Below are 143,382 nucleotides of genomic sequence, written 5' to 3'. Positions count from 1 at the left end.
CTGGAGATCCAGTTACACGGAAGTTGATAGGGTAGAAAGATTGAGAAGGCAATGGACAGAAGATGCTGTCTTGGAAATGTCTGAGATATTGAAGAATGAAACAAAAGAAATCGGTGTCCATTCAATATCAGAAATAGCAAACAACCAGCTTTTAAGAAGAGAGTAAACAAGATTATAAGGTATGATTCATCTACAGGGTTATTATGAATGGCTCAATGTCCAAATGGAAACCAGTAGCAAATTTTATCCCAAACTGAGGTTGACATTATTCAACATCTTTATTAATTGTATAGATGATAGACTGAAGTGTACCCCCAGCAAATCTGCAGATGACACCAAAGGGCATTATGTAGTTAATACACCAGAGAGAAGGCATTTTTCCAGCATGTCCAGGTCCCAACCAGAGGGACCTGAACAAGAAGGAAAAATGGGTCCAGGTGAACCTCATGGAGTACAGCAAGGACAAGTACAAGGTCCTCCACCTGAGTCAAGTACAAGGTCCTCCACCTGAGTCACGGTAATCCCTGATATCATTACAGATTGGATGCCAATTTGATTGATGGCAGTCCTATAGAGAAGGACTCAGGGTTACTGGTGGATGAAAAACTAGGCATGAGCAATCACTGTATACTTGCAGCACAGAAGCCAATCATGTCCTGGGCTACATAAAGAGAAGTGTTGCTGGCAAGTCAAGGGAGGTGATTCTCCCCCTCTGCTTCACTTTCATGAGTCCCCACCTGAAGTACAGTGTCCAGCTCTGGGGTCCTCAGCATAAGAAACACATTGATGTATTACAGCAAGTCCAGAGGGTTGTCACAAAAATTATGCATGGGCTCATCTATGAAGAGAGGCTGAGAGTGCTAGGTTTGTCTAGATAAGTGAAGAGAAGGGTCTGGGGAGATCTTACCACAGCCTTTCAATACACAGAGGGAGCTTACATGTAAAACCTTTTACCAAGGCCTGTAGTGATAGGTCAAGGGCTTTCGAACTGAAAGAGGCTATATTTAGATTAGGGATCAGAAAGACATTTTTTACAAAGGTGGCTAGGCACTCGAACATGTTCCCAAAAGACATTGTGGATACTCAATGCTTATGAGGTTTAAAGCCAGGTTGAATGGGCAACCTGATCTAGTATAAGGTGTCCCCATTCCTGGCAAGGGGGTTGGACTAGCTTATCTCTAAACATTCTTTTTAGCTCCCAAAATTCTATGATTCTATGAATCTATGATGCTATATTTCTATGATTCTATGAATCTATGATGCTACATTTCTATTATTCTATTATTCTATTATTCTATTATTCTACAGTAGAAGCTTAGAGATGTTTGCATGGAAGTATTTTAGCTTCATTTTCAAGCCTGACTTTTGATGATGTAAATGGAAATTTTGCAGACATTGAATCTTATATATCAAGCTTCTGTATGAAAAAAAAATAAATCTCAAAAATGGGAATGCTTTTTTGTTGCCCCACCCACGACATTGCAATTGTTAACTGGGTTAGAGTATAGGTGCCCTGCAGGATTTATTTATGCCAGTGCTGTGGCCATTCTGGAGATGTAAGTTACCTCGCTGTTCTTTACTTTGTAGAGGTTTGAGGTTTTTATGAAGGTCAAGTTCACACTAACTGTATCTCAAAGAGTTACCTGTTGGACCCGATGATCCTTATGGGTCCCCTCCAATTCAGGATATTCTATGATTCTATGATCATAGGGCATAAGGACAGGCCCAGCATGCCCTTAGTCTATCCCAGGTGCATAGCACACCATACCTGCCCTCCCAGTTCTTCAGCAGTACCTCTGCTTTAAAAAGTGCAGCTCCCTTTTGTTGTTTTCAGTTTGTTTCTTTTGGCACCGTGGCTCACAAGGGTGTGAGGAGGCACCAGACACAGCCTGCCTGTCTGTCCTTCCTGCACTGACAGGACAAAGCAGCAATTCAGAAACCAAATCTTTCCAAAGGCACTTTTTCCTGTGTTTAGTGAGGCAGCTTTTCAGGCAGTCAGGAAATGTGCATGAAATAAGTGGAGAGACAGTGGATGGATCCACCTTCCTGTGTATGGCTGGTAAAGATATGCTGCCCTGAGTCCCTGAATTCTTACCACACCTTTGCCCGCAGAAACCACTACTCTCCAGTTAGGAACAGCAGCTACCTACACAGTGAGCCAACTACTTGAAGAGTGCCAAAGTTGTAACTAGGAAATGCTCCCAAAGATGATTAAAAGCCATGGACTCAAAAACCATGGTCTGGTAACAACAGCTAAATGAAGTTTATCTGATTGTTTTCTCCCTCCCTCCCTCCCTCCTTCCCTTCCCTTCCCTTCCCTTCCCTTCCCTTCCCTTCCCTTCCCTTCCCTTCCCTTCCCTTCCCTTCCCTTCCCTTCCCTTCCCTTCCCTTCCCTTCCCTTCCCTTCCCTTCCCTTCCCTTCCCTTCCCTTCCCTTCCCTTCCCTTCCCTTCCCTTCCCTTCCCTTCCCTTCCCTTCCCTTCCCTTCCCTTCCCTTCCCTTCCCTTCCCTTCCCTTCCCTTCCCTTCCCTTCCCTTTTTTCACTTTCACTTCTTCTTTCTTTCTTTCTTTCTTTCTTTCTTTCTTTCTTTCTTTCTTTCTTTCTTTCTTTCTTTCTTTCTTTCTTTCTTTCTTTCTTTCTTTCTTTCTTCCTCTTGTTCCATTCCTCCTTTCTCCCTTACTCTCTTTTACTAATTCTTTCTTCCTTTCATTTTGTCCTACTTTTTTCTTCCCTACTAACACCCTTTATTTTGTCTTCTCTTTCTCACTCTGTTCCTCTCCATCTGTTATTGAAGAAGAACACACTTTTTTTTTGGTGAAGGCAGCTTTTCTGGAGCCTGAGCATGTGGTTAGTAAGTAGTTTGAGAAGTAGAAAGAGGAATCTGTTTTTATTGGCAAGACATTTCTGAAATGACCATGTTTCTGCAGGTCAGAAATACCTTCTCTATGTCTTGGTGCCTCTTAACTGGCTAATGTGTTTGTGCTCAGGAGCCAAACCTCACTCTTTAATGTCCAAGCTGTCCTTGGTCACAGATCTCCACGGTCGATATGTGGCAACACCATTTTGGAGCCCAGCAACTGTATCTATTTTAAACTTTCTTTAGAGATGTTACTTTATGCCAGTTATGGACCCATGTTTTTCCCAAGATCAGTTACCTTTGCATCAGCACTTATCATTGGATCACAGGCAGCCTGACTCCAGAAATAGTGTGTCAATGCAAAATGACTCCTGTCCTCCATGTACGGCAGCAAATCACAATTTTTCCTTACCCAACCATTAATAATCCACTCACATTCCAAGAAGTCTCTGCTTCTACTTTCTGGGTTGCTTGGTGGAAAGGGCAGGCCAGCCCCATGCAATGTATGGGACTTCCTTTCATTTCCCACATGTGCAGCTTGAAGCAGCTAACTGGACTGATATGTCATAATTCAAGGAAATTATAATGTTACCTTTTGTCAGCTGAGTGGTTTGGAACAAATTCTCAAAACATAATTACCTACAGGTAAGAGAGAAGCCCTAACATTTTCAATGGCTTCATGATTCTTTCACAGTTGGGCCAGAAAATTTGTTTTGGGTGGTTATTTTTATATATTTTAATATTTTAATATATTTTTAATATTTTAATATTGAAGATGGATTTTAGGCATCAAAATACGGTCCCAAAGTCATTGTGGTATTTGCTAGTCAGTCAGCAAGTTGAAAAAGATACCCATGCAGCTAGAAATGCATCTGCACATTTAACTGATCCACATTTGCAAAAGACTGACTTCAGAATCAAGCTTTTTGTTTGTTTGTTTGCCTGTTTTATCGTTAAGAAAAAAAAAAAAAAAAGCCAAGACTAAACCAAGCCACCAAGTGAGCAGTCTGATGTTCCCTGTGCAGCATGCCCAGTATCTTCTTGAATGCTAACCAGTATGTCCCTTTTTGTGCTTTGCTGTTTTGTGATCTTTGCCATTAACAAGGTGGGAACTGAATCTTGCAGATATATTATTTTGGCTAACATGAAAAGGAAAATATTTCCATAGCATTAGCAACATAAAAAGGAATTGGCTAGAGTTGAAAGAAACTGTAGTACAGAAGTTCTTTTGTTCTTTTGCATCTCTTCAAAGTGTAGGAAAAAAAGAAAAAAAAGAAAGAAAGAAAAAAAGAAAAAAAGAAAAAAAAAGAAAAAAAGAAAGAAAAAAAAAAAAAAGGAAAAAAAAAAAAGCTTTTATCTGGACAGAAAGAATCTCACCTATTTATCAAGAGCATGCTGGGGGAAGAGAGAGTGGAGAGGGGTTGTTTCCCTTCTTTGGTGCCCAGATATCACTGGCATTGATGCAACTTTCACAGCTTCACACATAAAGATGCTGTCTCTCAAGAGAAGCCTTACAATGACGTAGGAATCAACACAGGGTGTCATGTTTTCCTTCAATATATTTAGCTTCTGCCTAGCAAAGTACATCCATATTTGGTTATAACACTGGGGACTCCTTGGGTCCAAACCTCAGTACACTTAGAGAAGGAGAACCTCCTAATCCTGAATGCAGGTGCTGCAAGCACATTGACGGCTGTAGTCAGTATGAAAGGCTTCCCTCCTACTCTCTCTTGCGCACCTCTCCTCCAAAAATTCCAGTTCCCTTCTCCAGCGGGTTCACAGCTCCTTGAAGTATTTTGTGGAAACATAGCAGCGAGGAATTCAAGAGATGCATAAATCTCCCTGTACTGAGAGGGAGTCAAGTCTTCTTTTTACCTTTTCTGATACTGTAGAATGTACCCTTAGCAGTTATGTGATGCACCACAGGCCAGTGCTGCCAGGATGGCTATTATGTACTTTAAGCCGCTCTGCTGTTTGCCCTGCAGATAATAGACTGTCATCTTTTATAAACTTCAAGGCCAGCACACTTTATCTTTGTTACTTGTTTCTTCTCTGTCCACCCAGTATTCTCTTAGTATCTACATTCCAACTCATTAATTGCTGCAGGAGTCAGACTGATAGGACACCATGGTATTATTATATTTGGAGTTTTCCTCTACACAGTGCTAGACTGGGAGACTTCTTTAATGCTGTAATGTGCCCACAGTTATTCTGATGTGAAGTCTTATCTTAAAAAAAAAAAGTTCTTGTAGCTCTTTTTATGTATAACTCTATTTATGTGTAGCTCCACATCATTCCTCATCACAAAAGTTTATTATGGTTTTATGTTAAAATTTCAGTACTAGGAAGCACTCTAAAGTACTGCAGCAGTTAGTAGGTTGTTATCTCGGCTGTATGTGTTATACTTCCTAGGACTTTTTCCCCTAGTTTGTCCTCTTTTTCTCATTTACTTCTACCAGTCTGTTCCCATTTAATTTAATTTACAATAGGAGCAGTCTGTCTTAATATTGTCCTCATAGTCTGTCTTCATCAATGTGTATAAATATCTGAGGGGAGGATGTCGAGAGGATGGAGCCAGTCTTTTCAGTTGTGCCCAGTGACAGGATGAGAGGCAATGGGCACAAATTGAAGCACAGAAAGTTCTAGCTCAATAAGAGGGTGTACTTCTTTACTGGGAGGGTGACAGAGCACTACAACAGGTCATCCAGAGAGGATGTGCCGTCTCCTTCTCTGGAGATATTCAAAACCCACTTGGATACTATCCTGTGCAATGTGCTCTGGGTGATTCTGCTTGGGAGGGAGGTTGGACTAGGTGATCTTCAGAGGTCCCTTCCAAACCTACACATTCTATAATTCTGTGATTGTCTAGTCTGTCTAATAGAGAAAGTAAGGAACAGCAAAAGACATAATTTATTCTGTTTTAGAACTAGTTGTTAAAAATGCCATGAAAAAAAAAAATCTGTTTAATATATCCTGCCTGCTGTATTTGACTCTGCTTGTTAACAAAAGGCCACTCTTTAGAGTGAGTGGTCTTCATCTGCCTCATTCTGAAAAGGTAGCACCTCAGTCCTTGCATAAGTTCCTTCATGAAGACTCAGAGTCACACAGATGGCTTTTGGGCTTGGCTCTAAATCCGGCTTGCCAAAGTGAGAATGGGCCAGCACAGACTGCCTGTATATTGCACCCATTTGGAGAGAGGTCCTCAATGCAGAAACATTTTTTGCTGTGCTGGGACAGACAATGTACTCCTGCATCTGTCCTAATCCTCTCCTGTTGCCAGTGTGGGAAGTGAATTAGTGTTAATCACAAGTCAGTAATATAAAAGAATACAGTGGAGAAACACTGGGAATGGGATTAAGAAAGCTCTATTGGTGTCCAAGTATAAAAATGAAATAAAATGATTCTTTGAAAATGCCCCAAACTTATGTAACTTATGTATTGAATTATAACAAATAAAACCACTGCTTCTGCTGTGTATGCAGAGGAACATGTAGTGTTTATTCTCTAGACACTGAAGTGGTTGTAATGATTATTTATAAAAGGCTTCCTTTTATAATGACAATCCCTGTGACAGAGGGTTCACATTTTGTGCATCCCCCAGGCCACTTTGCTGCCACGTGATATCCTCACTCTTCCTCTTCTATCTTCTTGCCATGAAACTCCCGGCTCTTTGCTCGGAGCTTGTTGACCTGTGACTCTGCAATGTCAGCCCGCTCCTCGGCTTCTTCCAGCTCGTGCTGGATCTTGCGGAATTTGGAGAGGTTGACATTGGACAGTTCCTCCTGTGTGGGGAGAGGGAGTTGGTGGTGAGGAGCCTCAGGCAGGGGCTTCACTCCTCATGCACCTGGGCCTTGATGGGCTGTGGTGATTGCCCAGAGAAAGCACAGACCTCCTGTTTCCTACCTAACACTGCTGACCCAGAACACTCTCAAAGACCTCATCATCCTCCTTTATTCAGGACCTCACCATAACAAACTGCACCAGTACACTGTTGCTCTTGAGGCGCTGTTTCATCACTTGATCTTTGCATCTATGTACTTACTCATTTGTGCTTAGGTATCAGGGTGGTTTATCTAGATGACAAAGACCCTGAAACCCTCAATACATCAATGGTATTTTCAAAGTTATGTCCTCAGCATCTGTGTGACACCCACAGAAAGCAACTCTTGCCAATTTTCCAAGCAGTACTTACAGCCTCCTCAGCTTGTCTCTTGTAGGATTTCACCTTCATCTGCAGCTTGTCCACCAGATCCTGGAGCCTGAGAATATTCTTCCGGTCTTCCTCAGACTACAGTGGTTGGTAAGAAGGAAAGAGAGAGAGTTGGTTTTGCCAACACATAAAGTTAACAATTTCCGTTGGGGGTGATGTGCTGTGTGGAGGCTGTGGCAGGATAAAGAGCCTTCTCCCTTACCTGGTAGGTCAGCTCCTTCACCCTCCTCTCGTACTTGCGCACACCCTTCACAGCTTCAGCGCTGCGCTTCTGCTCAGCATCAACCTCCCCTTCCAGCTCCCGCACCTGCAATGAAAAATCTGTCTTTGGAGCTTCTCCGGTACCTCTCCAAGGGACATGCTCACTTGTGCACAAATACCAGCCCCACGCACCCTGGCCTCCAGCTTCTGGATTTGCTTCTTGCCTCCTTTCAGGGCCAGCTGCTCAGCCTCATCCAGACGGTGCTGCAGGTCCTTCACCGTCACGTCCAGGTTCTTCTTCATTCTTTCCAGGTGAGCACTGGTGTCCTGCTCCTTCTTCAGCTCTTCTGCCATCATAGATGCCTAGAAAGGCAAAACAATCAAAGGCATTTTGTGGCTGGAGACATTTTGAGGGAGGATACATCCACCATCCTCAGTGACAGAATTCCCCAACTCACATCTGTGATGGCCTTCTTGGCCTTCTCTTCAGCATTGCGGGCTTCCTGGATGGCATCCTCCATCTCACTCTGAATTTGGGTGATGTCTGTTTCAAGCTTCTTCTTGGTGTTGATCAGGCTGGTGTTCTGTCAAAGAAGGAAAATATTTTCTCCAGTTTGTTGAGAAACAGAACGCTTAGTTTAAGTACTATACTATTTAAATTTTAAGTTATAATCTCTATGGCTTATATTAGCACCTTCCTAAAAATGTTATCAGGTCATATACACCAGACAACAGAGAGAAGCACTCCTGAATTCTAAGGCAACCTACTTACTTAGCTATAGTCCCATTCTATGTATAAGGGTAATAACTGTGATTTAGGCTAAGATACAATCCCTTAATAGAAGGGTTTACAATTTAAGAACTTACACAGATGAAAATTCAGGAAAGAAATACAAATGATGGATCATAAGATTTTGAAATGTGTTTGTCTTAATGAGATAGTGAAAATGATGATCAAGGCACGTGTTGTTATGAGAAAAAATAATTCCAATTCTTTTTCCTAGAGAATATCTAAACACTAAAGAACAGCTTAGGGCAACTAATGTATCTCTTTACATAGTATTTACACAGTATTTTCCATCAATGACTATTTATGGTATTTTCATCCAAGAATCTAACCTGAGTGTGGAGGAGCTGAACTCTCTCACTTGCATCCATCAATTCCTGCTCAGCCACTTTCCTTGACCGCTCTGTCTGCTCCAGGGCTGCCCGCAGCTCCTCAATCTCAGCCTGTAACAGGTTTGCTCTGCGCTCCACCATGGCCACCTGCTCCTTCAGGTCTTCCTGTGTCCTGAGAGCATCATCCAAGTGTATCTGGGTATCCTGTATGAGAGAAAAGAAAAATAAGGTGGCGCAACACTGTTGGACAATGGCAATTACTGCCACTCTATAATAATTTAGATATGTAACTATTATGACAACATAATCTCCTATGAAGTAAGGTTGAGAGTTGGGGCTGTTCAACCTAACAAGGAGAAGGCTCTGGGGAGACTTTATAGAAGCTTTTCAATACCTAATGGAGGCTTATAAAAGAGATGGACAGAACTTTTTCTTAGTCGGATAATGACAGAACAAAGGGGAATGTTTTTAAACTAAAAGAGGGGAGATTTAGATTAGATGTTAGGAAGAAATTCTTCACTCAGAGAGTGGTGAGGTATTAGAATAGGTTGCCCATAGATGTTGTAGATGCCCCATCCTTGGAGGTGTTCAATAAAAGATTGGATGAGGCCCTGGGAGACATGATCTAGTGGGAGGTTGGAACTAGTTGGTCTTTAAGGTTCCTTTCAACCCATTCTATGATTCCATAATCATGTCACACTAGATAGCTACATGCACAAAATTAGCTTTACTTTGAGAACTCGTTGTGTCTTTGCTGCAACTTGACTGTCCATCTCCTGCCTCAGCTGGGATGGCAGTGCGCTGGAGCTTGCTACCACACTGTCTCATAACCACTGTCATACCACCCCCAGGCTTGTCTGTCAAGCCTGTTTTTGTACCTTTACCTCTTCAAATCTAGTTTAAAGCCCTATCAATGAGCCCTGCTAAATCCTGACCAAAGATCCTTTTCCAAAGGCTTGGAGCCCAGGTATTGATTTGCTGGCTGTTCCTGTTCTTTGCCTCATTATTCCCTGCCTCTGGAGGGATAGAGGAAAATACCACCTGTGCTCCCGATCTTTAACCTCCTTAACAAGTTTTCCTAAGGCCCTGAAGTCTCTCTTGATTTCCTTCAGACTTCTTCTTGGAGCTTCATCACTGCCTACCTGCCTATGTTCACATAGTTGTAGAACTGATACTGTACCAGATATTTTTAGCGATGTCAGAAAGAGGTGAATATGTTTGGTATTGCCATACCTTGAGCACTCCCTGTGTGTTTCTCAGGTTCTTTTGTGCCTCTGCAGCCTGGCGGTTGGCATGGCTCAGCTGGATCTCCATTTCATTCAGGTCTCCCTCCATCTTCTTCTTCAGCCGCAGGGCTTCATTCCTGCTCCTGATCTCAGCATCCAGGGTGCTTTGCATGGACTCCACAATTCTGAGGTGATTTCTCTTCAGCTGGTCAATTTCCTCATCTTTCTCTGCGATCTTCCTGTCAATCTCAGATTTGACCTGGTTGAGCTCCAGCTGGAGGCGCAGGATTTTCCCCTCTTCATGTTCTAGAGAGGCCTGAATAACAAAGAAACTGAATTTTAAAATCCTTTTAAAATGCTTCTTCCTAAAGTTATCTTCCAAATTATGTCTAATAAAATAAAAGGAAAGGGGCTCCTTCACTGTGGATGATGTACATACTGAGGCCAGACCTCCAGACCCAGTAGAAACAAAGAAGTGACATTTGTTTGAAATTCCCAAGCTTTTATCATTCACAGTGTTCCAAAGTACTCCAGTCTGGAAATCGGTGTTTATGGGCATGTACCTCAGCTTCCTCCAAGGCAGCCTGGATTTCAGATTTCTCTTGCTCAATCTGTTTCTTGACTTTCTCCAGCTCGTGGATCGCCTTTCCTCCCTCTGCAATCTGCTCTGTGAGGTCAGAAATCTCCTCTGCAAGGAAGGGTGAAACAAGGCATGGTCAGACATAGGGCATAAAGGAAGGAAAAGACCATACCAGCCACACGAACGTGACAGGTACCTTTGCAGACCTGTGGTCAAGGACCTTTGTGGAGTGGAGGACAGGCTGGCTTGTGAGAAAATACAGCCAGCAGCAGAGGGCTAGTGACTTACGCTGCAAGTTCTTGTTCTCACGCTTCAGCGTTTCCAGGTGGTCCAGGGACTCCTCATAGGCATTCTTCATCTTAAACAGCTCCGTGCTGAGAGAGCGAGACTCCTTCTGGGAAGCTTCCAGCTCAGCCTGTGTTTCCTCGTACTTCTGCTTCCACTCTGCCAGGATCTGAGGAGCAACAGGGCGTGAGTATGGATGTGGCAATTGTGAGGGGATGCCCTGCCCAGGAAGAACAGGGCCAGAGGCCAGAATACCTTGTCAAAGTTCTTCTGCTTCTTGTCCAGAGCTGCGCAGGCAGCATTTGATCGCTCCACGTCAATCATCAGGTCTTCCACCTCGTTCTGCAGCCTCTGCTTTGTCTTTTCCAGGGAAGCACATTTGGCGTTGACGGCTTCAACGTGTTCCTCTGCATCCTGCAGGCGCTGTGCCAGCTTCTTCCTGGGAAGGGGTAAGTAAGCACAGCTCAAGGCTTCTGAGCAAAGGGTCTGTGGTTGATGGGCTTTTTTGAAGAGCACATTTTCCCTCTTCACAATATGTTCATTCACAGCACAGAAATTGGAAGCAATCTTGAAATCATCCATTGTCATCGCAATTCTGTTTCCCATGCTTCAGCACTTGTGCCCTTTGTGCCTACAATCCATAAGGTGTTTGTACCATACTCTGGGCCAGGGAAGTATTTTTTTTGCATCTTTCAAATATTTCTCTTATAGGGTATAATTTCTTCAGGCCATTGCACTGCTATAAAGCACAGCCTCCTTTTTCATGACAAAATCACATTTGTCTGTTCATATTTACTGCATTAGACTTTTTAAATCTTTCTCAACTTGCCCACATACTTGGCCTCCTCCAGCTCCTCCGTGCGCTGAATAGCATCTGTCTCGTATTTAGTTCTCCACTGGGCCACTTCACTGTTGGCTTTAGACAGGGCACGCTGCAGCTCACCCTTGGCTTCCTGCTCCTCCTCATATTGTTCCCGGAGCAAGTCACAGTCGTGGCGAGCAGACTGCAAGGCGTGGGCCAAGGCATTCTTGGCCTAGGGGAAAAATAGTAGTGGGACAAGGAATAGTAATATCCTGGAGAATCTCTTTGAATGAATGAATTTAACACTTCAAATGCAAACACTGGAATGGTCGAGATATTTGCAGTGAAGGCTGGAGGACAAAATCCATTAATCATATTCATAGAAACATGGAATCATTTAGGTTGGAAAAGACATCTAAGATCATCCACTGCAGCCTTTAACCTAGCACTGCTGAGTCCACCATGAAACCACGTCACTAAGCTCCCCATCTACATGCTTTTTGAAAGCCTCCAGGGATGGTGACTCAACTGCTTCCCTGGGCAGCCTTTTCCAATGCCTCACAAACATTTCAGTGAAGAAATTTCTCCTAATATCCAACTTAAACCTCCCCTGACACAACTTGAGGTCATTTCCTCTCATCTTACCACTTGTTGCTTGGGAGAAGAGCCCCACCCCCACCTTGCTATAGCTGCCTTAGGCTCCTATAGGAGTGCGATCAGGTCTCCCCTGAGCGTCCTTTTCTCCAGGCTAAACAACCCCAGTTCCTGCAGCTGCTCCTCATAAAATTTGTTCTCTTGGTCCTTCACCAGCTTTGTTGCCCTTCTTTGCATGTGCTCCGGCACCTCAGTGTCCTTCTTATAGTGAGGGGCCCAAAACTGAAGACGGTATTCAAGGTGTGGCCTCATCAAAGCCAAGTTCAGAGGGTCAATCACTTCCCTAGTCCTGCTGGCCACATTATTTCTGAAACAAGCCAAGATGTGCTTGGCCTCCTTGGCCACCTGAGCATACTGCTGGCTCATATTCAGCTGGCTATCAACCAATACTGCTAGGTCCCTTTCCTCCAGGCAGCTTTCCAGCCACTCTTTCCTCAGCCTATATTGTCACACAGGGTTGTTGTGCCCCAAGTGCAGGTTCAGTAGGGCCCTGTCCCTAGTTGGCTTGCTCACCAGATGTGTCAGGAATTTATCTTCTACATGCTCTAGAAACCTCCGAATCTGTTCCTTCCTTCTGTGTTGTATTTCCAGCAGATATCTGGTAAATTAAAGTCCCTCATGAGAACAAGAGCTAGCAATTGTAATACTTCTCCCAGCTGCTTGTAGACTACTCCCTTTTCCCATTATAGCCCCTTTCCCCATAACTTCAATGTGTGAAGTTAAGTATGTTTTCATTGGCCAAGTTAAAAAAAGACATCACCTTTATCTCTTCCTCTAAGTGCCTCTTGAGTTCCTCAATCTGCTGAGTGAATGCCTGCTTGCTTCGAGACAGCTGAGAAATCTGAGAATCTTTCTCCTCCACCTGGCGTGAATATTCACCTAGGGAAGCATACAGAAATGAAAAGTTTGTCACTTGTGACCAAAACCAAACCTTTATAGTATGCTCTCCCATTCCACAATAGATGAAGCTTTCTCACCTGATTCTGTCTGCAGACGAGCTCTTTGAGCAGTGAGGTCATTGATCATGCGCTGATGCTCCTCCTCCTTTGTCTTTATCTCACTCAGCTGGTCTTCTAGAGTACGACACATTTTCTCCAGGTTTGCCTGTGCAGATGATGAGGTATGAAAGAAGATATGTATGTAGACTCCTCCTCATTCGGAACAACAGGATTCTCAAAAGAAAATTGCAGCCAAAAGTGAAAGCTATATCATGCTCATTGGTGCCCTCAGATTAGAAATACAGTCCTATACACAGACTTATATGTAACCTGGCCATATTTTGAAAAAGATATAATTCCATAATATTTATTTTCCAGTAGTCTACAATATGTTCTGTACCTTGGCTTTGGAGACAGACTCCATGTTACTGGCCAAGTCATCTATCTCCATCTTCAGCTCACTCTTCTCCTTCTCCAGCTTCTGCTTGACTCGTTGCAGGTTGTCGATCTGCTCCCCAAGCTCAGCTGTGCTGTCTGCGTGCTTCTTCCGCAGGGCGGCAGCTGTGGCTTCGTGCTGCAGCGTGGCCTCTTCGAGGTCGCGGCGCATCTTCTGAAATTCTGCCTCACGCTTCTTGTTCATCTCAATCTGAGCTGCCGTAGCCCCTCCAGCTTCTTCCAGGCGCTCGCTGATCTCCTCCAGCTCTCTGGAGAGGTCAGCACGGTGCTTCTCTGCTTTTGCCCGAGAGGTTCGCTCTGCCTCAATTTCCTCCTCCAGTTCCTCGATACGGGCCTGGGGAAAATGCAAGACCCTTCACACCCATGCCCTACTTGTATTGATGTCCTTCTGAAGGGCTGAAGGGAAGGACCAGAGGCTTGCCTGCAGCTCCTTGATCTTCTTCTGTAATTGCATGCCCAGGGCTTGCTCATCCTCAATTTTGCTCTGGATCTGGCTGATTTCAAAGTCTTTCCTTTGCACAAAGCATACAGAAACACAGTGTTAACATCCAAATAAAACTACCTAATAAATGCACCTGACCCACACTCAGGTGTCCCACAACCACACTTACTTCTTCAGTTTCTCATCCAGCTGCTGCTTATCATTTTCCAAATCCATTATGGTATCTTGGGACAGCTTCAGGTCTCCCTCAAGTTTCCTCTTAGCCCTTTCAAGGTCCATGCGCAGTTTCTTCTCTTGCTCCAGGGACCCTTCCAGCTAAACACAACGACACCATTAATGCCAGGCAGGTTGAACTCCATACCTGTCCTGTCTCGCTGGAGGCACATGTGCTTACATCATCCACTTGCTGCTCCAGCTTGGTTTTAGCTTTGGTCAGTGTATTGACTTTGTCCTCTTCGGCCTGCAGGTCGTCCAGTGTCTGCTGGTGGGCCTCTTGGAGGGCTTTCTTCTCTTTTGTCAGCTTGGCAATGGTCTCATCCAGGGATGCCATCTCCTCTGTGAGGTTTTTCACCTTTGATGAGAAGGAGCAAGTGTAATTAAAGCAAGTAGGTACAAGACTCCCATAATAGCACAGTATGACTGACATCTTCTGCCTCATACCTTGTTTTCAGTGGCATGTTTTTCCTTTTCAACCTTGGCCAAGGTTAACTCCAGGTCATCAATGTCTTTCTTCAGCTCTGAACATTCATCCTCCAGTTTCCTCTTCTTGGCAGTCAGCTCAGCATTAATTTCTTCCTCATCCTCGGCCCGTTCTGTCACCTCCTTAATTTTGGCTTCCAGCTGGATTTTAGTTTTGATGAGCTGATCACATCTTTCCTCAGCATCAGCTAAAGCATCAGCTTCCTGGTGGGAAAATACAGTTTTGTTTGAACATTTATTCTTTTAATGCAGAAGAAAGGTTATTTAATATTCTAGGAATAGATCAGCAAGACTCTTGGGATTACTTTTTGGGAAATGGATCTTGTACATTTACAATATAAATCAGAAATTTTCAATTAGTTTATTTTTTCACACCTTTTGCAACACCAGATATGGTGTTTTATTTTCTGTATTTCATGTATGTCAGTAGGTTATAAGGTTTAATTTACATTGTCCATTTGAAAGTGATTGTAATATATCAGTCACCCTAAGTTTCCAATTATTATGACTGTCAATTTCAAATTTCTGTGGATGTACTGAGAAATGTAAATACTTCCACTTTGTTCATCCATCATTGAGAGAATATCTGCAATTTTCTGGTAAATTTTCTAATGTGCACTAAGCTGCCTTCTTTGTAAACACTGAGAATGTGTTTGAGATTAACATCACTAAATGACTGATTGCATGAGAGCTGGTTATCTGAGCTCCAAAATGTTGATGCACAGCTGTTACAGTCAGTGGACACTAAACAACATTCATCTTTCCCTGAACAGACTCTCAATTCAAGGATGTTGTCTAAATGATGCCTAAGATTTTGGGACCAGAAGGCATTGGAGACAAATACATAATGTTTTCAGTTGTGTCATGGGATGTATTGGTCATCTATGTCCTCTGGGATCAGTAGCTACAGGAACTCAGGAGATATGCCATAATAAATGGCAGTAAGCTCTTCATATGGATAATTGAAGTAAGACATAATAGTTGATCAGTAGAATGATTGCCCCTACTCTACTAGGTACATAGCAAAGGCGATAATGATGCCTTATGCCGTGACCTTACATGGAGATGTGTAATTGTAGGCATAAAGAATAAGATTTGAAATTAATTGTGAAGCTGGACCTCGACTTTTTTAACAGTAACACTGAATGTAGAAATAATGTGGCCTGAATTTTACATTCAGTTATATGCTATTCAGCTTGCAATATTTCCTAAGATAGTTTAGAGTGCAGTGTGTGTATTATGTACTCTGAAGGAAGGGTTAGGTCAAATTTAATAATTTCTCTGTATACATAAACTAATTAATGTTGCTCACAGCCTGAACTTGGAGCTGCAGATCATTTTTCTCCTGTACCAGCTTCACCATTTTCTCCTCCAGCTCCTTCCTCTTTGCCTCAGATTTTGCAAGCTCTTCCTTGGTTTTCTCAAATTCTTCCTTCATGTTGGCCATCTCCTTCTCAGATTCTGCACTCTTCAGCAAGGGCTTGATCTTAAAGAACAGCTTCATCCAGGGCCAGTGCTTGACATTCATGAATGCACGAACGTTGTACTGGATGCAGAAGATGGACTCCCTGAAGCATAATGAAATTATACATTGATTATTTTCAGTGTGATGAATGGTGACGCTTTCCCCCAGAGGAAAATGACTCTAACTGAAGATGAGCAATGTCTACCTCCTCTCCACCATTCTCTGGTACTCCACTCTCATCAGGAAGCCCCTGCACCTGGCCTGTGTGCGAGTGATGAGCTGTGCCAGCTTCTCATCCCTCATCTCCTCCAGGAGCCCTAGCAGCCCAGCTTTGAAGAACACCTTGAGAAAGGGAACGTTGCAACACATCACTGCCAGGTAGAACTAGGCACAGGCACATAGTGATTGAGTCAGGAAGAGTTTGTACCTTGGTGTGACCAAATTTGTACTGGGTGTGATCCACATCAATTGACCCCAGAAGCTTCTCAGAAGCCTTTTTGCTATCAATGAACTGTCCCTCTGGGATAGCGCTGGCATTAAGCACCTTGTACCTGTGAAAAGCAAAAAAGCAAGATAAAGCTGAGCTTCCCAAATTTTGACTTTACTTGAAATCATGCTAAAAGGATCCTTACCTCTGTTTAAAGTCTGCATAGAGGACTCTGCTGGGGAATCCCTTCCTGCAAATTCGTATCCCTTCCAGCACACCATTACAGCGTAGCTGATGTAATACCAGTTCATGTTCCATAGCACCTAAGCATTTATTGCACAAATCAGTTTTCAATACAGAATGGATGTGTCAGAGGAAAACCTCTTTCTGCTGGACCATCTTACCAGGTGTTTTAGTTTCATTTGGGATGATGCAACGAACAAAATGGGGGTGAGTACTCCGTAGGTTGGTCATCAGTTTATTTAGGTTCTCCTGTGGGATAACGTGCAGAAGTTTAGATTAATTTTTTTTACTTTTGCGCATTCTGTATTTAGCCATCATGAATCTAATATAATGAATCTTAGGAGTAGGGAAGTAATCAAGTTTCAAATCCAGAATTTATATTTAATCAATCCTTCTGCATACATAGTTACTCTTATTAAAAGAAAGTTTAAAATTCTGCACCTTAATCTGAAAAAAAATGAAAAGCTACTATATCGAAATGTTAACAAAAGCCTTAATTATTATTTTTATTACATCACAATTTATGTTAAAAAAGTTCTTCACCAAGACCTTAAGTGGCATTTTGAAAGAAATTCAGGGGGCAAACTGAAAATTGCTTGAAATATACCGTAAGTGTGAACAGAAAAACAAGAGGAAAAGGTAGTGGGTGATTTCTACCCATTTTATAGATATTGTTCTTTCATCATAAAACTCAAGTTGTGATAAGGATGGAAGTTCAGGTAGTTCAGAGATGAAACTATGTTCATGTCACTATAGTGATAATGAAATTCATACTTTACCCGGAAAAGAGCTGAGACAGTCTGGAAAGATGACCCCTTCTTCTTGCCACCTTTCTTGCCACCACTAGCACCACCACCACTAGCCTCTTCAAAAACAAATGTATCTTTCATTATTATCTTTTGGGGGTTAATCTTCACATATTATGAATGTGGAAAAATCACAATTTAAAAAAACTGACCTGCTTCTGCTCCACCATAGTTGGCAAACAGTAAGGCCAGTGTCTTCACTGATGATTTCTGGTACAACCCAATGACAGTTTCATTCAGGGGGTCCTTGTTCTTCTCAAGCCAACCAGTGATGTTGTAGTCCACTGTGCCAGCGTAGTGCACCAGGGAGAAGTGGGCCTCAGCCTTGCCTTTGGCAGGCTTGGGCTTCTGGAAATTGCTGGACTTGCCCAGATGCTGGTCATAGAGCTTGTTCTTGAAAGAGGTGTCAGTTGCCTTGGGGAACATGCACTCCTCTTCCAGGATGGAGAAGATGCCCATGGGCTGGAAGATATTAAAATACAGAAATAAGAATGCCTATATGATCAATGCTTGGTCTTAAAGACAGTATAGTAAAAGACAGGAAGCTGAGGAACAAGCAAAACAAAAATCTGAACAGAATTTGCTTCTGAAAAGTGAACTTAAATAAACTGTGGTTCACCTGCTTGACTCTTTGACACAGTGATTTTCAGGATTTTTATTTTTTATTTTTATATTAGTTAATTAAAGTTAAATTAATTTTATATTAGTTAATTAAAGTTAAATTAATAAATCAGGGAGACAAACAATGATTATGTTTAAAAATGTCTTTCACAAGTATGTCTATTTTATATTTACTTCACTTTTATACTTTTAACCAGCTCCCTAAATTACACAGAACTGCAAGAAATGCCTTTCTTTTTCTTGTACTACAAGGACAGACAGACTTTATTGTCCTTTATTTACTTTAATATGAACCACCAAGAAAAAAAAGGTATTGTCCAGCTAAAATCATTCCAGAACCTTAAGAATATATAATTATTTTACATTAGGATCTTCTCTATATTTTTGAAATAATGTCTTTCAATAGAGACATCTTTCGTACAGAGATGTGTGAGGGATGACTTCCATAGTTATTTATGGACTTTGTAATATCTCTAAGGTAAAAATAAGCAATTGTAGAGGTCAAGAGATATTTCAGTGACTAAAACAGAATGTATGGAATTAAACATGGAAGAGAGTTTTTTTGTTTGTTGTTTGTTTGTTTAAGAAACAGTTAATCTCTAAAAATGAGCTTTTGAAAATGCAAGACAGTTTGAATTGGAAATGCACCTTTTCAATGAGTTCAATGCAAGCAGCCAGGTCCATCCCAAAATCAATGAATTCCCATTCGATTCCTTCCTTCTTGTACTCCTCTTGCTCCAGCACGAACATGTGGTGGTTGAAGAACTGTTGCAGTTTCTCATTGGTGAAGTTGATGCACAGCTGCTCCAGGCTGTTGAACTTCCCAGGGTAAAAAGAAAAAATACCAATTGTCAAGATGCAAAATTTTTTTGTCATTCTTAATCCTTTATACATCTCTCCTGTTAAAACAGAACTATTAGTAGGGCTGTGTCATAGCAGGACCTATATGAAGCTCTCCAAAGAAATACCTATGTAATGAGAATGGAAAATTTTCCAGAGCAAATATTCCTAGTGAATCTCCTAAAATTCATGAATTGCTTCATCATTTCTTTGTTCAGCCTAAAATATGACTGTATGACTGTATGCCCTGGCCTTCAGTTTTAATTACTTAGTCTCTCTGATCAAACATTTATCTGGTCATTTGTTGGTCTTTTGAAATATTTACACATCTTTAACCTACTATATATTTGTCACTAGACTTTCAAATCCTAAGAGATCCTAGTTCTAAGGAGATACAGTAGCTCCCTATGTATACTTACATATACATATATGTATGCAGAATTTTTAAAAAATCTTTAACATGACTCTAACATAAATCTTAAAATGTTAGTGGAAATAGAATTGTAATTGCTACTTCTATACAAACAACATAATTCTGTTCTTATACTAACGAGGCTTCTGAGGATTTTGCTCTGTTCTACAAAATAAATAAATAAATAAAGGATCCTCCCCCCCAAGAAAATTACAAAACAATTAGTATGCTAACTCTTCCAAATAATAGTGCTTGGTAATCTCACTCTCCAAAAGCAGGCCTCAGACATGTGCTCCTTACATCAAAGATCTCGAAGCCAGCAATGTCCAGGACACCAATGAAGTACTGTCTGGGTTGCTTTGTATCTAGTTGTTGATTGATGCGAACAACCATCCATAAGAACATCTTCTCATAGACAGCCTTTGCCAGAGCACCCACTGAATTGTTCACCTAAAACAAAGAATAATGCAGCAGGAAAAAAAAAAAAAAAAAAAAAAAAAAAAAAAAAAAAAAGAAGATAGTTAATGACACAAGAGCAAGATAGTAAATGACACTAGCCAGAAGTTCCCAGTTACCAACTGTTTGCTACCTGCTGCACAGTTTGACCCTTGGTCACATATTCATTCCCAACCTTGACTCGGGGGTAACACAGAGCTTTGAGCAGGTCAGCCGAGTTCAGACCCATCAGGTAGGCAGCCTTGTCAGCAACTAAGTAACAGGAGAAGGAGACAAAAAAAAAATCAAGTTGAAGAAGACATGCAGCATTTTGCGTGATAAAATCCTTCCAGAGCAACTGCCATATCAGATTCTGCTTACTGTATCTCAGGTAAAGTATGGCAGTCATTAAAAAAAAATCATCCTTGTTTCAAAGGCCATTCAGAGCAGAACACCTAAATGGTATTTATGTTTTTTGAAAATCTTCCCTAAAGTATTAAGAAACAAAGTTTTTACTAAAAATTCACCCTGAAAGCTGAAGTTTATCAGTTCAATCCAGAGCTAATTGATATCCACACCAAAAAAAAAAACAAACCAAACAAACAGGGAAAAAAAAATACACCAAAGCATTATCAAGATGACTGCCTGAGTGTAAACCAAAACATATACTTTATGCATTTAAGGTCCCTGCAGATTTCTTTGACAGCAGATGTAAGCTTGAAGGGGAATACATTCTGAAATTACAGGCAAGAATTAGAGTTGCCACTTTCTGGAAACTGCTAGTTATAGTCATCACAAAAAGACAGACATACTCATTCATTCAGGACCAAAACCTCAAAATGCAGTCCTGAAGCTGGCCATCTACGAACATTCTGTGGAAGAAGGCTGGGATCAGTCTTTTTAAACATACCTGCATTATACGACATACAAGTGATTATGTAATCAGCAGAGAAACAGAAAGTCAGTTCTTCCCCAGCCTAGTGTACCTATGTTTCACTTAGACTGATGCTCAAATAATTCTACTATGCAGTGATAACTTATGGGTTTGAATGTACAACAGAGAAGAAAGAAATTAAAGGATAGTTAATTTTTTCCTGGGAAAAAAATCTAACTAATACCTGGTTTATACACAGTGAAATTAATGCCTTGGTTTTCTTTAAAAAAGAAACTGTAAATATATTTTATGAAAAATCTTCTTGTCAGTGGGTCTCTAATACGAGCACACCAAGTGGGTTGTGCTATTGTAAACTGTGATAGTCCAGGAGAGAATTAATAGTCATAATTTAATATTTTATGTTTTTACATTTTTAATATTTAATATTTTATACTTCAAACAAAGATCAGGTAGCCATTGAAAAAAAGAATATGCTTTGGATGGCAGTTTCATACTAGCTCCACTTGGTAGTAGCTCCACCTAAAGACTTGGGTTTTTTTACACATTTCAACTTCTCTTCTACTATCTTTCAAAGAGAGAGTTATTGTATTGCTTCTAGGTCAACAACAGACTTTGCTAGTACCTTCTGTGCCATCTGGCTCTGCCTGCTCTTCTCTTTGTTTCTGCTTAAACTTCAGGTTGCCGTAGTGCATGACAGCTCCTGTCAGTTTGTAAATGGCCACCTTTTCATCAGCAGTAAAGCCCAGGATATCAATGGCACTCTACAATTGAAACAATGAAATAAAGCTTTGTCTGGGAGACATTACAACATTTTACTTATGTAAGTAATTTTACATGTTACTTATTTTACATTTACTCATTTTACATATTACTTACATCTGTAGCCATCAACTCCTCCTGGTCATTGATACTGGCAACAGTGATCTCACCTTGACTCACAAAGTGATAGTCATATGGATTAGTGGTAATTAGAAGCATGTCTGAAAGTAAGAAAAGGTGATGCACGGGTTTAGTTTAGTCAAGTATGTAATAGTGTGAGCAAACTTTCTCCAAGTCTGGTCATTCTTCCTACCAATCAGCTCTGGCTTCTTGTTGGACATGATCTGATAAAATATGTGGTAGCTTCTTTCTGCCTTGAGCTGGAAGGTGACTCTGGATTTCTCCAGCAGATCTGGAAGGAAAATATAATTAGAAACAAGAGAAAACAAAATAAAAAGGAAAAAATAAAGTAGGGAGAAGGTGTGAAGAAAAAAAAGCAAATGGCAGATAAACAATGGGATGAAATGGATAGATGGATATGGATAGATGAGTGGGGTGGATGGATTGCGAACAGTTCAGGAAGGTGTCTTACATGTTTCAATATCAGCAGAAGCTAGTTTTCCTGTGGCACCAAAGTGAATTCTGATGAATTTACCCTTTAAATTAATAATAAAAAAAAAAAAAATTAAAATTTATGGCATAAAAATATATCTGAAACAGTGAGTTTTTTGCCATTTATTCTACTGAGCACAGATTTTCTTAAGAGACATTTTCTTAAGAATTAGGTATATTTCCACCATTAAGATAAGGTCTTCTTTTAAATTTTTGCCCATGAAAATAACCAATAGCATCACATATGTATATTTAAAGTATGCTGAACATAGAAAAGAATGAGTGGATTTCATTAGGCCATTTATATCTTATTCCAAAGTTTTCTAATTATATCCTGCCTAGAGATAGAAGCCGTCTGAAAGACACTGGAAATATCCATTTAACTTGTTCAGCTGCTTAACTCTGTCTTGGTTTCAAACACGTGGTTTTCAATTTCATATGAAGCAAAAATATTATTCAGGTAGAAACTTCCTTCTTTCCTCCTTCCCTTCCTCCCTCTCTCCTTTCCTTCCTTCTTTTTTTCCTTCCTTTTGCCTGTTTGTCTGTCTTGTAGAAAATGAACAGAAATTGAGTAAAGGTAAAAAAATATTGTTTAAAATTACTGCACAGTACAGGAGAAAGAGCCCATGATCTGTTACTTTAATATGTACACCAATACAAAGCACTATATATATATATATTTCATAGAATCACTTTTTTTCAAACTCTGAATAATTAACTTCAGGGTAAGTGCTAAAGTTGTGATAGGGAAATTCTGTCTCACTCTTGTAAACTCCATGGCTGAACAACAAGAAAGGACAATTGCCATAAACTCTTCTTTATTATTTTTCAGAAAATATTTGGTTAAGCAAAACTTACAAAGCGCGAGGAGTTGTCATTCCTCACAGTCTTCGCATTTCCAAATGCCTCCAGCAGTGGGTTGGCACTGATGATTTGATCCTCAAGTGTTCCCTACGGGACAATAATTCCTAGTTATACTTTTCAAATATGAGGAGCAGAGAAAAGCACTTATTCAAGTGATTTTAATTCAATTTTTAGTTCAATTTACCACTTTAATTCAACTTACCTGCATTTTGCCAGACTGCTCCTCCTTCTTCTTCTCCCCACTAGCTGCAATTGTTGCAAAGTACTGGATGACACGCTTTGTGTTCACAGTCTTCCCTGCACCAGATTCTCCACTGTCAAAACAAACAGAGAACCAGAGAGCATGAAGTCAGGCAGCATGTTCCTGGGCACATGGTACTCCACAGGGACCCAAGCAGAGGGCATACGTACGTGATCAGGATTGACTGATTCTCACGGTCTGTGAAAAAGATGGAGATACAGGACATAATGAACAAACTAAAGAATGCAATGTAGTCAGGTAAGTTTAAGTGAATTAAAATTTAACATCACTTATGTCAAGTACAAAGATTAACTGACAGGAAATTCAGATCTGGTCGGGATTACTTTTAAGCCATGTAAATAATAACAGAAAAGTGGGATAGGATAGGAAAATGTTTTCCTCTGATTTAGGTTTCCTTTCAATACTTCCTTTGCTATTTTCAACTACGTGCTGGAAGCTTAACTTAAAAACAAACAAACGAGAAGGCTAAAAAGCACCACACACTGAGTGCAGGGGTGCCTTTCATTTCAAGTAGGAGAAACAATGTTGTGAAGATAGTAGAACTCTCAATAGTATGGTTCAGAACCATGAAAGCTTTGAAAAAATCATATTTCTGAGATGGAATATCACACAACCACAGAATGCTTGAGGTTGGAAGGTTCATCACCAACCAGCCTGTTCAAACATGGCCACCTAGAGCAGGTTGCCCACAATCATGTCCAGAGACCTCCAAGGAGGAAGATTCCACATCTCCATGAAACTGTTTCCAGTGTACAGTGACATGAAGCAGAAAAGTGTTTCTTAACATTCAGAGAGAACCTAATTTGTTTCAGTTTGTACCATTACCTCTTGTCTGTACTATTGCCTCCTGTCCTGTCAGTAGTGAATACTGAAAAAAAGGCTGACTGTCTATTTTGCACCCTCTCTTCAGATATTTATAGACATTGGTTAGATTCTCCCCTTGAGCTTTCTCTTCTTCAGGCTGAAGAGTCCCAGCTCTCTCAGCCTTTTCATATATGAGAGGTGCTCCAGTCCCTTCATCACATTCATGGCCCTTCAAGGACTCTCTCCAGTATGTTTGTGTCTTTCTTGTAGTGGGGAGCCCAGAACTGCCCACAGTACTTCGGGTGTGGCCTCACCAATGCTGAGTAGAGGGGAAAGAACACCTCCCACAACCTGCTAGTAATGCTTTGCCCAGGATACCTCTAGCCTTCTTTGTGGAAAGAGAACACTGCTGGCACATGTTGAAGAGAACTTCATGGAACAGTCACTCTAAGATAGCTGAAGTCACTCACCAGTCAGCATGAACTGATAGGCGTTGTCAGAGATGGAGAAGATGTGTGGAGGGGCCTCCTGGCGCTTTTTGCCTCGGTAGGCCAACACCACCTCCGGGTTGTACACCGGCAGCCACTTGTAGGGGTTGACAGTGACACAGAAGAGACCCGAGTAGGTCTGAGAGGAAGGGAGACAGCACGTTGGTTTCTGCTCAGCTTGGCACAGCAGGCCTTCCAGCTACCCAAAGGAAGAGAGCTGCTGGTACTTACATAGATCATCCAGGCTGCATAACGCTCTTTGAGGTTGTACAGCACAGCAGGTTCGTGGAGGTGGGTCATCATGGCCATGTCCTCAATTTTATCATACTTGGGAGGGTTCATGGAGAAGATTTGATCTTCCTTCACGGTCAGAGTCTGCCAAGAAAATGAAAGATCAGTGTATGTCAGCTTACAGCCCAGAGTGGGAATCAAATGGTGTCTTTCAGCCTTGTTTTTCACTCACCTCTCCACCTTCAGTCTTGACAGTGACCTTCCCTGATTCTTTGCTCTGGATTGTCCCTTTCACAAAAGATTCCTTGGGATGGGCTACGAAGACAGATGATTTGGCATCAAAAGGCTTGTTCTGAGCTTCAATTCTTTCCTTCTCTGACTTTCGGAGGTAGGGAGCTGCCTCCCCAAAGGCAGCCATCTCAGCATCTGGAGAAGTCATATCTGCACTTCACTGAAGGCACGTCAGCAGAAGACTCTAATGGGGAGAAGTAATATGGCAGTGATTATTTAAGTTGAGTCTGTGAGACTGGGAAAGATTTTATATCCTGTACCTTGGTTTCTCTTTAAGGGTAGGTCTTGTGACATTTTAATACTCTGCTATAATTTGATTTATTTATACATTTGTCATTCTTAAGTGCAATATCTAAATAATCTCATCCCCAAAGTCTTGACATGATGATACAAAATTCAAACACTGAAATTGGAATTGCCATGACTTAATAAACTCCCCCCCCCCCAAAAAAAAAAATAAAAAAATAAAAAAATAAAAAATCCTAAAAAAAAAAAAATATCCAGGAACAGGTGAATTCTCAAAACTTTAACAAAATAAGAGTACTTTTTTAGATGCTTGGTTAAACACATGGATAGCTAAGCTAGCCAACTGCACTTGAAAATTCTCTAGCTACATTAGTACATTAGTGAAATTTATTCCCTTTGTTCAATGGTTTAAAAATATCTTTTCTTTTGGGTCTACATTAAGAATATGGGTACTTAAGAAAGCTTTGACATTTTACAAAGATGGTTAGAATATCTATATGCTCAGATAGCTTACTAATTCATACATTCTGAGGTAGGATGTACAATTTTGCACTTTTTCCACTTTTGTTCATCTTGGTCCTGTTCTGTTGCTGCCAAAACAATGATGTGAAGCCAGCACGCCTCACTCCCTGTTTGGTCAGTTAAGTAAGGTGAAGAATATCCCCATGGGAATTTTCTAGTCTTACATCAGTTGTCAGAGGATTCAAACACGGCCACTTGAAAACTTTACCAGCTGTGGGTACCCCACTACCTGCCTACTGTAATCACCGTGGTTTTGAATATAGGGTGAAATTGTGACCATTCATGCAGCTGTACAGAAATCCCACCCAAAAACATCTTTCTTTGCCCTCTAAGAATTAATAAATCAAATTCTTACCTCTCGTGACACCAGGTGGGTGTCTTGCACCCTGGCAGCCGGTCAGTACTGCAAAACACAAATGGCAATTCACTACTTGCTGCTGCACAGAATTACAGAATGAAAATGTTCAGGTATCTTGAAAGCAGATTTAAAACTTGAGATGAAATATTGAGTCCGTTCCTGGAAACAAGCACTGGAGTCACAAGTTACATGTTGTGGCATGTAAAGCTCTTCCTGCAAGCCTGCAGACCCCATACACTTACCTTCAAGCTTTCTGTGGAGACAGAGCAGACTTGCTGCAGGGACATTTTATATGATCTCATCTGCAGATGCTACAGATGCCTACTCTTTCTTCGGTCAAAACATTTTTGGCAAACCTTCTTTGGCAAAGCATTGTCTGGCAAACTGAACTAAGGGCATAATTGTCATTTGACATGACTAGATATAATTAGAATATTTTGATGTCTTACTGACTATATGAATACATCTCCTATAAATAATTTGACAAGGGTGTTAAGGAGGGAATCTGGACTAGTCAAAGCACTTAGAGAACTTGGATGCAGGACTTATGGATTCTATTGCTGACTTTCCCACCGACTCAGTGTATGACCCAGAGAGGATTGCTTGGTATGTGTGTACTGCAGATATCCCAGCTGTACAATGGGGATGACACCATTTATCTTCCCTATTTGATGCTGTGAAGTTTGTAAGAAATGCCTAAGATAAATACATTAAACAAAACATTGAAAGGGAAATAAGTATTACTAAATACATTTGGTTGTAATGTTGGTGAAAACCTGAATGTAGACAAGCAATCTGCATCCTTCAAGGTGATAGTACTGACAGCCACAGACATGGTGAGATGATCTCCTGAAACAAAGATTTGGTCACAGTAATAGGACGTTGGGGCCTAGCTTAACTACTGTGTTGGAGTCTCAGGGAGAGATATGAAGTCACCTCTGAGATAGGAAGAACAGCATACATACATTCATGCACACGTGTCTATCTGTGCACTTCAAATTGCAAGAAAAATGGGAGATTCTTCAAGAAATGTTGTTACAAGTCTGTGCATGAATTCCTTCTCTTCCTCCCCCTCAGGGTCTTAGGAATGAGAAATCTTAAGCTTAATGTTTTTCTCTATGAAATACTGTCGCGCTAAGGGGCCTAGATGACTAACTGTTATGGGTCTGGTCGGATTCAGGGTACTGAACTATCACAGTGATGGATTTACCAATAACATAGCACATCCTCGATGTAGTCTCATTCAATGAGAACTGTCACAGCTAGGAACAATGCAGTGAAGGGCAGTTTATTAACAGCAACAGGGACACAGGTTCTTTGGATTGCCAGCGATAAATTCACTGTCCGCAAATGCAAGCAAGCACACATGAAATACACAGGTAGTCATCCTGGCTATTTACACATTAAAAGGCACAAAGCCTCTAGAGATTTCTAAGTTTCCATGGAGCCACCTGGTACAACAAAGTGTTCAAGTCTTACACCATGACATCCCAATACAGGGAAGAAGAGAGGGTCAGCCAGTTGACAGATCCTGGAAGTCAGAAAGGTATCCTTTGTGATGGTAGCTTCCCTAACATCCCCTTCCTCTTATGCCAATTTACATTATCTGCCAATCTATTCTCTTTAGTGAATGGTGATAGGACCCACAGGAATGGTGTCAAGCTGAGGCAGGAGGTGTTCAGACTGGACATCAGGAAGAGGTTCTTCACAGAGAGTGTTGTCGTGCACTGAAACAGTCTCCCCAGGGAAGTAGTCACTGCACCAAACCTGTCAGAGTTTAAGAAGCATTTGGACTGTGTGCTTAGTCACATGGTCTGAATTTTTGGGTTGATCTGTGTGGTGCCAGGAATTGGACTCAGTGATACTCACACAGAATCACACAGAATTTCTAGGCTGGAAGAGACCTCAAGATCATCGAGTCCAACCTCTGACCTAACGCTAGCAGTCCCCACTAAACCATATCCCTAAGCTCTACATCTAAACGTCTTTTGAACACTTCCAGGGATGGTGACTCAACCACTTCCCTGGGCAGCCTGTTACAATGCCTCACAACCCTTTCAGTAAAGAAGTTCTTCCTAACATCTAACCTAAAACTCCCCTGGTGCAACTTAAACCCATTCCCCCTCGTCCTGTCACCAGGCACGTGGAAGAACAAACCAACCCCCACCTCGCTACAGCCTCCCTTGAGGTACCTATAGAGAGCGATAAGGTCGCCCCTGAGCCTCCTCTTCTCCAGGCTGAACAAGCCCAGCTCCCTCAGCCGCTCCTCGTAGGACTTGTTCTCCAGGCCCCTCACCAGCTTCGTTGCCCTTCTCTGCACCCGCTCAAGCACCTCGATGTCCTTCTTGTAGCGAGGGGCCCAAAACTGAACACAGTACTCGAGGTGCGGCCTCACCAGACATGAGTACAGGGGGACGATCACCTCCCTAGCCCTGCTGGTCACACTGTTCCTGATACAAGCCAGGATGCCGTTGGCCTTCTTGGCTACCAGAGCACACTGCTGGCTCATATTCAGCCGACTATCCACCATCACTCCCAGGTCCTTCTCTGCCTGGCAGCTCTCCAACCATTCCTCTCCCAGCCTGTAGCTCTGCTTGGGGTTATTGCGCCCCAGGTGCAGGACCCAGCACTTGGCCTTGTTGAACTTCATGCAGTTGACCTCAGCCCATCGGTGCAGCCTATCCAGATCCTCCTGCAGAGCTTTCCTACCCTCAAGCAGATCGACACACGCGCATAGCTTGGTGTCATCTGCAAACTTACTGAGGGTGCACTCAATGCCCTCGTCCAGATCATCGATGAAGATATTAAAGAGGACCGGCCCCAGCACCAAGCCCTGGGGGACGCCACTAGTGACTGGCCTCCAACTGGACTTGGCTCCATTCACCACGACTCTTTGGGCCCGGCTATCCAGCCAGTTTCTAACCCAACGAAGCGTGCACCAGTCCAAGCCAAGAGCAGCCAGTTTCTTGAGGAGAATGCTGTGGGAGACGGTGTCAAAAGTCTTGCTGAAGTCAAGGGTCCCTTCCAACTTGAGATATTCTGTTTCTGTGATTTTCTATGCTAGGACAGAGTATACTGTGACTTCTGATATGGAGATGAATGAAGCTGAGAAAGGGTTGCTCCTTTCTTTGCTTGATGATATTTTAGTTCATCAAGGTGTACCCATGCTGGCAATTCAGGAAAGGACATCAGTTCTTTCATGTCTTTTTTTCCAAGTCTGTCCTGTCAATCTGTAACTTAAATAGAGCAAATAGCTGAAGTAAAGATATGGGCCTGTAGAAGTAGACAGCATTTGAATGGTCATAAACCTTTTCAACAGGGACTGGTTACAGATTCAATGTGCCATTGAAAGTTTTTTCCATTCTTGAAGAAATTTCTTCTGCTGAATTCAAGAGCCATTCCACTGTCCCAGGGATCAGCCAACAAATCCAGAAAATAACTTACTTAAAGAGGTTTGCGGTCCTCGGTTTCTCCATCAATACAGAGCATTTCTTTCCATTTCTCCTCAAATAAAAAAAATAAAAAATTATAAAAAAAAAAAAACACCACAGCCTCAGCTAACGCCTGTCTCCCATATTCATGCCCCCTCCGTAAACATTCATCAACCAGCAGAGACCCCTCCAACCCTTCCCTACCCACAGTTCCACCCAGCCACAGCTGTGCACACAATCACATGCAACATAGTGTCCAAGATCCTCTGCACTCCAATATATTCTCAGTTCAGAATGCTTTTTCCATTACAAACACCTTGCACACATTCACACAATTCTGGCAAGAAAAACTATCAATACAGCTTTGCCTATATCAGAGCATTAGATGTTTTAGGAAATTCTGGTACTGAAGGCAGGGGGATTTGCTGGAAGTCCTGGAGAGTGACTCATTTCCTGGTTTTAGGAAAAGGGCACTGTCACTTGAGCTGATTTAAATGCTGTCAGATCTAAACATATTCTTCTGGTCATTGGCATTTTGGTTATTGAAAGATGTCAGTGAATAAGACAGGCACAAGGTTAGAAAAATGATACCTGTGATCTCGGTTAACACCTGGCATCATACACTGTTCTGTGCATTAAGAGCTTTTCCAAGGAGGGCTCTGGCACTGGAGCACCCAAATTTTGGTCAGTTGGACCCAAGGCTGGAGCCCAAACCCAGTCCAAGCCAGGGTGCTGGGTTTCCTAGTGGTGCCCAACAACACAGCGGTTATAGGTCGTGGCCTAGGAGGGGACAGGAGGGCCTTGGCAGCTCAGAGCACAGTGTTCAGAACACCATGGAGAGGTACTGGTAGCTGCTGTTGCTTTCCTGTGAGGCCTGCTCTCAGCAGTAGGTAGCAAACCTGTTTTATGCAGTGCTGTCATGCTGGGACAAAGTGCCCATCCTCAGGATGTGCCTGTGTCTCCAGGATCTATTTGAGAGCAGCTAGATGCCTGATTTGGGGAACTGAATATCTTGAATTTCCAATTGCCAATGACAAATAATCCAGTCTCCTCAATAGAGCTCTTCTGGGTTTTCACTGTGCAGTTGCCAAGTTATGGAGCTAGCTGCATAATAGGCAGGAGTGAGGCACACAGCCAGGCAGCTAGCTGTATGTGTGAAGTCAGCCAAGGGAAGGCCTGGTTTGAAGAGGAAGTGGCTAGTGAGCATATATAATTCCAGGTGTTCACAAATAGTGCTTTCAGGATAGTGAGCTCTGATGTAGTATTAGCTCTGTTGAAAAAAAGCAAGCTTAGAAACCTAAAGCCTGTTCTGGAACAGGTCCTAGCCCAAGGGTAGCTTCTTGTATGTGAGCCAGGCCATAGGAAGGAAGAATTGCTTCCTTGCTCCTCCATGTGCCTAATATCCTCTCAGTAGTCAGATGATCATCCAAGTATTTCAGTCAAAGTTCAGGTGCGTTTGATTACTGATACCTGAAAGGTAACACTCCACAGCTAGCAGAAAATACCTGTATGCACTTTTGCATACAGGCATTGCATTAACAGTGACATCTAAATGTAAGTGAAAAAATATGCTCAATCCTTAATTTTACCTAATTAAAATTATGCTGTTGTGTACCTTTCTTTTCTATGTAAGATATTACGAATATCAGGGAAGAGGATTTAGAGAATATTCATAAAACCTCTGAAAAAATAATGAAAAGATTGTGTTGCTAAGTATTGTGTGCCACAGTCACTTATATCAATATATAAGTATACATGGATATTCAGATCTTAATTGTTATATTGATTTACATCTTTTCTGTACACGAGCAACATGCTGTTTGCCAATATATTTCCCAGTCCTAAACTCAGGTGTCACTCTGTGTTTTTATGAGTAGAGTTACAGTTATTTTTCTGTCTTTTTAAATACTCTAAATTTCCTGCAGTTTTTCCAGTATTTCTCTTCACTTAAACGCCTGCTTTACAGAACTATCCTTTTACTGAATTGTGTTAGCAGATTCAATCTATAGACAGTGGTTATATTTTATTGTTCAAAGACAATGAAAAGTTTTAAACATAAAATGACAAAAACTTGCAGATATTTCATGGAGCTACACACGATTTCCATATTTAGAATGAAATGGATTTGGATAAAGTAATCAAAATTTAAACATGATGATGTGTGTCAAATTCAGTGGATTTCAGTCTGCAGAGAACATAATATATTTATCTGTGATCTGCTAGGAATGTTTAGGAAAAAGCCTATATACTGCGGTCATCTAAATTATGAAGGCTTCTTACAGAAGAAATTGTGCCACTGTCTTATCCAGAAACTACATAATCTATTGCTGGACTGACCTCCATCCTCAATCTGATCTTTGAAGTGCCTTCAACAGCTGAGAAAAGAAGTAGCTGATTCCCACTGCTGTCAGGACTTAGTGCAAGCACAGCAGGGGATGGCTGGAGAAATTAATTAGGTAATTACCTTTTATGTCCTCTCTGATATTAGCGTCCCCTGCATTTGCCACCATTTCCAGGGGGACATATAACCGAACCCTTTTCCTTGTCCCTCTCAAGTCTCTTCTATATACAAACAGAATTTCTGATAGAAATGGTGTTCACCCACCACAACTGCTGGGCTGAAGCTGAAACCCAGACAGAGGGGCCAAAACCTGTCCTGCAAGATTCCTACACCCAAACAGACCTCTCAATGACTGAATTATCTACCCAGACCCTCAGTTGCAGGGAACTCCAGAACCTGGAAGTCTCCCTAAAGCCTGAAGGCAGAAGTCAATGTCATGGGTGCAAGTGTGCCAGCTGGACACACTTTTTGAGCAAGTTCCCCTGTTGAGGGAAGAGTTCACAGGCAGAGTAGTATTCAGGAATATAAGTGGGAGATTGATGTGTAGTATCGTGCACTGACACAGGATGAGCAGCAGCTCTGCCTTAAGTCCTTGCAAGGGGTTGGTAAGCTAGCTTGCAACCCTGAGCTGATGGACTTGTCTGACTCACAAGACAAAGGAGACTAGACCCTTGCCTCTTCTCGGAGCCAAGGGGAGAGTTTCCTCCTTGCCCTGAAGTGCCACTGTGCAACTGATATGATGCTGTGGAGCTGGAGAGTGTGTGAGCAATGGTCAACAACCTAGAAAGAATAACTGTACAAAGTTGATCCAGCCAATCAACTGTGTTAGAAACAGTGCCACAAAAAAAAGCACAATGCCTGTTAGTAATTGGAGGTTCCTTGCTGAGACGCACTGAAGCACCCATTTGCCATCTGGACAATCTCTCTAGAGAGGTTTGCTGTTTGCCAAGATCCTGCATTCATGATATCACAAAGAGGCTACCAAGTCTCGTAAGACCAGAGGACTACCATCCTTCTCTTTCATGTAGTGTTGAATGATGCAGCAATGAGGAGACTGAAATATCAAAAGGGACTTCATGCCCCTTAGAAAGATTTTGAAGAGATCAGAACTGCAGTTTTCTCCTCTGTCCTTTCAGAGACTGAGACTGGAGACTGAGATCCAAGAAATAGCAGAAAAACAGATCAGGTGAACAATTGGCTGCATGTCTGGTGTCATACTTGGGGTTCTGTGATCTTGGATGCTCCTTCAAGAGAAAGGGCATGATGCCACCAGATGGGGTGCACCTGACCAGGTGGGACAAGAGTATTCCAGATAGAAAGCTGGCTGGACTTACTACCAGAGGTTTAAACTAGATTCAGAAGGGGAAGGGAATGTACAGGAAACACCAACACTTCAGGAAGCATCAGGGAAATACCTATGAATTGTCCCAAAGGAGTTAGGGAGGGCTCCTCTAGAAAGGTGATGTAGCTAATAGCCCAATTGAAGTGCCTCTACACCAGTGCATGCAGCATGAGAAAGAAGCAGGAGTTGGAAACCATGGTGGATTTGAAAGATGGACTGTTTGGTGGATAAGGAATTGGCTGTCTGGCCACAGCCAGAGAGTTGCAGTCAATGGATCTATGTCCAGGTGGAGGTCGGTGACTAGTGGTTTCCCTTAGGGGTACATCTTAGGACCACTGATGTTTAATATCTTTACCAATTGCACAGACAAGGATACAGGGCACCCTCTGCATATGCAGATGACACCAAGTTGAGAGGTGCAATCGATACAACAGAAGGAAGAGATGCCATCCAAAGGGACCTGAACAAGCTTGAGAAGTGGGCCCATATGAAAATAATGACGTTCAGCAAGTTCAAGTGCAAGGTGCTGCGCCTAGGTTGAGGCAATCCCAGATGGGAATACAAACTTAGAGACTCATTGAGAGCAGCCCTGCAGAAAGAGACTTGGGGCTTCTGATGTATGAAAAGCTTGACACAAGCCAGCAGTGCGTGCTTGCAGACCAGAAGGCTAAATGCATCAACAGAGGAGTGGCCAGCAGGTCAAGGGAGGTGATTGGCCCCCTGTACTCTGCCCCTTGTGAGGCCACACCTGGAATAGTGTATCCAGGTCTAGGGCCTCCAGCACAAGAAAGATGTGGACCAGTTGCAGTGGGCTCAGAGGACGGCCATGAAGATGATCAGAGGGCTGGAGCAACTCTCCTGTGAAGACGGGCTGCAAGAAGAGAGGGCTCTGGGGAGACCTTGTTGTGGCCTTTCAGTGCTTAAATGGGGCTTATCAAAAAGATGGAGTGCAACTTTTTACATGGGCAAATAGTGATAGGGCAGGAAGATGAATGGTTTAAAAGAGAGGAGATTTAGATTACATATTAGAAAGAAATTCTTCACTCAGAGGGTAGTGAGGCACTGGAGCAGATTGCTCAGAGAAGTTGTGGATGCCCCATCCCTGGTAGGGTTCAAGACCAGGCTGGATGGGGCCCTGAACAACCTGGTTTAGTGTCTGGCATCCCTGCCCATGATAAGGGGAGGTGTGGAACTAGTTGATCTTTAAAGTCCTTTCCAACCCAAGCCATTCTATGATTCTATGATTCTATGATTCTATGATTCTATGAAATAACACTGTTGCGCATTGGTGAAAGTTTGTAATGCAGCAGTCTTTACTTCACAAGATCCAAGTTTCAAGCTAATGAAGATGGGCACAGCAGGATATGTTAATAAAACTGGAGGATCCCTTATATGTTTCTCCAGTATGTTTATTCTTGGCCTGGATATAGTCCCTCTCAAGAACAGCTAATTTTTGACCACTCAGTTACAGCTGGGACAGTTCTGAGAAGAATGTGGTCTTATATTTGTTCAACTTTGATTGAATTCAAAGACAGAATTCAGTTTAATTAAAAATATCTTAATGACCTTCTAGTGACAACACCTGTACCACAAATAGCCACAGTTCCCACAAATGTGTCATATTGGAAAGGAAAGGAAAGGAAAATTGCCTCCAAAAAAAGAAAGGAAACTGCCCAACTCCTGTAGGGAATGCTGTAAACATGGTCCTGTGATGCATCCATCACTTTGGCAGAAGTCCAAACCTCTATTTCTTCCAAAAGCAGATGATAAATTAGAGACATCTTAGCTAACAGCTTGAGAAGAAAATCGGCCTCCTGTCTTGGACAAAACTTTCAACTGTCTGATAAACTCAAGGGCAGATTAAACTCTGTGTCCCTCTTAAGCTACAAGTATTTTCTTATGGAATTAGATTTAAATACTTGAAAAATTGGTTTCAATATAGGTACCAGAAACAAGTGTAATTAAATAGTTTCAACTAAAAGCTAAATTTGCTGGCCTAAATTCACCCTATTCAACATTGTGTGGTTGACACAGATGACAGTCAGAAGCTCAGCCATCATCAGTTCCTTATAAACTGTAACGGACCAGCAAGACTGAAAACATGTAGGCTTGCAGCACATATATTCATTCACTTTAAGCATACTAAAGAAAAATCTCATTGCTGCGACTATTTTTAAGTGTCATATCACAGAATCAGAGAATCACAGAATGGACAAGTTTGGATGGGACCTCTGAAGATCATCTAGTCCAACCCTCCTTCTGAGCAGGATCACCTAGAGCACATTGTGCAAGATAGCATCCAGGCAGGTTTTGAATATCTCCAGAGGAGACTTCACAGCCTCTCTGCGTAACCTGTTGTACTGCTCTGTCACCCTGCCAATAAAGAAATGTCTCCTCATATTGAGCCAGAACCACCTGTGCTTCAGTTTGTGCCCATTCCCTCTCATCCTGTTACTGGGAACAACTGAAAAGAGGTCAGCTCCATCCTCTCAACACCTGCCCCTCAGGTATTTATACACATTCATGCAGTCTCCCGTCTTCTCTTCTCCAGGATAAGCAGGCCCAGTTCTCAGCTTGTCCTCATATGACAGGTGCTCCAGTCCTCTAATCATCTTCATAGCCCTCCTCTGGACTCATTCCAGTAGTTCCATCTCCCTCTTGTACTGGGGAGCCCAGAACTGGGCACAATACTCCAGGTGCGGCCTCACCAGGGCTGAGTAGAGGGGGAGGATCACATCCTTTGACCTGCCAGCAACACTCTTCCAAATGCATCCCAGGACACCATTGGCCTTCTTGGCCACAAGGGCACATTGCTGGCTCATGGTCAGCCTACTGTCCACCAGGACTCTCAGATCCCTCTCTGCAGAGCTGTTACCCAGCAGGTCAGCCCCCAGACTCTACTGGTGCTTGGGGTTATTCCTCCCTGGGTGCAGAACCCTGCACTTGCCCTTGTTGAACTTCATGAGGTTCCTCTAGGCCCATCTCTCCAGACAGTCCAGATCCCTCTGATCAGTGCACAGCCCTCTGGGGTATCAGCCACTCCTCAGGGCTTTGTGTCATCTGCAGACTTGCTAGGGGTGCACTCTGTTCCATCATCCAGTTTGTTGATGAATAGGTTGAACAGGACTGAGCCCTGGGGGACACCGCTAGCTATAGGTCACATGAACTAGACTCAGCTCTGCTGATCACAGCCCTCTGAGCTCTGCCATACACCAATTGCTAATCCACCTCACCATCCACTCATCTAGGCCACACTTCCTGAGTTTGTTTATGAGGATGTTATGGGAGACAGTGTCAAAAACGTTGCTGAAGTCAAGGTAGACCAGATCCACTGCTCTCCCCTCATCTACCCAGGTAGTTGTCTTATCATAGAGCGCTATCAGATTGATTAAGCATGATTTCCCCAGTCCATGCTGACTACTCCCATTCACCTTATTACCCAGCACCTGCTTGGAGATAACCTCCAGGATGACCTGTTCCATCACTTTTCCAGGCATTTTTTGTGGATGTTAAGTTTGCTTAAATGATCTCTGACCTGATCCTCTTTGACCAAGAGAAAGTACTCCTTTATCCAAATTTACTGATTTACTAGTTTTCAGATTTACCAAAATTAATTTCAAATGAGCCTTGGCCTTCCTTGTTGCATCCCTGCACACTCTGACACATTTCTCCCAAATGGTCTGTCCCTTTTTCCACATGCTGTAAACTGCCTTCTTGTGTTTTAGCTTTGATAGGAGCTCTGTGCTCATCCACACAGGTCTCCTGATCTCTTTGCTTGCCTTCTTACTCATAGGGATGTAGCGATTTTGAACTTAGAGGAAGTGATGCTTGAATATTGACCAGCTGTCTTGAACCTCCTTCCTGCCCATCCCAATCCCATGGGATTCTTCTAGGTAGATCCCTGATGAGGCCAAAGTTTGCTCTCCTGAGCAAATAAAATCCCACCATACTAGAAAATCTTTCACTATAAAAATACATTTTAATGCCTTAGTTTTTTAGGAGGACCTTCATTAATTAGTACTTGCAAATCTAGTCATCTTGGTCTTCCAGGTCATAGTTGAACACCCCATCCCATGACATCCCACAGTTTATTTCCCATTTTAAAGGAATGCTTTTGCTGATGTTAAATTTGTCACACTGAGAAAAATCAAAATAAACATGCTAATTGTTTATTTTTTAAATTTGCCATTTGTCTTCTGCCTTTATCTGGAAAAAATGTATTAAAAGAGAAAATTCTTTACCTGATATTTTGGGGAAAATGGATGCCACTTTGCTGGTTCATGTGGTAAAATAGCTGAGCACGTATCCCAGAGACACACAGTACTCACCTAAAATATAGACACAGACAGATGAATCCTCTTCGTTATGACTGGCTGGCAGAGGCAGGAGGTGACTAGTGCAGGCACATATACAGCACTCTCCGTTGAGTATTGGCATGGCCCATTTGTCCATCCAGCATCCCTGCCCAGATCCCAGGCCCCCTTAACTACTTTAGAAGTCCCCTCCTCATCAGCCAATCCCACCTGATGCTTGCTGCAAACATACAGCTCTCACACACTCATCCCACATGCATCCCGCATTTGAAAGTCCCCCTGGATGTACCAGCATGGACACTCCACTCTCCTGATACCCTAGCCCATACCTCAGGCCCCACTGAACTCTGAACATGCTGACTGGTTCTCCTTGGAGTTTGCTGGTGAATGTACATGCACAATTCTGTCCCCCCTCCCCTCCCCCCCACTAGGTTTGGGGAAGATAAAGGCACTCAGCCCCCCAGCAGCCAGCACCAGGCACACAAGCTATGCTTCACAGCCCTGTTCCAGCTGCCAGTACAGAACCAGGCTCACACCTCACTCGTGCCAGCCCTCCACCTCACCCAGCTGGTTTGGGAACACACAATACTCCTGCCCCAGTGGCTGTGAGCAGAAGACCCTATTCACTCCAGTAGCTGGCATCGAGTTACTCCATTTACTCACACAGTCAGCACCACAGGCTGGGGTGCCTGCTCACCTGGCCTGACTCCAGGATCTCTCACCAATCTTCACAGACCCACATCCAAGTCTCACCAATAGCTGGCACTTTGTCCTTGCAGCACACATACAAATGGGACAGAGTGTGAATACAGAGAGAAAGCTGACAAGAGATTTAATAAGAAAATATATAAAAAGATAGGACAGACCGTTGTGATCAGGTGCAGGTCTTAGCCAGACAAGTGTACTAAATGGCCCCATTTTACACTTGACCAGGTCTTTAAAACCTTTTCCTGATTACACCCCCCTCCCCTTTTTTTTGTTCCTCCTGCTCCCCTTCCTCCTGTGAGAAACAAAGTTGTGTTTTTGCCATATAAGGTGTTTCTGCAGTGGAAAATTACACTAACCTTGAATATTCAAAAGTGATTGTGCAGGCAAGACAGTAGAATAGCAGTGGGGAGTATGTTAAGCAGATAAGTGGAAGGTCCCGCTTTCCCAAAATAAGGAGGATCGCTGAGAAAAACAGGATGAGCAGTGCAAAATCAGTAAAAACAAAAATGGGCTCTCTAGTCATTAGAGAAGGAGTTAAAAAAAAAAAAAAAAAAAAAAAAAAAAAAAAAAAAAAGGAAAAGAATAAGTTAATGGTTGGTCAAATAAAATTGTACATATATGGTATAGAAAGGTATCAAGTAACTTGTGAACCTGTAACACTCAGCCAATGAGGAAACAGGGGAGGCAATAGGTTATGATAGACTTTTACTGTGTGCTCCTGCCCGCCACTACAATCACGAATAAAATAAGTTAACAGAAGACTGTCTGAGAAAATCATTGAAATATTTCTCACACTCCCACACACCCCTCATGTTTTCGCAGAGCTCTACAGTTTCCTGCAGCACTCCCACCCCACATGTGCAATCCTATCTTATCAGCTGCAAGGTTACAAAGTTGATCTTGGATGTGGCCCCTGTAGATTGACAGTTCAGCAACTACTTTAATTGTAATGTTTTTTTTTTCATGACATCATCTCCATTTTTGCTTCGTCTGGTCTGTTTCTCAACATTTTTTCTTATTGCTTTCCTTTCTTTTCTTCTTATCATCCCCATCCAGAAATCTTTGCTCTTACAACTTTGCTCATTTCAACACTTCCACATTATATCTTTCTTTATCAATTAGTAGAACTGAGTGAGTTTGTTTGTCATCGTTGTCTCCTAGCTAATCAGGTATCACAGAATCACAGAATCACAGAATTGAAGGGGTTGGAAGGGACCTCGAAAGATCATTGGATCCAACCCCCTGTTAAAGCAGGTTCCTTAGAGCAGGCTACCCAGGCAGGTGTCCAGACAGGCCTTGAATATCTCCAGAGAAGGAGACTCCACAACCTCCCTGGGCAGCCTGTTCCAGTGCTCTGTCACCCTCACCATGAAGAAGTTCTTTCGCATGTTGGTGCAGAACTTCCTGTGCTCTATCTTGTGGCCATTACCCCCTGTCCTGTCCCCGCAAACCACTGAAAATAGGTTGGCCAAACCCCTCTGTCTCACACACCTCAGGTATTTATACACATTGATGAGATCCCCTCTCAGTCTTCTTTTCTCCAGGCTGAACGGACCCAGGTCTCTCAGCCTTTCTTCATAGGGAAGATGCCAGGCCCCATATCATCTTTGTGGCCCTCTTCTGGACTCTTTCCAGGAGATCCCTGTCTTTTTTGTACCGGGGAGCCCAGAACTGGACGCAGTACTCCAGGGGAGGCCTGACCAGGGCAGAGTAGAGGGGCAGGATCACCTCCCTCAACGTGCTGGCCATGCTCCTTTTAACGCACGCCAGGATCCCATTGGCCCTCTTGGCCTTGAGGGCACACTGCTGGCTCATGGTCAACCTGTTGTCCACCAGAATCCCCAGGTCCTTCTCCTCAAAGCTTCACTCCAGCAGGTCATCCCCCAGCCTTTACTGACATGTGTGGTTGTTCCTTCCCAGGTGAAGGACTCTACACTTGTTCTTATTAAACCTCATTTGGTTTCCTCCTGCCCATCTCTCCAGCTGGTCCATGTCTTGCTGAATGGCAGCACAGCCTTCCGGCATATCAGCCACTCCTCCCAGCTCTATGTCATCGGTGTACTTGCTGAGGGTGGACACTATTCCCTCATCAAGGTTGTCAATGAAGATGTTGAAGAAGACCAGACCCAGCTCCTACCCCTGTGGAACACCGCTAGTCACAGGATGCTACTGGATCAATCAGATATGCTACTGGAATAACTATTCCCACATTCTCACATGCCCTCATTGATTAGTGTGACTGGCCAGGTTTGGTTCCCATCTATGCCTCCCCTTCTTACTAACCCTTGTTGCATTGGATAAGGTCCTTGACCAGACACTCTTAGAGGAGCAGACCTTTACATACCTTTATAGCAAGGAAATTAGACTACATATTAAATTCAAGTTTTCAATGCAAGGTGACCAGGGAAAATTAATTCTGACTACACCTGTAGAAATCAAAGATGAAGAGGAGCAACAGATGAACGTCATTGAAAAATGCTGGATATGCAGGGCTTCTGTGTCACTGAAACTATGAATACAGATATCACATCTTTATTTCCTTGTAGTTGAGAAGTCATAGTGAAATCAAAGAAAAAGTCTTGGACTGCCCTTCTGTCAGAATAAAAAAAATGCAAATGCTCATGTTCAGTCACTCACAGGAGTGTCCCCTAAAGGGTTTTGAGCTACTCATATTTGGCTGCACCTTTTTTTCTTTCATGAAGCTGATCTTTCTCCCACTAATGATTAATTTATGCTTCCTGACATGCAGGCCTATAAGTTTCTTACAAATAAGTCTATAAAACCAAGTACACATTCTTGTGTTCTCTAAGTCCATAGACACTGCTGAGTTACACTGGAGAAAACTTTGGCTCATGCTGTCTTTTCCTAGTATCTTCCACTTTGTCAGGGAACATTTGCAGCTGCAAGAAGGCAATCATATACTGATAAAATATTAGTGTATTCCCTGCCAATCTTTTGATCTGTGCCAATTGCCACTCGCCTAAGTAGATTCAAAAACATAAATGGACATTTGGCATTTTCTGGGATCATTACCAATACACAGTCTGCATCCAGGCCCACCATTCTTCATAAAGAAATATTTTACTTCAATAAGCATAAGCAGTCCCATGCCAGTTGGCCTAAGTTCCTGGACATGTTTAATTTACTAGTTTAGCATAGCCTTACTGTAGAAAGGTTTTGAGCTGCCACAAAGATACCTGTCCCTGGGAAGGGAAAGAACTTCTGGAAGAGTGAACGGTATCTTGATACAAAAAAAGAAAAGTAAATGGATCCTGCCTCTTAACTTTCTACCATTCCTGTTTCCATCTCTGCAGGACTGCAGTCCCCTGACACTGGAAGCAAAGCACAGCACAATCGAAACAGAAGAGGCAGAGTGAGAGGACTCCCTGCATATAGCCTGTACTGCAGAGTAATGCGGAGTGGGCAAGGCACTGCATTGCTGACATTCCTGCGGAGGAGAGGGGATTCAGGCATGTTGAAAATAGATTCCTCTTGAGATGAAGGTCAGGCAGCTGCCTCACTCTCTGCCAACCCTGAAGATATAGATTTCCCTCCCCCTTGTTCTGTGACTGAGAGATCGTGAGTCATAGCAAGGTCTATGTCCCATTAGGAACTTCGCCCTTGCGTGTTTTTGTCTTGGTGCCATTCATCTCATGAACTGGAAATTTTTCTTCAGTTGAAATAAGCATGTGGATGAGGGGAGAATGGTGGATGTAATGCACCTTGTGAAATACCCTGCAAAACAACTTTAGGTTCTGTGTAAATCGGTAAGGATTTTTTGCAGTGTATTTTGCAGATATCTTATCTGCAGCTGAGGAAGTATGTGCCGGATGAGTAGTTTATTGTGAGGTTTTAAAATTTTCTGGACTGTTCAAGGGGTAGTAATCAGCAGCTAATTAGTAGCTGGCTGGCAGCTGTTAAGGAGAACAGTTCCTCTGAGGTTCACACTGGGTCCCTTATCTTTCAAAATCTTCTTAACACCGTGACTCACAACACAGAATACACCCTTGGAAAATCTGCAGATAATATCAGTCTAGGGGAAGTGGCTGAACATCAAAAATGGAAGCATGGGACAAATCTAGTGGGACCTTGATAAAGCTGAGAGCCACACCAATCATGAAACTTAACCAGGAGAAGTACAAAATTTTCCATCTGGGGCAGTATAACCTCTAGGAACTGAGAAGCATTGGCTATGCTGGAATGCATATGGGGGTTTGGGAAGATGCTAGTTTGAATGCAAGCTGGCAGTGATTTCTCACTGTGAGGAAAGCAACAGGGTGTCCAACAGATTGAAGAAAGGTATTGCCCTTTCTGTTCTTGTGGCTGGTACAGCCCCATCTGGAATACAGTGTCACATTTTGGGCTCTGCATTTCAAGAGGGACATGGAAAAACTGCAGAGTGTCCAGTAAAGGGCTACAAAGTTGGTGACCAACCTAGAGCAGATTAGTCTGGCTAATAAACATCTACCTGGGTTTATTTAGCCTGATGAAGAAGTGAAGGGATGATCTAATGGCAGCCTACAACTACCTGAAAGGCAGATATAAAAATGGGAGATCCAAACTCGGCAGGAGTAGATGATATAACAAGGGTATATAACATTGTGTGGGTCAGACTCACTTTAGGAAGAATGTTTCTACTAGGAGAGAGTACAGCTCGGCAGCAACCTGCCCAGAGGCCAAAAAAAAATAAATAAATAAAAGAAAAGAAAAAGAAAAATAGGGACCTCTATTTATGAAGGTTTTTGAATTTTAGATAAGACCATGTTTGATACAGTAATATACTGCTGGCAATGCATCTGCTTCAAAGAGATCAGACTGGAGACCTCCAGAGATCCTTTCCCACCAACACTTCTCCAACACTTCTATACTGCATGCCCTTAAGGAAGGAGACATTGCAGCAGAGGAAGGGATATTTTGCTCTAAGTCGGTGGTCCAGAAGTATTCACCCTTGGAATTACCCTCGAGCTCTCTGCTCCTTCAGTCAGAATATGCCCCCCCGTAAAGTAAAGGAAAAGAAGCATGGTGCCAGAGATGAGTCTCCAGCTCCATAGGTCCTTCTTTGTCTTGGAGAAATTGAGGAAAACTATCATTGTTCTGTATTCAATGACTAACATCTCTATAACTTCCTCAAGGCAAAACATATTACTGTTAAAAACAACACTGTATGGCAGTCAGTAACTTTTGGCACAGAAAAGAAGGTGATACCTGTTTCACCACAAGTCAGTTCCACAAGTCAATGCTTTTAACTGATTTACCTCTTGGCTCCCTACAGATGCCATAAGGGAGATTATCCTGGATATCTCCCCCTCTCTTTCCCAACACCTTTTCTACTTCATTGTCATCCATCATGCCCAAAGGTGTAACTTGCTGCTTCATCCTCACACACAGGCATCATAGGTCAGTCTTGTCTCCGTATGCAAATGGAGCAGATCAGTACCAACCTGTCTCTTCTGGTTAAATGCCTGACTGCCAGGTATTTAACTGGAGATAACACACACATATAATAATAATAAAGCTGCAATATATCTGTGTATTGCTCTGAAACCACGAGTCCCTGTCTGCTATGTTTCACAGATGTTGCATTTTGAGTTGTTTCCTTGTCAAGAGAAGGAAAAAATCTGGTACCAGGAACTTCCTGTAACCTAGCAGAGAATATATTAAATTCTTTTACTGACTAGAGCTGGAATGTGTGGAGACATCCCATCAGGAGCTCATCTACAAAGGAGGTGTTAGAGACTGGGCTCACACTGGCAGAAGAGACAATAGGAGAAGCTTCCCATTTGAGTCTACTGGGTATCAGTGGGGCATTAGTGTCATTTGATAGAACAAACATTGTGAGAAAGAAGTATAATAGGAAACTTGAGGTGGAAAAACAAGATGGACTCCACCATTAAGTAAATTTACCTCTTGGAATTACTTTGAACAAGAGACAGACACCAAATTTCATAGCAGTTAGGAAATGCTGATAACATAATCCTTGAACATCTGTTTTGAATACAGCCAATATAGCTGGTTGGAGTACAGTACTTTGAAACCAAGAGGTCAGAACGCCATTGTAAATCATGCTGTGGGGTTCCCAGACAGACACAGCAATTCTGAGTCCAAAAGCTGCAGTACTTTGGAAACTATCAGGGGAGAACTACTGATTCTGTAAAAAGCTCTGGTAACACCTGTGTGTAAGTACTCATTGTGTCCCCACTGCCCATGGCACCCCACGAGTGGGATTCACTCAGCCATCTGGAGGCCCATCTCTGCTGCAGTCACACCTCAGTGTCTGAACCCAGTGAGTGCCTGAGGCCGTGGCCCAGCAGACGAGGGATACAGGGATGAAGTCCTTCACCTCTTGGGCACGCACTCAACCTGGAGCCATGGACAGCAGCAGTGTCTGAGGCTTCCTGTGCTTGGACTGCCTGGCCCTTGCAAGTGGAGGGGCATCCCCATCCCAGGGAGCAGCAGCTGTCCTGGTACAGCAGCAACAGCACCTGGGCTTCAAGCTCTTCGTGATATGGCCTCTTTGCCAGGTGCAGGCCCCGAGAAGGACCCTGCCTGTATTGCTGTTGTGTGATATCTGTGGATGACAGACCTGTCAGGATGTGGAAGCTCTCTGGGTAAGCCCAAAGTTGGACCCAGAGCAGTGTCTCTCTGACAGTGGCTGAGAGCCTTGCTGCTGCATGAGGCAGAGAAGGGATGGCAAGTATACGAACAAGGAAATTTGCTGATGCTTCCCCTGAGCACTGCCCCATTCCCCAGTGGCTCCTGGCTCAGGCACACACTGATCTCCATGTCTTTGTTGGGTGTATGTGTGTGTCAGGCATCTGCATCTGGGTCTTCCTCATGAATTTGTGTGGCAGCTTTCTGAACAAACGTAAACATTCAGCATCCACTCTGCTGATGGTAAGAAGCTATGCAGATTAACCACAATTTGTTTGAAGAATCTGTTATACCAAATCATCTCCAAAGGATGGTTCTAATGGTGGAGACATTCTGGGGCTGACAACCTCCTCTCAGGATCATCTATTGTTATGATCCTGTTGCAGGCTGAAATGAGACCAAAAGTTGTTCATATTCAACATTCATGAATTGTGCAAGTATCTTCCCAAACTTTATTTTACTGATTTGGAAGAGCCAAATGACATCTGATTTGATATGGATATCTGCACTATTCCTTAGCCTGAGCAGTTCCATCAATGGAACATCCCTAAGGATCCTAGCCCAGACAGTTGTGTTTATGGATGTTAGTATCACTGCTCCTTAGGACTGGGTTTCAACAAAATGGAGATTGTTCTTCATTCTTCAAAATTTGAGAGGAAGGTTAGAGATCTCTCCGTAATGAGCATAGCATTTGACTCTGTCAGCAGGACAGAAAATACAATCCATGCCTATAATAATGTAAGGATTTATACAATTCTAGGCAACATGAGTTCATCTAGAGTGGTAAGTTTCTCTATATTCATGGAGTTGCACACATAGAAAAATACAAGTACACCCACATTTTCCCATGCACTATTTATAGAGTTCTTACATTCTCCTTCTGGGCTGGCTGTGTGGAGACTGTAGTCTTCCTTGGAAGAAAATTCTGCATGAATGTAGAGTGGCAACAGTTTCCTGAGACAGACATGATTCATGTTTCTGAACAGGAATCTCATAGTCCCTTTTCTACCCTGTTTCCTCTTCTCAGTCCTCACTTATTGCCACGTAAATTGACAAATTCAAATGCTCACAACTCTCTTTCATTAAAAACGAAACCAAACAAATAAACAAAAACCAACAACAGATTGCTGCATGACAGGGTGAAAACTTCCCTGGGCTGGTATGGTGAAAGACTTCTTGCTAGAGAGATTTCTCCACTGCTGGTTTTGCATGGTGGCGTGGAGTCAGTTCCTTCTTTGGCAACTGAAGTGAGGTGGAAGAAATGTCCTCCTTGTCTATGTCTCCATGGAGTTTACCTGGAAGGGGGTCTCTTACATGGCATCAGAGTTCCTTAGGGAATGAGGATCATCATGGGTTGGTCACAACATGAGTGCCCCAATAAATCTTTGTAGCAGCTTCTTTGTCATCTCCCACCTTCCCCCCCCCTCCCCCCCCCCACCTCCCACCCCCCCTTGGATGTCAAAGATTGTAACAAGCACTAACTCAGCAAAGTTGACAGGGAGTTTCATGAATTTGATCACAGAGGATTTCATGCAGCAATGTGCTGTGTGTTTTGATGTGTCCTGCCCTCCCTCCATTACCAAAAGCAGTTCCCAAAGCTTTTAGGAAAAGGAGACAGTGAGTGCGGTGTGGTTTGGGAAAGCCATCCCTACATCATACATCAGTGTGAAGGAAAGAACCAGGCTTTCCTGAGCTAGCATTCTGTGCTCTCTTCTGCTGTCACCCCAGATGCATTGAATAGGAAGGAGTTGGAAAGCCTGGGACCTCACTGTCTCAGCTGGTCACAGGCAGCACAGCTCACCCAGCATAGGAGCAGAGCAGTGCCAAGCAGATCTGCTTCTGCTTAAGGGGTAGGTACAGATGGAAGGGAAAACTGTGCTGGAGGGGAGTCTTAAAACTGCACTGTTGCTCCGGTGGGGTGTAGCTCATGTCACACACCTTCTCCAGAGTATGAGAGCATGACTGACCCTCTGTCAGTTTGACAGTATTTTCCATTCTGCAGAAAATTTCTGGTCAGCTGCCATGATAGGACAATGCTGTTGTGGTTCAATATAGTCTGCATTTGGTTTAAGGGAAGGTGCTGGGCTTTCATCAGTCTACTTTCACCAGGGAAACTGTTGTCACGTCCTCAGTTGAGTTGTCCATGAGGCAGTCCTGGCAGAGGCAGTCCTGCAGCAAAAGACTTGCTGGCATGAAATAATCTGCACATTGAATGGCTGCTTGGATTGTTTGTGAACAGCCGGCATGGCATGGGGTCTACTAAACAGTGGATTATCTGCATAACAAGGAAGTTTGGCTTCTGCAGTGTATTCGGGGCTCTGCTGATACAGGCCAACAGAGTGGTAGGCATGTACAGGCAGAATGTGATTCCACTTGTAGTGATGATCAGTGAGTAAAATGTGGCACGAATGAAGTATTTCTGTAGTATGATATTGCATAACCTCCATCAAGCAGCTCATCCAGAACAGAATGCAGGTGGGTGCCAGAGAATAGAGGCGGCAGTAATCTCCTGCTAATATAACAAATAAAGAAAAGGAAAGCTCTATGTATTGACTTATTATTTAAAACAAACAAACAAAAAATATAGAAGGTCAAAAGTGTAATGATGTGCCATGGTAATTATAGAAAGAGGTCATCACATCAGCCATTTAAGAACAGAGGAAAAGTTATTGGCAGTCAGTACAATATTGCCAACCCATTTATAAATTCAGCATTTAGAAGGCATCTTCACCTAGCAGTTGTCTCCCTAAGGGGTGGGAAATGTTTGACATGTTGTGAAAGCTTTTGTTAAATGATTTGTGTTATTTACACACTCAGCTATTGCAGCTATTGCTGAGACGTCATTTTGGCATGTTTATTTGTCTACATAACAATAATACAGTTTGTGGTCTATAAATCTGGCCATGCAGAGAAATTTACCAACTACCCCTGCCATTCATTTGTTATTCATGACACTGTGAAAAATTCTGAGAAGTTTTGCAGGACACCACACTCCTTACAGTCTAACTGGGACCAAAAAGAAATTGAGCTTAAAATTAGATGTAAGAATGTTGTCATTTGAAAAGCAGATGGACAGGAACTCAAAACTAGGGTCCATCCCAGTCAGAGTTTCTGTGTCTCTGTCAATCAACATGTCACACAATCTCATCAAGTCCCAGATTACTAACAGTTATAATGAAGGAATGGAGAAACAGGTATGGAGAATTTTTGATATGATGCTTACCACTACAGTAAACAGAATTTGATGGTGTTTTCCAGTTCTATGTTTCTATTAAAGTTTATTTGTTTACATTTAAAAGTCTTGGCATATATATCCAGCATATGTTTGAGGATCAGAAATGTATCTCTAATTCTCAGAATAAATTCACTTATGGCTAATTTACATAATTCATTCATTAATTCTACTGCCAACATTTTCCCTCAGCTTAAAGACATCTTCTTCCTCTTTGTTTTTTCTTCTCAGTAGTTATATGAATCAGTCCACCTTGTATCAGCTTCACCTTGCTACACTGAACAAGCCAAGCCTTTCCAATCACTCATCATAAACTAGTTAATCTATTCTCATGACCACTTTAATAACTGCAACCTGCACTTGCTCCAGTTAAGCAAATCTTTCTGAATTGTTACATAAACACCGGTTTTATGGAGATCACTGTTGAGGATTAATTTATTTTTCCCCATTCTTCAGCACAGCTATTGCATTTGTGTGTGTGTGTAGCCAGGGAAGTGGTGGCATCACCATCCCTGGGGGTGTTCAAGGAAAGGTTGGACCTGGTGCTAAGGAACATGGTTTAGTGGGTGATATTGTGAAGGTGTCTTCCAACCTTAATGATTCTATGATTCTATTATAGTATGACTCCTGGTTTGATAGATTCATCAGAGCACATGAGCACAAAATAGCATACATACATGTAGCCTCTCAGTTTGGAAGGGATCAGATCCATGTTCTGGAGTTCAGCACAGGCAGCAGAAGCGGCACACTGATAGTAGTTGCTGTCTTTCACCTGGAGCCACAGGCATGAAGAAGTCACCGGCCAGATATGAAGAATTCAGAGGCACTCAAAATAGGGAAGAGGGACTTTGGTTTTAGTTCCTATTCTTTTAAATATCCATATATTTATTGTCTACAGCTATGGAAATCAATCAATCAATCAATAAGAAATTACCTAACATAGGTTTCATCCTTGGAAGGCATTCTGAAGTACTGTCATCTCAGCAAATTTTTATTCTTTAAAATTGTTTTAGAATTTAAAATTCTGACTTCTTCCAAACCCTTCTCAACTTTTCCTACACATCTCTTTGCATCTGTTATTCCATGTGCTCCTTTATCACCTGATGGAGAAGAACAGAGACTAAGTCTTTGTGATTTTTTATTCCGTCTCTTGGCTTTTCACTGGCCCAAAAGTGCTTAGTCAGACATTTCATGTCATTGTCCCCCTGCCCTCTGGGAAGGATTCCTTGCATACTTAATAGCATTTGTCATTATCCCCAGCTTAAGTATCACATTCCTATTTGAAAGGACACCCCAAAATTGCTTTTATAACATGATCTGATATTTTGATATATATGTAAATATTCTCAGACCTTGCAACATTTCATTGAATTGAAATATTCTCAAACCTGGTTTTGCTACGCTGTCATTCAGTCTGTAGAACATCTTGCCCTTCTACTGTTTTCATCAGCTCTTTGTTGAAACTGAAAGGTTTATTCCTGGGTCTTTCTCCATTTGTGAAATAACAGGATCCAGTTAATTCTAGGTTCCAATAAGTCCAATAATAACATGATTGACTGGTGACAATGTTTGCCTACTTGCTTATTGAGTAATAGCCCATAATGATCTGTCAAAAATAAACAATGCCTAAGTGTTTTGTGACAAGTTAAAAGGCTCTCAAGATACAAGAAAATCAGTAAATAATTTTAGCAAAAGTTTTGAGAAGTCTTGTAATTTTCTTAACAGTCATAAACTGGGGAAATAAACTTTGAGGTAAAAATGGTAAAATGTTTCTGAAAGAGTTGTCATCAACAGGTCAGTGTCAAATTAGAAGAACGTACTGCATTGCATGGCAATGACTCTGAGATGAGCACTGCCATTAACACATGGGTGATAAATCACAGAGTTTTCATAGTCATTTTTCTGGTGGTCCTAGCTGGCTGCAAACATGCTAGAAGGCAGTGCTGAAACTGAAAAAGGGACAATAAAAAATAAACTTAAATCATCACCACAGACAACAGATGCAATTCCACAAGGCCGAACGCTAACTATCCAAATTGAGGGTAAACAATAAATTGCACCAAATGAAGAGTAAAATATTCTGATGAGTAAGAGGAAAGCTAGGCTGAAGTTGCATGAGAAAGCCTTTATTGCTCAGCATCAGCTGTAATGCTCAACTTACTTAAAGGTATGTATTTCTTTATTCCTAAATCAATTCATTTAGTGATCTGACAGTGTTTTCCATCCCATCCAAAATTCCCCAAGCCATTTCTGCACAGTATACACTCCTTCAGGCCAAAATAGTATGCACAGATTGTCTCATTCTCTTATCTCTCTAAAGACTGTCCTAAGCGCTATATGTCCTTCCAGCTCCCATCTGTACCCCTACTTTCTCTTCCTTTATTTTTAACCATTTATTTTAGTCCCATGTCGCATAGGTACTTAAGGTGTGAGGAGGCACCAGATACAGCCTGACTGCCTGTCCCTTCTGCAGCGCCAGGATAAAGCAGAGATTCAGGAACCAGATGTCTTTACCAATGCATTCTCTCCACTCAGTGAGACAGGCATTCAGGTACTCAGGCAACGGGCATGGTAAGGTGGATAGAAAAACACAAAATATGTTCAGGGCTGGTAGATCTTTCTTTCAGTCTTTTCCCAGAGGTTCACCTGCATTCTTTCCTCTTAATTATACTTTCCTTGCAGAGTTTTCAAATTTCCACTCATCACTGCTTAACTAATATCTATCTGTTCATGCTACTTACTCTCTTGATTTTGAAGGAGCTCCAGCAGCATGTGCCAAGGTGAGCATTCCCCTCAATGAAAACAAAACAAAACAAAACAAATCAAAACAAAACAAATATATATATATATATAAAATAAATAAATCATAAAGAAAAAGCTGCCATTACCAAGTCTTAAATTACAATTCAGGACTGAGAAACACTGGGTGCATCAGATGTGCTAATCTGTGCATCAGATTACTAACACAGTTTCACTAAGAAGTCTTACAGAACTGAAGAAGTCTCTCAAGGAAAAATACTTTCTTTGTAACTTGAATGTCTATGCAGTATAAACAAGGTATCAGATGCATCTATTTTAAACTTTCTCTCTGAGATGTTCCTTTATGCCATTTATGGACCCATGTTTTTCCCAAGATCAGTTACCTTTGCATCAGCACTTACCAGCTGACAGGCAGCCTGCCTCCAGAAATAGTGTGTCAAAGCAAAGTGACTCCTGTCCTCCATGTATGGCAGCAAATCACTAGGTGGGGATAAATTAATTTTCCATTCCACCTCTATTAATGTTCCATTTTGATCCTGATAATCCACCAGACTATACTGGGTGTTTAGTGGAGTTCTGCACAGTGCAATGTGTTGGAATTTTGTGTGTTTCTTGAATGTGTCATTTATAACAGAAAATCTGATAGATATTTTTATTTTAAAAGTCTGCAGAGTTTTACTATATAAAAATGCCTACAATATCAATTTTTTGTGCAAAAACAGTGTATGACAGATGCTTATTAATAAATAAATAAAAACATTAAAATATTTTATGATTGCTGTAAAATAAATACATGTTATCCATTTCCTATTCTTTTTTACATCATCCAGCATAAATGGAATTGATTATGGCTAATTATAAATCCCTCAAGGTATGATTAGAGTCTTTGACCTTCAGCAAACAGGAATAGATCTCAACCTTTTCAACAGTTTAAACAAAAAAATAAACAAAAAATTATGGACCATAAACTTAAGACTTCACATTATCTCTTTCCTGTTACTCTGTGTTAATGGAAGAAAGTGTGATGGCTCCAACTACTTTCAGTACTTCTGGTACTACACAGGACTGGTTTCCAGATACCAAATATTATCACTAGTGCCCAGTAACACTTCACATGGTTGAACTTGTTGCCCTCTGTAATATTAGGTGAAAGAAAACAATGTAGAATCATAGAATCATATAATTCTTGAGGTTATGAGGGACATCAGAGAATTATCTATTACAACTCTTCTGCTCAAAGCAGAGCCAAATAGAGAAGGAAGCTCTAGTAAGTTTTAAATACCTCCAGAGATAGACGCTTCTCAATCTTTTAGTCAAAGCAGGAGGAATCTGTTTTTTTGTTGTTGTTGTTAATGGCCAGTTGAGTATGAGCGAACAGCATGCTCTGGCAGCCAAAAGGGCCAACTATATCCTGGGAGCTCTGGAATGTACAGACTGGGTGATGGATGAGAGGCTGGAGAGAAACCCCATGGAAAGAGTCACTGAGGCGATCAGCTCCAGTGCAGACACATTCTGCAGTGGAGCAGGGGATCAAGGTGGGCAGGGTTTTTTCCTGCATTGAGGCCATTCAAGGTGCCTGAAGGATCCACTATGACCCAGCAGCCCTTGCAAGAGCAGCTGTTGAGGCACAGGCAGAGCCAGAAGCCCACCCCCTGCCATACAAATGCAGCCCCTGGGGAGCATGGTGAACACCATGGGCAAATGGGACATGGTCTGTCAGTCAGGGCAATTCGCACAGCAGTTCATGCAGGCAGGGCAAGCAGAGAGGTCGAGCAAGGTTAGTCACGTATATGTTCTGGGAAGAATGGTGTCCATCCACCGAGCCTGCCAGCCTGTGGCTGAAACCCAGAGGGGTGGGCTGCAGCCTCCCCAGGCAGATGCCTCCACTCAAACAGACATCCCGAGGATTGAAAGAGAGGCCCAGACCCTCAGTTCTGGGGAGCTCCAATCCTAGTTTCATCTAGGGAGGTCCTCCTAGGGTGTGAAGGCAGAAGAGGGTGTTATAGGTGTAAGTGTGCCCAGCTGGATGAGCTCTTTAAACAGGTGGCTCATTTGCGAGGAGCTCACCAGGCAGTGTAGCACTGAGAAATCTGAGCAGGAGATTGACAAATGGTATTACATGCTGGCACGGTCCGAGCAACAGCCCTGCCTTACGTCCAGGCAAGAGTTAGGGAAACAAGCTTGCAGCCCAAAACAAGCACATTTGAAAGACTCATAGGACGAGGGAGACTGGACCCTTGTCTCTGATCGCAGATGGAAGAGGAGTCTCCCTGCGCCCCTGAAGTGCCCCTGCACAATAGATACGAGGTTCTAAGGCAGGAGAGAGGAGACTCTGGGAGAACTAGTGAAGACCTCAGAAAGACCAACCACAGGGAACTCAGAAAGGATGACCACATAAAGTTGGCTCAGTCTTCCCCCCAAAAAAGCAACAGTGCCACAAAGAAGTCACGAAGGGTGTTAGTCATTGGAGACTCCTCTGAGAGGCACTGAGGCTCTCATTTGCCATCTGGAAAATCTCTCCAGAGAGGTTTGCTGCCTGCCTGGGGCCAATATTCATGATATTACAAAGAGGCTACTGAGTCTGGTGGGTCCCAAAGACTACCATGCCTTCCTACTTTTTCAAGTAGGATCAATATCAAAATCAATATCAATATCAAAATCAATCCCTTCCTACTTTTTCAAGTAGGATCAATATCAAGAAGGATTTTATGTCCCTTGGAAAGATGTCAAAGGTGTTGGGAGTGTAAGTAGTGTTCTCCTCTGTCCTGCCAGTTGGTGACTGGGACCCAGGAAGAAGGAGATGAACAAGCCACGTGAATGATTAGCTGAGTGTCTGGGGCCATGCCCAAGGTTTTGGGTTCTATGACCATGGAAGTGCTTTTGAAGGACCAGGCATGCTGACACAGGATGGAGCACAGCTGTCCAGGAGGGGCAAGAGAGTTCTGGGCAGTAAGCTGGCTGGGCTTATCAGGAGGGCTTTAAACTAGATGTGTTATAACCAATGTATGCGGCATGGGAAACAAGCAAGAGGAATTGGAAACCATGGTGCAATTAGACAAATATGACCTGATTGCTATCACCAAAACATGGTGGGATGGATCACATAATTGGAACATTTGAATAGAGAGCTACAAACTCTTCAGAAGGGATAGACAAGGAAGGAAGGGAAGGGGTGTTGTCCTCTACACTATGGAAGGAATTGATTGGGAAGAGTTGCCTTTGAGAAACATCCACGGACATGTTGAGGGCTTATGGGTGAGAGTTAAGGACCGCACCAATAAAGGACAGCTTGTGGTTCGGGTCTACCACAGGCCGCCTGATCAAGGGCAGCCTGTAGATGAGGCATTCTTTCAGCACTCACATGCTTTTATCCTGATGGGGGGTGTCAACTACCCGGATGTCTGCTGGGAAAACTACACAGCAGGCTGTGAGCAATCCAGAAGATTCCTGGAGTGTTTTGAGGATAACTTCCAGGTCCAGGTACTAGACAAACCAACCAGAGCAGAAGCTTTACTTTACCTGGTGCTCACCAACATGGAAGAGCTCATTAAAGAGGTCAAGACTGGAGGCAGCCTGAGCCGCAGTGACCATGCCCTGGTTGAGTTTGCGATCTTGAAAAATACAGACCTGGCAAAGTCAGGACCTTGTCCTGAAGAACCTTTTTTCTAAAGAAGAAAGCTCAAGCTGTTTAAAGACCTAGTAGCTGAGATCCCCTGGAACACTGTCCTTAGGGACAAAGGAGCTGAGCAGAGCTGGAGACTCTTTAAGGATGTTTTTCTTAAGTGTCTGAGTGCAAGATAATCATCTCATATTAAATGATGATGACTCATTCAATAAGATTAAGAGAAAGGATATACAGAAGCTACTCCAAGTTTAATTTAAGGTTTTTACACAGTAAGGAAAATCTTTAACACAACCATTCATGGACTTAAACAAAAGTTAAGAATGCAAGAGGTATAGCAGCTATCAACAGTGGATGGAGATCTTTTATATCTGTTAATGTACATATATAAAAAGTGACTTCTATAGAAACCAAGCATCATTTCATAGTGAATTGCGTGTTCTGAATGAGAATGCCAAACAAGCCCACTATCTTCTTCCTGCCTATGCAACTAACTCCATGGCAGACAAATCTTCAGTCTGGGCAGTTTCTTAAAAAATTTAGTTCCCTTCCTCAAATGCCTAAAGCGAAGCTTTAGCACTGGATGGAAGAAGTCTGCACTCTTCTCCACAACTCACAAGCTAAGGCCAGTGCTGTGGCAGGTGTGCCATGCTGTAAGAAGAGTTAGTCTCTGGCAATTCTGAAGAAATATCACAGTGAGAAGGGGGTGATGCATGCCTCATCCTCATAACAAGAGGAAGAGGCTGTTACACTATGCCAAGATCCTCTGTGAACAAAATTAATCAACCTTTTACTCTGTCCATAGGTCCATTTCAAGCATCAGGACCAGTGGCTCTGTCTGTCCTACTCAGGCCCACCAGTTCTGCCTCCTCCTTCCCCTCATCACTTAATAACCCTAAGTTCCCCTTCGTCTGTTCACAGACTATCTTGCCTGTTTATTGCCATTCTCAGCATACTAGGCTTTTTCATTTTCCTAACAACAGTTTATTAGCCCAAAACCATGGTGCAATTAGATAAATATGATCTGATTGCTATCACAGACACGTGGTGGGGTGGATCATATAACTGGAACATTGGAATAGATGGCTATAAGCTCTTCAGAAGAGATAGACAGACAAGGAATAGAGGGGGTATTGCCCTCTACACTAGGGAAGAGATTGTCTGTGAAGAAATTGTGAAGAAATGTCTCTGAGAAACAACCACAGACAGGTTGAGAGTTTATGGGTGAGAGTTAAGGACCGCACCAATAAAGAACAGCTTGTGTTCAGGGTCTACTACAGGCCGCCTGATCAAGGGCAGCCTGTAGATGAGGCATTCTTGCTTCAGCTACAAGAAGCATCACACTCACACGCTCTTATCCTGATAGGGGACTTCAACCACCTGGATGTCTACTGAGAAAACTACACAGCAGGTTGTGAGCAATCCAGAAGACTCCTAGAGTACACTGAGGATAACTTCCAGGTCCAGGTACTAGACAAACCAACCAGAGCAGAAGCTTTACTTTACCTGGTGCTCACCAACATGGAAGAGCTCATTAAAAACGTCAAGATTGGAGGCAGTCTGGGCCACAGTGACCACACTCTGGTTGAGTTTGAGATCTCAAGGAATACAGACCTGGCAAAGAGCAAAGTCCGGGCCCTGAACTTCTGAAGAAGAAAGTTCAAGCTGTTTAAAGACCTAGTAGCTGAGATCCCCTGGAACACTGTCCTTAGGGACAAAGGAGCTGAGCAGAGCTGGAGACTCTAAGCATGTTTTCCTTAGAGTACAAGAATGCTCCATCCCTCTACATAAAAAAGCAGGCAAGGAGGACAGACAACCAGGATGGCTGAGCAAGAACCTGCTGGTCAAACTGAGGTGCAAGAAAGAAATGCACAGGCAGTGGAAGCAGGGTCATGTGGCCTGGGAAGATTACAGGGATGTAGTTCAGATGTACAGGGATGGGATAAGAAAAGCCAAGGCACAGACGGAACAGAGCTTGGCAAGGGATGCAAAGAATAACAGGAAGGGATTCTAGGTACATTGCTCAGAAGAAGAAAGGCCAATGATAGTGTACCCCCTCTGATGGATGAGAAGCGTAAATTGGCACTGACAGACTTGGAGAAGGCTGAAGTACTCAACAACTTCTTTGCCTCAGTCTTCACTGATAGTCAGGCTTCCCATGTCTTTCATTTCCCTAAAGCCATAGAGGAAGGCTGGGGGAGCAAAGTCCCGCCCACTGTAAGTGAATAGCAGGTTCAAGACCACCCGATGAAAATAAACACATATGAGTCTACGGGGCCTGATGGCATGTATTCCAGGGTCCTGAAGGAATTGGCTGATGTATTTGCCAAGCCTCTCTCCAAACTATTTGAAAAGTCCTGGCAGTCAGGTGAAGTCCCTGGTGACTGGAAAAAGGGAAACATCGGTCCCTTTTTAAAAAAGGGTAGAAAGGAGGACCCAGGGAACTACAGACTGGTGAGCCTCACCTCTGTTCCTGGCAAGATTATGGAAAAGATCCTCCTGGAAGCAGTGTTGAGGCACATGCAATACAAGAAGGTGATCCAAGACAGCCAGCATGGCTTCACCAAGGGTAAATTGTGCCTGAAAAATGTGGTAGCTTTCTACGATGGAGTGACTGCATCAGTTGACTAAGGAAGACTTATTGATGTCATCTACCTGGACTTCTGCAAGGCTTTTGACACAGTGCCACACGGCATCCTGGTCTCCAGATTGGAGAGATATGGATCTTATGGGTGGACCATTCAGTTGATAAGGAGTTGGCTTCAAGGTCACACCCAGAAAATGGTGATCAATGGATGTATGTCCAAGTGGGATGAGAACGATGAGAAGTGGTGTACCACAATGGTCCGTCCTGGGACTTCTACTGTTTAATATTTTCATCAATGACGTAGACAGTGGGATCGAGTGCACCCTCAACAAGTTTGCAGATGACATCAAGCTGAGTGGTGCTGATGATACAATAAAAGGAATGGATGCCATCCAAAGGCACCTGGACAGGCTTGAGAAGTGGGCCCACATGAACCTGATGAGGCTCAACAAGTTTAAATGCAGGGTGCTGTACCTAGGCTGGGGCAATCCCAGATGTAAGTACAGACTAGAAGAAGAACTCATTGAGATCAGCCTTGCAGAGAAGGATTTTGGATTTCTGATGTATGAAAAGCTCGACATGAGTCGGCAGTGCATGCTTGCAGCCCAGAAGGCCAGCTGTGTCCTGGGCTGCATCAAAAGATGAGTGACCAGCAGGTCATAGAATCATAGAATAGCCTGGGTTATAAAGGTTCTTGAAGATCATCTAGTTTCAACCCCCCTACTCTGGGCAGGATTGCCAGCCACTAGAGCAGGCTGCCCAGAGCCGCATTCAGCAAGGCCTTGAATGCCCTCCTTTGGGTGCTCTGTAATAGTTTCGTATCCTTAATATAGTGCAGTGCCTAAAACTGTACACAGTACTCAAGTTGGGGATGCACTAGCCTGGAGTGGGACAATCACTTCCCTCAGCCAGCTAGTTATGCTGTGCTTGATGCACCCCAGGATACGGCTGGCCCTGTTGGCTGCCAGGGCACACTGTTGACTCATATTCAATTTGCTGTCAGCCAAACACCCAGATTTCTTTCCGTGGGGTTGCTCTCCAGCCTCTCGTCCCCCAGTCTGTACGTACATCCAGGATTGTCCTGTCCCAGGTGCAGAATCCAACACTTGCTCTTTACAATTTCATACCAGTGTTGATTGACAAGCCCTCTCAGCTGTCACAATTTCTCTTTAAGGCCTCTCTACCCTTGAGGGAGTCAACAGTTCCTCCTAATTTAGTGTCATCTGAAAACTTGGTATGCATTCGTGTCCTGCATCCAGGTAGTTTATGAAAACATTAAAGAGAACTGGCCCTAAAATGGAGCCCTGTAGAACCCCACTTGTGACTGACTGGCTGCCAACCTGATGTAACCCCATTTACCACAACTTCTTGAGGCCAACCTGTCAGCTAATTGTTTACCCATTATACTGTGTACTTGTCTAGCTGTATGCTGGATATTTTGTCCAGAAGGATACTGTGAGAAACTCATATTGAAAGCTTTTCTGAAATTGAAAAGACCCTGTCTGCCGGCTTCCCTTGGTCAAAGAGATGGTAATCTTGTCATAAAACGACATTGAGTTTGTTAGGACTTTCCCCCCCATGAACTAATGTTGGCTATGACCAATGACTGCATTGCCTTTCAAGTGTTTTTCAGTAACTCCCAGAATTATCTTCTGCATAATTTACCAGGTACTGAGTTGAGACTGACAGGCCTGTAACTACCAAGGTCTTCTTTCTTGCTCTTCTTGAAAACTGGGACAACTTTGCCAGCTTCCAGTTGACAGGGACCTCTCCAAATTCCCAAGATGATTGCAAAATAATGGAGAGAGGTCTTGTGGTCAGATGAATCATGGGGCTCCATAGGCATAAGTGCATTCAGATGGAGCAGCAAATACCACACAAGTTCATAGTTGGCTGAGAGTTCGTCATTTCCGCTGTCATGGTCCTCTAACTCAGGGCTCCAGGAGTCCTAGGGCCCATCATCATCTGTGTTACAGACAGAAGCAAAGAAGACATCAACCATTCCTGCTTTATCTACTTCTGTATTTGTGAGGTGACCAACTTCATCAAGTAATAGATCAATATTATCTCTGGTCTTCTTTTTGTTGTTAACATAATTTAAAAAGACCTTTTTGTTGTACTGGCCAACTTCAACTCTAATTGAGCCTTGGCGACATTAATTTTCTCCCAATGCTGGCAAACAGCATGTCTGTAGTCCTCCCTTGTTACCTGACTTTGCTTCCAATGTCCATACACTTTCCTTTTCCACCTAAGCTTTAGAAGATCCCTGCTCAGCCAAGGCAGCCTTCTTCCCTGCCTGCTTGAATTCTGAAGTTTTGGAATCATCTGCTCCTGTGTTCTAAAGATATAGCTCTTAAAAGTGACCAGCACTAATGGCACCCAATACCTTCAAAAGCAGTTTCCCGGGGATCTTACTTACTAGTTCCCTGAGCAGTCTGATCCCTCCATATCCAGGACTGAAGTTTTGCTGGCATTTTTTCTCTTCCCAGGAAAGTGTTTAAACTCATCTACTTCTTGGCCACAGTGGCCAAGATGGCAGCCAATCACCACTTCACCCATGCACATTTCAAATATTCTCTAGTGTATCCTGTACCTCATGGAGATGACAGAATGACCTAACTAACAAACCATTCTTTGACACAGTCTCCCATAGGATCATACTGGACAAAATATCCAGCATATAGCTAAACAAAAACATCATCTGATGGGTGAACAATTGGCTGATGGGCAGGGCTCAAATGGTTGTGGTAAATGTGGCCACATCAAGCTGGTGGATGGTCACTGGTGGGGTCCCCCAAGGCTCCATTTTAGGGCCAGTCCTCTTCAATGTCTTTATAAATGATTTGGATATAGGACTAGAATGTGTTTTGAGCAAATTTGCCGATGACACTAAACTTGAAGGAGTTGTGGACTCTGTTGAGGGTGCAAAAGGCCTTGCAGAGAGATATGGACAGACTGGAGAGCTGGGCGATCACCAACCTCATGAACTTTAACAAAGGCAAGTGCCGGATCCTACACCTGGGATGGGGCAACCCTGGCTATACATACAGACTGGGTGACGAGATGATGAAGGGCAACTCTGCAGAGAGGGATCTGGGGGTTGTGGTTGACAGCAAGTTGAATATGAGCCAGCAGCATGCCCTGGCAGCCAGCAGGGCCAACCATATCCTGGGATGCATCAAGCACAGCATTGCTAGTCGGTCGAGGGAGGTGATTGTCCCGCTCTACTCTGTGCTGGTGCAGCCTCACCTTGAGTACTGTGTGAAGTTCTGGTCACCACAGTACAAAAAGGATGTAAAATTGAGTGGAGGGGCAGGCACTGATCTATTCTCCTTAGTCACCAGTGATAGGACCTACAGGAATGGTGTCAAGTTGAGGCAGGGGAAGTTTAGGCTAGACATCAGGAAGAGGTTCTTCACTGAGAGGGTGGTCGCACACTGGAACAGGCTCCCCAGGGAAGTAGTCACTGCACCAAGCCTGTTGGAGTTTAAGAAGCATTTGGACTGTGCACTTAGTGACATGGTCTAAACATTTTGGGTAGACCTGTGTGGTGCCAGGAGTTGGACTCGATGATCCTTATGGGCCCCTTCCAACTCAGGATATTCTATGATTCTTCAACCCTTGGCATGCCATCCCATAGCTTATCACTGTCAAGCCTGATTTTATCCTTTTAACCTCTCCAAGTCTAGTTTAAAGCTCTTTCAATGGGCCTTACTAAGTCATAATCAAAAATTATTTTCCCCCTTTGAGAAAGGCTCATCCTATCAAGCACCAGGAGGTCCACTATCATGTAGACCATCCAGACCACCCCACGATCAAAATCATGCTAAATTTAGACAAGACAAACTAAGACATGTTTAGATACACCGTTCCCCCAGGTATAAGTACAGGTGGAGAAGATACCTAAGTAGTTAGTAAGTAGTTATTTGACTTATAAAAGATACATACATAACGAAGAAGTACTCTTTTCTGGTCAAGAATTCTTCTGAGTCACAGAAACAACTCAAGCAAAAACTTCATTAAATTCTCAAATATTTTCTTTTCAGAACAGTAGAAATTCCTAGATGCCAGCATGAGGCATGTCTGGCTGGTCATGACTGATCTCCATTTCTTTGCAAAAATTAAGTAAAATATTTCCCTTTTCAACAATTATTATGATGTAATTCTAATTACAACAGGGAACATAGACATCTTTTAGTCTATGTCCTTTGCTAGTTTGAAGAGGAAATGGGCTATCAACGTTGCTATTACTAGTATACCTTTCTGAACCTTTAACTTTCACACCAGTTCCTGGTCTTTGATTCTTTCAAGTATTCATTTTGCTTGTCCAATTTTTTGGACCATTTTTTATTCCATGTAGAATCTCAGAAAAGTTGAGATTGGAAGATACCTGTGGAAATCACCTAGTGTAACTCTCTCACTCAAGCAAGGTGAACTTTAGCATGTTGCTGTGGATGTTGGGTACAGAAGCATACCAGAATTGCTTGTCTGAGCAGCCCCTACTTTTCTTTCTTCAGGTGCAATTCACCTTGATGGTGATTTTTTATATCTGATGCCTTTAGCTTTACCAGTCTCTGCACTTCTAAGACATTCATTGACCAGGATATCCCTGCTTCCAATTAGATGGCCTACATGTCATTGGTTGTCTCTGATTGTTATATATATTTTGAAGTACATTTTTATCTCTTGGTTGCTTACTCTGAAGAATTAATCCCAGTGAATTCTGTCCCAAGGAATAGTACAGAGATGCTAGCTTGGGGATATTTGCTGTTCTGCTCTCCATAACTCATGTGTGAAGAAAAGATTTGGGATGGGAAGAAAACTGGTTCCTGTTTTGTTTTTGTTTTTGTTTTTTTCCCCTCATATTTTTGGGAGTTCTGTCTTGGTGGCACTGGGCTCTTCCAGATAAATAATGGTTTGCAAATCTTTCTGCTGCAATGCAAGCTAAGCTTTCTTTGTTGGCCTGCAAAGGGTTTATCCTTGATTTAGTGGGTAGAAAGGCTTCTCTGACATCCCAGAAACAATGTTTATAGTTCTTGATATTTGATTTTCATCACATAAATCAGGGTAACAGGTTATAGACAGTGTTTTCCACAATGCTGACTGTCAGGACAACTTCACAGAGTTTATAGACTCTAGAGGAAAAGAGGTTACCATCTTCCCCTTTTCAGAAGACTGAATCTTTGTAGACAAATACTGGGAACTCAGCTAGCATAGTTGTGCAGACTATCCATACTGTTTCTCTCTTGGACAATGACATGGACTTGTTCTTCCTTACTTGATACTCCTGTAGGGATGACTAACCCAAACCACAATTGCACTCAAATTATCCTTTCCCAAAAGACCTGAGGACAGGCTGGTAATGCTGAAGGATAACAAAGCATTTCTGAACATGCACCACATTGATAAGTGATATGTTGCACTGCAAAATTAAAGTTCCCAGGTAGTTTTGCTAAATTAAGGCTTGTAAACCCTTTGGTATTAAAGATGGGAGGGACAAAGAAAATGCTGCCACCGTTTATTAGTGGTATGCATTTTTTTCCCTAAAATACGATGCTGCTGCTTCCATCAGTAACACTGATGCCATAGATGAGACCTCCCTCCAGCAGTACTCCACAGAAGACAGTGTGTGTGGGGGGGGACCATATCTACCACCTCACTCCTGCTGCCAAAATTAATCCACATCTCAATGCAAAACAAGTGCTGGAGAAATTATCTCCCAGTCATTCTTTTACCTGGTCAGCTGAAGGAAGTTTTTAGTCTCCTGCACATAAGAACTTATTTTCTTAATAAAGAGATCTGTGAATGTGATGAAACACACACACACACACAAAAGTATAATGACAGTCGTGTTCAGAAACGTTTATGGAAGAATTAGCTACTCTGTACAACATGTAGAGATTTCTTCCCAGGAACATTTCAGGCTCTACACAACAAAGACAAGACCAACTCTGGAGGAAAATGTTAGAGCATCATAATTGGTGTGGTGGTACATGCAGGTGTAAGTGTATAGATGGGTGTATACATGAGTGTTCAAGGAGAATCATTTCTTAAAATTAACTTAGGATAGCCAAAGCAAATGTAAATCCATGAGTTTTTATATTTGGCTCAGATAATATTCCCTTTGCAGCTGCCAGAGCCAAATGTTTCACTCACTCAGAGAGCTCAAAGCTCGCCCTCATATCTTAACAAGTCAGCGAAAGTCTAGCTTCTTCCTGCTGAAACCCAACCCCAAGGAGCAAGCATGCTAACATCCATAAAAATAACTGTCTGCTTTAGGGTCCTTAGAGAAGGGTTTGCTATTGGATTCCTGAGCCCAGTATAGAACAGGAATTTTCACAAGTAGGGCCCGTATCCCAGCTTTGTCCATTTGAAGAATTGCACACTTCATGTGTGGCAGAGAGAGGAACAATTTTATCTTGTTTTCCTTCTCTTGACATGTTCCAGGGCCTCGATGTCCTTCTTGTACTGAGGGGCCCAAAGCTGAACACAGTACTCAAGGTGTGGCCTCACCAGAACTGAGTACAGGGGAGCAATCACCTCCCTGGTCCTGCTGGCTACACTATTCCTGATACAAGCCAGGATGCTGCTAGCATTCTTGGCCACCTGGGCTCACTGCCAGCTCATGTTCAGGTGAGCACTGACCAACACCCCTTTTCTTCTTTTCAAGATCCTTTTCTTCTGCACAGCTTTCAAGCCACTCTCCCTTCAAGCTTGTAGTGTTGCATGGGGTTGTTGTGACCAAAGTACAGGACCCGGCACTTAGCTAAGTTGAACCTCATCCCCTTGGCCTCTGCCCGTTGATTCTACCTGTCCAGGTCCCTCTGCGGGACCTTCTTACCCTCTGGCAGATCGATGCTTCCCCCCAGCTTGATGTCTGCTAGTTTGTCTGCTGCACAATTGCTTTCAGCTCCTCCTGTTTGTTGTGCATACTGAGTGCATTGGTGTAGATGAACTTGAGTCATGCCATCACCCTCAACGCTGGGACTGCTCCTCCAGGCTCATCTCTGTCAAGTCTTATTTCCCCTCCACCCCCCTTCATACCCAGTTTAAAGCCCTCTCAATAAGTCCTGCCAGTTCCTGGGCTAGAGTCCATTTCCCTCTTTGGTACAGGATTGATGATGGGTCCTCGTCAACAGCCATCAGATTAAGTGCCAAGTAAACCTCAGCTGTGACCTAAAAATAAAAAATAAAATAAAATAAAATAAAAAATTCCTATGAAGGCACCATCCTCTCAGCCATGTATTAATTAGCTGGGCCTTCCAGGTCCACTCAATATTCCTCCCTACCACTGAAGGGATAGAAGAAAACACCACTTGCACACCCACTACACCCAGTAACTGCCCCAATCCCCTTTAGTCCCTTTTTATAGCCTTCAGGCTTCTCTCAGCAATTTCATCACTGCCAGCCTGAATTATGACTAAGGGGTAATAACTGAAGGGGCGAAAGAGGTCAGGAAGTTTCCTGGTAATGTCCTTGACCAAAGCCCCAGGTAGGCAGCAGACTTCCCTATGGGTCTGTCTGACATATGGGGCCCTCTGTTCCCCTCTGAAGGGAACTGAAATGGCCCTATGACCATTAGCCTTCTTTCCTTCCTGTTAGAGGAAGTCTTGAGGTGTGGATTCAATTTCCTTGCCCTAGACAACCTCCTGTGTGCACTTTCCCCGACATCCTCACCACCCTGTCCCTCGAGCTCCAGGGCCTCAAACCTATTGTGTAAGGACACCTGGGGAGGTGAGGTGGGTAGGGAGGGTGCTCTCCTGCAACACTGAGCAGGAACCTGTTTCCATTCCTCTCCATCTTCCAGGTCCCCTCCCTCTGCCTGAAAGCACCAGGGCACTAGGTCCATCACTATTTGGGGTGTGTTTTTCTGGTGCCTTTCTCTCAGGCATGACAGGGAGTGACTCTGCCAGTCTAACTCCTGCTCACACTCCCTGATGGTCCTTAATCTCTCCACCTCCTCAAGCTCTGCCACCAGGCTGATCAGATCCTCCAGCTCCTTGCACGTCACGCAGTCAGTATCTCTGCAAAATATCCATTTAAAGTGACAGGCTCATGCACTCTCTGCAGCCGAAGACCTGAACAGCCACATCTTTGGGCAGACACTCAGTCTGGGTCACCACAGCCTTTTTGACAAACACTTCAGAGAGCACTTGCTGCCTGACAGTGACCATGTCTGGGTTGCTGTCTGGGAGGTAGCTGGTAGGTGAGCTTGTCTCCAGAGTGGCAAGGGATCCTCCACCCTCCCTGCTCAACCTGCCTGTGCAAACTGCCATGCCCTGCCCTGACATCTGTGCCACACCCTGACTGTTGTGCTATGCCCTGACTTCTCTGCCCTGACTGCTGTGCCATGCCATGACTGCCCACCCTGTTTGCCGTGCTCCTGGTTGCTCGAGCTCCCTGGGGGCTGCCTTTGTACAGCACGGTGGCTGTTGGCTCTGCCCACACCTCATAAGCTGACCTCATGAGGGCTGCAGAGTCCTGGCAGCTCCCTCAGCTGCCTATCCAAAGAGAAGGTTTTGGAACCTGGTAACTTGCCAAGAGCAGAATGCAACAACTCTTACAGAGTTGTATGTCAGGACAGCTAACAGCTTCAGACCATCTCGGTCCAATTTATAAATAAAAAGTTCTAAACCTAATTTTTCATTCATTCTCAGTATGTAAAGAGTGGAAAAAGTGAAAACAGTGTTTTAAAACACTTTCAATAATAGTTTTAAGGAACCCAAATCTGAAGAAACTATACCCATGAATGTTATTACTAAACTCATGGTAAAATATCCATCAGAGGTCTTTGGAACCACAAGGAAAGCCTAGGAATAGTTATTCTCACTCTGGAAGTGCAGTTCAGCCTCAAATGATTTGTTTTATTAACAAGTACATACTCAAAGAATACTTCGTCTTTCCTCCTCTGGGTCACCAGTTTAACTAGATGCCTGTCTCAGGAAATGTCTAGTGTAAGAAAGTGTGAGCTCTCTTTTGCCCATGGAACTAAATCAATGGGAAAATGCAAAGGCCAGTTACCTTCTCACCAATAGACAGTGCTTCAGGCAGGTGGAAAGACTCCTGTTTGGGGTCCTGTGACATCTAGCTACCCCCTGGCATCCTAAGCAATCTGTCACACTGTATGGAAGAGGTACATTTTTGAACAGCTCAGGCACTGCTCCAAACCATAGATAAACTGTGAACAGCTAAGTCCAGCCTGCAAGAACAGGCAGCTAAAATCAGAACTAGTTCCTGGATTAGCTTGAGAAAAGAGTTTCTGTGAGCTATCCACTGGGACATGCTGTTCATGTCTTTTCTCAGAGAGCTCTGACACCCATTCTCACCCAGAATTGGCTCCTTCTGCTTTTCTCCACACTTCAGTTGCCTCCTGCTCTTTCACAGGAGTCTATTACAGGACCAGAGTTTGTTTCTCTGCTCAGCTCTAAGCTTAGACACTTCATGATCATCATTGGCCCTTTTGGCTTTGTCCTCCCTCTGGTTTTGTTTACATGCCCTTCACAAAGCAGTATCTGTACTGAGTAAGAATCTTGTGATGGCAGAGAATCATCTTTCCTTGAGAATTATATCATCTGGTGCCCAAAAATTTCTGGTGTCCATTGGTGTCTTTTGAGTGGATGGATTCCTCTGTAACATGAAAACATATTGCATAAGTTTATGCCTCATTTGGGTGTTGAAGACTTAAATGAAAAAGAAATGTTATATTAAGATGGCTTTGGTGCTTTGACAGCTACAATTATCTCAGTTAGATATGCTCATGATCACACTCAACTACTAGCATGCCTAATAGTGTAACTGTACAGGCAAAATTTTTGAAAACTTTTGTCACACACCACTATAGAGTACAGGCAGATTCTTTGGGCATCCTTGGAAGACTGAGGACTGGCCACAGAGCTGTGGTTTTAATTAGAGATTTATTATTACAGAAATAATAATAATAATAATAATAATAATAATAATAATAATAATAATAATAATAATAATAATAATAATAATAAATAACAACAATCATCATCGGTACACAGGCTTTTCAGTTACCTGGACAGACTCTCTGCAGATTGGGTCAAATTCTGATCAACCAGCATGTGATGCAATCATTATCCAAACACAGTTTTTACATAAATGGATATTAGTCACTTGGTCAGTCCTTGGAAGAAGACGATAGTGTAGTCATGCCTGGCCCCAATGGGATCACCCAAAGAATCCCAGCTGGTATACTGTGTTCATCTCTGGAGTCCCCAGCACAAGAAGGACACAGAATTATTAGAATGAGTCCAGAGGAGGGCCACAAAGAGGCTGAAGGACCTCTCCTATGAAGACAGGCTGAGAGACTTGGGGTTGTTCAGCCTGGAGAAGAGAGTCCAGGGAGATCTTATAGCCACCTTCCAGTACCTAAATGGGGCCTATAGGAAATCTGGGGAGGGACTCTTTATCAGGGAGTGATAAAACAAAGAGTAATCACTAAAAAAAGAGGGGAGATATAGATCAGATATAAGGAAGAAATTATTTCCTATGAGAGTGGTGAGGCACTGGAACATGTTGCCCAGAGAAGTGGATGCCCTATCCCTGGAAGTGTTCAAGGGCAGGTTGGATGGGTCTTGTAGCAACCCGGTCTGGTGGGAGGTGTCCCTGCCCATGGCAGGGGGATTGGAACTAGATGATCTTTAAGGTCTCTTCCAACCCAAATCACAGAATCACAGAATCACAGTATTTCTAGGTTGGAAGAGACCTCAAGATCATCGAGTCCAACCTCTGACCTAACGCTAGCAGTCCCCACTAAACCATATCCCTAAGCTCTACATCTAAATGTCTTTTGAAGACTTCCAGGGATGGTGACTCCACCACTTCCCTGGGCAGCCTGTTCTAATGCCTCACAACCCGTTCAGTAAAGAAGTTATCATTCTATGATTCTCTGACCACAGGTTTTGCCATCCAGCTGCAGGTCTGATGTATGTCCAAGTTAGGGCTTGTGGCTGCCTGATTTTATAGACAGTGCTCCCTGTGCTGTTATGCTTCCCTGTTACAGGAAAAATGTCACCATCTCCTGTCATCCCAGCACCTGGTTATTGATAATGCTAATGGGCTTAACTACCCTATGCATTGGTGCTACCCATACCCTCTTGGTGACTCAGCACTTGGGTCTTGATAACAGTAAGTACCCTTTTTCACACTGACAATGGGTGTCCCCTCACCCTGGGACCACAGAGAGGAGAAAGAGAAGTGGGCAGGGGTATATATTAATAGCCTGCTGTCCTAGTCTGCATGTGAGAACACACTACTCTTTTTTGGGGGAGATAGTAAATTACCTCAGATTTTAGTTTAAATGAAACACCAAAATTTCCATGTGCCTGAGAAGAATCATCAATTGAATTGCTAAATTATGAAGCCAAATGATCAACAGTGATTATTAAATATAATCAGCAAGAGCCACATGACTCCTTTTGAAAGTGAAGGCTTCATTCTGGCATGGCAAACATGATACACCTTGGAGAATGAAATGCAGATATTCTGAACAGCTCCTAAAACCATAGACTTTTCATGGGCAGAAGCCACTTTTCCTGAACTGCATTAGTATTCATGAATATGTTGTCAATCAGGACAGACAGCGGAGCATGGCTGCAGCCAAAATATAAAGGTTCTACCTGTACCTGTGCTTCTGAGAATTGGTTATTGAGGATCCTGTTCTGAGGACAATGTTCTGTAAGGAAATTATTGAATGTTGAATGAAGACTCTGTTCTTCTAGCAGCAAGTTAGAACAATCATCAGATGTCAGATTGATCCAAGTCTTAAATCATTCAGATCAAACTCCAATTTTAAACCTTTGTACCAGAATTTTTACAGGAAAGTCATTAATTACAGTGAAAATGCCATGGTTATGAATGCCTGACTTGCCACCAAGATCATAGAATCATAGAATCATAGAATATCCTGAGTTGGAAGGGGCCCATAAGGATCATCGAGTCCAACTCCTGGCACCACACAGGTCTACCCAAAATGTTTAGACCATGTCACTAAGTGCACAGTCCAAATGCTTCTTGAACTCCAACAGGCTTGGTGCAGTGACTACTTCCCTGGGGAGCCTGTTCCAGTGTGCAACCACCCCCTCAGTGAAGAACCTCTGTCCAGGATCAGCTTTCAGGAATTCCGGGTCCCAGAGGACAGGCTGAATGGTAGTAGCAAGGAAGATGAATCTTTGGTGGAAGAGAATCTGGTCAGGGAATACTTGAGCAAACTGGATGTATGCAAGTCTATGGGCCATGATGACATGCACTCACAAGTGTTGAGGGAGCAGCAGCTGTGATTTTAAGGTCATTCTCTATAATCTTTGCTTGATTGTGGCACCTGGGAAAAGTGCCTGATGACTAGAGGGAAGAAAATGTCACCTCTATCTTCAAAAAGGTTAACAAGGAGGACCCAGAGAGCCAGTCAGCCTTGCTTCAGTCCCTGGGAAGGTGATGAAGTAGCTAATTCTGGAAACCATTTACAGGCACATGAAGGAGAAGAAAATCATCAGGAGTAGTCAGTATGGATTCACCAAGGGGAAGTCATGCCTGAACAACATGATAAGTTTCTATAATGAAATCTCTGGCCTGATGGATGAGGGGGGAGTCGTGTATGTTGTCTTCCTGGGCTTCTTTAAGGCCTTTGACACTGTACTACTGTGGAATAATTGCCTAAAGTAACTAGGAAAATTAAACTAACATTCACATTTTAAAGAAAACGTATAGCATTGAAGAAGCTTTCAGGGTGGAGTGTAGCTGCACTACCTAAGTGTTCCCTAGGCTTCTAACTTTAGATTCTATTGCACTAGGGGAAGCTGGTGTGCTGACTCTAAGGAACAGTGCACAGCGTAGAGCAGAGTGGAGACATGGTGGCTAGGCTCTGTGGCAAGATGGGGACTTGATTGTTCTTTTGCACACTGAGACCAATAAGCTGCACATTTACTACCCTGAGCCAAAGACCTGTCCTGTTTTTGACAAAATGCTGCACTCTAGTGAACTTTGGATAATTAAAATATCATTATAATACCAAAACACACCTCCATCCCAAAAGCTACCCACCTCCAAGGTGCAACCACCCCTCACTTAGCACACATTCTGAATTTCTCAGAGCCTATATCTTTAATCAAAAGTGAGAAAAGAATCATAACCAAGATATGATTGACTAGAATCACTCAATCTCCACCTAAAAGATAGAAAATAATAAAAATTGGTTTAAGAGAAAGGGGACGTTTGAGAAGATACCATCACGAATGATATCTTCTGACTTCTGGGATCAGTCAATGGACTGAGCCTCTCTTCCCCTCCCCCCACTGGGACGCCATGGGGTAAGATTTGAACACTTGGTTATACCATGTGTCTCCACAGAAACTTAGAAATCTCTAGAGGCTCTATGCCTTTTAACACATTAATAGTCAGGCTGTGTACCTGTATTACACTTAATTGCATTGTTCCTAGCCATGATAGGTCTCATTGAACATGACTAGAGTGAGGGCGTGCTATGTTGTTGGTGAATCTGTGACCATGATAGTTCAGTACCATGAATCCGACCAGACCCATAACAGTTAATTGGCTACGCCCCTTACCATGGCAACCACATAAGATCTTAATAGAGAAGCTGTTGAAGTATGGGCTTCAATGAAGTAAAATTTTAACATCTTCATTTGCAATCTGGACTATGGGGTAGAGTGCACCCTCAGTAAAATTGTGAATGACACAAAACTGGGGGGAGTGTGTGACTCACCAGAGGGCCGTGCACGCAGACAGTGAGAGACTTTGAAAGTCTGGAGGGGTGAGCTTGTGGCATAATGACCACACGGATACCAGGGTTCTATTAGGATCAGTAACTGCTACTTCTTTATTGATTACATAACTTCAACTCTCTCTTATTGAGGGCATAATTTCATCTCCTACCCTGAGGGCATAACTTCATCACCCTTCTTATACCATTTGCCCCACAGCAGTACTTTTCCACAAACTATTCATTGGTCAAACAACTTTGCCCAGCAAGGGCAAACACCCAGCAACTTCCATGCCTTAACGCCTCCTGAATCACCCTTCTTTGTTCCCTCTAAACTCTTTACATTCCTGATGGCCTCATCATTAAGAGTCTGATGTTATCACCAACCATAGGGCTTGTTGACCCCCATGGCCACAAACATACATGAACTGACAAAAATTTCATGAAATTCAACAAGAGGAAAATGAGAAGTTCTGACACAGGTCAAGAATAACCCCAGGCATCAGGATATGCTGGAGGCCACACAGCAGGAAAGCAGCTCTGCAAAAAAAGGACCAGGGAGTCCTGAGGGGCACCAAGCTTAACATGAGCCAGCTATCATAGAATATCCTGAGTTGGAAGGGACCCTTAAGGATCATCAAGTCCAACTCTTGACACCGCACAGGTCTACCCAAAAGTTCAGACCATGTCACTAAGTGCACAGTCCAATCTCTTCTTAAATTCAGACAGGCTCAGTGCAGTGACCACTTCCCTGGGGAGCCTGTTCCAGTGTGCAACCACCCTCTCTGTGAAGAACCTCTTCCTGATGTCAAGCCTAAATTTCCCCTGCCTCAGCTTAACCCCGTTCCCGCGGGTCCTGTCACTGGTGTTAATGGAGAAAAGGTCTCCTGCCTCTCGACACCCCCTTACGAGGAAGTTGTAGACTGTGATGAGGTCTCCCCTCAGCCTCCTCTTCTCCAGGCTGAACAGGCCCAGTGACCTCAGCCGTTCTTCGTACGTCTTCCCCTCCAGGCCTTTCACCATCTTCGTAGCCCTCCTCTGGACACTTTCCAACAGTTTCATGTCCTTTTTATACTGTGGTGCCCAGAACTGCACACAGTACTTGAGGTGAGGCCGCACCAGCGCAGAGTAGAGCGGGACAATCACCTCCCTTGACCTACTAGCGATGCCGTGCTTGATGCACCCCAGGACACGGTTGGCCCTCCTGGCTGCCAGGGCACACTGCTGGCTCATATTCAACTTGCTGTCTACCACGACCCCCAGATCCCTCTCTTCTAGGCTGCTCTCCAGCGTCTCATCGCCCAGTCTGTACGTGCAGCCAGGGTTTCCCCGTCCCAGGTGCAGGACCCGGCACTTGCTCTTATTGAACTTCATGCAGTTGGTGATCGCCCAGCTCTCCAACCTATCCAGATCCCTCTGCAAGGCCTTTCCACCCTCATTCGGGTCGACAACTCCTCCAAGTTTGGTGTCATCAGCAAACTTGCTCAAAATACCTTCTATTCCTACATCCAGATCGTTTATAAAAACATTGAAAAGTACCGGCCCTAAAATGGAGCCTTGAGGGACCCCACTGGTGACCGCCCGCCAGCCTGACGCAGCCCCATTTACCATAACCCTTTGGGCCCTGCCCGTTAGCCAATTGCTCACCCATCGTATGATGTTTTTATTTAGCTGTATGGTGGACATTTTGTCCAGTAGGATCCTATGGGAAACCGTGTCAAAAGCCTTGCTGAAGTCCAAAAAAATCACATCAGCTGGTTTCCCTTGGTCCACCATACGGGTGATCTTATCATAAAAGGAAATCAGGTTAGTTAGGCAGGACCTACCCTTCACAAACCCATGCTGTCTGGGACCAATGACTGCTTTGTCCCCCAGGTGTGCCTCAATAAATTCGAGAACCATCTTCTCCATGATTTTACCAGGCACTGACGTGAGACTGACAGGCCTGTAATTGCTAGGGTCTTCTTTCTGACTCTTCTTGAAAATCGGCACAACATTTGCCAGCTTCCAGTCTACCGGGACCTTTCAAAATTCCCAGGATCGTTGAAAAATAATTGAGAGAGGTTCCGCGATGACGTCTGCCAGCTCTTTCAGCACCCGGGGATGAATCCCATCCGGACCCATGGACTTGTAGGGATCCAGGTGGAGTAGCAAATCCTGCACACGTTCAGGGTTGGTTGGGAGTTTGTCATCCCCACCGTCCCGGTCCTCCAGCTCAGGGCACCCTGGGTCCCGAAGTCCATCATCGGCATTGAAGACAGAGGCAAAGAAGGCGTTAAGCATCTCTGCTTTGCCTATGTCATTGTCTGTGAGGAGACCTTCCCTATCAAGGAGCGGCCCTATGTATTCTTTAGTTCTCCTTTTTCCATTCACATATCTAAAAAAATCCTTTTTATTTTCTCTCACAGACACAGCCAGCTTCAACTCTAGGTGTGCTTTGGCCACACGAACTTTCTCCCTACAAACACAAACAGCATCCCTGTATTCTTTCCATGACACCTGGCCCTCCTTCCAGTAGCGAAACACTCTCTGTTTCCGCCTAATCTCCATTAGAATGTTCCTGGTCAGCCACGCCAGCCTCCTGCCCCGCCTGCCTGACTTGCGATATTTAGGAATTGCCTGATCTTGTGCTTCTAGGAGGCATCGCTTAAAGAATGACAAGCACTGGTGGACATCGAGGCCTTCAAGAGCAGTTTCCCAGGGGACCTTGCTGACTAGTTCCCTGAGCAGCCTGAAGTCCGCTTTCCCCATATCTAGGGATGAGGTTTTGGTGGCACTTTTCCTTCTGTCACCGTAAATTTTGAACTCAACCACTTCATGGTCGCTATGACCGAGGTGGCCACCAATCACCACATCTCCCACCAGACCCTCTCTGTTTTCTAGCAACAGGTCTAGGAGGGCACCTCTCCTAGTTGGCTCCGTTAGCACCTGCACCAAGAAGTTATCATCTAGGTGCTTCATGAACCTCCTGGACTTGCTCGTGTCATCCGTGTGGCACTCCCAGTTAATGTCTGGCAAGTTGAAGTCCCCCATAAGGACAAGGGGAGTTAATCTCGAGGCCTCTCTTAGTTCTGTAAAGAATAATTTATCGGCGCTATCGTCCTGGCCAGGCGGTCTGTAATAGACTCCCACAACGACATCCCCTTTATTCGTTCGTCCCTTGATCCTTACCCAGAGGCATTTCAACTTTGCCATTGCTGACCTGAAGTTCCACACAGTCCAGCCCCTGCTTCACATACATCGCCACCCCACCACCTCGCCTACCCTGCCTGTCCCTCCTGAAGAGCCTGTAACCATCTATCGCAACACCCCAGTCACAGGACTCATCCCACCAGGTTTCGCTTATGCTGATGATGTCGTAGTTGTGGGACTGGGCCAGGACTTCTAGCTCATCCATTTTATTCCTCATACTGCGTGCGTTCGTGTAGAAGCACTTCAGGTGCATCTCCTTACACTCAGCACCTTGTGGATCTGACCGAAGGACCTCACTGGCACACAGCCCCTCTGATTCTAGCGTACCATCCCTTAGGTCTTCACCGGCGTGCCTGGTTTTAGCCCCTTCCCCCTTCGACTCTAGTTTAAAGCCCTATCTATCAGCCCTGCCAACTCCTGACCAAAGATCCTTACCCCTCTCCGAGAGAGGCGCATCCCATCCGGTGCCATCAGGCCCGGTGTAGCATAGACCTTCCCGTGATCAAAGAACCCAAAATTCTGCCGGTCACACCAGTCTCAAAGCCACGAGTTTATGTGAACAGCACGCCTTTCAGCTTCGATCCCCCCTATCGGAAGGACAGAGGCAAACACATCCTGCGCCCCTGATCCTGATCCTCGAAGTAGTCGCCCCAAATCCCTAAAGTCTCTTTTGATCGCCTTCGGACTTCTCGTTGCTACTTCATCGCTACCAGCCTGAAAGACCAGTAGCGGGTAGTAGTCAGTGGGCCGTACCAGGTGCTTGACTTTCTTGGCAAAGTCTCTCACCCGAGCCCCAGGGAGGCAACAGACTTCTCTGCGGGTTGGTCCGGTCGGCATATCGGTCCCTCTGTCCCTTTCAGAAGGGAGCCCCCCATAACAATAGCCCTTCTTTCTTTTTTGAAGGATGATGTGGCAATGCGATGTGTAGGTCGCCTTGTCTTCGGCACCCCCTCCAACTGGGATGGGTTTTTATCTACTTTGTCATTCAGATTGTCTTGTTCTAGTCCTTCATATCGATTATTTAAGGGTAGATGAGAAGGTGAGGTGGGCAGAGAGAGGGCTCGCCTACCACCCCGAATAGGCACCTGCCTCCATTCCCCCCCTTGATCTAGGTCTCCTCCCACTGCCTGGCAGGAGGAGGGAACCTCAGTCTTCTGCATAACAGGAGACGCCTGTGCTGTGGCAGGCTCGTGAGCCTGCCTCAGAGAGGGTAGAGTGCACCTCCACCAGTCAATTTCCCTCTCTGATTCCCTGATGCTCCTGAGCCTGTTCACCTCCTCCCGGATCTCCGCTACCTGGCTGAGCAGTTCTTCAACCTGGGCACACCTCCCACAGGTATACCCACCACTGCTGTCGGAGACTGACAGAAGGCTGGGGCACACTCTGCAGTGCAGGACCTGGATGGCTGCGTGTTTCCCCGAGCCCTCCGTCTGAGTAGCCACACTGGTGACTGTGGCTGGAGATGCCACACAAGATGCGGAGGCCATGGTTTTCTGCCTGGTTGATACCATGGTCAGGTTCTACGCAAGCAGGTTACAAGCACCGAAGGGAGAGGCAGCTGCAACAGAGCGACGATGGGCCCCCCGCTCGCCCTGCCCGCGCAAAGTGCCGCCAAGGGCACATAGCAGCAGCTATGTGCCCTTGCTGCTAAGAAATCTAATAGCATACTTGGCTGCATTAGGCAAAGTATCACCAGCAGGTCAAGAAAGGTGATCCTTCACGTCTACTCATCATTGGTGAGACCACACCTGGAGTACAGTGTCCATTTCTGGACCCCCAGAACAAGACAGACATGGACATAGAGCAAGAGTCCAGCAGAGGGCCACCAAGATGAGTGGAGCACTTATGAGAAGAAGTGAAGCACTTATGGGCCTCTTCAGCCTGGAGAAGAAAAGGCTCAGGAGGGATCTTATCAATGTCCATAAATACCTGAAAGCAGATGCACATGGGTTACGTCAGGTTGGCAGCCAGTCAGTCACAAGTGGGGTTCTACAGGGCTCCATTTTAGGGCCAGTTCTCTTTAATGTTTTCATAAACTACCTGGATGCAGGACACGAATGCATACCAAGTTTTCAGATGACACTAAATTAGGAGGAACTGTTGACTCCCTCAAGGGTAGAGAGGCCTTAAAGAGAAATTGTGACAGCTGAGAGGGCTTGTCAATCAACACTGGTATGAAATTGTAAAGAGCAAGTGTTGGATTCTGCACCTGGGACAGGACAATCCTGGATGTACGTACAGACTGGGGGACGAGAGGCTGGAGAGCAACCCCACGGAAAGAAATCTGGGTGTTTGGCTGACAGCAAATTGGATATGAGTCAACAGTGTGCCCTGGCAGCCAACAGGGCCAGCCGTATCCTGGGGTGCATCAAGCACAGCATAACTAGCTGACTGGGGGAAGTGATTGTCCCACTCCAGGCTAGTGCATCCCCAACTTGAGTACTGTGTACAGATTTAGGCACTGCACTATATTAAGGATACGAAATTATTACAGAGCACCCGAAGGAGGGCTACACAGATGGTGAAAGGGCTGGAGGGGAAGGTGTATGAGTAGTGGCTGAGGTCACTCTCATTGTTCAGTCTAGAGACAATGATACTGAAAGGTTACCTCATTGCTGTCTATAGTTTCCTCACAAGAAACTGGGAAACATGGTTTCCTCCTTTTATGATAGGTTAGATTCTACTCAAAAAGAAGTTAGAGGTTCCTGAACAGGCTATTTTGCCTCCTTGTCCTACCTGTTTTGAAGGGCTCCTCACCTTTCTACTCTGTTTTACTTTCCGTTAGGCAAAACTGTTTGCCTTCTTGAGTCCTATGTATTTTGATATGTTCCTCTCTCTTCTACTGTGACTGATTTGCTTTCCAACAAGCTTCCTACGTGTCAACACTGGCTTAATGTGTTTAAAATAGATGAGAAATACTAAGGTTTGTGTCTTACAAGCCAGTCTGACTGTGGTGCTTTCCAAACATACTTGTCATTCACTTGTAGTCTAAGACTGCCAAAATATCTCTAGTAGAGGTTATTACACTTGCAGTCAGGTTAAGGTCTGCTAGAAGGCTATAGAGAGAGGGGCACAGCAACACTGGAGTAGCAGTGAGTCTCACACTCTTCTATTAGTAGCCTCATCTTTATAAAGAGTGGAAAATAACCTTAATTCTCTTAAATACAACAATCTTAATAAGAGGATTGTTAAAAAGAATATAAAAGGGGGAGGAGAAGGAAAAAAATAAGTACAACAGTTTCTACATATATTTCTAGTCCAATTAAAGACCATTATACAGGAATAATGGCACTCCACCAATTTTTGAAGCAAGCTCATAAGCTGTACATCTATGTCTTTGATTGTCATATAAGTTAGCTAGCCCAATGGTAAAGAAAGGTTCCTAAAAGTACTGATCTGTCTTTCAGAAGAATGATCTAAAATCCATCCTGAAAGCTAGGGCAGTATCAAGATATTTTGTTAACAAAGGGATCAGGAGCCCAAGTCTTTGTACAGAGAAGGACATATCCAAAAGCAGGATATACGCTCATAAAACTTCCTCTAATAGACACTGAAATAAGAAAGGTTAAAAATCCCATTAACTATGGCTCAAGTAGTACTGAAGTTGGAACACTCCTTTTTGAAAAGGAGAGTATCCAGTTACTGATGGGGAACTGTACTGTTGCCCTTCCCAAATAGTTAATCCAATAACCTGCAGAATAGCTAAGAAGGCAGACAATGTGATATGAGGTTGTTCTTTGTTTTATGTTCACCAATGAATTTTTGCTATTTGATTAGCCGTATAGTCAAAAAGAGGAAAGGTCAAAGAGACCCACAAACCTCAATAGGAGTTTATGGAATTTATGAGAAACCAATCCTAAATCTTATGTACATCAAGTTATTGTATATGTTCAAATGCTATGTAACGACAGAAAATACACAATTGATCTGGACCAATATGTGCCCAAGATCAATAAGTTTCAAAAAGTGAAACTTATAGGGTAAAAATACACTATATTTTAAAAATGTGAATGCATCCATTTCAAGGGAAAACTTAAAGCTTTGAGACATGAAGGGGAGGTTGAAATAATAAATAATATTATTGATGAGATTAAAAATCCTCATAGCTACATCATACAGCTTTTATGGATGAGTAATTTAACAGCTTACTGTGGCATGGGTAAAAAATGTAGGCAGTAAGAAGGCTGTAGATATCACTAGACCTGTTTGCCAACAGTTCAAAGGAAGCCAGCAAAAATTTATAATTCAGAGAAAAACAAAACAGCAAGACAATCCATAAGTTCTTTTCAAAGGATCAAAATATGGCATTTCTTATGCTAGGTCTAACTGTAAGAAGTTAATGATATTCTCATTTAAGACATTTGAGTGTACTCCGTTGAGGTGATTTTGAGAGCAGCTCTATACAAAATGTTGCAACTAAACTTTATGTCTACTTATATAATGCTCCTCACTAATTATAGTATCTGAGAAGTATGGGATGCAAAGCTTTTGAGCAGACTGCAGAAAAATTAACGAAGTGACAGTATCCCATTTATAAAACAGACTTGTCAGGCTAGTTAGAAATTACTATTTCTCAATGCTGGCTTTAAGACTATTGACAAATTGTATTGAAAAAAGTGTTTCAGAAATTTTGCTGATATTTATCGCTGACATGGGACAACGAGTTTAACACAACTCCCAATAAACAACAGAATTAAATTTCAGAGATCAGTCAGCTGAGTACTGGTTCTTCCTGCACCTGGTAGTTCACCCACAAAATGAAATCTATTATCATCTCCATTTAAAAAAAATTAATATTAAAAACAAAAGAAAATAAACAAAAAAAAAAGATTTGAGGTAGAATATACATTTTCTTTAGGTGATTGGTACACTCCTTTTAAAAAACAACAACAAAAAACAAAACAAAACAACAACAACAACAACAACAAAAAACACATTTATTCTGTGATGTACAACTTGTGAGTTCTGTTGTCAGCCATACTATCAATTAGAAGGGCATGTGCTTGGGAACATCAATGTGGCCTGTAAACTATCAGAGTATATGGTATGATGTCTAAAACATAGTCTCATTCTGCTGTTCCCTGGGTAAAAGGAGAACTCCCAGGAATGTTGGCAGATGATAAGCAGAAATGCCAGAACACTAATCCTTCAGAGCAAATCTCCTCATTGCTACACTTCGACTAACATGTTGCTGTGAACAGGACCTGGAAATGGTAAGGATACACTTTATTTATTAGATTTGATAAGTATTAGATCACATTAAATTAATTACAGAGAATGCTTTCTGTATTCCCTGTAGAACATGTCTGTTAAATATGGAGATTCATACGTTGTCTTGCCTTCTAAAAGTATTCACAGAAGATCTATTCGAATGTTCTTGATAAAGACTTCATGTGATGAAGAGGAAAGGAGTTGAAAAGATAGAATTTGAACTAATTTCTTTAGATAAATCATTAATCACAGTTGTTAATATGACATGTGGACTAACTCTCCAGGAATTAGGATATTAGGAACTAATAGTTCACCTACATATATCAATGAAAGGTGCAATGCCTGGAGCTAAATGTAAATCTCCTTAGAATATTATAGATGATGACTAGCTTGTGCTGCAGTTCAGATAAGTCAGCAGCAGATACGGCCATCCTCTTTCCTAATCCTGCTCTTCAAGAATAAGTATTTGCAACACTTTGTGCATTTGTAATTCAGCCTTACAGCATAAAAGGAGAAGCAAATATTCCATGTCCTGACATAGGGAATTTAGATAATGGACTTGCATGCACTTGAAGACTTCTCTTTCCAGTAATAACTCTGTGTTTCTCACATAGACTAAAAGCAACTTAGTCAATTGAAAATGTCCTGAAACAGTCACTAGACATAAAAGAGGTGGTTAAATATGCAGCTTGTGACTGAAAACAAGCAGTACTATACTATCAGAGTTTACAGTTCAGTCATGTCCTATTTCCACAGCAAATACTAAGTGACTCTTAGATGAAGATGGTGACATTCAGAATATCTTTTCCTTCACACATTTAAGCAGCCAAGTGACTCCAGTTACAGAATGGCTGAGAGCAGTGAAAAGGCCTAGAACTCTCTGAGTAAGTGCAGAAAGCAGAGGAAAAACAGGTGGCCGAAAGTCAGAGAAGGACAAGCAGGTGGATGTAAGGGAAATTAGGGTTAATAGTATGATACTAACATTAGGATGCAAATGACTCAGGAAAAGATGTTAGGTGGCATGTTCCTTAGCTGACCCTTCATCTGTCACAAAATTGGAGAGGTGTCATGAGATTATCATTACTCTGATGTGTGACTCGCAGACACTATAAATGGAAAGTACAACTAAACTGTAATTTGCCTGAACTCTGAGTGAATATTTCCTATCCTTCTAAAGCTATAAAGGCCATTACACTTAATCACTGCTTTGACAAGCATGCAGGTGTAACCTTTGACTTCTTCATCCATGCTGTCAACTCAGTGATGCTTTGCTGCTCCCTCAGGGATTTCGCCAGCTGGTCTATGTCCTCCTGGAGCAGGGTGACCCCTAGGGGCTTCTGGGCAAATCTGCCACAGAATGAGGGTGTTAATGCTCTGCAGAGTGCTCTCTCTGCCAAAGAGTATACGTTAACCTTGGACTTCACCTACTAGTACCCTGAGTCTCAGGTCTTTCTATATGTGGAATCATATATTCCCATCAGTACACTTGTTTTCCAAAGGGCTACCCAGATGAGTAGAATAAAACGCTTTAACGGACTTCTTCCTTTCTCTCTTTCATGAAAAATACATGATCTTTCTCAGCTGGTAATTTCTTTCAGGGTTCAGACAGACTTGTGAAGAACTGAACTGATAAATTTGGCTTGTCAGAATTCACTGAGAAGAAGCTTCTTTCTGTAGAACAAGTTATCATAGCTCTGTGAGACTTTGCAATCCATGCAGCTCTACTGGAGTAACTAGCTGAACTTGTATGAAATTTCTCTCAGAGATGTTTCTTTATGTTAATTATGGACCATTTTTATTTTTTTTTAAAGGTCAATGACATTTGCACTACTACTAGATAAATAGGCAGTCTGACTCCACAGGGTGTTTATACAGACTGATTCTGATATTGAAGGTATGGTATTGAACTACAAACATATGGGAAATGAAATATAATTTAATTTCCATGAATTAATGAGGTATTTAACTGAAATAAGTAAGAAGCAATTCCAGATTCACAAGATCTAAAAAAATATTTAGGACATGATGTTTATTTTTTGACCTTTGGCTGGACATATGCATCCTGGTGGCACACACAGGTCAAACAGTTGCTATTAAATATCAATATCATTGAACATGTACAACATGTTAACCATTGATGTAGTTTAATATTTTACTTTTAAAAATAGTCAATCAGAAAACTTAAATTTCTATTATAGAGTAATCATCTTGTATTCAAAGGAAGTGTCAGATCAAACATGTAAAGTCTTTGATACTTTTGACATGACAAAGAAATTTTTGTCAAGTCTTTGGTGTGTAAAATCTCCTTATAAAATAACACCATGGCTTTGGATATGAATGCTATGAAGTCTGCTCCTCTGATTCCACCACAATAATTTTTCCGGTCACTGAACAAATGGAAAGCAGACAAAAAATAGTATTGTATATTGTATATTATATCAACACCAATTAATAAATGTTTCAGTTTAGTACCTGAAAAAATAATTTTGGACTGACCTAAAGCTTTTCTTCAAATTATACCGATTATACCAAATTTTATGTCTTCAGAAATGCCAGCATGGCATTTTTTATTCAAAACAAAAACCTTGTCTGCTAATAGAATCATAGAATCATAGAATGGTTTGAGTTGGAAGGGACCTTAAAGATCATGTAACTCCAACCCACCTGCCATAGGTTGCAGCATGAAGATACACTCCACCGTGGTACCCCATGGACTGCAGAGGGACAGCGTGCTCCACCATCAGCCTCTCCACAGGCTGCAGGGGAACTTCTGTCCCAATGCCTGGAGCACCTTCTCCCCTCCTTCTTCACTGACCTTGGTGTCTGCAGAGTTGTTTCTCACTCCTCCCTTACCCAGCTGCTGTTGTGCAGCAGATTTTATCCCTTTCTTAAATATGCTCTCCCTCAGCCTGCTTTCATAAGAAAGGTGCTCCAGAATATTGATCATCCTTTTGGCCCTCCTCTGGACTTGTTTAAATACTTCCATTTCCTTCTTGTGCTGGGGGCCCCAGAGCTGAATGCAGTACTCCAGGTGGGGTCTCATGAGAGATGAGCAGAGGGGGAGAATCACCTCCCTCGACCTTCCGGCCAAGCTTCTTTTGATGTAGTCCAGGATACAGTTGTCTTTCTGGGCTGCAAAATTTCTTTTTATACAGCTCAGGATACAGTTGCCTTTATGGCAAAGATGGCAAAGAATGTATCAGAAAACCGAGTCTGTCCTGGTCTGTGGTGGAGAATGAGTGCAGAGGATAAAAAGGAGTATATGTTGTGAAGAAAGTATGTTGGTGAGTTTACATCTTGGAGATGGATAACACTTAGGATAATTCTGCCTTAGCCATACAGACATGTATCTGTTTGCTGAAAGTTTCCAGCAGACTGAGTATTGCTTTGGAAGCAAACCCCATGCTCTCACAGTGGTTTCTACATACATACTGAGGACCCACTGTTAGCCCTCAGCAATTTCTAGGAGACCTCAAGAGCTCCACTAGCATGCTCACCTTTGAAAATTCTGTAGATGAAAAAGGAGACAAAGTTTTAGGAGACCAGTGACCTCAGGACTTGACATAGCCATGGTCTGCATGTCATGACTGACCTCCAAGCAGATGATGGTTGGCTGTCACTGCATTATCCTCCTAGACAATCCAGGCCCAAGGCAACTGCAGTCAAAGCTACAGCCCAAATTCACTATGGCATTTAAGGCATGCCCTAAACCAGGTGCTGGACATCCAGAGGACTAGCTATGCAGAGCACAGGTATGTAAACACATGAGACCAAACCGAAAAACCCTTTTTAATTCCCAAACCACATGTTCACCCTCTGCCCCTTAGGTTTTCTGCTTTGGTGGTCTTGTTCTCACTGGCAGCTTCATTTTCTGCAGCTCAGATAGAATTGGAGTGGAGGATGCTTCCTCCCTTTCCCCCAAACAGGTTTGTGCTCTGCTGCAGTTATGTAGAGTCTACAAGAAAAGATAAAATATGTCTGCTGTTACACCTTGAGTGCTCTCTGTCTTCCTGTATAGCTCTAAGCCAATGTAACATGGATAGGGTTTCTGTGTAGTTGGTAACTACTGCTAAAGTCCTCCTTTGTTAGCATGTACAAGTTTGTTTTGAATCAATGTAATCCTTCAGCGTACATGGACAACTGAGAGTTTCATAGGTTATACATGTAGGATAACCCAACCGAAAGCCCCGGGACAAACGGACACAACGACCAGCGTTCTGTGCCGTAAGCCAATTTATTACTTCGTAACATTATCTTATATAGTGTCAAAGCGTCCCACCCAGGAACCCAGGACCCCTCCCACTGTGCTCGCAGGCACCCCAGACCCGTCCTTTCGTGCATGCAGGCACAACCCAGAATAATCCCACACCTCCCCCCTCTTTATGCAGTAATGTACCCCCTTTAACCCGTTACACTAAGCGTGATTTAATCATAATTACTTAGGGATGAGTATCCGTCCCAGGAGCAAGCGGTGGCAACGGGAACCCTTCATGATTTTTGGTGAGAATGGTCAGCATGCTGCGATTCATTATACTGCTTCTAGCTATTTTTGCTTTAATACATACATATACTAGCCCTATCACAATGAATACTATTACCAGTAGCAATATTGTTTGTAAGAGCGATTTAAGCCATCCTTCTAGCTGAAAGCCTAACCCCTTGAGAGTTGCCCCCAGCCAATTCTGTTCTGCGTCACACTGCCCTTCTTTTATTTTGTCTTCTACCTGGGCTATTTGGGATATGTCACGTTCTACATTGGCAGTTACATTCGGAATGTGTATACAACAATGGTCAACCTTATCTTTAAGGTATCCACAGACGCCATGTTCCTTTAACAGAAGCATATCCAGGGCCAATCTATTCTGCAGGGTCATTCTTGTTGTGGCTTGTAACTGTATATTTAATTCCTTAAACTCCCTTTTGGTTATGTTGGCCAGTCTATGTACTTGCCCCATCAAATTGTATATCAGCTCCCTGTTGTGGTAGGAGGCTATCAGGGCAAACAACGATTCTACTACCCACCCTATTTTTATCCCAGTGGACGGTTCCTGCCACTCATCAACTTCTTCACTTACTTCTTTTTTTGTCCTTCTCTCTATGAGAGGAGATTTTTTCCAAAGCGGGCAAAGGGTGGGCAATCCTAAAGTAATTTGTTTTACTGGGCCATCCAAACTTAAATGAGTCATCCAAGTTCCATCACTGGCAGCCCACACAAAATGTCCCATGCTTCGTATAGTCGAAGATTTACAATTCACTAAGATCTTTTTCCTACTAGTCTGGCTGGCTATATTCCGATTGGTTATACTCATGTTCCTTTTGACACCCAGAATAAAGGCGAATCTGACACTCTCTATAAAACCCTTCCAGCCTTTCTGTCTCTATGACTTTTTCCGATTTACATTGGATTGTTTTGTTTTTCTCAATCTGGGGTATCGGTGATGTGATTATACCCCAGGGTATAGAATCACCTGTGGATTTAGGTATAGGTAAACAAGTGGTCACTTGACTCACATTCTGCATTTTTCCGAAATCTCTAATTAACCCTATCATTAAATTTTCCTCTTGATTGCTCCTTGCTTGCTGTGTGTACTGAACTGACCTTTTATCTCTCATTTTTAACAACACCGGAATTTTACAGACTCCTCGGGTTGCTCGAGGGCTGCTAGCAGTGCGATGCGGCCACAATAGCAGACCCATAGAGCACAAACCAAGTGTCGTGTTAGCTGGAATCACCTTCCAAGCACGTTCCTGAGAACAGAGCAACCAATAGGGGTTAGGTAAACACCAATGAACAGAGTTCGAAACATGCGCGACGCAGACCAATTGATAAAGGGCTGTCACACAGCTATTTACAGTCCAAGCATCCCCAGGGAAAAAGCCCACCAGTGCAGGAGCTTGGCCTGGTGGCCCCACCCACAACCAGGCCACCGACTGATTGCACACCGTGGTCTTAACTGTCCACGGCGGAACGGTCACATCCGCTATTGTCCCATTGTCCCAAACGTCAATGGAGCCACACAATTGTGCCACTGGTAGAACGGTTTCTTTTCCGTCCTCCGTCGCATGCGTGGTGCCGTCCGATGACAAGTGTATTTCATGTGTCAGATTGATACCTGCCTGCACGGTGGCATTGATACGGATGGTAGTCAGCTTCCTTCCCTGGCAAGTAACAGGCGGGAACAACCCACGAAGTGTCCCATTGAGTACTGGCTCAGCAGACCGTAGGCTGTAAGCGTATGGCGTTGGAAACAGCGGAGCAGTCCGGTAGCCCACAGTATACTCCTGCCAGTAGCCCCCATACACTGCAGGGCACAAGGCGAGGACAAGCAGGAGTCGCTTGAGGGAAGACAACCCATTCATACCGGGCTGCTGGCTGCATATTGTTCAACGATGGAATGGTTAGAGCAAAACGCTTGGTGTCATCGGAATGCAAAGGTATGCAATCGTTTTCCAGCCTGAGACTGGACGGCGGACTTGTCCACCCCTGCTCGATGGGGGTTGGGACCCACACTTGCGGCCGAGACAGCGGGTCCCTTTTCGTCCCAGCGCTAGTGTTTTCAGACAGCCCCTCCCTCTTTTCCTCTTTTACCTCCCCTTTTCGTTGTGAACACTCGTGAGCACAGTGGCCAGATCGCCCACACACCCAACAACGGACACGGCTGTTTTCGATCACAGGTTCCCTTTTCTTGGAACAATCATGAGCTACGTGACCACGCTGTCCACAACGAAAACAACCTCCAGGATGAATCTGGAAAGCAAACACCTGGAGGGCAGATGTGACCCCAACCATCTGCTCACTGAGAGCAGCAGCAAGAGGCTGCATCTCCTGAGCCTTGCCAAATGCACATCTGCGAGCAATCAGCTCGCCCGCACTTGCAGAAGCTGGAAGCGCTGCAAGAGCGGCCTTGAACTCAGGTAGAGCTCCGGTTCTTAAGCATTCTCTCAAAACAACATCTTGCGCTTCCGGTGGTAAATTACTGCTCGCCACAGCTGTCTGCACTCTATCTGCAAAGTGCCCAAAGTGTTCCTCAGGTTTTTGCCGAATATGGAGATAACTGGGAGTCTGGCTGACTACAACATTCATCTGCTCTAATGCTCTACGGCCCAAATCAGCAGCGGCAATCAGCACAGGCTGCGGCAGCAACAGCTGTTCCTGCGGAGTAATCCACCTCCCCCGTCCCAACAACGCTTCCCCAGGCATACCATGTAAAGGATCCTGGGGATTCACCCACGCACGCGCCATTAACACTTCACCTTCCTCTTCTAGCAAAGACTCAAACATGGGTACCTGCGCTGCCGTCAGGCAGGCTCGGGCAACCTGCTGCCAATCAAACATCAGGGGCCCTTGGAAGGCCACCACATCCAACAAAACCTGTGTCTGTGGGCTAGAGAATCCCCCATCATGTACAGCCTTTTTTAACTGTTGCAGCATCTTATAATCTACTGGCTGCCACTGATGTCCTTGAGACCCCGCGAAAACAGGATAGCACCCTATCCGCACAGGACTTGGCGTTATTTCACAACCCGAGAGAAGACATTCTCGCGCGCTAATAGTCCATTTTTCTCTTGCCTTTTGCACCTCCTCGCGGATGTGCATCAGCTGCCGTGGGGTAGCCTGTCTAGGATCCCGAGACTCCTCATCTGTTGAACTCTCACTATCCACTCGTTTTCTCTTTTGGGACGCAGCACCCGACGGAATGGGAACGCGACGCACAGACGATGGTAGGGGCTTCTTCGAAAAAAGCTCCACCCGCGCTTCCCCCCCCTCCCGCCCTGGAGGCTGCATACAGCGGCGGCCAGAGGGAACCTGAAAACTCCGGCGCCTGCCCGGATGCCACCCCTGCCCCTTCAGGACCCCCGGCAGGGAACAGAATAAGGGAGCCCTTCTTATTTACCCCCCAAAAGGACCCATCCGATGAAGTATGTATGGTGCTCCCTTCCACCTGAGGAGCACTACATGTTGCTATTCTTTCACGATCCAACCGAACTCTCAGGGGGGCCACAAAAGGTTTCCCACCCTCTTCTTTCTCCTGCTCCACATTATTTTCATCCCCCGATCGAGCCTCCTCCTTCTCCTGCCCTGACCCTTCCTTTAGATTGTTTTTTATCGGCAGCTCCATAGGAGCCTGCTTATTCTCACTGTCCCCATCGGACAAAAGCATACGGTGCACAGTAGCCCACAGGCATGCCTCGTTGGCTACCTTTTCCAAAACCGCTCGCACCGACCCATAGGTCGGTAATAAAGTCTGCGCCTCTTTGTTCCCAATGCAAGCGCTGTCACATAAATCCCGTCCCACTGCTTCTAAAGTAGCCTGTCTCAGGCAATGGACAGGAGACCCCGCCAGATTCCGGCGTGTCGCCCAAAACAAGAGGGACCGAATGTCCTTCTTTTGTAAAGTTATTCCTACTTCCTTGGCCAAGGATTTTAAAGTACTCACCACCTCATCGACTCCAGGCCCCATGGTCACCCGCGTACCTAGCACGTATGCACCGCGCCTAACTCGCTCCAACCAGTTGCACGTCGGGGTTCGTATCACGTCGGGGTCACCATATGTAGGATAACCCGACCGAAAGCCCCGGGACAAACGGACACAACGACCAGCGTTCTGTGCCGTAAGCCAATTTATTACTGCGTAACATTATCTTATATAGTGTCAAAGCATCCCACCCAGGAACCCAGGACCCCTCCCACTGTGCTCGCAGGCACCCCAGACCCCTCCTTTCATGCACGCAGGCACAACCCAGAATAATCCCACAATACACATACTGTGTGAAGAACCCACACATCTTTGTACTGTAGAATACCTTGCCTTCAGGTAGTTTCATCTGATTTCCACACACATTCCTACAAAGAGACATACACACTCTCCACCATGGTCAGCACTCCATGCTCTGTTATTATATTTAATTCCAGAGTGAGTTAAAATGTTGATCCTTCTCAGGTCTCTCTACATGGTGCCGTCTTTGTACATCTGTTTTGTATCTCACTTGGTTGTCTGCTTGCCGATTTTAAATCTCTGGGTTTGCTTAATTGGTCCTCCTATAGAAGCGGTTCCTTGCATCTGGTTGTCTTCACCGCCTTTGGAATGTTTTCTGTTCCCTCTGCGCCCTTTTAAAAATGGGAGGAATCAGACCGTGAATGGTATTCAAAATGTCATCATACTTCTGATCACAATGCAGTGGAGTGATCGTTGTCTCTGTTGTGCCCACTCATAATTCCTTGCAAAATCAGTTTGCCTCTTTTTATTTTGTCTTTTGCTATGACTGCTGAGCTGTGAGTTGATGTTGTCATGCAGTTATCCAGAACATGTGGAAGACCTTACTCCTGACCAGTAATTGTCAGCTTAGTGTCCACCCTTCTGTATGTGACACTGCGTTATGTTCCCCTAAGTGCCTCTTTTTAAGTGTACTGAATTTTGTACGCTATCTTTAAATGTCTGTCTGTTTGGTGCCATTAAAGCCTTCTCTGGGTTCTTAGGCAACAGTCATTGCTCTAACTGCTTGGAATGGTATTATTTCATCAGGAAGCATTGCACACCTTCCTGCTCAGCACCCCTTCAGGTTGCTTTATGGATAGCTTCGGCAGCACAGACCACTCACAGAGAACTCTTCCTTCATTCTATGTCTTTGGGGATTATTTAGACAGGTTAGAAGGTTCCTTCTTATCCCATGGCTATCTCTCTCTGTCAAAGCCTTTGTTGGGAGATCTTGCTGAAAGGGGAATCCCCATGGGTTTTATTGGATGGGTCTACCCATCCACATGCTTATCTACCCTTTCAAAGGGTTCTGTGCTGATCCCGATATAAGATGGACTTGAACTTAACAGGGTTCATCTCTTTGGAAGGGCACAACAGTCTTTACAGTCCCCCAACTCCATCTGACCATATTAATGAAGCAAACATACTGGAGGCTAAAGAACACCTTATATCAGCTTCCCAACAAAACATAAACTCTGTCAATTATCAGCCCTCCACAAATCTGCCTTCCAAAGTGGCCAGCTAAAAGAGCAGTTCAAACCTGACATTGTCTAGGTTAACTGTTATGTTGCTTGCTGCACAACTGGAAGGCAATTGAGGTGCTGTATGGGCAAACATAATACCAGAGGTTTGGGACCAAACCGTAAGTAGGCCGAACTGGAAGGAGTAACTATCAGGAACTACTATTGTGATTTCTCTGCCTTTGAATTGCCACTTGCAATCTTGCCCCAGTCACTAAGTGATATAGAAGGGATGAGCCATTGGGAACCAGGTGACAGAAAGCTGTACCGTGATGTTGGTATACAGAGGCTATAACCAAAGCTGTGCCCAAAAACAAATGATGACAGAGACCTAACCAGTAAAAAGAGAAGCAGATGAGAACTAATGCTCATGGTGACCATGTGAAGTAATCTACAGACTTTATTCCCTATGTATGCAGGGGGCTACAAATCCCAGTTATGGAAGAAGTGACAGAGGGTTCACATTTTGTGCACCCCTCAGGCCACTTTGCTGCCACGTGACATCTTCACTCTTCCTCTTCTATCTTCTTGCCGTGAAACTCCCGGCTCTTTGCTCGGAGCTTGTTGACCTGTGACTCTGCAATGTCAGCCCGCTCCTCGGCTTCCTCAAGCTCGTGCTGGATCTTGCGGAATTTGGAGAGGTTGACATTGGACAGCTCCTCCTGTGTGGGGAGAGGGACTTGGTGGTGAGGAGCCTGGGGCAGGGGTTTCACTCCTCATGTGCCTGGGCCTCGAAGGGCTGTGGTGAAGCACAGGCCTCCCGTCTCCTATCTACCACTGCTGACCCAGAACCCTCTCAAAGACCTCATCATCCTCCCTTATTGAGGACCTCACTGTGACAAACTGCACCGGTATCGTGTCACTCTTGAGGAGCAATTTTGTCACGTGGTCTTCTCATTTTGTGTGCTTATTCTCCCACTACTCGGTGCCCAATTTTCCGTGTGGTTTATTAGGTTGAGAAAGACTCAGAAACCCTGTGCTGTTACCAGCGTCAGAGATTCATGAGCTTCTCAGTCAATGGACGAGGCCCTTGGGAATTTTGGTCTGACTTCCTGAATCAAACAGGTGGCAGGATAACCCTTGGTTCATCCCTGAGTGCAGCATGCCCAGAAGAAGGTGAGGCCTGCTGACACGGGAAAGAACCACATGGTCAAGACTGTTATGTCTTTGGAGTTACTTTCATGCCTCTTTCCTTGTATTCGTGCTCATCTCAATGAGTGTGCTGCTCCGACGGAAGGGTGCGCATGGCCATTCTCCAAGCAATACTTACAGCCTCCTCAGCTTGTCTCTTGTAGGATTTCACCTTCATCTGCAGCTTGTCCACCAGATCCTGGAGCCTGAGAATGTTCTTCCGGTCTTCCTCAGACTACAGTGGTTGGTAAGAAGGAAAGAGAGAGAGTTGGTTTCCCCACACCACCAGAAAACATGTGTTCTTGGAGTTCATGGAAAAATGCTTTGGCTTTCCGTGAGAAGGGTGTGTCAGCACAAAGATGCCTCTTGCCTTACCTGGTAGGTCAGCTCCTTCACCCTCCTCTCGTACTTGCGCACACCCTTCACGGCTTCAGCACTGCGCTTCTGCTCAGCATCTACCTCCCCTTCCAGCTCCCGCACCTGCAATGAGAAGCTCATGTTTGGAGCTTTCCAGGTGGCTCCCTTCATGACATGCTCCCTTGTGCACAAATACCAGCCCTACGCACCCTGGCCTCCAGCTTCTGGAGTTGCTTCTTGCCTCCCTTCAGTGCCAGCTGCTCAGCCTCATCCAGACGGTGCTGCAGGTCTTTCACCGTCACGTCCAGGTTCTTCTTCATTCTCTCTAGGTGGGCACTGGTGTCCTGCTCCTTCTTCAGCTCCTCTGCCATCATGGCTGCCTGGAGAGGCAAAGCAGCAAAGCCAGGTCGGGGCCAAAGACATTTTGGGGGAGGATACATCCACCATCCTCAGTGACAGAGTTCCCCAACTCACATCTGTGATGGCCTTCTTGGCCTTCTCTTCAGCATTGCGGGCTTCCTGGATTGTCTCCTCCATTTCACCCTGAATTTGCACGATGTCTGTTTCCAGCTTCTTCTTGGTGTTGATCAAGCTGGTGTTCTGTGTAACAGGAAGGATAGGATTTGTACTGTCAGATCTAACACCTCCACATCAAGAGTTGAGAGTGAGAGTAACGTTTATGAAAGTATTTAATTCAAAGGTCCTCTTTAGAGCCCTAGCAGCAAACCAGACATGGGTGCCTGGCTGGACTGGTCATGTCACAGCTTTGCTCTTCAAATACGTACACAGCAAGATGCATAGCAACAAGCAAGACACATAGCAATCTCGTTCTATGTTATCTCCTGTGGGCGGGATTCATATCCAGCAAAGTATCTGACCTGGGTATGGAGGAGCTGCACACGCTCGCTTGCATCCAGAAGCTCCTGCTCAGCCACTTTCCTTGACCGCTCTGTCTGCTCCAGGGCTGCCCGCAGCTCCTCAACTTCAGCCTGTAAGAGGTTTGCTCTGCGCTCCACCATGGCCACCTGTTCCTTCAGGTCTTCCTGCGTCCTGAGAGCATCGTCCAAGTGTATTTGAGTATCCTGTAAGAGAGGAAAGAGAGATTATGAGGTGGCTGATCACTGCAGCACTGTTGGACAGAGACATCAGAGACATTTCCTGCTCTTTTAATAAATTATTTGTACAATTACAATGTTGGTGTAACATGAGGCAAGATAGATGCCTACGTGCACATACTTTGCTTTATACCTTTAGCACTGCCTGTGTGTTTCTCAGGTTCTTTTGTGCCTCTGCAGCCACACGGTTGGCATGGCTCAGCTGGATCTCCATTTCATTCAGGTCTCCCTCCATCTTCTTCTTCAGCCGCAGGGCTTCGTTCCTGCTCCTGATCTCAGCATCCAGGGTGCTTTGCATGGACTCCACAATTCTGAGGTGATTTCTCTTCAGCTGGTCGATTTCCTCATCTTTCTCTGCGATCTTCCTGTCAATCTCAGACTTGACCTGGTTGAGCTCCAGCTGGAGGCGCAGGATTTTCCCCTCTTCGTGTTCTAGGGAGGCCTGGACAAGTTAGTAGGAACTGTGAGTAAACTATGGCTTGCTTTCTAAGTAATCTCTAATACAATACCGCATGAAATACAGTTTGTCTTTCTTGCCACATCTGCAGATTTCTGCTCCCATTCTTTCAGTCTGGACACCATTCATTAGCACTGTGTACCTCAGCTTCCTCCAGGGACGCTTGGATTTCAGATTTCTCCTGCTCAATCTGCTTCTTGACTTTCTCCAGCTCGTGGATCGCCTTTCCTCCCTCTGCAATCTGCTCCGTGAGGTCAGAAATCTCCTCTGTAGGGAAGGGTGAAACAAGGCATGGTCAGACATAGGGCATAAAGGGAAAGGCCCTGACGCACCAGGCTGACAGGTCTCTTCTCATCACTGCGGGCACTCACCCGTGTGGAGTGGTGGGTAGACAAGCTTGGGGGAAAGCCTGGCCAGCAGCAGAGGGCTAGGGACTTACGCTGCAAGTTCTTGTTCTCACGCTTCAGCGTTTCCAGGTGGTCCAGGGACTCCTCATAGGCATTCTTCATCTTAAACAGCTCCGTGCTGAGAGAGCGAGACTCCTTCTGGGAAGCTTCCAGCTCAGCCTGTGTTTCCTCGTACTTCTGCTTCCACTCTGCCAGGATCTGAGGAGCAACAGGGTGTGAGTATGGATGTGATGATTGTGAGAAGATGCCCTGCCCAGGAAGCACAGGGCCAGAGGCCAGAATACCTTGTCAAAGTTCTTCTGCTTCTTGTCCAGAGCTGCGCAGGCAGCATTCGTTCGCTCCACATCAATCATCAGGTCTTCCACCTCGTTCTGCAGCCTCTGCTTTGTCTTTTCCAGGGAAGCACATTTGGCGTTGACAGCTTCAACGTGTTCCTCTGCATCCTGCAGGCGCTGTGCCAGCTTCTTCCTGGGAGGAGATGATCACAGCTTCAGGTTAGAGAGTAAAGGGTAGCCAATTTTGTAAGATTCACAAGAGGGCACTTGCCTGCTTAGGGGACTTAGTGCCTTGAGCTGTCCACAGTATTTATTCTGTCCAAGGCAGCATGCCACCTAAAGGGCCTATCGCATCTCTGCCCTAGCACCAACTGAGTATTCAGACTGCCTTAGCTCTTCTAACTCCCTAAGGGTAAGGTTGTCCTTCCAGTCTGAACTTTTTCCACAGCACGCCTTTCATCTTTCTCCCTCTCTGCCCTCTACCACAAAGAGAGTATATTGGTGCCTTCATCCCATTCCTATCTTGACCCATCTTCAAAGACTCCTTCCAAATACCCTTACCAGTCTCAGTCTTCTCTACCCAATCAACATCCCACTTCCCACATACTTGGCCTCCTCCAGCTCCTCCGTGCGCTGAATAGCGTCCGTCTCATATTTGGTTCTCCACTGGGCTACTTCACTGTTGGCTTTGGACAGGGCACGCTGCAGCTCACCCTTGGCTTCCTGCTCTTCCTCATATTGTTCCCGGAGCAAGTCACAGTCGTGGCGAGCAGATTGCACAGCGTGGGCTAGGGCATTCTTGGCCTGTGGGGACACTGGGATTAGTAACCTGGACGCACATCTTGAGATGAATCTTGATGATGAAATTGTCATGCACAGGAGAACTGCCCCAGGGAAAGGGCGGGTAAACTCTGATGAGAAAAACGTATAGCTGGGAGATGATGCATCCCTCATAAACGAGTGCTAGAGGATTAGGATGCGTTAGTGAAAGGTGGCCAGGGGACACTGATCTCTTGTTTCTGTAAATGTGCCTACAGATCTGTGTCCATACTGTCTTGGAGGGCATCAGAATCTCATTAAGGGCTTGTGGATGACTTCCTCTAGCATCCAAATCACTATGGTTCCTTCTCTGTATGTTGTGATGAGTATAACTCATGCATTTCTGGGTGATGTGGCTTGCAGGAAGTAGGGTACTTCCAGACCTTTATTTCTTCCTCTAGATGTCTCTTCAGTTCCTCAATCTGTTGGGTAAATCCCTGCTTGCCCCTAGACAGCTGAGAAATCAAAGCATCCTTTTCTTCCACCTGGCGTGAATATTCACCTGGCAAGTGAAAATACACAAATAAATAAAGTTACACTAACAGTAGAATCATAGAATCGTTTAGAAAGACCCAACAGATCAGCAAGTCTAACCATGCTGTAACACTATACTACCAAGTTCACTACTAAACATTTTTCTGAGCATCACATCCATTCATCTCTTGAACACCTCCAGGAATGGAGACTCTACTACTTCCCTAGGCAGCCTGTTCCAGTGCCTAACCACTCCTTCCACAAAGAAATTCCTCCTGTCTTCTAATCTAAACCTCCCCTGATGCAACTTGATGCTATTTCCTCATGTCCTGTCACTTGTCATCTGAGGAAAGAAACCAGCACCCACGTTGCTACAACCAACTTTCAGGTAGTTGTAGAAAGCCGTGAGGTCTCCCCTCATCCCTCTTTTCTCAAGACTAACCAAACCCAGTTCCCTCAGCTGCTCCTCACATGTCTTGCATGTCTTGTTTTCCAGTCCCTTCACCAGCTTCTTTGCTCTTCCCTAAACATTTTCCAGGAGCTCAGTATGTTCTTTGTAGCGAGTGGCCCAAATCTGAACACAGTATCTGAGGTGTGGTCTCACCAGTGCCAAATACACAGGGACAATTGCTTCCCTAGACCTGCTGGCCACACTGTTTCTGATACAGGGCAGGATGACATTGGTGCCCATCTGGGCACACTGCTGGCTCATGGTAAGCCAGCTGTGGACAAGCACCCCCAGATCCTTTTCTGCTGAGCAGCTTTCCAGACACTCTTCCCCAAGCCTATATTGCTGCACTTGGTAGTTGTGACCCAAATGCAGCACCCGGCACTTAGCTTTGTTGAATACCACACAATTGGTTGCAGCCCATTGATCTAGCCTACCCAGATCGCTCTGCAGAGCCTTCCTATCCTCAAGCAGATCAACATTCCTGTCCAACTTGGTGCTGTCTGCAAAATAACTGAGCGTGCACTCAGTCCCCTCAACCAAGACTGTTGATCAAAATGTTAAACAAAGCCGTCCCCAATACTTAGCCCTGGAGAACACTGTAATCTGGCCCTGTAATCTGGGGTTGCTTTGAGCCGTTAGCCCAATTCTTGCTTTGCACCATGGCGTATCCTCCTGATTTGCAGGTTCTGCCACTGCACCTCAGGACTGAGGACGTCTCACCTGTTTCTGTCTGCAGACGAGCTCTCTGAGTATTGAGGTCATTGATCATGCGCTGATTCTGCTCCTCCTTAGTTTTAATCTCACTCAGCTGGTCTTCCAGAGTGCGGCACATCTTCTCCAGATTTGACTAGGTATCAAAAACAAGGAAGGAGAGGAAATGAACTCCTGGACTCTGTCTAATTCTCACAGCAGGATTCCTATAGGAGAGTGTGACTAGTAGATTCAGGCTATGTGCTGTACCTTGGCCCTGTGAATTCTACTGCAATTCTTTACCTTGGCTTTGGAGACAGACTCCATGTTACTGGCCAAGTCATCTATCTCCATCTTCAGCTCACTCTTTTCCTTCTCCAGCTTCTGCTTGACTCGTTGCAAGTTGTCGATCTGCTCACCAAGCTCAGCTGTGCTGTCTGCGTGCTTCTTCCGCAGGGCGGCAGCTGTGGCTTCGTGCTGCAGCGTGGCCTCTTCGAGGTCGCGGCGCATCTTCTGAAATTCTGCCTCACGCTTCTTGTTCATCTCAACCTGAGCTGCTGTAGCCCCACCTGCTTCTTCCAGGCGCTCGCTGATCTCCTCCAGCTCCCTGGAGAGGTCAGCACGGTGCTTCTCTGCTTTTGCCCGAGAGGTTCGCTCTGCCTCAATTTCCTCCTCCAGTTCCTCGATACGGGCCTTGGGAAAATGCAAGACCCTTCACACCCATGCCCTCAGATGTCCTTCTGAAGGGCTGAAGGGAAGGACCAGAGACTTGCCTGCAGCTCCTTGATCTTCTTCTGCAATTGCATACCCAGGGCTTGCTCATCCTCAATTTTGCTCTGAATCTGGCTGATTTCAAAGTCTTTCCTTTGCACAAAGCATACAGAAACACAGCGTTAACATCCAAATAAAACTACCTAATAAATGCACCTGACCCACACTCAGGTGTCCCACAACCACACTTACTTCTTCAGTTTCTCATCCAGCTGCTGCTTATCATTTTCCAAATCCATTATGCTATCATGGGACAGCTTCAGGTCTCCCTCAAGTTTCCTCTTAGCCCTTTCAAGGTCCATGCGCAGTTTCTTCTCTTGCTCCAGGGACCCTTCCAGCTAAACACAACAACACCAATAATGCCAGGCAGGTTGAACTCCATACCTGTCCTGTCTCGCTGGAGGCACATGTGCTTACATCATCCACTTGCTGCTCCAGCTTGGTTTTAGCTTTGGTCAATGTATTGACTTTGTCCTCTTCGGCCTGCAGGTCATCCAGTGTCTGCTGGTGGGCCTCTTGGAGGGCTTTCTTCTCTTTTGTCAGTTTGGCAATGGTCTCATCCAGGGCTGCCATCTCCTCTGTGAGGTTTTTCACCTATATAGTGGACAAAATATTTAATATTCAGTCAAAAACTTGACTGCTGGTGCAGTGTCCTGGTTTCAGCCAGGAGAGCGTTCATTTCCTAGCTCTTATGGTGTTGTATTTCAGATCTAGGATGAGAATAACGTTGATAACACACTGGTTTATGTTGTTTCTGGGCAGTGTTCGCACCAAGTCAAGGACTTTTTAGCTTCTCATACTTCACTGCCAGTAAGGAGGATGGGGGTGTGCAAGAATCTTGGAGGGAGAGAACCAGGAAGGTTAACCCAAACTAGGGGGATGCCAGCCTAATATGGGAGGTATCTATCCCTTCTCCCTTTGTGTGACTCTCCATGTGTGTACCTTGTTTTCAGTGGCATGTTTTTCCTTCTCAACTTTAGCCAAGGTTAACTCCAGGTCATCAATATCTTTCTTCAGCTCTGAACATTCATCCTCCAGTTTCCTCTTCTTGGCTGTCAGCTCAGCATTGATTTCTTCCTCATCCTCAGCCCGTTCTGTCACCTCCTTAATTTTGGCTTCCAGTTGGATTTTGGTTTTGATGAGCTGGTCACACCTTTCCTCGGCATCAGCCAAGCTGTCTGCTTCCTGATGGGGAGACAGAGATTTTTGAGGGTTATAACGTTTTGAAATTTCTGTTGTGTTTTCTTTTTCTCTCAAAGACCTAGTATTTAATAGTTATTACTTTTTTTAAAATTTAGTCATCATGATCATCATCATATTTGGGTAGCCAAGATTTTTCCATTTGTGGGAATAATACAGTGAAAAAAGTAGTGTTTTTCTTGGAGTTAAGAAACTGCTTGTTCCTGACTGAAGTTGAAGACCAAGGATCTGTGTGTGTGAAGGTAATCTAGCCTTATAGTGTATCTGTGTTTAGGTGAAGTGGGTCCTTCTAAGTGTTGCCTTTAGACTGTTACATGGGCAGACAGCTTTGAAAGTTGAACACATGGAGATGCCTCCCTTTCAAGTCAGACAAAGGTGTCTGCTGCATATTACCTGTTGGCTAGCACTACTTGGCTCTTTTCTGAGGACAGCAGGGCTGCTGAGTCTCCTATAACACTTAAAGTTATCCTCACTGACTGACAGAGAACTTGTGCCCCTGACAGTGTTCACAGTTACTCAACTTTAGAGTAACTTTGAATGTGTGACTTTTTTCAATTGTAATTTAGTCAGCTTCCTGTAAGTCTCTTCTTGGGTGAAAAATGATATCTGTCTGTATAACGTTTTTTCTCAGGAACAAATAAACAGTGACACTCACTGCCTGCACTTGGAGCTGAAGGTCATTTTTTTCTTGCAGCAGAGCCACCATTTTCTCCTCCAGTTCTTTCCTCTTTGCCTCAGACTTTTCAAGCTCTTCCTTGGTTTTCTCAAACTCTTCTTTCATGTTGGCCATCTCCTTCTCAGATTCTGCACTCTTCAGCAATGGCTTGATTTTGAAGAACAGCTTCATCCAGGGCCAGTGCTTGACATTCATGAATGCACGAACGTTGTACTGGATGCAGAAGATGGACTCCCTGATATAAAATTTGCATAGGTATTACATGCCTTGGGTGTTACAAATTTAGACTCAATTAATTTTACAGAATCACAATATCATGGAATTGTAGGGATTGGAAGGGACCTCAAGAGATCATTGGGTTCAACCCCCCTGCCAAAGCAGGTTCCCTAAAGCAGATTGCCCAGGTAGAAGTCCAGATGAACCTTGAATATCTGCAGAGAAGGACACTCCACAGCCTCCCTGGGCAGCCTGTTCCATTGCTCTGTCACCCCCACCGTGAATTTCTTTACATGTTATTTATTAACAGTAATAATAGTAAACTAAATAGAGTAAACTAAATAGATGGAAATATTTACCTCCTTTCCACCATTCTACGATATTCCACTCTCATTAGGAAACCTCTGCACCTGGCCTGCGTGCGTGTGATGATTTCTGCCAGCTTATCATCTCTCATCTCCTCCAGGAGTCCCAGCAACCCAGCTTTGAAGAATACCTTAAGAAAGGAAATTGTCAACCTATCACTGTCAGGTTAGATAGAACAGAGGTACAGACGCATTCCTTATTCTGGAAGAGACCTTAATGGCCTTGACCAGCCTCATGTAAGCTCTCCTCCCAAATCTATTCCCATGGGCCTAGGAACTTCTTGAAAACTCAGCTCTAGGCGCCTTCAGTCCCTGCCTGAACCATGTTGTAGAACTACTTGTTTCCCATTCAGCCATAGACTCACCCATGCCTCTGCCTGGCTGTGGTAACCTGTAATATGTCAACTGTAATATGACCTGCAGACTGATGTTAGACCTTTTTCATTGCTATGGATCCATCCAGGAATTACTGGGTAGTGCCTGACCCTTATTATCCTACCTAGACCTGGCCCTGAGCAATCTCTAAAACCTCAGTCATGTGTAGCGGAGGTACATAGTCTTTGAGCACAGGACTTGTTTCTACCTTGGTGTGACCAAATCTGTACTGAGTGTGGTCCACATCGATGGACCCAAGGAGCTTCTCTGAAGCCTTCTTGCTGTCCATGAACTGTCCCTCTGGAATAGCACTGGCATTAAGCACTCTATACCTGTAGGAGAAAACAGAACATGAAGAAACAACTATTGCCAATACCACCACTGCAAATAAACCCCACAGCCTTCTCAGCTACATCGGACTGGCCATATGTACTAGGGACAGCCCACCCTTTCAGGACAGTGTAAGTGACGTTTCCATACTGTTAATTCAAAATCTGGGAGAATCATAATCCTCAAGAACATGAAGAAATAACCATGGTTTAAACCACCACTGCAATCGAAAACCACAGCCTTACTGAATTAGTCTAATTCCTGAAGGTAGTTCATGTTTCCAGAACAGGATATGGAGATTTCTTTTACTGTAATTTCAGAGTTCAAGATAAACCTAAACCTCAGCAATATCATCACATCATCATGAACAGATGGTGAAACATTTCTATATTACTACTTAGTACCAACATAAAGTGTACTGTTTCATATACATTAGGGTATCTTGGTCCAAATGAGCAGAAAGGTGGAGCACTCTTACCTCTGTTTGAAATCAGCATACAGGACTCTGCTGGGGAATCCTTTCCTGCAAATCCTGATCCCTTCTAGCACACCATTACACCGCAGCTGGTGTAGCACCAGTTCATGTTCCATGGCACCTAACAAACACCATAATTACTGTTTGACACACAGGAGAAGAACTCCTTTGGCTCAAATTTTCCTGCTGTTGGGTTCCCCTCACCTGGTGTTTTTGTTTCATTTGGAATGATGCAGCGTACAAAATGGGGGTGAGTGCTTCTCAGGTTAGCCATTAGCTTGTTTAAATTCTCCTGTGAGATCATAAGATGAATTATTATTAATTGTAAGTGCTGCATGCTTAATAGTGTATTTATCAAACTGAGTGTTTCTGGATGCAGACCTGTCTTCTCTACAACACCTTATAGAGCTCCCAAAGGGAAAGTCAGAAATTGAAAGCTCCCAGCTTTATTGGTTTCAAAGTTTCTTCATTGAATAATAATTAATATTATTTTTTAATATTATTTTTTTCTTAATCTCCTCATATAAGTACACAGCTGCCATCTTACAGTTTTCCTTCCAGATAGTATATCTTGCAAAAGATAATTGAACATTTTAATTTATAGATACTGATGATCAGGGCTCTTTGCTCAGCCTAACTATTATTTGTTTTGGTAGCTGATTTCATAGAATATTCATTGAATGCTTTGGGTTGGAACGGACCTTAAAGATTATCTAGTTCCAACCCCCTGTCATGGCAGGGATATCTCTCACTAGATCAGGCTGCTGAAAGCCCCATTCAACCTTTCTGTGAACAATTCCAGGGGTCAGGTATCCACAACTTCTCTGGGCAACCAGTTGCAGTGCCCCACCACCCCCATGCAACTTGTGAAGAATAAAATATTTGAAATACTAATACTAATACTAATACTAATACTAATACTAATAATAATAATAATAATAATAATAATAAATACTCTTGGAGAAACTGGAAGTCGAGAGTCGAGGGCTAGGACAGCTACATCTCTTGCTGGGCTAAAAACTGTCTGGATGGCCAGGCCCAAAGAATAGTGGTGAACAGAGTGAAATCCAGCTGGCGACCGGTCATCAGTGGTGTTCCCCAGGGGTCAGTGTTGAGGCCCATCCTCTTTAACATCTATATTGATGATTTGGATGAGGGAATTGAGTGCACCCTCAGTAAGTTTGCAGACAACACCAAGCTGGGACGAAGTGTCAGTCAGCCAGAGGGTAGGAAGGCCATGCAGAGGGACCTGGACAGGTTGGATCAATGGGCAGAGGCCAATGGGATGAGGTTCAACTTAGCTTAGTGCTGAGTCCTGTACTTTGGTTGCAACAACCCCATGCAGTGCTACAGGCTCGAGGGGAGAGTGGCTCAAAAGAAGAAAAGGATCTAGGGGTGTTTGTCGGTGCTCACCTGAACATGAGCTTGCAGTGAGCCCAGGTGACCAAGAAGGTCAATGGCATCTTGGCTTTATATCATGATACTATGATTCTATAATTCAATGATTCCATGATTCATAGTAAAGAATTGCTTTCTTACATTTAATCTAAATCTTTCTTTTTGTTTAAAACCATTACTCCTTGCCCTCTACATGCCCTTGTAAAAATTCTCCCTCCATCTATCTTATATGCTCACATTAATTATTGAATGGCTGCAATAATGCGTACCTGAAGCCCTCTCTTCTCTAGGCAAAACAACCCCAACCCTCTCATCTTCTATTCACAGAAGTGTTGCAGGCCTCTAACAATTTCTGTGGTCCTCGTCTGGTGTAGCTATAACACGTCCATATCTTTCCTGTGTCTGGGGACCCAGAGCTGGATGCAGTATTCCAGGTGGTGTCTGAGAAGGGTGGAATACAGGGGGAGAATCACATTCCCTGAACTGCTGAGCACACTTCTTTTGATGCAGCCCAGGATATGATCAACTTTCTGCACTGAAAGCACAACTGCTGGTTCATATTCAGTTTTTTATCCATGATTACCCCCTAGTCCTCCTCTGCAGGGCTGCTCTCAGTCAACTCATAGCACAGCCAGTATTTATGTTTGGGATTACCTCGACACAGTTACAGGACCTTTCACCTATCCTTCTTAAAATTCATGAGGTTAATGTGGACCCCCTTATCAAACCTGTCCAGATCCTTCTGAATAGCATCCCTTCTTTCTATTGTGTCAGCTCTACCACTCAGCTTGGTGTCATCTGCAAACTCACTGAGGGTGCATTCAGTTCCATTATGTCTTTACTAAAAGACATTAAATGGCACTGGTCCCATTCCAGACCCCTGAGGGACATCACTCAGGGCTAGTTTGTTTGGATAAATAGGTTTTGTTTGTTTGTTTGTTTTAATTGGAAATGAATAGTTGTGGGACCTAAATAAATAATGGTGTTAGGAGTAGTTCAGTCTCACTAAATATATCAACCTGAGCCAAGTTGAAACCTTGAAAATAACTGAAATCTGCCCACAGAATGCATTAACTAGAAAGCAATTTAAAATCCACTCACTTTTCCATTGAAATTAATAATTGCCCTAGAATCTTACAATCTTGTCTTTTTTTTGTTGTTTTTATTTTTTAGTGGTTTTTTTTTTTTTTTTTTTTTTTTTAGTTTTTCCTTTGATGCTTGATGTATTATCTTTTATTTTATAATATAATAAAAATAAGTGTGGGAAAGTTCTCTGATGCTTACAGAGATACTGAAGAAGTTCCTCCCATTCATTATTCATTCTCAGTCTAAGTAGGTGAACTTCACCCTTTTCCAAATTTTATAGAACCAAGAGCAGATAAGAGAAAAATGAAGGCAGACAGTTAGAAGAAAAGAATGAAGGATGCAATATAAATAGCTTTTTTTTGGAGAAAAAGGACTAAAGAAATTACTTAAGGAGTTCCAGGAGGGTGACCATAGCATTCTGTCTCCAGAAATGAAAGGAAGACCAGACATACATTATAGTAGAGGTTTCATGGCATTTTAAGGTTTTGCTTCTGAAGTGCCAAACATGACAAGACCAAAACTGAAAAAGACCTTTCAGATTCATAATGAGATTGCTTTCTTTCTTCGGACAGAGAACAAATACTGTACTTACACGGAAAAGAGCTGAGACTGTCTGGAAAGAAGAACCCTTCTTCTTGCCACCCTTCTTGCCACCACCACCAGCAGCCTCTTCAAAATTGGAAAAAAAATAAAAATAAAAATTAATCTGAAGTCAGAATCAGAATATTGCCTTAGAGGTTCATCAATATTCAGTATGAAAGTATGAAACATGAACTGTAGAGAGATTACCAGCTTCACCACCATAGGCTGCAAAGAGTAAGGCCAGTGTCTTCAAAGATGATTTCTGGTACAACCCAATGACAGTTTCATTCAGGGGGTCCTTGTTCTTCTCAAGCCAGCCAGAGATGTTGTAGTCCACTGTGCCAGCATAGTGCACAAGTGAAAAGTGGGCCTCGGCCTTGCCTTTGGCAGGTTTGGGCTTCTGGAAATTATTGGACTTCCCCAAATGCTGGTCATAGAGCTTGTTCTTGAAAGAGGTGTCAGTTGCTTTGGGGAACATGCACTCCTCTTCCAGGATGGAGAAGATGCCCATGGGCTGGAAGACAGCAAAAGAGGTAATAGAGAAAGATCTATATCAGTGTGGAGATATGCTGTGAGGTTCAGCAGTACCTGTATGTTGTGGGTAGCATCTCAGTCTGGATAAGAGCCTAAGTTGGCTGGGAGTTGTTCTCAGCCAGGAAGCTTATTTGTGCCTGCCCTTGTCTTCCAGCAGCCCGTCTTCACTAAACTGGAAAGAATATCTCTCCACTTCAGTTTAGAATGGGCAGAGGGAGAAGGGTTGGACGGAAATATAATTGGGAAGACAGCTACAAGAGGCCTGTTGTCTTGGGAAATCAGACTAAGCAACACTTATTTCCCAAAATGGTGTGTGGAGTTCTGCTTTGAATTTTCAGGAGAAAAAGGAAAGGAGACAGACTCCAGCTTGTTTCAAAGAATTCTTTTGGTGGGAGTATGGTCTACCTTTTCCACACCCGAAGACAGGGTGGTGCAGGACTGGAGACAAAGATTTATATCTAGCCTTCCTAATTTCTCTGCTCCACACTAAGATAAATTTCACTGCAAAATGCTTTGTTTGACTGAAACTGACTGTCTGGTCCCAAGTTCTTTCCCATCTGAATCGGGCTCAGAAACATCTCAAAATTCCAAAATATAGCATACACTTGAGTGGAAAAGGTACCTTTTCAATGAGTTCAATGCAGGCAGCCAGGTCCATCCCAAAGTCAATGAATTCCCATTCGATTCCTTCCTTTTTATACTCCTCCTGCTCCAGCACGAACATGTGATGGTTGAAGAACTGCTGCAGTTTCTCATTGGTGAAATTGATGCACAGTTGCTCAAAGCTGTTGAACTGTTCAAAGCAAGGAAAGTTGCATAGGTTCTCAAGGGGCAGCAATGACCACAGGGTTTTGTTAGTGTTCTACTGATTCTTTTTGAAGTTCCCCAGTACAGAATCACAGAATTGTCTAGGTTGGAAGAGACCTCAAGATCACCTAGTCCAACCTCTGGCCTAACACTAACAAGTCCTCCACTAAACCATATCACTAAGCGTCATTTAAACCATATCATCTAAACGTCTTTTAAAGGCTTCCATGGACGGTGACTCAACCACTTCCCTGGGCAGCCCATTCCAATGCCTAACAACCCTTTCGGTAAAGAAGTTCTTCCTAATACACAACCAAAAACACCCTTGGTGCCACTTTAGCCCATTCCCCCTCGTCCTGTCACCAGGCACATGGGAGAATAGACCAACCCCCACCTCGCTACAGCCTTCTTTAAGGTACCTATAGAGAGCACTAAGGTCGCCCCTGAGGCTCCTCTTCTCCAGGCTGAACAAGCCCAGCTCCCTCAGCTGCTGCTCATAAGACTAGTTCTCCAGACCCCTCATCAGCTTTGTCACCCTTCTCTGGACTCTCTTGAGCACCTCCATGTCTTTCTTGTAGCAAGGGGCCCAAAACTGAACACAGTACTCGAGGTGCGGCCTCACCAGAGACGAGTACAGGGGGACAATCACTTCTCTAGACCTGCTGGTCACACTGCTTCTTATACAAGCCAGGATGCTGTTGGCCTTCTTGGCCACCTGAGCACACTGCTGGCTCATGTTCAGCCAACTATCAACCAATACTCCCAAGTCCTTCTCTACCAGGAAGCTTTCCAACCACTCATCTCCCAACCTGTAGTGCTGCTTGGGGTTGTTGCACCCCAGGTGCAGGACCCGGCACTTGGCCACTTTGAACTTCATACAGCTGGCCTCAGCCCATCAGTCCAGCCTATCCAGATCCTCCTGCAGAGCCTTCCTACCCTCAAGCAGATCAACACACGCACCTAACTTGGTGTCATCTGCAAACTTACTGAGGGTGCACTTGATCCCCTCATCCATATCATCGATAAAGATATTAAAGTGGACCGGCCGAAGTACCGAGCCCTGGGGAACGCCACTAGTGACCGGCCTCCAACTGGATTTGACTCCATTCACCACAATTCTTTGGGCCTGGCTATCCAGCCAGTTTTTAACCCAACGAAGCGTAAGCCAGTCCAAGCCATGAGCAGCCAGTTTCTTGAGGAGAATGCTGTGAGAAACAGTGTCAAAAGCCTTACTGAAATCAAGGTAGACCACATCCACAGCCTTTCCCTCATCCACGAAGCGTGTCAGTTTGTCATAGAAGATCAGGTTCGTCAAGCAGGACCTGCCTTTCATAATCCCATGCTGACTGGGCCTGATTGCCTGGTTGCCCTGCAAGTGCCAGGTGATGACACTCAAGATAATCTGCTCCATGAGCTTCCCTGGCACTGAGGTCAAACTGACAGGCCTGTAGTTCCCCGGGTCTACCCTCTGGCCCTTCTTGTAGATGGGTGTCACATTTGGTAGCCGCCACTTGACTGGGACCTCCCCCGATAGCCAGGATTGTTGATGGAAATGATGGAAAGCAGCTTGGCCAGCTCCTCCGCCAGTTCTCTCAGTATCCTCGGGTGGATCCCACCTGGCCCCATCGACTTGTGTATATCCAAGTGCCGTAGCAGGTCGCTAACCATGGATAGTGAGTATCCATTTCTTCATGGATAGTGAGGGCCACATTCTGCTCCCCATCCCCTTCCAAAGCTCAGGGTACTGGGTATCCAGAGAACAACTGGTTTTGCCGCTAAAGACTGAGGCAAAGAAGGCATTAAGCTCCTCAGCCTTTTCCTCATCTTTTGTCACTAAGTTTTCACCCACATCCAGTAAAGGATGGAGATTCTCCTTAGTCCTCCGTTTTGCGTTGATGTATTTGTAAAAACATTTTTTGTTGTCTCTAATGACAGTAGCCAGATTGAGCTCCAGATGAGCTTTGGCCTTTCTAATTTTGTCCCTGCACAACCTCGCAACATCCTTATAGTCCTCCTGAGTGGACCACCCTCTTTTCCGAAGATTATAAACCCTCTTTTTTCTCCTAAGCTCAAGCCACAGTTCTCTGTTCAGCCAGGCCGGTCTTCCTCCATGCCGGCTCGTCTTTGGGCACGTGGGGACAGACCACTCCTGCACCATTAAGATTCCTTTTTGAAGAGTGCCCAGCCTTCCTGGACTCCTCTGCCCTTCAGAACCGCCTCCCAAAGGACTCTGCCAGAAACACTACACATAACCATTATGTAACGGCATACATTTCCTTAGCAGGACTTCTATTGTAAAACAAACAAACAAACAAACAAATAAATAAGGTGTCTTTGCAGGACTTTCTTCTTATTATTGTTATTCAAATCAGTCTACAGGGAAAAGTTCCTTTTTACTGTGCTACGCAAAAGCAGATCCTTCAATAAGCTTAGCTGCTGCACCATGGAGGTGTCTCAGCTCTCTCACCTCCTCCAGAATGGACACTTGTTCAGTGTCCCACCCAGGAATTTCTCTGCCCTCAAATCAAGACTCCAGGAGTTTCTTTGATATCACACAGAAGCCCTAGTATCAGGACTGCATTCACAACACAGGAAACATGCTGTGGGGTTTCCCACAGCACTTCCTTTTCCTTGACTATTCCAAAAAGAAATCTGTTTCTGAGACCTCATGATCTCTTCCTGTCCCTGCCATAACTATGATGCCAGATCTTCGTTACTCACATCAAAGATCTCAAAACCAGCAATGTCCAGGACACCAATGAAGTACTGTCTGGGTTGCTTGGTATCCAGCTGTTGGTTGATGCGAACAACCATCCACAAGAACATCTTTTCAAAGACAGCTTTTGCCAAGGCACCCACTGCATTGTTCACCTAGAACAGAGAAAAAAGTACTGGACATACCTTCGAGGGCAGCAGAAGAGTGCTCGTTCTTTTTTGAAGCCATCTTTATTTACCTGTTCGACAGTTTGACCTTTTGTCACAAATTCATTCCCAACCTTCACTCGAGGGTAACACAGGGCTTTGAGCAGGTCAGCTGAGTTCAGGCCCATCAGGTAGGCAGCCTTGTCAGCCACTAAAGAGGAAGAGAGAGAGATAAAAGCATTTATCATTGGACAATGGCTAGAATTTGGTCAGTGTGAGCAGCTCTGATATTCACTTTTCTAGAAATGGCAAAGTATTGGTCCGGTTTTACTGAGAAGGTCTAGAAAGGAAGAAGGATTATGGAAACAAATGCTGGACTTTTTTGAAAGCAAGAACAGGCATGGCTTGAGTAGGAACAGCTTGATCCAGAAGCTCCCAGAAGCACTCCAAAAGCCTGTTTCCTCTCCTGTTCTGTGACAACTGAATTTCTGCACAGCAAAGAATACATGGTATATTTGGTGAAAAATCTGTTAGTACATCATGGTGACATAGTGGTCGAATGTTTAACTGAGTGAGAGAGACCCTGTGCTAAAGTACCAATTTTCAGGCTGGGTACTTTGGGGAAGTATCTGTTGGATAAGAGAATGGTACTTCCCATGACTGGGGATGCACCTCTGCAATTAGACAGCTAACAAACAAGGATGCTTTTCCTAATTTTTCACTAGCTGAATTTTCTGGTACCTTCTGTGCCATCTGGCTCTGCCTGCTCCTCTCGCTGTTTCTGCTTGAACTTCAAGTTGCCATAGTGCATGACAGCCCCTGTCAGCTTGTAGATGGCAGTCTTTTCATCAGCAGTGAAACCCAGGATGTCAATGGCACTCTGTAGTAGAAACAGTCAAATTAAACATGTCTTGAGTAAGTCACCCTGCAAGACATATACAGCTGATATCTTTTTTCTGTGTTACTCACATCTGTAGCCATGAGCTCCTCCTGGTCATCAATACTGGGAACAGTGACCTCACCTTGACTCACATAGTGGAAATCATATGGGTTGGTGGTAATGAGAAGCATGTCTGAAAGCAGGAAGAAGAAGGACACAGGCTTAGTTCTTTCAGCTAGATAGTAGAGGGAACAGCTGCTCAGCAATCTTCCCCAAAAAGATATATTGATCCTTCCTACCAATCAGCTCTGGCTTCTTGTTGGACATGATCTGATAAAATATGTGGTAGCTTCTTTCTGCCTTGAGCTGGAAAGTGACTCTGGACTTCTCCAGCAGATCTGGCAAAGCAGGAAGAAAGAGCTAGGAATGAGACAGTACACAGAGGTAGGAATTTAGGAAGGGATGTGATCATGCCAGGATGTCACTTACAAGTTTCAATGTCAGCAGAAGCCAGTTTGCCTGTGGCCCCAAAATGGATTCTGATGAATTTGCCCTGTTGAGGGGGAAAAGAAATACTTCAGCCTGGATGGATTCTATTGACATCTTCTTAACGTGTAATACCACTAGGTGCATCACTTGTCTTGTAATGGGAGGGAGGGATTTTGTATGAAGCATCAACTCACAAAGCGCGAGGAGTTGTCATTCCTCACAGTCTTGGCATTTCCAAATGCCTCCAGCAGTGGGTTGGCACTGATGATTTGATCCTCAAGCGTTCCCTACAGGACAATAAATATTCAGTGTTTTGTTTCACTTGCAATTATAGGCTGATTGTTCAGTCTTTCTTCCTGACTCACCTGCATTTTTCCAGGCTGATCCTCCTTCTTCTTCTCCCCACTAGCTGCAATTGTTGCAAAGTACTGGATGACACGCTTTGTGTTCACAGTCTTCCCTGCACCAGATTCTCCACTGTCAAAGCAAACAGAGAAGCAAAGAGGGTGTGGTCAGGCAGCATGTCCCCTGGCACAGGGCAGCCCCAAAAATGACCTTAGCAGGTGTGTACATACGTGATCAGGATGGACTGATTCTCACGGTCTGTGAAAGAGGCAGAAATAAAGATGTTGTTAGTAATACAGAACTCACAGTGTAAGACAAATATAAATAGTACTCTTCGATATCTAAGGTACTATGTACCGGAAGCTTGAGGGAGATAAATACCTTCTGTTCTCCATTGTTGAATTTTACAATGCTTTTTTCAACTCCTAGGTATTCATTTAAACTCTCTTTTGAGGCAGTGAAACTGGGTATATCTTCTTCTAAATTTTACTTTTTCTTATATTAGATTGAGTATGACATAAATAGTGCTGTAAGTATTCCTGTTAGGTTCCCTTAAGGAAATTCTGTTCCTCAGAGAAGTCTGTATTATAGACATTGGAACAAAATATTAGTATGAAACAACTCCCTGTAGAATTTAAAGACATCACCTAGTATTTGTGTGTCATTTGAAGTTCCCAGAAAGTATGACTATAGGCTTATACACCAGGGAGTCCTTAGTGTAAGAATCTAAGATTCTCAAATTTCTTTCCACATCTCTTTAACAAAATTAGCTTCCCCTTTCATGTACCAAGCAATTCAAGTCAATAAATGTCTGCATCAAAAGAATTCTGTTTCCCCTCTTACCAAAATCCTTTTTTTTTTTTCATTTTTCTCTTTCCTCAGTAACCTCTAAGTTCTAAAAGTGTAGAGATTTAATTATACTTTTCTTTTCTTTTCTTTTCTTTTCTTTTCTTTTCTTTTCTTTTCTTTTCTTTTCTTTTCTTTTCTTTTCTTTTCTTTTCTTTTCTTTTCTTCTCTTCTCTTCTCTTCTCTTTTCTTCTCTTTTCTTTTCTTTTCTTTTCTTTTCTTTTCTTTTCTTTTCTTTTCTTTTCTTTTCTTCTCTTCTCTTCTCTTCTCTTTTCTTCTCTTTTCCCTTCCCTTCCCTTCCCTTCCCTTCCCTTCCCTTCCCTTCCCTTCCCTTCCCTTCCCTTCCCTTCCCTTCCCTTCCCTTCCCTTCCCTTCCCTTCCCTTCCCTTCCCTTCCCTTCCCTTCCCTTCCCTTCCCTTCCCTTCCCTTCCCTTCCCTTCCCTTCCCTTCCCTTCCCTTCCCTTCCCTTCCCTTCCCTTTCCTTCCCTTTCCTTCCCTTTCCTTCCCTTTCCTTTCCTTTCCTTTCCTTTCCTTTCCTTTCCTTTCCTTTCCTTTCCTTTCCTTTCCTTTCCTTTCCTTTCCTTTCCTTTCCTTTCCTTTCCTTTCCTTCCCTTTCCTTCCCTTTCCTTCCTTTCCTTTCATTTCATTTTCTTTTTTGTTTTCAGTGGTGAATTCAAAGGAATTAATTCTTTCCAAAGGGGGGAAGAATATTTCTATATAATTTTGGCTGTTTTTTTGTTTGTTTGTTTCAGATTATTTCTGTTCATTCTTGGTTTATTTCTGTCTTTGCAAGTCTTATTTTAAAGACACTAACCAGTAGGAAGAATGAAGAAAGCATGTGTGAAATAAAATGCTAAATTACATGTCATTCATGAATTCCATTCATGAATTCAATTGATGAATTACTTGTCATTCATGTTACAATGCTAAAAAGTGGAAAAGGAGAGGAAAAAAATCTTTCTTTTTCCCCCCCCTCCCCCCCCATTATTCAGGGGATTTATTTAGTACAGTCAGAATTATTATTTTGTGATGTTTAGTTACATCCCTCTTTAAAAGTAGTTTATAAAACTACTGTGGATTCATGAATCTTTGATTCTCTTCAGAGAACTGCAGTTTCACTGCAAGGATTCTAGTCCATTCTGGTCAAGTTAGCTTCATGCATGAGAAGAACCAAATCCATGATATGGGAGTATTAGCTAACAGCTAATTGGAAATGAACACCTAGAATCATAGAATCATAGAATCATAGAATATCCTGAGTTGGAAGGGACCCTTAAGGATCATCAAGTCCAACTCTTGACACCGCACAGATCTACCCAAAAGTTCAGACCATGTGACTAAGTGCACAGTCCAATCTCTTCTTAAATTCAGACAGGCTCGGTGCAGTGACCACTTCCCTGGGGAGCCTGTTCCAGTGTGCAACCACCCTCTCTGTGAAGAACCCCCTCCTGATGTCCAGCCTAAATTTCCCCTGCCTCAGCTTAACCCCGTTCCCGCGGGTCCTGTCACTGGTGTTAATGGAGAAAAGGTCTCCTGCCTCTCGACACCCCCTTACGAGGAAGTTGTAGACACCTTTATCATTGTTTCTGGAAAGTGCAACTTTGCTGAGATCCTGGCTCCTGTTCTTTCCCAATAAGCTATAAATATCAGAATAATACTTGAAATGAGCGTTTGGGTTTTTTAATCTATGTTTTCATGAGGCCAAAAAACCCAACAACTTAATCTATAATACACTATTTAGAAAGATTGCTTAAATTGTCAGAACATATTTGTGGGTCATGCCATACTACAAGCAAATGAGATTCAGATAATGAATAGAGGACAATATTTGTTTTATCTGACCCAATTTGTCTCATTACTTGGTCTTCAGTGTTATTTTTTTCAGTGGCCTTGATTACATGCTATCAATTAGACTTCAGAAAAAAGTTAGGAGAGTATTGTGTCCCAAGCACAATACCAACAAATGTTAAAATAACAATTAATTAAAGATTCATGCAGAGGTTTACTTCTCTACCCTGACTGATTAAAAAAAAAAATCTAAACAAAACAAACAAAAACAAAACAGCAACAAACAAACAGCCACAATAACAAAGAACAAAAAATTTCCATAAAGAAATTGCCGTTTTCTCACCAGTCAGCATGAACTGATAGGCATTGTCAGAGATGGAGAAGATGTGTGGAGGGGCCTCCTGGCGCTTTTTGCCTCGGTAGGCCAACACCACCTCTGGGTTGTACACCGGCAGCCACTTGTAGGGGTTGACAGTGACACAGAAGAGACCTGAGTAGGTCTGCGAGGAAGGGAGACAGCACATTGGCTTCTACTCAGCCTGGCACAGCAGGCCTTCCAGCTACCCAAAGGAAGAGAGCTGCTGGTACTTACATAGATCATCCAGGCTGCATAACGCTCTTTGAGGTTGTACAGCACAGCGGGTTCGTGGAGGTGGGTCATCATGGCCATGTCCTCAATTTTATCATACTTGGGAGGGTTCATGGAGAAGATTTGATCTTCCTTCACGGTCAGAGTCTGCCAAGAAAATGAAAGATCAGTGTATGTCAGCTTACGGCCCAGAGTGGGAATCAAATGGTGTCTTTCAGCCTTGTTTTTCACTCACCTCTCCACCTTCAGTCTTGACAGTGACTTTCCCTGATTCTTTGCTCTGGATTGTTCCTTTTACAAAAGATTCCTTTGGATGTACCACAAAGACTGATGTCTTGGCATCGAAAGGCTTGTTCTGGGCCTCAATTCTTTCCTTTTCTGACTTTCGGAGGTAGGGAGCTGCCTCCCCAAAGGCAGCCATCTCAGCATCTGGAGAAGCCATGTCTGCACTTACACAGGAGGCAGGCAGAAGAGTACTCTGTAGAAAAGAAGATATATTGAGTATGTGAGTAAACAGCATTCTGTAGAAGAAAGAAAATCTTTCACACTTCCATCCCTTCAAATATTTTAGTAGGTATAAACAACTCAATAGTTAGATTTAAACTTCCCTTTCTTGTTTAAGAACACCCGTATTCTTTTCAGAAATTAAAAAATTAAGTCCTTAAACATCTAGCTATGAAAGAAAGTAAAGAACAGTTTTAGAGTGCTGTGGTATCGTAGTTCATTTACATAGTGTTATTTTTCTTCATAGATTATAATGAATTTGGATTTTGCTATTGCAGATACTGTAGAAGAAATAAGTCTATGATGTTGGTTTAGGCAGTAGCTCAAAGTCTTTGAAAGACTTCCTTGTCTGATAGCAAATAGTGGCTTTTCAGTGTAAAATTTATTTGCTATGGACAATTCGTCTTGCACTATTAGAGCCAAAAATATCATGATTGCCTACTCTGTTTCCTCAAAATCTGAAGTTGTTTGATTACTCCCTGGTTTTTAAAAGCAGATAAATTTTGTTGTTAATTCTGATGGCAAAGTCTGGAAGATAGTCACTGCTGTTTCAAAACATTTCAACTCTTTTTGTGTTGCACAGATAAAATATATCCAAAGCTAATGAATGAACGGATGAGAAAAAAGCTTCAAACCTATGGTAAAATCACTAGTAATAGAGATGGTATCTCATAGCAAGGTATCCAAGACTTACAGGAAGTTAAATGGAATAAAGAAGTATAGGCTTTGTCCAGAATTTCACAGGAGCCATACACTTACCTTGAAACTTTCTGTCGAGACTGGGCACAGCACTCCATAGAGACTTTTATAGAGTCTGGTATGCAGATGCTCTGGATGTTTCCTTTTCCTTCAGTCAAATATAATTGGCAAACCTTCTTTGGCAAAACATTGTCTGGCAAATGTAACTAACAGCATAATTGATTTGACAAGATATATTTAGAAATGTTTTATCTTACCATTCCTGTGGATATATCTACTATAAATAATCTGACAGGGCTGTTAGTAAGGGACTCTTGATGAGTCAAAGAACTTAAAGAACTTATATTAGATTTTATAGGATCCTTCACTCTCTCTGCAGGTCTCTGTTGATGACCTAGGCCAGGTTGTTTGGCTTTTTTGTACTGCAAATATTTCAGAAGTAAAATGGGAATAGTACAACATATCTTCTATACACAGTCATGCAAATTTAAGGAAAGCCCTTACAGCAACAGAAAAGACAATTCTACAATAGACAAATTATGGATGCCATTCACTAATTCATTGTATGTTATATGGAAAAGAGGAAAAACAGACACATTTCCTGGAATAGGATTTTCACCATAATAGTACTAGATACAGAGAAAACATAAAAAAATAACAAGTCAGCATGCAAATACAATTTGGGGCATGTAATTTCTGCTTAGAGCACGAGAGCTGACTCTTTAGCAATAAAAATAAGTTAAGTATCACTTTGAGTAAATCTCCACTTGGTGTCGTGCAAAAATTGAAATACTCAAAAACCACATGGAACATTTGCTATTCTTGTAGTAAGTCATAAATGATACTAAAGACTCACATAGTCTAAGCAAAAACAAATATAAATAATTGCAGTACAATGTACACAAAAAAAAAAAAAAAGAAAATGATGAAAAAGAAAAATAATTTATATCAAAAGAGTTCTGGTTCTAGAACATTCACAGCTGCTTTTACAGAATTGATTTGAAATAAATTATTAACATTTGTATGGCAACTTCTATTAATAGGGAAGTCATTAATAGTCAGTTATTTACGTTTCTCCACTTATCATATTGAAGATATGCTAAAGGACGTGAGAGAGGAAAATGCAAAAGTAACATAGACCATTAAAAAACTCTAACAACAAACATATGCATATTCCGTAAATGCAGTGATATACTTCATTTCTGCTCATTTAAAAAGAATTGTTCACATGCCTTGAAAACCTTATGCCTATGTCCCATATTTGTTTGTACCCATTGACAACATCCATCAAGCAATATCCTCAGCCATTCCAAGAAATCCATGGTGGCCCATGTAGGCTTTCACTACCTACAACAGCAAAAAAAAACAAACCCCTCCACCCAACCACAACTCTGCACACAATCACATACATACAGTCTGAGATCCTATGTGATCTGACACATTACCAGTCCAGCATTCCCATCCTATCCCAAATATCTTGCACACTTACACATTCATTCCAGCCAAAAAAAAAAAAAAAAAATGCTATCAACACAATGCTGCCTGTATCAGAGCATGTGAGGTGGTAGGCAGTCTGGCAGTCCTGTAAAATGCTGATGCTTTTCAGAAAGGTGCATGGCTGCAACACTTCTTCACAACAATTATTTAGAAAACAAAGGACATTTATTTATTTATGACCGAATTTAACACAAGAGCAATTAATGAATTAAGTAAAATATGTAAAGAGCTTCATGGCTGCCTGAACCTAACACATAGCCACAGTTCCTCTGAGCTTTCTGAAGGACATGGAAAGAGCTGACTAGGAGTGAAGCGGTATTCAGCACGTGACAGATAAGGCAGAAGAGCAGGAAAAGCAAAGCTGCAGCAAAGGTGTGGGGAAGTATAGTAGAAAAAAAATCTTTTTCACCAGATAATTTGCTGGTAGTCCTGGAGAGTGACTGATCTAGTTCTAGGAAAAGGGCACTGTCACTTGAGCTGCTTTAAATGCTGTCAGATCTAAACATGCTCTTCTTCTGGTTACTGGCATTTTGGTTATTAAAAGCTCTGTGCATGAAGCTCAGTGAATGCCACAGGGACGAGGTTAGAAAAATGATCCAATAGCCAGCACCAGGCACTGTCCTGTGCTTGAAGAACTTGTTCCAAGGAGGGCTCTGGCACTGCAGCACCCATCTTTTGGGTGCCCAGGGCCCCAGCCAGGAGCTCAAGCCCAGAGCAATCCCTGGGGGCTCCCTGCACAGGTCATGGAGACGCTGATGGAAACACATTGCACTCTGCCATGGAGGAGACCAGAGCCAGTCAGTGGGAAACGCGCTTCAGGGGTGTACCTGAAATCCAGCTTCTCTGGGCAATCTCTGACTTCCATTCACATGCAGAAGTTAGAGGATGACAATAATTCCAAGACAATTCCTGTATAAATACTGTGAGCCCAACTGACCATGGGTGGAGTTGAGGGGAGAGGTAAGGAGCTGACTTTCCTTCAGACTTGGAATGAAAAATACTCCAAGCACAATTCTCCAGATTGTTGCATATGGTGGTTTGGTCTTCATGCTGAAAATACTTTTGTACAGTGAGCTTAGCCAAAAACTACACAGCCTCTCCATCACGTAGTGCTACTCCCACCTCTGAGGGGGTAAGTGGTGCCAGATGCACCTCCTTACTTTTCTGTCAGTTCAAAAGGGTCCAGTCAGCCACCAACTTTCTGTCATTTCTGTTTTCATTGCTACAGAGCCTGGAGCCCACTGGGACTAGAAGCAAAGCACAGCACAGCCAGAAGAGACAGAACGAGAGAAATCTCTGAAAACAGACATTCCTGCACAGCAGTACTGTGTGGGCGTTGTGCTGGCATTCCCCAGAGAGGAGAGGGCATTCACACATGCTGGAAATAGATTCCACCTCACTTTCTGCAGGTCCTTATGATATGAGTTTCCTTGCCTTGTGTTCAGTGAGCATGAACTGAGGCAGACACTCGTGAGCACCAGTGAAGTACAAGCATGGAGCACTGTCAAGGACTGTTGCGTTTGTGGCCCAACGCCAACCACACTCTCAGCTCTGCTTTTTAGAGCAGCAGCATCAACCTTGCAACCTGCCTAGTTAGAAGGAAATTCCACACCCACTGTCTTCTGCTTAGGTCCTCTGCTCCTTCTACCCTGGACCAATCTGAGCAGGACCTCCTAGCTAGTTGCAACGACAGAAGATGCATGGCTGCAAGTCACTGGCCTGGCCTCCTCTTCAGACCCATTGGTCTTCTTTTCTGCCAGGAAAGAAGCAAGCAAAGTCAACCCAGTTGGACCATGTGGAAATCAACAAGGAAAGTTCAAGAAGGCATCTTCTTAGGAGTCAATATGTTTGATGTAAGATTTAACCTTAGCAGCTGGTGAATTCCAGTAGAGAAAAGAAGCTGTTGGTGAGCTCCCCTCTAAGACTCTGAAGGAGCACAGCATCAAGGTGACCACCACACAGTCTGTGCTCAATGCTTCACTATAGCAGCAGGTACCTTTGTTACTGATATTAGATTCCTTTAACCATGCGGCCATAATGAAGCAGTTGAACGATGGACTTCACAAATATTTTGAGGAGATGTATTCAAGGGGACATGATACAATAAGCCATTCCACCTTTCCTAAGCCATCCTGAAGTGCCAGGTGATAACATAAAGTCCTCTTCTTCCATGAAGTTTTATCTGTCTCTTCATCTTCCCATAGAACATCTTGCCACAGCTCATGGAGGTTGCACAGCTGTCTTGAGCCACACTGGACAGCATTGCCTAAACTGACATCAACTAGTTGCGCCTGCTAACCTGGCCATTCTCATTAGCTGCTTCTTTCCCAGGAGCTCCTCCAGCTATTTACTCTTTCCTCCACCAATCCCTCCAGCTATGCCTTCCTTCTTGACATCCACGTCCCCCAGCTGCTTATGCCCTGCTGGCAGCTCTAGCTAGCTGCTCCAGTTAATCCCTTTAGCACTGATGACTGAGTTGCTTCTTCAAAGTCTACTGACTGTGGCAAGACCCATGGAGCAACCAGAGAGGAAGAGGTCTGTGCTACTGAACGGGTGTGGTTGAAAGAAGCCAACAAACCCGCACACAAGAGTAACATTTCCTTCCCACTCTGGCACGCTGGTCACTTTGTTGGACATGTTCCCAGGAACAGCAAACTACAAAACACAATTCAACCATGTTTCCGGCCTGCCCATTGATTTCTTCTGTCATGCAGTGCTTCCTTTTGACAGTGAAACCTGTGACTGTCGATGACCAGGAAGGTGTCTCTTGGTCCTGCATGCTGCAGGAGGGATACTGATTCATACCAGCCTGCTGACATTCTTTTAGACCTCAGTCCTGCTTCATATGAGGTCTCAGCTTAACCTTTTGATTCTTGGCAGAAAGCATTTACCTGTCCTGGGCCTCACAGAACCTGTTCCCAGCCAATCTGGGCTGGGAACCCCAGATGCTGCTGGAGCCATTGTTTCACTTATCTATTACACATCCTGTTAAGTTCAGTCCTTAACACGTCTCAGATAAAAGAATCAGCCACCCCCAGAAACTGCAGAGGCCAGAATGGAGTCAAACTCTTTCTCAGTGGTTTCTTAAATGCTTATGTGGAATGCTGTTAAACCTACTACTCTTCTGCTAATCCCAGAAACATGGGATAGAGTCTGCAGACCGGGTAGACTGGAAAAAGCAATCCCAGTTGGATTTGCAGCATGCTAGTGTTGTTATCAGCCATGCTGCTGGGATTAGCAGAACATGCTTGTAGAGATCAGTGTGCCCTGTGAATTGCCTGTGGATATTGCGACATGGAAGAGTGGCCTCAGGCTACCATGTAGCAAAACAGACTTGATGGAGAATGCTGGTTGCTGAAGTGGCAGCTACAGCAGCGGTAAGAGGTCAGTGTGTCAACAAAGCATCCACATTTCCTTCCTTCCTTCCTTCCTTCCTTCCTTCCTTCCTTCCTTCCTTCCTTCCTTCCTTCCTTCCTTCCTTCCTTCCTTCCTTCTTTCCTTCCTTCTTCCTTCCTTGTTTCTCCCCTTCCTTCCTTCCTTCCTTCCTTCCTTCCTTCCTTCCTTCCTTCCTTCCTTCCTTCCTTCCTTCCTTCCTTCCTTCTTCCTTCCTTGTTTCTCCCCTTCCTTCCTTCCTTCCTTCTTCCTTCCTTGTTTCTCCCCTTCCTTCCTTCCTTCCTTCCTTCCTTCCTTCCTTCCTTCCTTCCTTCCTTGTTTCTCTCCTTCCTTCCTTCCTTCCTTCCTTCCTTCCTTCCTTCCTTCCTTCCTTCCTTCCTTCCTTCCTTCTTCCTTCCTTGTTTCTCCCCTTCCTTCCTTCCTTCCTTCCTTCCTTCCTTCCTTCCTTCCTTCCTTCCTTCCTTCCTTCCTTCCTTCCTTCCTTCCTTCCTTCCTTCCCTCCCTCCCTCCTTCCTTCTTTCTTCCCTTCCTTCCTTCCCTCCCTCCCTCCCTCCCTCCTTCCTTCCACACAAAATTTTCCACACAGTGAATTTTCTGCCATGGGGCTAATAAGATGGTGTCTTTTATGGGTGGGGTTATACAACACTTTATATGTGAAAAAATAAATCCGTTATAAACTTCCATTCACATAATGGGTTGGGATTGTGTTTGCTTATCAAAAAGCCAAGGGTCTTAGCAATGAAGCAAAAGCATTTCCAGTATTAGCAGAGACAAGCGGAGTTTGAAAACATCCGTGGCAAGAAGTGCAGCTTTAAAATGGTGTTGTCAGTTATGCTGCAATAATTTCATTAGGCGTGCTGAGAGAGATGTCACCGGACCCAATGGGCCATGTGACAGGGAATGCCCATGTGTTCAGCAATGTTTCTGCTGTCCTCTGTGTAAAAGGAGAGCTCTCAGAAATGCTTGACATAGCTGAACAGAAACGCTGGCACTCTAATCCTTTGGAGGAAAAGTCCTCTTTGCTGTCCCTCTGCTAAGACATGGCTGAGCCTTGCAGCCTGAGTATGCTATGGCCACATTTCTCATTAAGAAGTCTGTTCTGCTGATGGGCATCGAGTCACGTTAAATTAAATACAAGGAGTGTTTTCTCCACTCCTAGCATAACATCTCTATGCCATGTAGGTTAATGTCTATTCAATTTGTGGGTTATTTGGTTAAGACAAAAGCTGTATCGCGCTAGCCCTGAAGAGACAGGGATGGCCTTTTGCCACCTCTTAATCCTGCTCCTCCACCCAGAGACCAATTTCTGCAGGTCTTTGCTGCAAGAAGGCAAAAGGGAAGTGAATGCATCTTTCCTTTAGGGAGTTTGATTTGCAGCTCTTTGTATTGTTTGTGTCTTCTCTTTCCAGCAATGACCTTCTTACCATGGCTTCCTGCCACCTGAAAACCACTGAGCATCTCAGTGGAGAAGGAACAGATTGCCTGATCAGACAGGTAAGCAGAGAGGCTGGTAGAACAGACCTGTCATTTGAAGATGGGTTGCACTTGAATGAGTGTCCAAGCTACACACTCAGACACTTCTTTTGCTCTCAGCTAATGTCACTGGAAGCTATCGTAGTTGGGTAGCAGGTCTTGGCTGAGAAGGTGACCTTCTGAATAGCCTTTCTTTCCATTACCCATCAAAGCAAATGGAAGGCTCCTGTTACAGAGGAGGTGGGGAGGGGAAGAGGCCTCTGTGGTAAGAGGAGGGGTGGAGGCAGGTCATAAATTAATTAGTAAGAAAAAAAAATAGTAAGGAAAAAAAATAGTAAAAAAAATAGTAGTAAGAAAAAAAAAATCTTACTCCTGAAAAAGAGTGGTGATCAGAAAGATTCTCAGCCACTGTGGCTGTATACAGGCTTGAGTTTTCTGTCTGACTGCTGGACTGCTAAGGAAGGGTGCAATACTGACACCTTTAACTTCAGTGCTTAAAGCATCTATGTGATTCTAGAGAGCATCTGCCAAGTATCAGAAAGGGCTGCGGTATAGGTACACTGCAGAGTATACTTTTGCTGTGGCCAGATATTTTTCAAAGATGTTTTACACAGCTCTTTTTAGAACCATAGAATCATAGAATGTCTCAGGTTGGAAGGGACCTCAAAGATCACCTAGTTCCAACCCCCCTGCCATAGGCAGTGACCCTGTCCACTAGATCAGGTTGCTCATCCAACCTGGTCTCAAACACCTCCAGCAATGGGGCATCCACAACCTCTCTGGGAAACCTGTTCCAGTGACTCACCACCCTCTGAGCAAAGAATTTCTTCCTAACCTCTGATCTAAATCCCCGCTCTTTAGTTTAAAAACAGTCTCCCTTGCTCTGTCATTGTCTGACTTGTGCAGAGTCACTCTCCATCTTTTTCATAAGTCCCCTTTAAGTACTGAAAAGCTGCAATGAGGTCACCCCAGAGCCTTCTCTTCTCCAGGCTGAACAGCCCCAGCTCTCTCAGCGTTTCTTCATAGGAGAGGTGTTCCAGCCCCTTGATCATCTTCGTGGCCCTTCTCTGGACCTGTTCTAACAGATTAACAGCCTTCTTGTGCTGGGAGCCCCAGACCTGGACACAGTACTCCAAGTGGGGCCTCACAAGGGCAGAGTGGAGGGGGACAATTCCCTCCCTCAGCCTGCTGGCCACTCTTCTGTTGATGCACACAGCATGCTTCTGGGCTGCAGGCACGCACTGCTGGCTCATGTCAAGACAGTAGAGTTGACTTGGGCAAGCTCCTTTAGCTTACTGCATGCGATCCATCTCTGGTCCATGAGGATGGGTACAAGCCCCTGCCCACTTGAATGGTAAATCATCTGTGTAAAGCAGTCCAGCTCCAGCAGGAAACAGTGAATGACTTCCCACCAGGCAGCCAGCCATAAGGGTGCTAGGGTGCTGGTGCCCAGTGGGGGAGACTAGCAGCTAGAGGATCTAACGGTGCTTGCACACCCTGTCCTGTTGAGATTCCCTGCTCATGCTACTAAAGTCTGCTAGGAACTGATCTTTATATCCATGTGGGTTGTATTTGGGAAGGCATGAGTTTATCCTGAGAGTGGTGGCGACATTGTTTGAGCTCCAAGCAGGTCGCATAGAGGAAAATGTATCCTGTGTCCTTTCCAGTTCAAGGTGCAAAAGCCACTGCACTTTTATCACTGCTTTGCCAAGCATCACTATGTCTATCGCTAGCTATCGCTATGTCTAGCACTATGTATGTCGCCTGCTGCCCAGATCAGGTTCTTCAGCCCCCTGAGAAATGCCTCCAGTTAGCCATTATCTTGCAGAATGCCTGGAGGGTATTGGAACAGAGCCATCCTATGACCCTGCACTGCTGTCTGCCTTGCACATTAGGTAAACTCGGGCTTTACCTCTATAGGCTCCTATTCCAAAGCTTTGAGCATGGTCAGAGTCTCTGTCGGTGGTGTTTTCCTTAGATGCTTCTTATTTGCCACACACCTTCTCCATCAGAGTTTCGTCAGCAGAGCAGCAGTGCGTGGGACGGATCTGAACCTGGTGAGAGTGGCATTACGAGTAGCACACCTCGTAATGCCACTTCCTATTAGTTCCTAGTATAGAGGAACAACTATTGTGATTTCTCTGCCTTTGAATTGCCACTTGCAATCTTGCCCCAGTCACTAAGTGATATAGAAGGGATGAGCCATTGGGAACCAGGTGACAGAAAGCTGTACCGTGATGTTGGTATACAGAGGCTATAACCAAAGCTGTGCCCAAAACCAAATGATGACAGAGACCTAACCAGTAAAAAGAGAAGCAGATGAGAACTAATGCTCATGGTGACCATGTGAAGTAATCTACAGACTTTATTCCCTATGTATGCAGGGGGCTACAAATCCCAGTTATGGAAGAAGTGACAGAGGGTTCACATTTTGTGCACCCCTCAGGCCACTTTGCTGCCACGTGACATCTTCACTCTTCCTCTTCTATCTTCTTGCCGTGAAACTCCCGGCTCTTTGCTCGGAGCTTGTTGACCTGTGACTCTGCAATGTCAGCCCGCTCCTCGGCTTCCTCAAGCTCGTGCTGGATCTTGCGGAATTTGGAGAGGTTGACATTGGACAGCTCCTCCTGTGTGGGGAGAGGGACTTGGTGGTGAGGAGCCTGGGGCAGGGGTTTCACTCCTCATGTGCCTGGGCCTCGAAGGGCTGTGGTGAAGCACAGGCCTCCCGTCTCCTATCTACCACTGCTGACCCAGAACCCTCTCAAAGACCTCATCATCCTCCCTTATTGAGGACCTCACTGTGACAAACTGCACCGGTATCGTGTCACTCTTGAGGAGCAATTTTGTCACGTGGTCTTCTCATTTTGTGTGCTTATTCTCCCACTACTCGGTGCCCAATTTTCCGTGTGGTTTATTAGGTTGAGAAAGACTCAGAAACCCTGTGCTGTTACCAGCGTCAGAGATTCATGAGCTTCTCAGTCAATGGACGAGGCCCTTGGGAATTTTGGTCTGACTTCCTGAATCAAACAGGTGGCAGGATAACCCTTGGTTCATCCCTGAGTGCAGCATGCCCAGAAGAAGGCGAGGCCTGCTGACACGGGAAAGAACCACATGGTCAAGACTGTTATGTCTTTGGAGTTACTTTCATGCCTCTTTCCTTGTATTCGTGCTCATCTCAATGAGTGTGCTGCTCCGACGGAAGGGTGCGCATGGCCATTCTCCAAGCAATACTTACAGCCTCCTCAGCTTGTCTCTTGTAGGATTTCACCTTCATCTGCAGCTTGTCCACCAGATCCTGGAGCCTGAGAATGTTCTTCCGGTCTTCCTCAGACTACAGTGGTTGGTAAGAAGGAAAGAGAGAGAGTTGGTTTCCCCACACCACCAGAAAACATGTGTTCTTGGAGTTCATGGAAAAATGCTTTGGCTTTCCGTGAGAAGGGTGTGTCAGCACAAAGATGCCTCTTGCCTTACCTGGTAGGTCAGCTCCTTCACCCTCCTCTCGTACTTGCGCACACCCTTCACGGCTTCAGCACTGCGCTTCTGCTCAGCATCTACCTCCCCTTCCAGCTCCCGCACCTGCAATGAGAAGCTCATGTTTGGAGCTTTCCAGGTGGCTCCCTTCATGACATGCTCCCTTGTGCACAAATACCAGCCCTACGCACCCTGGCCTCCAGCTTCTGGAGTTGCTTCTTGCCTCCCTTCAGTGCCAGCTGCTCAGCCTCATCCAGACGGTGCTGCAGGTCTTTCACCGTCACGTCCAGGTTCTTCTTCATTCTCTCTAGGTGGGCACTGGTGTCCTGCTCCTTCTTCAGCTCTTCTGCCATCATGGCCGCCTGGAGAGGCAAAGCAGCAAAGCCAGGGTGGGGCCAAAGATATTTTGGGAAGAATGCATCCATCACCCTCAGTGACAGAGTTCCCCAACTCACATCTGTGATGGCCTTCTTGGCCTTCTCTTCAGCATTGCGGGCTTCCTGGATTGTCTCCTCCATTTCACCCTGAATTTGCACGATGTCTGTTTCCAGCTTCTTCTTGGTGTTGATCAAGCTGGTGTTCTGTGTAACAGGAAGGATAGGATTTGTACTGTCAGATCTAACACCTCCACATCAAGAGTTGAGAGTGAGAGTAACGTTTATGAAAGTATTTAATTCAAAGGTCCTCTTTAGAGCCCTAGCGGCAAACCAGACATGGGTGCCTGGCTGGACTGGTCATGTCACAGCTTTGCTCTTCAAATACGTACACAGCAAGATGCATAGCAACAAGCAAGACACATAGCAATCTCGTTCTATGTTATCTCCTGTGGGCGGGATTCATATCCAGCAAAGTATCTGACCTGGGTATGGAGGAGCTGCACACGCTCGCTTGCATCCAGAAGCTCCTGCTCAGCCACTTTCCTTGACCGCTCTGTCTGCTCCAGGGCTGCCCGCAGCTCCTCAACTTCAGCCTGTAAGAGGTTTGCTCTGCGCTCCACCATGGCCACCTGCTCCTTCAGGTCTTCCTGCGTCCTGAGAGCATCGTCCAAGTGTATTTGAGTATCCTGTAAGAGAGGAAAGAGAGATTATGAGGTGGCTGATCACTGCAGCACTGTTGGACAGAGACATCAGAGACATTTCCTGCTCTTTTAATAAATTATTTGTACAATTACAATGTTGGTGTAACATGAGGCAAGATAGATGCCTACGTGCACATACTTTGCTTTATACCTTTAGCACTGCCTGTGTGTTTCTCAGGTTCTTTTGTGCCTCTGCAGCCACACGGTTGGCATGGCTCAGCTGGATCTCCATTTCATTCAGGTCTCCCTCCATCTTCTTCTTCAGCCGCAGGGCTTCGTTCCTGCTCCTGATCTCAGCATCCAGGGTGCTTTGCATGGACTCCACAATTCTGAGGTGATTTCTCTTCAGCTGGTCAATTTCCTCATCTTTCTCTGCGATCTTCCTGTCAATCTCAGACTTGACCTGGTTGAGCTCCAGCTGGAGGCGCAGGATTTTCCCCTCTTCGTGTTCTAGGGAGGCCTGGACAAGTTAGTAGGAACTGTGAGTAAACTATGGCTTGCTTTCTAAGTAATCTCTAATACAATACCGCATGAAATACAGTTTGTCTTTCTTGCCACATCTGCAGATTTCTGCTCCCATTCTTTCAGTCTGGACACCATTCATTAGCACTGTGTACCTCAGCTTCCTCCAGGGACGCTTGGATTTCAGATTTCTCCTGCTCAATCTGCTTCTTGACTTTCTCCAGCTCGTGGATCGCCTTTCCTCCCTCTGCAATCTGCTCCGTGAGGTCAGAAATCTCCTCTGTAGGGAAGGGTGAAACAAGGCATGGTCAGACATAGGGCATAAAGGGAAAGGCCCTGACGCACCAGGCTGACAGGTCTCTTCTCATCACTGCGGGCACTCACCCGTGTGGAGTGGTGGGTAGACAAGCTTGGGGGAAAGCCTGGCCAGCAGCAGAGGGCTAGGGACTTACGCTGCAAGTTCTTGTTCTCACGCTTCAGCGTTTCCAGGTGGTCCAGGGACTCCTCATAGGCATTCTTCATCTTAAACAGCTCCGTGCTGAGAGAGCGAGACTCCTTCTGGGAAGCTTCCAGCTCAGCCTGTGTTTCCTCGTACTTCTGCTTCCACTCTGCCAGGATCTGAGGAGCAACAGGGTGTGAGTATGGATGTGATGATTGTGAGGAGATGCCCTGCCCAGGAAGCACAGGGCCAGAGGCCAGAATACCTTGTCAAAGTTCTTCTGCTTCTTGTCCAGAGCTGCGCAGGCAGCATTCGTTCGCTCCACATCAATCATCAGGTCTTCCACCTCGTTCTGCAGCCTCTGCTTTGTCTTTTCCAGGGAAGCACATTTGGCGTTGACAGCTTCAACGTGTTCCTCTGCATCCTGCAGGCGCTGTGCCAGCTTCTTCCTGGGAGGAGATGATCACAGCTTCAGGTTAGAGAGTAAAGGGTAGCCAATTTTGTAAGATTCACAAGAGGGCACTTGCCTGCTTAGGGGACTTAGTGCCTTGAGCTGTCCACAGTATTTATTCTGTCCAAGGCAGCATGCCACCTAAAGGGCCTATCGCATCTCTGCCCTAGCACCAACTGAGTATTCAGACTGCCTTAGCTCTTCTAACTCCCTAAGGGTAAGGTTGTCCTTCCAGTCTGAACTTTTTCCACAGCACGCCTTTCATCTTTCTCCCTCTCTGCCTTCTACCACAAAGAGAGTATATTGGTGCCTTCATCCCATTCCTATCTTGACCCATCTTCAAAGACTCCTTCCAAATACCCTTACCAGTCTCAGTCTTCTCTACCCAATCAACATCCCACTTCCCACATACTTGGCCTCCTCCAGCTCCTCCGTGCGCTGAATAGCGTCCGTCTCATATTTGGTTCTCCACTGGGCTACTTCACTGTTGGCTTTGGACAGGGCACGCTGCAGCTCACCCTTGGCTTCCTGCTCCTCCTCATATTGTTCCCGGAGCAAGTCACAGTCGTGGCGAGCAGATTGCAAGGCATGGGCTAGGGCATTCTTGGCCTGTGGGGACACTGGGATTAGTAACCTGGACACACATCTTGAGATGAATCTTGACGATTAAATTGTCATGCACAGGAGAACTGCCCCAGGGAAAGGGTGGGTAAACTCTGATGAGAAAAACGTATAGCTGGGAGATGATGCATCCCTCATAAACGAGTGCTAGAGGATTAGGATGCGTTAGTGAAAGGTGGCCAGGGGACACTGATCTCTTGTTTCTGTAAATGTGCCTACAGATCTGTGTCCATACTGTCTTGGAGGGCATCAGAATCTCATTAAGGGCTTGTGGATGACTTCCTCTAGCATCCAAATCACTATGGTTCCTTCTCTGTATGTTGTGATGAGTATAACTCATGCATTTCTGGGTGATGTGGCTTGCAGGAAGTAGGGTACTTCCAGACCTTTATTTCTTCCTCTAGATGTCTCTTCAGTTCCTCAATCTGTTGGGTAAATCCCTGCTTGCCCCTAGACAGCTGAGAAATCAAAGCATCCTTTTCTTCCACCTGGCGTGAATATTCACCTGGCAAGTGAAAATACACAAATAAATAAAGTTACACTAACAGTAGAATCATAGAATCGTTTAGAAAGACCCAACAGATCAGCAAGTCTAACCATGCTGTAACACTATACTACCAAGTTCACTACTAAACATTTTTCTGAGCATCACATCCATTCATCTCTTGAACACCTCCAGGAATGGAGACTCTACTACTTCCCTAGGCAGCCTGTTCCAGTGCCTAACCACTCCTTCCACAAAGAAATTCCTCCTGTCTTCTAATCTAAACCTCCCCTGATGCAACTTGATGCTATTTCCTCATGTCCTGTCACTTGTCATCTGAGGAAAGAAACCAGCACCCACGTTGCTACAACCAACTTTCAGGTAGTTGTAGAAAGCCGTGAGGTCTCCCCTCATCCCTCTTTTCTCAAGACTAACCAAACCCAGTTCCCTCAGCTGCTCCTCACATGTCTTGCATGTCTTGTTTTCCAGTCCCTTCACCAGCTTCTTTGCTCTTCCCTAAACATTTTCCAGGAGCTCAGTATGTTCTTTGTAGCGAGTGGCCCAAATCTGAACACAGTATCTGAGGTGTGGTCTCACCAGTGCCAAATACACAGGGACAATTGCTTCCCTAGACCTGCTGGCCACACTGTTTCTGATACAGGGCAGGATGACATTGGTGCCCATCTGGGCACACTGCTGGCTCATGGTAAGCCAGCTGTGGACAAGCACCCCCAGATCCTTTTCTGCTGAGCAGCTTTCCAGACACTCTTCCCCAAGCCTATATTGCTGCACTTGGTAGTTGTGACCCAAATGCAGCACCCGGCACTTAGCTTTGTTGAATACCACACAATTGGTTGCAGCCCATTGATCTAGCCTACCCAGATCGCTCTGCAGAGCCTTCCTATCCTCAAGCAGATCAACATTCCTGTCCAACTTGGTGCTGTCTGCAAAATAACTGAGCGTGCACTCAGTCCCCTCAACCAAGACTGTTGATCAAAATGTTAAACAAAGCCGTCCCCAATACTTAGCCCTGGAGAACACTGTAATCTGGCCCTGTAATCTGGGGTTGCTTTGAGCCGTTAGCCCAATTCTTGCTTTGCACCATGGCGTATCCTCCTGATTTGCAGGTTCTGCCACTGCACCTCAGGACTGAGGACGTCTCACCTGTTTCTGTCTGCAGACGAGCTCTCTGAGTATTGAGGTCATTGATCATGCGCTGATTCTGCTCCTCCTTAGTTTTAATCTCACTCAGCTGGTCTTCCAGAGTGCGGCACATCTTCTCCAGATTTGACTAGGTATCAAAAACAAGGAAGGAGAGGAAATGAACTCCTGGACTCTGTCTAATTCTCACAGCAGGATTCCTATAGGAGAGTGTGACTAGTAGATTCAGGCTATGTGCTGTACCTTGGCCCTGTGAATTCTACTGCAATTCTTTACCTTGGCTTTGGAGACAGACTCCATGTTACTGGCCAAGTCATCTATCTCCATCTTCAGCTCACTCTTTTCCTTCTCCAGCTTCTGCTTGACTCGTTGCAAGTTGTCGATCTGCTCACCAAGCTCAGCTGTGCTGTCTGCGTGCTTCTTCCGCAGGGCGGCAGCTGTGGCTTCGTGCTGCAGCGTGGCCTCTTCGAGGTCGCGGCGCATCTTCTGAAATTCTGCCTCACGCTTCTTGTTCATCTCAACCTGAGCTGCTGTAGCCCCACCTGCTTCTTCCAGGCGCTCGCTGATCTCCTCCAGCTCCCTGGAGAGGTCAGCACGGTGCTTCTCTGCTTTTGCCCGAGAGGTTCGCTCTGCCTCAATTTCCTCCTCCAGTTCCTCGATACGGGCCTTGGGAAAATGCAAGACCCTTCACACCCATGCCCTCAGATGTCCTTCTGAAGGGCTGAAGGGAAGGACCAGAGGCTTGCCTGCAGCTCCTTGATCTTCTTCTGCAATTGCATACCCAGGGCTTGCTCATCCTCAATTTTGCTCTGGATCTGGCTGATTTCAAAGTCTTTCCTTTGCACAAAGCATACAGAAACACAGCGTTAACATCCAAATAAAACTACCTAATAAATGCACCTGACCCACACTCAGGTGTCCCATAACCACACTTACTTCTTCAGTTTCTCATCCAGCTGCTGCTTATCATTTTCCAAATCCATTATGGTATCTTGGGACAGCTTCAGGTCTCCCTCAAGTTTCCTCTTAGCCCTTTCAAGGTCCATGCGCAGTTTCTTCTCTTGCTCCAGGGACCCTTCCAGCTAAACAGAAAAAGAGCATCAGTATTCTGCCAGCCACATTTATCTCCAGAAGCATCCTGTAACGTTTGTGCTTACATCATCCACTTGCTGCTCCAGCTTGGTTTTTGCTTTCGTCAGTGTATTGACCTTGTCCTCCTCAACCTGCAGGTCATCCAGTGTCTGCTGGTGGGCCTCTTGGAGGGCTTTCTTCTCTTTTGTCAGTTTGGCAATGGTCTCATCCAGGGCTGCCATCTCCTCTGTGAGGTTTTTCACCTGCACGTTGTAAGCAAGCACCAGAACACCGTGTATAAGACTTGACAGCTTGTGTAGGGGCATTTTCATTTGTGTGCTTAGCCAGGAGCTTACATTTATGTGCTTAGCCAGGAGCTTGATTTTTATTTGAGCTTCACAGCTGTCCAGCTGCGATGTTCTTGTCAACTTACAAACCTAGCCCCTTTCTAGGGATGCCAGCCTAATATGGGAGGTCCCTTCTCCCTTTGTGTGACTCTCCATGTGTGTACCTTGTTTTCAGTGGCATGTTTTTCCTTCTCAACTTTAGCCAAGGTTAACTCCAGGTCATCAATATCTTTCTTCAGCTCTGAACATTCATCCTCCAGTTTCCTCTTCTTGGCTGTCAGCTCAGCATTGATTTCTTCCTCATCCTCAGCCCGTTCTGTCACCTCCTTAATTTTGGCTTCCAGTTGGATTTTGGTTTTGATGAGCTGGTCACACCTTTCCTCGGCATCAGCCAAGCTGTCTGCTTCCTGATGGGGAGACAGAGATTTTTGTGGGTTATAACGTTTTGAAGTTTCTGTTGTGTGTCTGTAAGTAGGCACATGTTAAAATGTGGAGGCCATCTGACACTAATGTTAATTCCTTTTTTTGTTTCTTTCTTTCTTTCTTTCTTTAAAATGGCTTGCAGAAGTGGTAGCTATGAGAATACCTCATACACGCTTGAGCATCACAGAAAAGTGACAACTCTCAGCAAGGCCATAGATGTGGAACAGTTTTCCCTCACAGACTCAGTATTCAATAGCCTCTAGTTTATAATAGACTCACCATGGTCGTCATCATATTTGGGTAGCCAAGGTTTTTCCATTTGTGGGAATAATACAGTGAAGAAAGTAGTGTTTTTCTTGGAGTTAAGAAACTGCCTGTTCCTGACTGAAGCTGAACACCAAGGATCTGTGCATGTGAAGGTAATCTAGCCTTATAGTGTATCTGTGTTCAGGAAAACTGGGTCCTTCTCAGGGTTGCCTTTACAAAGTCACTACTTGGCTCTTTCCGCAGGACAGCAGGGCTGCTGAGTCTCATTTGGCACTTACGCTTATCCTCACTGACTGACAGGTAACTTGCTGAGCCCCTGGCAGTGTTCATAGTTACTCAACTTTAGAGTAACTTTCAGTGTGTGACTTTTTTTCTATTGCAATTTAGTCAGCTTCCCGTAAGTCTCTGCTTGGAAAAACAAACAAACAAACAAAAAGAAGATCTAAAAAAAAAAAAAAAAAAAAAAAAAAAAGAGGACAAATAAATGGTGACACTCACTGCCTGCACTTGGAGCTGAAGGTCATTTTTTTCTTGCAGCAGGGCCACCATTTTCTCCTCCAGCTCCTTCCTCTTTGCCTCAGACTTTGCCAGTTCTTCCTTGGTTTTCTCAAACTCTTGTTTCATGTTGGCCATCTCCTTCTCAGATTCTGCACTCTTCAGCAATGGCTTGATTTTGAAGAACAGCTTCATCCAGGGCCAGTGCTTGACATTCATGAATGCGCGAACATTGTACTGGATACAAAAGATCGAGTCCCTGAAATAAAATCCCTATGTTAATAACATAGCCAAAGGCTGTGAATTTAGACTCATTTACTAAAGTATCTGTGGTGTTTTTACACCACACTGCAGCACACCAGTCTCTCACACCCCCTCCTCAAAAGGGAAGGCGAGAAAATACAATGAAAAGGGCCCAAGGGTTTTGATAAGAACAGGGAGATCACTCAAAAAATTGTTGCCATAGGCCTAACAGACTCAGGATTGGGAGATTAATCCCATTGATTACCTATTACAAACAGACAACAGCAGTGAGAAACTAAAAGCAAATACAATCATCTTCCACCAATCCACCATTTTCTACTTCCTTCCCTGAGCGGCGCACATGAAAAGGGAATAGCGGTCAGTCCCTAGTGCTTCATCTCCACTACTCCTTCACAGTCTCTTTCTGCCCCTACTTCAGCATGGAATCTAATATGGGACAGCTTCTGGATTCTACTCACAGAGTCAACCCATACAGCCACCCACTACTAAAACCTTGACACATAAACCCAATACAGTATCCTGTGAATAAGGTACATTTGTGATAAATGTCTACCTCCTCTCCACCATTTTCCGATACTCCACTCTCATCAGGAAGCCCCTGCATCTGGCCTGCGTCATGGTCATAATCTCTGCCAGCTTCTCATCTCTCATCTCCTCCAGAAGACCTATTAGCCCGGCTTTGAAGAACACCTGAAAAAAAAAAAGGAAGCATTGTAGCACATCAGTCTCAGGTCATGTGTAGCAGAGGTACATAGTCTTCGAGCTCAGGATTTGTTTCTACCTTGGTGTGACCAAATCTGTACTGGGTGTGGTCCACATCGATGGACCCAAGGAGCTTCTCTGAAGCCTTCTTGCTGTCCATGAACTGTCCCTCTGGAATAGCACTGGCATTAAGTACTCTGTATCTGTAGGAGAAAACATGAAGAAACAGCTATTGCCAATACCACTACTGTGAATCCCACAGCCTTCTCAGCTACATCGGACTGGCCAGTTGGGTAATATGTACTAGGGACAGCCCACTCTTCCACGACAGTGTAAGTGACATTTCCATACTGTTAATTCAAAATCTGAGAGAATCCTATTCCTCAAGATTGTGATATCATTCAGAAATTCACAGTAAAAAAATTCTATGATTCTACTTTGCTCCATTTTGAAGTATAATGTTTCGAGTATGTTAGATTCCTTAGGCTGTTCCAATTGGTCTGAATTAACAGGTGGAGCACTCTTACCTCTGTTTGAAGTCAGCATACAGGACTCTGCTGGGGAATCCTTTCCTGCAAATCCTGATTCCTTCTAACACACCATTACACCGCAGCTGGTGCAGCACCAGTTCATGTTCCATGGCACCTAACAAATACTGTGATTACTACTTGAGACACAGAAGAGAGCTTCTGTGGCTCAAATTTTTCCACTGTTGGATCCCTTTACCTGGAGTTTTTGTTTCGTTTGGGATGATGCAACGGACAAAATGGGGGTGAGTGCTGCGTAAATTTGTCATCAGCTTGTTCAAATTTTCCTGGGATATAATAGGGTAAAATTTAGCATATGAGTAACGCATGTTATATAAAATACGTGTAAAAACTGAAACTTACAGTTTTCTGATCGATTGGATATTACCATGGTAATGCAAGTGTAAACTTTGTTGAATAAATATAAATCAGTCTGCTCAGTGAATTACAGAGTCAGTTTTGTCACAGCACTACTGTTTCATTTTTACTACTCTTTCATTTCATTGTTAGTTTTCAATAGTGAGGTAAGGTATTTTTCTCTTACCCTGAAAAGTGCTGAGACTGTCTGGAAAGAAGAACCCTTCTTCTTGCCACCCTTCTTACCACCACCACCAGCCTCTGCAAATGAAAGAAAAATACTGTTAAATATGGATGCCACATAATGGAGAGTGCAGAACATAAATAGCATTAAATGTTTAGTATTTTCTGCTTTAATTCCCTTTGAATGTGACTAAAATACAGAATTTACAGAACTGACCTGCATCTGCTCCACCATAGTTAGCAAAGAGTAAGGCCAGTGTCTTCACTGATGATTTCTGGTACAACCCAATGACAGTTTCATTCAGGGGGTCCTTGTTCTTCTCAAGCCAGCCAGTGATGTTGTAGTCCACTGTGCCAGCATAGTGCACAAGTGAAAAGTGGGCCTCGGCCTTGCCTTTGGCAGGTTTGGGCTTCTGGAAATTGCTGGACTTGCCCAGATGCTGGTCATAGAGCTTGTTCTTGAAAGAGGTGTCAGTTGCTTTGGGGAACATGCACTCCTCTTCCAGGATGGAGAAGATGCCCATGGGCTGGAAGACAGCAAAAGAGGTAATAGAGAAAGATCTATATCAGTGTGGAGATATGCTGTGAGGTTCAGCAGTACCTGTATGTTGTGGGTAGCATCTCAGTCTGGATAAGAGCCTAAGTTGGCTGGGAGTTGTTCTCAGCCAGGAAGCTTATTTGTGCCTGCCCTTGTCTTCCAGCAGCCCGTCTTCACTAAACTGGAAAGAATATCTCTCCACTTCAGTTTAGAATGGGCAGAGGGAGAAGGGTTGGACGGAAATATAATTGGGAAGATAGCTACAAGAGGCCTGTTGTCTTGGGAAATCAGACTAAGCAACACTTATTTCCCAAAATGGTGTGTGGAGTTCTGCTTTGAATTTTCAGGAGAAAAAGGAAAGGAGACAGACTCCAGCTTGTTTCAAAGAATTCTTTTGGTGGGAGTATGGTCTACCTTTTCCACACCCGAAGACAGGGTGGTGCAGGACTGGAGACAAAGATTTATATCTAGCCTTCCTAATTTCTCTGCTCCACACTAAGATAAATTTCACTGCAAAATGCTTTGTTTGACTGAAACTGACTGTCTGGTCCCAAGTTCTTTCCCATCTGAATCGGGCTCAGAAACATCTCAAAATTCCAAAATATAGCATACACTTGAGTGGAAAAGGTACCTTTTCAATGAGTTCAATGCAGGCAGCCAGGTCCATCCCAAAGTCAATGAATTCCCATTCGATTCCTTCCTTTTTATACTCCTCCTGCTCCAGCACGAACATGTGATGGTTGAAGAACTGCTGCAGTTTCTCATTGGTGAAATTGATGCACAGTTGCTCAAAGCTGTTGAACTGTTCAAAGCAAGGAAAGTTGCATAGGTTCTCAAGGGGCAGCAATGACCACAGGGTTTTGTTAGTGTTCTACTGATTCTTTTTGAAGTTCCCCAGTACAGAATCACAGAATTGTCTAGGTTGGAAGAGACCTCAAGATCACCTAGTCCAACCTCTGGCCTAACACTAACAAGTCCTCCACTAAACCATATCACTAAGTGTCATTTAAACCATATCATCTAAACGTCTTTTAAAGGCTTCCATGGACGGTGACTCAACCACTTCCCTGGGCAGCCCATTCCAATGCCTAACAACCCTTTCGGTAAAGAAGTTCTTCCTAATACACAACCTAAAACACCCTTGGTGCCACTTTAGCCCATTCCCCCTCGTCCTGTCACCAGGCACATGGGAGAATAGACCAACCCCCACCTCGCTACAGCCTTCTTTAAGGTACCTATAGAGAGCACTAAGGTCGCCCCTGAGGCTCCTCTTCTCCAGGCTGAACAAGCCCAGCTCCCTCAGCTGCTGCTCATAAGACTAGTTCTCCAGACCCCTCATCAGCTTTGTCACCCTTCTCTGGACTCTCTTGAGCACCTCCATGTCTTTCTTGTAGCAAGGGGCCCAAAACTGAACACAGTACTCGAGGTGCGGCCTCACCAGAGACGAGTACAGGGGGACAATCACTTCTCTAGACCTGCTGGTCACACTGCTTCTTATACAAGCCAGGATGCTGTTGGCCTTCTTGGCCACCTGAGCACACTGCTGGCTCATGTTCAGCCAACTATCAACCAATACTCCCAAGTCCTTCTCTACCAGGAAGCTTTCCAACCACTCATCTCCCAACCTGTAGTGCTGCTTGGGGTTGTTGCACCCCAGGTGCAGGACCCGGCACTTGGCCACTTTGAACTTCATACAGCTGGCCTCAGCCCATCAGTCCAGCCTATCCAGATCCTCCTGCAGAGCCTTCCTACCCTCAAGCAGATCAACACACGCACCTAACTTGGTGTCATCTGCAAACTTACTGAGGGTGCACTTGATCCCCTCATCCATATCATCGATAAAGATATTAAAGTGGACCGGCCGAAGTACCGAGCCCTGGGGAACGCCACTAGTGACCGGCCTCCAACTGGATTTGACTCCATTCACCACAATTCTTTGGGCCTGGCTATCCAGCCAGTTTTTAACCCAACGAAGCGTAAGCCAGTCCAAGCCATGAGCAGCCAGTTTCTTGAGGAGAATGCTGTGAGAAACAGTGTCAAAAGCCTTACTGAAATCAAGGTAGACCACATCCACAGCCTTTCCCTCATCCACGAAGCGTGTCAGTTTGTCATAGAAGATCAGGTTCGTCAAGCAGGACCTGCCTTTCATAATCTCATGCTGACTGGGCCTGATTGCCTGGTTGCCCTGCAAGTGCCAGGTGATGACACTCAAGATAATCTGCTCCATGAGCTTCCCTGGCACTGAGGTCAAACTGACAGGCCTGTAGTTCCCCGGGTCTACCCTCTGGCCCTTCTTGTAGATGGGTGTCACATTTGGTAGCCGCCACTTGACTGGGACCTCCCCCGATAGCCAGGATTGTTGATGGAAATGATGGAAAGCAGCTTGGCCAGCTCCTCCGCCAGTTCTCTCAGTATCCTCGGGTGGATCCCACCTGGCCCCATCGACTTGTGTATATCCAAGTGCCGTAGCAGGTCGCTAACCATGGATAGTGAGTATCCATTTCTTCATGGATAGTGAGGGCCACATTCTGCTCCCCATCCCCTTCCAAAGCTCAGGGTACTGGGTATCCAGAGAACAACTGGTTTTGCCGCTAAAGACTGAGGCAAAGAAGGCATTAAGCTCCTCAGCCTTTTCCTCATCTTTTGTCACTAAGTTTTCACCCACATCCAGTAAAGGATGGAGATTCTCCTTAGTCCTCCGTTTTGCGTTGATGTATTTGTAAAAACATTTTTTGTTGTCTCTAATGACAGTAGCCAGATTGAGCTCCAGATGAGCTTTGGCCTTTCTAATTTTGTCCCTGCACAACCTCGCAACATCCTTATAGTCCTCCTGAGTGGACCACCCTCTTTTCCGAAGATTATAAACCCTCTTTTTTCTCCTAAGCTCAAGCCACAGTTCTCTGTTCAGCCAGGCCGGTCTTCCTCCATGCCGGCTCGTCTTTGGGCACGTGGGGACAGACCACTCCTGCACCATTAAGATTCCTTTTTGAAGAGTGCCCAGCCTTCCTGGACTCCTCTGCCCTTCAGAACCGCCTCCCAAAGGACTCTGCCAGAAACACTACACATAACCATTATGTAACGGCATACATTTCCTTAGCAGGACTTCTATTGTAAAACAAACAAACAAACAAACAAATAAATAAGGTGTCTTTGCAGGACTTTCTTCTTATTATTGTTATTCAAATCAGTCTACAGGGAAAAGTTCCTTTTTACTGTGCTACGCAAAAGCAGATCCTTCAATAAGCTTAGCTGCTGCACCATGGAGGTGTCTCAGCTCTCTCACCTCCTCCAGAATGGACACTTGTTCAGTGTCCCACCCAGGAATTTCTCTGCCCTCAAATCAAGACTCCAGGAGTTTCTTTGATATCACACAGAAGCCCTAGTATCAGGACTGCATTCACAACACAGGAAACATGCTGTGGGGTTTCCCACAGCACTTCCTTTTCCTTGACTATTCCAAAAAGAAATCTGTTTCTGAGACCTCATGATCTCTTCCTGTCCCTTCCATAACTATGATGCCAAATCTTCGTTACTCACATCAAAGATCTCAAAACCGGCAATGTCCAGGACACCAATGAAGTACTGTCTGGGTTGCTTGGTATCCAGCTGTTGGTTGATGCGAACAACCATCCACAAGAACATCTTCTCATAGACAGCTTTTGCCAAGGCACCCACTGCATTGTTCACCTAGAACAGAGAAAAAAGTACTGGACATACCTTCGAGGGCAGCAGAAGAGTGCTCGTTCTTTTTTGAAGCCATCTTTATTTACCTGTTCGACAGTTTGACCTTTTGTCACAAATTCATTCCCAACCTTCACTCGAGGGTAACACAGGGCTTTGAGCAGGTCAGCTGAGTTCAGGCCCATCAGGTAGGCAGCCTTGTCAGCCACTAAAGAGGAAGAGAGAGAGATAAAAGCATTTATCATTGGACAATGGCTAGAATTTGGTCAGTGTGAGCAGCTCTGATATTCACTTTTCTAGAAATGGCAAAGTATTGGTCCGGTTTTACTGAGAAGGTCTAGAAAGGAAGAAGGATTATGGAAACAAATGCTGGACTTTTTTGAAAGCAAGAACAGGCATGGCTTGAGTAGGAACAGCTTGATCCAGAAGCTCCCAGAAGCACTCCAAAAGCCTGTTTCCTCTCCTGTTCTGTGACAACTGAATTTCTGCACAGCAAAGAATACATGGTATATTTGGTGAAAAATCTGTTAGTACATCATGGTGACATAGTGGTCGAATGTTTAACTGAGTGAGAGAGACCCTGTGCTAAAGTACCAATTTTCAGGCTGGGTACTTTGGGGAAGTATCTGTTGGATAAGAGAATGGTACTTCCCATGACTGGGGATGCACCTCTGCAATTAGACAGCTAACAAACAAGGATGCTTTTCCTAATTTTTCACTAGCTGAATTTTCTGGTACCTTCTGTGCCATCTGGCTCTGCCTGCTCCTCTCGCTGTTTCTGCTTGAACTTCAAGTTGCCATAGTGCATGACAGCCCCTGTCAGCTTGTAGATGGCAGTCTTTTCATCAGCAGTGAAACCCAGGATGTCAATGGCACTCTGTAGTAGAAACAGTCAAATTAAACATGTCTTGAGTAAGTCACCCTGCAAGACATATACAGCTGATATCTTTTTTCTGTGTTACTCACATCTGTAGCCATGAGCTCCTCCTGGTCATCAATACTGGGAACAGTGACCTCACCTTGACTCACAAAGTGGAAATCATATGGGTTGGTGGTAATGAGAAGCATGTCTGAAAGCAGGAAGAAGAAGGACACAGGCTTAGTTCTTTCAGCTAGATAGTAGAGGGAACAGCTGCTCAACAATCTTCCCCAAAAAGATATATTGATCCTTCCTACCAATCAGCTCTGGCTTCTTGTTGGAGGTGATCTGATAAAATATGTGGTAGCTTCTTTCTGCCTTGAGCTGGAAAGTAACTCTGGACTTCTCCAGCAGATCTGGCAAAGCAGGAAGAAAGAGCTAGGAATGAGACAGTACACAGAGGTAGGAATTTAGGAAGGGATGTGATCATGCCAGGATGTCACTTACAAGTTTCAATGTCAGCAGAAGCCAGTTTGCCTGTGGCCCCAAAATGGATTCTGATGAATTTGCCCTGTTGAGGGGGAAAAGAAACACTTCAGCCTGGATGGATTCTATTGACATCTTCTTAACATGTAATACCACTAGGTGCATCACTTGTCTTGTAATGGGAGGGAGGGATTTTGTATGAAGCATCAACTCACAAAGCGCGAGGAGTTGTCATTCCTCACAGTCTTGGCATTTCCAAATGCCTCCAGCAGTGGGTTGGCACTGATGATTTGATCCTCAAGTGTTCCCTACAGGACAATAATAATTCCTAGTTATAACTTTTCAAAACTGAGGAACAGAGAAAAGCATTGATTTGAGCCCCTATTTTACCTGCATTTTGCCAGACTGATCCTCCTTCTTCTTCTCCCCACTAGCTGCAATTGTTGCAAAGTACTGGATGACACGCTTTGTGTTCACAGTCTTCCCTGCACCAGATTCTCCACTGCCAAATGAAACAGTGAAGCAGAGAGTGTGTGGTCAGGCAGCAGGTCTCCTGGTACAGGGCAGCCCCACGGAGAACTGAGCAAGAAGTGTACATACGTGATCAGGATGGACTGATTCTCGCGGTCTGTGAAAGAGGCAGAAGCAAAGACATTATTTGTATTCATCGTGAGTATCCTAGATTAAAGTTTTGGGGGGACTTTTAAAAGTTGCATAATCAGTATAGAGCTAACTTCTTCCAAACCTGCAGTTCTTCACTCTTAATTCCTTCTGAATTCATTGAAGTTCCCAGTAGTACTAAATGGAATCTGACGTGTCATCATTGAAATCCATGTAATATGTAGTATACATGCTTTTTTGTCTGGATATTCTGATTATGTCAAGCTGCTCACTTGTCTTTAGGAAAAGGAGTTCAATCTAAGGAATATTTTGATAGACTTACTGATTAAGTTTGAACTTTGATGTGTAGGCTAAAATGAACCAGTACAAGCACTTCTCATAAACTGAATAATACAGGAACGACCATCCCAGTCAATTGAAAGGTCCCACCATTTTTTTTTTTCCTGTCAGTGTCCTGTTGAGTGTCACATAAAAAAAAAATCACAAAAACATCTTAATCATTTATTTATCTTTCCCTAGGATACTCTCCCAGAGTATTGAATGGAATGTTGATATTTTAGTACTTCCACACCTAGATTTCTCTGTAAGAGCTTCATCTGAATTTGCCTGAGCTTGAACCCTTCCTCAGTTGCTTTCATGTTGTTTTAATTTTTAGTATCATGTCTGCTCCATTTCTGATCCACTTACTGTTCAAAGGAAAAAAATAAAATTGTTCTGTGGTGAGCTTAGTTTTTACTGTACTGATTCCTCATCTATTTGTCTGCTCTATGCTGTACATAATTTTGTAGAGAAATAGCACAAATCATCTGTCTAGAATTACCTGAGCAAATGTCTTGCCATGCCTTTTTTTTTTTTTTTTTTTTTTTTTTTTTGACCTATTCAATTTCTACTGTATTCTTGTTTGGATAAGGAAGACAGAAATACATACAGTACACAATGTGCAGACATTCTTTGGGTAACCATTGTGACATAATGATGTTTTCTGTTTTGGTCTTTAATCCTTTCAGTTTGTTATTTTATATATAATTGATCACTGAGTGAAAACTTTCAAAGTTATATTAAAACAGAAGTAGTAGTTGTCAGCAACAATCCCACTTTTATACACCTTTAATATTGGTTGTTTTGCTATGTCTATTATTTTACATTCTTGTTGACCATACTTTGTTGCTGTATCCCTGAATGATAACTTGATCATTGAATCTCATATAGTTTTTCTGAAATTCTTTACTGTTGGACTTCATCTTTACAGAAGATGAAGGACCTAGTCAAATCAGAAAGCTTGTCATCTTAGATGTTTCCACATTTCTAGATCATTTAAATAAATGTTGGACAACAGAACTTCCAGAACAGATCCCACTAGAACTTCACTGCTATACACTTTGCACTGTGAAAATGGAACAAAACATTTTAAACATGTGTTTCTTTTTCTTAACCAGATCTGGTTGAACATTCTCAATTTTATAGCTGCTATAGAATGTAAGTGAAAGTAAGCATAAAAATTTATGCTGACCGTGAACAGCTGCTTTATAGAGTCAGCTGGAGATCTGTGTTAAATTCAGATAGGCTACTTACACCTGCTCTGTTTTGTTAAAAAAAAAAAAAAAAAAAAAAAAACCACAGTGGTTTTGTGAGACATGAATTCACTTTAAAATAAATGCATCAGTTTCTTCTTGGTACAAGCCCAGTAATTGCTTTGTTTAGAATTTCCTGCCTATTTGCCTATTACAAAAATCAAGCTTATTGGTAGGCTCTTACTTAAATTCATAGAATCATAGAATATCCTGAGTTGGAAGGGACCCTTAAGGATCATCAAGTCCAACTCTTGACACTGCACAGATCTACCCAAAAGTTCAGACCATGTGACTAAGTGCACAGTCCAATCTCTTCTTAAATTCAGACAGGCTCGGTGCAGTGACCACTTCCCTGGGGAGCCTGTTCCAGTGTGCAACCACCCTCTCTGTGAAGAACCCCCTCCTGATGTCAAGCCTAAATTTCCCCTGCCTCAGCTTAACCCCGTTCCCACGGGTTCTGTCACTGGTGTTAATGGAGAAAAGGTCTCCTGCCTCTCGACACCCCCTTACGAGGAAGTTGTAGACTGTGATGAGGTCTCCCCTCAGCCTCCTCTTCTCCAGGCTGAACAGGCCCAGTGACCTCAGCCGTTCTTCGTACGTCTTCCCCTCCAGGCCTTTCACCATCTTCGTAGCCCTCCTCTGGACACTTTCCAACAGTTTCATGTCCTTTTTATACTGTGGTGCCCAGAACTGCACACTGTACTTGAGATGAGGCCGCACCAGCGCAGAGTAGAGCGGGACAATCACCTCCCTTGACCTACTAGCGATGCCGTGCTTGATGCACCCCAGGACACGGTTGGCCCTCCTGGCTGCCAGGGCACACTGCTGGCTCATATTCAACTTGCTGTCTACCACGACCCCCAGATCCCTCTCTTCTAGGCTGCTCTCCAGCGTCTCATCGCCCAGTCTGTACGTGCAGCCAGGGTTTCCCTGTCCCAGGTGCAGGACCCGGCACTTGCTCTTATTGAACTTCATGCAGTTGGTGATCGCCCAGCTCTCCAACCTATCCAGATCCCTCTGCAAGGCCTTTCCACCCTCATTCGAGTCCACAACTCCTCCAAGTTTGGTGTCATCAGCAAACTTGCTCAAAATACCTTCTATTCCTACATCCAGATCGTTTATAAAAACATTGAAAAGTACCGGCCCTAAAATGGAGCCTTGAGGGACCCCACTGGTGACCGCCCGCCAGCCTGACGCAGCCCCATTTACCATAACCCTTTGGGCCCTGCCCGTTAGCCAATTGCTCACCCATCGTATGATGTTTTTATTTAGCTGTATGGTGGACATTTTGTCCAGTAGGATCCTATGGGAAACCGTGTCAAAAGCCTTGCTGAAGTCCAAAAAAATCACATCAGCTGGTTTCCCTTGGTCCACCATACGGGTGATCTTATCATAAAAGGAAATCAGGTTAGTAAATTAATTTGGTTAATATTTTTCTAAGTAATCTGTTCTTTCTTTAATGTTTGGAGATTTAGAGAATGCTAAAAAAGTTTGAAGTAGTCTGTTCGCGACCCTTCTTATTCTTTCAGTTTATACTACTGAATGGAAGAAAAGGAATGGGTTTCCGCAATGGGAGAGGAAGTATCAATTTTCTCCATAGAGTTCACTCTAACACCTGAATAAGAGTGGTTCCTGAAATTTCATAAATGCATTACAGGAAGCATTGCCTTTGATTTTGAATTTGCTATTCCTTGACACCAAAACCATCACAGAACTCTATCCTCGTGATTTTCAGTCCTGAAGAGCCAGCCATTCAAATAATCCTCTCAACTAAGAGCAAAACAGAAATTCGAAAGTTTATCCTCCCAAGTATCTTGGGCAATAAATTCTAACCCAGATTATTAAAGACAATCACCGATGATATCCAGTAAAGGAAAATATTTTCAGTGACAAGAGGATATACACCCTCCCAACATCTTTAAACTGAACTACTATGCAGTGAAAAGACTTCTGTCTCTGAGAATATTTGCAGCCAAATGAGTCTGAAGTAAACCAAGCGACTCACCAGTCAACATGAACTGATAGGCGTTGTCAGAGATGGAGAAGATGTGTGGAGGGGCCTCCTGGCGCTTTTTGCCTCGGTAGGCCAACACCACCTCCGGGTTGTACACCGGCAGCCACTTGTAGGGGTTGACGGTGACACAGAAGAGACCCGAGTAGGTCTGAGAGGAAGGGAGACAGCACGTTGGCTTCTGCTCAGCCTGGCACAGCAGGCCTTCCAGCTACCCAAAGGAAGAGAGCTGCTGGTACTTACATAGATCATCCAGGCTGCATAACGCTCTTTGAGGTTGTACAGCACAGCGGGTTCGTGGAGGTGGGTCATCATGGCCATGTCCTCAATTTTATCATACTTGGGAGGGTTCATGGCGAAGATTTGATCTTCCTTCACAGTCAGAGTCTGGCAGAGGAAAAAAAGAGATCCAAGTATGTCAGCTAAGGGCTGAGAGCAGTAATTACTTTAAGTTTTTAACCCTTGCTTTTAACTTACTTCTCCTGCTTCGGACTTAACAGTGACCTTCCCAGATTCCCTGCTTTGGATAGTTCCTTTCACAAAAGATTCCTTTGGATGTACCACAAAGACTGAGGATTTGGCATCAAAAGGCTTGTTCTGGGCCTCAATTCTTTCCTTTTCTGACTTTCGGAGGTAGGGAGCTGCCTCCCCAAAGGCAGCCATCTCAGCATCTGGAGAAGTCATGTCTGTACTTCACTAAAGACAGATTGGTAGAGGACCCTGCAGGACAAAATAAACATAGCGTCAGTAACATTCTGTGCTTGCAAGGATACCATTCCTGATGTTTTAATGTTATGCACATGCTAGAATTCCTAACACCTAGAAAAATTAAATTTCCTCCTGTCTAATAATTTAAACCCATAAGAGAAAAATTTTTCCACCCTTTAACAGTAGGGAATAAGCTTTTAAAAATTAGTATTATTTTTGTCTTGTGACATTGGTGACATTGTACAGATAGTACAATACCTAGTACAATACCTTTCCAGGTTCTACAAATTGTACAAGGTCATATTTTAAAGTACAAAATACATTAAAGGAACATTCTTATTGCTATCCTTTTTTTTTTTTTTTTTTTTTTTTAATACTGATATGGAATATACAAATACCTTGAAAGAATTTGGAAAAAATTCAAAACCAGCTTCAGCAGTAAAAATACTGCTAAATATACAACGTGGGATACGTAATTTCAACAAATTATTAGACCCAGCATACTTACCTTGAAGCTTTCCTTGAAGACAGAGCAGAGAGCTCCAAACACACTTTTATAGAGTCTGGTAT

The 143,382-nt window shown here is 44.0% G+C and overlaps 3 protein-coding genes and 1 long non-coding RNA gene across 4 annotated transcripts; 1 reads left to right on the top strand and 3 right to left on the bottom strand.

Moving 5' to 3' along the window:
- Positions 1 to 6,174: 6,174 nt before the first annotated feature.
- On the bottom strand, positions 6,175 to 26,320 carry LOC309885262 (myosin heavy chain, skeletal muscle, adult-like). The gene is made up of 40 exons (XM_082775023.1): positions 26,293 to 26,320; positions 26,048 to 26,095; positions 24,866 to 25,108; positions 24,634 to 24,777; positions 24,385 to 24,541; positions 23,260 to 23,287; positions 23,051 to 23,162; positions 22,843 to 22,935; positions 21,965 to 22,028; positions 21,686 to 21,784; positions 21,490 to 21,593; positions 21,236 to 21,374; positions 19,873 to 19,991; positions 19,584 to 19,733; positions 18,680 to 18,850; positions 17,563 to 17,872; positions 17,384 to 17,469; positions 16,766 to 16,853; positions 16,567 to 16,684; positions 16,362 to 16,485; positions 16,140 to 16,276; positions 15,782 to 16,037; positions 14,431 to 14,673; positions 14,165 to 14,341; positions 13,940 to 14,085; positions 13,750 to 13,840; positions 13,273 to 13,662; positions 12,912 to 13,038; positions 12,695 to 12,813; positions 11,316 to 11,512; positions 10,734 to 10,917; positions 10,482 to 10,647; positions 10,177 to 10,301; positions 9,621 to 9,929; positions 8,388 to 8,591; positions 7,727 to 7,852; positions 7,461 to 7,631; positions 7,270 to 7,374; positions 7,050 to 7,145; positions 6,175 to 6,639 (listed from the first exon to the last, which is right to left on the bottom strand). The coding sequence occupies exons 3-40, from the start codon at positions 25,070 to 25,072 to the stop codon at positions 6,484 to 6,486; spliced, it is 5,838 nt and encodes a 1,945-aa protein (XP_082631149.1). The 5' UTR covers positions 25,073 to 25,108; positions 26,048 to 26,095; positions 26,293 to 26,320; the 3' UTR covers positions 6,175 to 6,483.
- Positions 26,321 to 87,894: 61,574 nt separating this feature from the next.
- Positions 87,895 to 113,263, bottom strand: LOC309885237 (myosin heavy chain, skeletal muscle, adult). Its single transcript, XM_082774969.1, has 39 exons — positions 113,232 to 113,263; positions 112,204 to 112,446; positions 111,972 to 112,115; positions 111,723 to 111,879; positions 108,976 to 109,003; positions 108,766 to 108,877; positions 108,595 to 108,687; positions 108,401 to 108,464; positions 108,211 to 108,309; positions 108,001 to 108,104; positions 107,773 to 107,911; positions 107,124 to 107,242; positions 106,891 to 107,040; positions 103,985 to 104,155; positions 103,036 to 103,342; positions 102,839 to 102,915; positions 99,967 to 100,054; positions 99,766 to 99,883; positions 99,166 to 99,289; positions 98,577 to 98,713; positions 97,981 to 98,236; positions 97,068 to 97,310; positions 96,543 to 96,719; positions 96,318 to 96,463; positions 96,128 to 96,218; positions 95,658 to 96,047; positions 95,385 to 95,511; positions 94,123 to 94,241; positions 93,528 to 93,724; positions 92,930 to 93,113; positions 92,678 to 92,843; positions 92,381 to 92,505; positions 91,915 to 92,223; positions 91,545 to 91,748; positions 91,141 to 91,266; positions 90,876 to 91,046; positions 90,685 to 90,789; positions 90,449 to 90,544; positions 87,895 to 89,840 (listed from the first exon to the last, which is right to left on the bottom strand). Exons 2-39 carry the CDS (start codon positions 112,408 to 112,410, stop codon positions 89,685 to 89,687), a joined length of 5,826 nt encoding a protein of 1,941 aa, XP_082631095.1. The 5' UTR covers positions 112,411 to 112,446; positions 113,232 to 113,263; the 3' UTR covers positions 87,895 to 89,684.
- Positions 113,264 to 117,559: 4,296 nt separating this feature from the next.
- Positions 117,560 to 138,419, top strand: LOC309885159. Its single transcript, XR_014318735.1, has 3 exons — positions 117,560 to 118,052; positions 119,471 to 119,555; positions 138,336 to 138,419. It is a non-coding gene; the product is annotated as an uncharacterized lncRNA (long non-coding RNA).
- On the bottom strand, positions 121,849 to 142,788 carry LOC309885158 (myosin heavy chain, skeletal muscle, adult-like; the record flags this gene model as incomplete). Its single annotated transcript, XM_082774809.1, has 38 exons — positions 121,849 to 122,161; positions 122,770 to 122,865; positions 123,006 to 123,110; positions 123,197 to 123,367; positions 123,461 to 123,586; positions 123,865 to 124,068; positions 124,235 to 124,543; positions 124,701 to 124,825; positions 124,998 to 125,163; positions 125,250 to 125,433; positions 125,848 to 126,044; positions 126,443 to 126,561; positions 127,705 to 127,831; positions 127,978 to 128,367; positions 128,448 to 128,538; positions 128,638 to 128,783; positions 128,859 to 129,035; positions 129,284 to 129,526; positions 130,308 to 130,563; positions 131,122 to 131,258; positions 131,350 to 131,473; positions 131,798 to 131,915; positions 131,997 to 132,084; positions 132,342 to 132,415; positions 132,555 to 132,864; positions 133,507 to 133,677; positions 136,413 to 136,562; positions 136,646 to 136,764; positions 137,295 to 137,433; positions 137,523 to 137,626; positions 137,733 to 137,831; positions 137,923 to 137,986; positions 138,117 to 138,209; positions 138,292 to 138,403; positions 138,502 to 138,529; positions 142,099 to 142,255; positions 142,348 to 142,491; positions 142,582 to 142,788. 38 exons carry the CDS (start codon positions 142,786 to 142,788, stop codon positions 122,006 to 122,008), a joined length of 5,826 nt encoding a protein of 1,941 aa, XP_082630935.1. The 3' UTR covers positions 121,849 to 122,005.
- Positions 142,789 to 143,382: the final 594 nt, after the last annotated feature.

This window comes from Aythya marila, assembly GCF_965140915.1.
Source record: "Aythya marila genome assembly, chromosome: 18".
NCBI lineage: Eukaryota > Metazoa > Chordata > Aves > Anseriformes > Anatidae > Aythya > Aythya marila.
Note: the sequence above shows the minus strand (reverse complement) of the source record. Positions and strands in the feature narration are given on the sequence as shown.

Bases quoted from the DNA above. Each gene is read 5' to 3' on its own strand.
- LOC309885262 (XM_082775023.1), bottom strand. From the start codon at position 25,072: ATGACTTCTCCAGATGCTGAGATGGCTGCCTTTGGGGAGGCAGCTCCC. The intron at 16,277-16,361 runs GTACAAACTCTT...CCCTTTCTCAAG, and splicing joins ACAAATTTGGTCACACCAAG to GTGTTCTTCAAAGCTGGGCT. The intron at 13,039-13,272 runs GTACAGAACATA...TCATCTGCACAG, and splicing joins AGTCTGTCTCCAAAGCCAAG to GCAAACCTGGAGAAAATGTG.
- LOC309885237 (XM_082774969.1), bottom strand. From the start codon at position 112,410: ATGGCTTCTCCAGATGCTGAGATGGCTGCCTTTGGGGAGGCAGCTCCC. The intron at 111,880-111,971 runs GTAAGTACCAGC...CCTTCCTCGCAG, and splicing joins ATGCAGCCTGGATGATCTAT to ACCTACTCAGGTCTCTTCTG. The intron at 93,725-94,122 runs GTCTGGAAGTAC...GTGTCCCCACAG, and splicing joins ATCTAGAGGAAGAAATAAAG to GCCAAGAATGCCCTAGCCCA.